Source organism: Capsicum annuum, chromosome 2 (genome assembly GCF_002878395.1).
Source record: "Capsicum annuum cultivar UCD-10X-F1 chromosome 2, UCD10Xv1.1, whole genome shotgun sequence".
Taxonomy (NCBI): Eukaryota; Viridiplantae; Streptophyta; class Magnoliopsida; order Solanales; family Solanaceae; genus Capsicum; species Capsicum annuum.
Window position 1 is genome coordinate 112,388,659 of NC_061112.1, and position 144,179 is coordinate 112,532,837.

A 144,179-nucleotide genomic window follows, 5' to 3' on the forward strand; every position below is an offset into this window, starting at 1 on the left:
AAAGCTTATGAGAGCTATGATGAGAGTTCACGTGAGGAGTGTGAAGATTTATATTCTCCACCTAGTAGTACTTATTATCAAGGTTGATATAGGGTGAATGGTTATACTACTCTAGTGGAGGTTGTCCAACGAGAAGAAGAGGGTATGCATCTCCGAAATTGAGGGGTACTCGTGTTCTTTACAATGTTGATCCGAGAAGGAGTGTACACTCCAGAAAGGTGACCATTTGTGGGATACTGGGCTTCCTCGTTGTGTTAAATGATAGGTACTATAGTAACTACATCGTTCCATCCATGGTTGACTACTTGGGGTTGTTTCGCGAGACTTTACTTGTTTCATATTTCTTGGATGGGTTTAAGGTTACCAAAAGGGTCAAAGTTGTCTTCTCCCAATTTGAATACCATAAGAAGGTGTGGTGCGATATTCTTCCATTGACATATAGTTATGTATGCTTAGGTGCTGATTGGTTTGCACAACATAGAGTTCCAAATGTGCAAAATTAGCCTAATGTTGTAGAGATCGGTGGGGAAATCACCTCGTTACATACATGCTGCCCGAGCCGCAAACAGAAGTAAATACTTACTACAATCCAAATGCTTATGAGATACAAAAGATTGAGAGGAGTAAGGGTGTGCAAGGTGGTAATCCGTGAGTGGAAAAAGAAGAGGTTGTGTGGAGTGAAGTGAGAGGATTGCCACCAAACTGCGCTAACATTGTTTTTCCTTCTATTTCTACGAACATTTGTGTAGGTACCGACATGGCAAGTGAAAGAGCGTAATGCCGAAGTAAAGTTGCTGCCCAAGCTTGTAGAGGACCTTCACAACATAGCAAAGGAGAATCGACTCAAGAACTTCAAGGTAAAATAGCTAATTCTTACACTTTTGTGCATGTGAATGATAATTGTGTGGCTAGTAGCCCAGTGAGTGTAAGTAGTAGCTTACTTAATTGTGAGTCTAATGATTCTTTGACTTTTGTTGATGATGTACATGTTGTGAGTGTGGATACACTAATTGATCCTATTGATGACCAAATTGACTCTTCTTGTAAGATCAATTTATGCCCACCTAGTGTTGAAGCCTATATGTTGAACGAAAGTACATTGTCTTGTGTCATAGGTGTTGATCAACCTATTTGTAAAAATTGTCCACCATTTGAGTATGTGTGTGATGTGATTAATCAAACTCAAGTGAGTGAAGTATTTGAAAAAGTTGGTCAACAAAAGGGGAGTGAACTCGAAAGATATTCTTGGGATAATCTTGTGCTTGAAACCGTTTTGAAACTTGATATTGATCTCTTAGAGAGTGAGGAACTTGCTTGTTCCAAATCTGCCCATCGGTTAGATCATGCACTCATTAGGCATAATGTCTTCTTTGAAAATGATATAAACACTCCTAATGAGCCTAATGGTGAAAAAGATAGTATAGCTTACCTTGGAGGCTATAGCCTATATGTTAACCCACATGGTGTAACAACATTTCTCCTAAATATGGAAATGTCTTCTTGGAAGATGAGAGTAGTCTTAAGGGTAAGGAATGTGTAGTCCTAGAAGTTACTCCTTCTACTTTGTGTGACTTTATTGTTGATACTACTCATGGTGATAATTGGGAAACTCGTAGTGAGTATACACATGAGGTCACCTTAGTAGAAGTCGACTTGAGAGATACTTTTCTCTACTCTCTATTTTCTTTTGATGATATGTATGCTATTGTAGAGAGTATGTCATTTAGTTTGGGTAGAGACCACGGGAAAGGGGAGTGTTGTCTAGACCCGTGTCTATGGCCACTCTTCCCGGTTGACCCCGGTGCCAAATATAAAATGGTGATGTTGGTGCACCCAACTTGTTGCTTGGTCTACATGACAAACAAAGTGTCACTTTTGGTGAATCCCATAACCAAATCCTTCGTACATATTTCATTGAGTTTTTAATATTTCATTCAAAGGATCTTTGGTTATATTGCAAATATATCCAACCTTGGCATGTTGAGATGATTTATTGTGCTAACCATAACCCTCATGCCATGAGGAGTTTGTATTTGTTTGTTCTCTCTTCGATTTTGCAAGGTTTGGATTTAAGGTCAAATCCTTTTCAAGAAGGGGAGGATGATACGGGACAAATGGTCATCTTATCTTTTGATGACATCTTTGGAGGCCAACACATAGAGGCTCAAGACTTGGACACCTTGAGGATACGAGAACATGCATGGAGGACCCGTTTTGAGCATGCCATTAAACAAATTCGTGTGTGGAAGATTGCGTAGGGGCTTACATTTGATGTCAATTCGAGATTACAAGTTAGAAGTGTGACCCCATGGTTTTGGATCATTGAAGAAGCACCCTTCATTAAGGGTATTTTGGGGTTTGCACATGTTAAAGAAACAACCCATGACCTCCCCTTTCATTAAGGGTATTTTGGTTCATTATATTATGTAATAAGCTAGGCTATATAGTCTCTTATTAGGTCTTTTCTCTTTAGTTTATGAAAGATGAAAGATTGAAACACTTGAAATCCTCTCTCTTGAGAGTAGACCACCTTAGTATAGTCTTAGTTAGGACTTGGAAAAGTTATCCTTAGTATAGGGCTTGGAAAAGCCAATATTGTTCTTTGCTTGGAAATGGTGAATCTTGAGGTGAGTCGATTACCTTAGCGGTCACCGTAAGAGTGTGGTTTTGATTATTACATTCATTAGGGGTTAAAGTTGAAATAAACTTGGTTCTTAATCTTGTAATAATCTTGGTCTCACTATCTATCCTTTCATTATTTTGTAAATCCGTGTGTTTTTGTGTTTGTTATCTTGTATCCCTTTGTGTTGCTTGTTCTTCTCACGTTTTGTGGACGTTTTTGGCTTCTTGGTGGACTGATTTGTATCATTAAGATAATTTATTATTTTCTTTCAGTACTATCCTTGTTATGAAATGACTATACAAAATATGAGTAATAGTCAAATTTAGATTTTTGAAGGAGAGCCTTGGAGTAACTGGTAAAATTATTGCCAAGTGACCAGGAGATCACGGGTTCAAGTCTTGGAAACAGCCTCTGGTAGAAATGCAAGGTAAGGTTGCATACAATACACCCTTGAGGTGGGATCCTTCCCCAGACACCGTGCATAGCGGTAGCTTTAGTGCACTGTATTGCCCTTTTTAGTCAAATTTAGATGTTCAAAGTATAATCATTAAGATTAGTTTAGCAAAGTGAACTTTTAATAAATATTTTTTTAATACAAGTGTTAAGCCAACATGCGTGAAGTAAAATGTAGCGAATGGAGTAACTATTTACTAATGAGAGTTCAACATGCTTCAAAATTCTTTTAGCAACATCAATCAATGTAGAGGTGCACAAAAAATGATTTAATATATAAACCAACCCGAAAAATGTTATTAGTTTGTTAGTATTGTTTATTGGGTTAACAGTTCTACAGAAAAAAATTATTGGGTTATTAGTTCAGTTGACAATTTTAAGGTTTTACTTAATGATTAAATCGATAACCCAATAATATTACTTTCTCTGTCAATCTTTACTTGTCTACTATATTGAAAATAAATGTGAAGGAATAGAGCTGTCCAGTTTGAAAAATAAATGGATAATTTATTCATTTCTACCCATTTTATCCCTACCATTAAATACTATTCATCACTAAATGTATTTCTCAAGACTATATTCAAAAAGTGATATAGTAAAATAAAAACAGTAGTAGCTAACAACACATGTCTTGCAGTGACAAATTTCATAAAGTAAACAGCTAACACGACAAATGTTTTGCAGTGTCAAATACTACAAAATAAGAAGTCCACCATCCTGTTCACAAACTATGCAACAAGTAGATTTAATAATAAATGTCAAAATCGCCTTAAACGTCCTCTTTATATTATAAAATGAAACATCACATATGCCTTGCAGTGCCAAATGGCATAATGAAGTGAATATGTTTTTAGAATATTGAATAGGTTTGTGGAAATTAAAGAGAAATTGAGCAAAGGTGAGTAATATATACATATAAGTAGGGGTAAAATAGTAATTTAGTACATTTTTATTGGATGATCGGTTTATCCAATAACCCAATATACAAAAATCAAAACCGAATATAACCCAATTTTTTTAATAAAATTATTAAAAAATTATTGACTAAATAACCCAATAATAATACATTTTATTGATCGATTTGATTTTTCCACATTCCTACTTGTATTGCATTACAAGAATTGAATTTGCATCTGAACATTATGAAAATAACAAAAGTACATGTAACTTATATTTGGAATCATGAATTTTTTTTTCGAAAATTATTTACCACTCACCAACCAAACATAAGAAAATAAGTAAGAAACCAACTTATTTTCTATGAAAAAATTGTCCTTCATACCAAACACACCCTAAATCTATTTTAAAAAATAAGTATTATTGATCTCCATCAAACTTCGGTTTGTTATAAAATTGGATGCCATGTGTCCAAAACGAAGGACATGCAAAACGAAGGACATGTGGCATATCTTTAAATAGGTTAAAAACCAAATCATACTCCACCTCTTTGTATTTGGATAAGTTTTTATTTTTATTTTTTGGCTATAAATATCCACGATCAATAATAAGAGACTACTATTTTACACTCTCTATTTGATACACTTTTATCTTTATATAATTTTATATCACGTTATCATCAGGAGTCTCTGCAAACAAATTTTAATGGTAGTAAATGTAAAAAATTATTTTTCTTAAAATAATGTCAAATATATCTAGACGTGAATTTATTGCCAAGATATATCAGGCAAAACCTACATATCCTAGGCACTAGATGCTGAAATTTATTTGGATGCAATGGGTCTGACAGACATCATCAAAAATGACAATCAGGCATCGAATCAAGATCGTGCTAAGGCTATGATATTTCTCTATCATCATCTTAACGAAGGCTTGAAAATGAAATACCTTATTATTAAGGATCCTCTTATATTGTGGAATAATCTAAACGAGAGATACGACCACCTGAAGATGGTTGTCCTTCCACAGGCACATTACGAATGGATCCATTTGAGATTACAAGATTTTTAAAATATAACTGCGTATAATTATATAATGTTTAAAAATAAATCACAATTAAATATATGCGGAGAAAACATCACCAATCATGACATACTAGAGAAAATATCCCTACGTTTTCTACCTCAAGTATGCTCCTGCAGCAGTAGTATCGAGAGATGTCATTCAAAAAGTATTCTGAATTGATTTCACATCTTCTTGTTGCAGAACAATACAATGTTCTTTCAATGAAAAATCATGAAAGTCGACCTACTAATATTGCTCCATTTTCTGAAGTAAATATTGTAAATTTGCACCAAACCAGGCGTGAAAGAGGCCTTGGCTCTAGTCGTAATCGTGATTGTAATCGTGGCTGTAGTTTAGGAAATTTTTTATTTAGGGTGATCGTCTTGCGCTGAATAATGACCCTTAGCACCAGCAGTGTAAAAAGAAGGGCGAAAATACTAAAGCAGTTCAAAGGAAAACTTTAGAAAATAAATGCTATCGATGTGGAGGAAAGGGGCAATGGTCACATACTTGTAGTATGCCAAAGCATCCGGTTAACCTTTATCAGGCGTCCCTCAAGAAAATGAATAACAATGTGGACGCAAACTTTATCTCTAAAGATAATGTTCAGCCTATAAATTTAGATGTCGCAGATTTCTTTGCAATCCCTGGAGAACATGTTAGTCACCCTGTCAGTGACGAATCTATAATAGTCTGAGTATTTTACTTTTCTATTAAAAGTTATATTAGTTTACTTTTCTGTTAAAAGTTGTATTAGTTTACATTTCTGTTAGTAGTATCTCACTAATTTCATAAATAAATAAAGTTTGTATAATATGTTGTGTGCTAGTAATGCTATAATAATTTATTTATATTTTCAACTTGAAGAATATATGGATACTCCTCAAATTTTATTTGGGTCAATAATTGATTGTGATGATATTTGTGTAATTGATAGTGGAACAACGCACGCCATTTAATGATGAGAAATTTTTTTCTCCACTTACTTAGAAGAAAAACAAATATTACAACAATCTCTAGTAATTCAAAATTAAATGAAGGCTCTGGAAGAGCTATTATATTTTTGTCTAAGGGGACAAAGCTAGCTATAAAAGATGCATTGTTTTCTTCTAAATCCTCCCAAAATTTATTTAGTTTTAAAGATATACGCCAAAATGAATATCATGTTTAGACAATAAATGAACTGAATATTGAATATCTTGGCATTACCAAGAATGTCTCAGGCCAGAAACACGTGTTGGAGAAATTATCAACTTTATTTTTCTGGTTATATTATGCAGAAATTAGTACAGTTGAAGCATACTCTATTGTAAATCAGAAGTTTACCGATCTAAATATATTTGTGCTTTGGCATGATAAAATAGGTCATCCTAGCTCAATAATGATGAGATGAATCAATGAAAATTCAAAAAGGCAGCCATTAAAGAACCTGAAGATTCTTATAAGTGATGAATTTTCATGTGCTACTTGTTATCAAGGCAAACTAATAACAAAATCACCACCACTGAAAGTTGATATCAATTTTTCTCTTTTTCTAGAACGTATATATGGGGATATATGTGGACCTACTCACCCGCCTAGTGGGCAATTTAGATATTTTATGGTCCTAATAGACACAACTTCAAGATGGTATTATGTGTGTCTCTTATCATCTCGCAACCTAGCATTTGCGAAATGATTGACACAAATAATACAATTAAGGGTACAATTCTCAGATTATCCCATTAAGACTATTCGCCTCGATAATGCTGGAGAATTTATATCCCACGCTTTTGATGATTACCATATATCAGATGGGATAAGAGTTGAACATCCTGTCGCTCGTGTCCATACTCAAAATGGCCTTGCTGAGTCATTTATTAAGATTCTACAATTAATAACAAGACCGGTACTTATGAAAACTGTTAGAGTTGTGATCCAAATTTTTTTGATTTAGCCTAAAAAGTTTTGCGGTACGACCCATGTTTATGATTTTCAATGGGATCTGTGGTGGTAGCGTAATCGGGTCGATAGGCCTGTGGACCTTTATGTTTTTAGGGCCTAGGACTTATTTGTATGCACATATTAATAAGTGCATTTAGTGGGTTATTTTGTGAATCTAGAAAATACCCATTCTCCATATTGTATTCCTCTCCTTTCATTATAGTGAAACATCCTCTGCTTCTGCCCGTGGTTTTTTTCGCAAGGGTTTCCACGTAAATCTGTGTGTTCTTATTTTTTTCTACTTGTGGTTTGATTTATTTCTATATAATTCCTAACGAACTGGTATCAGAGCCTGATCGATTATTTTTTTGGGAATGGCAACCATGAAGTATGATATTCCGTTGTTGGATCGCAACACCAGATTTTTGTTATGGCAGGTTAAGATGCGGGTTGTGCTCGAGCAGATGGATTTGGACGATGCTTTATTAGGGTTTGAGAAGATGCCCTCATCGAGGAAGGACGAGGACAAATGTTGTAAAGATCGGAAGGCTCTATCTCAGATCCACCTTCATTTATCCAATCAGATTCTACAAGATGTTTTAAAGGAGACCACAACAGCTGCGTTGTGGTTAAAACTGGAATCACTCTGTATAATGAAAAGCCTAACAAGTAAGTTGCATCTCAAGCAACTAATTTATTCCCATAGCATGTCTGAGGGTACATCCTTGGAGGATCACCTATCTGTATTTAAGGAAATCGTCTCTGATTTAGAGACTCTGAAGGTTAAGTACGATGAGGAAGATCTAGGGTTGATTTTGTTGTGTTTATTGTCTGCATCATACACGACCTTTAGGGTTACGATTTTATATAGTCGTGATACCTTGATGATTGATGAAGTCTATGATATGTTGTTCTCTAAGGAGAAGATGAATCATCTTGTGAATAGGTCAGAAACTCAAAAAGATGGTCTCATTGTTCGAAGAGGAAAGACTCATGAGAAAAATTCTAGGGTTGATAACAGGAATAGGTCAAAGTCCAAAAATAGAAACAAAACCTGTAATTACTACAAGAAAAAGGGTCATATTAAATTCAAATGTTGGAAGCTACAGAATAAAGAGAAAAGAGAAGCTCCAAAACCGAAGGAAAACCAACCAAAAAAGTCCGGTGAAGCCAGTTTTATGGAAGATGGCGGTAGTGATGGAGAACTCTTGGTAGTTTTTTATGGTAACTCCAAACCCTGTGAGGATTGGATTCTTGATTCCGCTTGCACGTTTCATATGTGTCATGATCGGAATTGGTTTACAATATATGAAATAGTCTCTAAATGTGTTATGTTGATGGAAATAACACACCTTGTAAGATAGCTGTATTGGAACAATCAGGATCAAGATGTTTGATGGGGTTGTGAGGACACTTGGTGATGTACGGTATGTCCCAGACCTAAAGAAAAATATTATTTCCTTGAGTACCCTTGATTCGAACGGTTATAGGTACACTGGTGAAGGTGAAGTCCTGAATGTTACTAAAGGTGCTCTTTTTGTGATGAAGGGATAGAGAAAGTTTGCAAGATAATATTTTTGTATATAATGTCACACTAAATATTATGCAAGACAATAAGGACCTTGAACCTCTATATGTCGAAGAATGTCGACGACGAAATGATAGGCCAAAATGGCAAGAGGCAATTCAATCAAAATTGAACTCACCTGCTAAATGAAAGGTTTTGGGACCTGTAGTCCAAACCTCGGATGGTGTAAAACCATACGGCTGTAAATTAATCTTCGTACGTAAAAGAAATGAGAGAAATAAAATTGTAAGATCAAGGCACACCTTGTTGCACAAGAATTCTCTCAAAGACCCGGTATCAACTATGAAGAAACATATTCATCTGTTATGGATGCAATAATGTTTCGATATCTCATCGCTAACTGTACATGAAAATCTTAAAGTACATTTAGTGGATGTGATTACAACTTGTCTTTATGGTTCACTTGATAATGAAATTAACATGAGGATCCCAGAAGAATTAAAAATGCCTCAACTCATATAATTCAAAGTCTCAAAATTATATTCAATCAAATTACAAAGATTGTTATACGTCTAAAATAATCAGGGTGTATGTGGTATAATCGCCTTATGAGTACTTGATAAATAAAGGTTACATAAATGATGTCATTTTTCCTTGATTTTTCATAAAGAAAATGACATCAACGTTTGTTATACTCGATGTTTACGTTGATGACGTAAATCTTATTGGAACTCTAAAAGAGGTTCAAAAGTCAATTAAATGTCTAATTAAAGAATTTGAGATGAAAGATCTTGAAAAGACAAAACTTTGTCTTGGTCTGCATATTGAACATTTAGCAGATAGGGTCTTCATCTACCAAACTACCTATACCAAAAAGGTTTTTGAAATAATTTTATATGGACACAACATATTCATTAAGCACTCCAATGATTGTTCGATCACTTGAGGTGAGTAAAGATTTGTTTCGACCTCTAGAAGAGGGTGAAGAGATTCCTGGTCCTGAAGTACCATATCTCAGTGCTATTGGTGCACTTACGTATCTTTCTAATGCTATAAGGCCGGATGTTACATTTTCTATTAATTTGCTAGCAAGATATAGTTTTTATCCAATGTGAAGACGCTGGAACGGAGTTAGGCATATATTGAGCTAATTAAAAGGGAATATTGATATAGATCTATTTTATACTAACAAAGATAGTACAGATCTTGTTAGTCATGTAGATGCAGATTAATTTGACCCACATAAAACACGATCTCAAATAGGCTATGTGTTTACATATGGAGGAACTACTATATCATGGCGATCTATGAAGCAGTCTATTATTATTTCTTCTTCAAGTCATGCTGAGATAATAGCTATTCATGAAGCAAGTAGAAAATACATATGGTTGAGATCAGTGATACATTCCATCAAGGATAGATGTGTCCTGAAGTTTGATATCAAGATACCCACGGTCCTATTTGAATACAATGCAGTATACATAGCTCAATTAAAAGGAGGCTTTATAAAGGAAGATAGAACGAAGCACATTTTGCTAAAGTTATTCTTCACACATGATCTCCAGAAAAATGGTGATATTGATGTACAACAGATCCATTCAAGTGGCAATCCAACAGATTTTGTCACACCCTTTATTTTAACCAAAAAGAATAATATTTTAAGTTCAAAAAGGGTTTTATTATTAAGTGAGAAAATGAAAATTTATTTCGAAAAGGACTTTTTACATTTAAACTCGGAGTCGCCACTTGACATAATTCGGTGTGCCAAGTCACCATTGAAAAATCCTTGTCAAAATGATTTGACTCTTTAAACTGGTTTGTGAATAGAGATTCTGGCTAAGAAATTATGTTGACTGAGGGAAAAGTGTTAGGCATCCCTCAGTCCCATGGTTCAATCACGGTCTCTTGGTGAAGCATATCAGCTAATTTGACACTATGAATGTATAAACCACACAAAAACAAAAACAAAACAATCAAACAAACAACAAACAAAACGAATCCCAAAAATATAATATTCAGTCTAATTATACAGTCTCAAAATAAAAAATACAGAAATGTAAACCTACGCTAACCTATACTAATCCTAAACTACGCTCCAATGCTTTACCTTATGCCTCGGACCTTCGTCACGGACATCCTCCGAGTACAAAATATTTCGGGACATTCCCCAGTGAATAAGTACAATATAACCTCGAGGCATTCCCCGGAGAATGAATACATCTTCAAATCTTGTGCAATAAAGTAGAAAGAATTATTCACACACACATTCAATATTCAACAAACACTGTTCCTAAATTTTGTCTACCCGAATTAGCATTTGCCTACCCATTTAACAACCTAAAATAATGATACTACTAATTTCACTAACTTGATATTTGTTCCGAATTAAACAAAACAACAATAAATAAAAATTACATCAAACTCACTTTCATCAAGTTTTCAATTCTCACCCCAATTTTGTTAAACAATTACCGATTTCGATTATCCACAAGATATCATTTTCATCCAAATTGTACCATTCGAGATCAATCATTCAACACAAACACATATCATGCAACCAATCTCCCAAAAGAACAATGATATCAAATCACAACCACAATCACATGAATTAAGAAAAATAGAGTTAGAAATTGGACCTTTCGGGATCAATGTATTATTTGATTAAATAAGATAAAGCAACGGGCCAAGAACCAGGCAAACCTCAAACGATGAACCCGCAACTCGAGCAATCCCAACCTCAAACAACGCCCTTTAACTGATTTGGTAATTTTTTGGTCGGATTCAGTCGGAATACACTGGGATGGTTTTAGATTATGTCACCTCCGATCACTGGCTTACCATTTTTGGTGAGACGCGATATTAAAATGAAGCGGGATCGCTTTTTGGAGCTAGTTTGGGTCGGAGTGTTGCCAATCAACCCATTTTTCGATGAGTCTTGACGGAATAGTGGCCAAACATGTAGTTTTTGAGGTTTTTGGCGATTATTCTGGTGAATCTCAGGCAAAACTCGCTGGAGAAATAACCTTCTCCTTAATTCTTTCCTCTCTCTCTCTCTCTCTAATTCTCCTCTTTTCTCTCTTGATTTCTCCCTTTTCTCTATCTTCCTGTGTGTGCCTCTATTTTCTACCCTTTTTCTGTGATCTCTCTCCCTTATCTCTCATCATCTCTCATTTATTTCACTATCCACTCTCTTATTTCTGATCTCTCTCTCGATCTACTTCATTTTTGTGTGTGCCGTGTGAGTGTATGTATACTCTGTATGTGTGCATTTTTATTGTGTGGGTATATTTTTGTGTCCTTTTTATGATTGTAAGTGTGTCAATGACGGGGAAGGGTCTGTGTGTGTATATTTGTAGTTGTTGCATGTGTTAGGAGATGAAGAAAAGGAAAGAATAAAAAACCCCTCCTCAAAAATAGTGTGGGGTCTATATATGTGTATTGTTGTTGTGTTCTTTTTGTTATATATTCAATTGTATTGTGTGCAATGTAAAAAAACATAAAAAGATGGGAGGTAAGGGGACACATGAGATAGGGTGAGGTGGGATAGAGGTGGGGTGGTGACGTGTCAAAGTTTCATAGGGAGGGGTTGTTAATTTGTTCAAATTGGGATTATGTAGGAATTTAGGAATAAAATTTGTTTAGAGTTGGTTAGTGTTTTATCATTTTTTGGAAAATATATGGAATGGGGTTGGGGTGCGTGGTAAGATAGAGTAAATGGTAAAAATAAATTTTGGAGGGACAAAATAACGTGTCTAAATCATACCCCCTTTGGATGTAAACACAAGGTGTTTTCAGACAAAAAAGTAGACAACGAGACAGAATTTTATCCCGACCATTATTTAAGGGAGGAAACAGAAGGAAGGAATGCGATCGATTCTTGATTTTGGACATCTTACTTACCCAGATAATGAAGGAATCAAGTCACAAGTATCTCAAAGGATTGGAAAAGAAGGGACTATACCGAGTTGGAGAGTCAAGTGAGGCCCTATCAAGGTTTCGGTCTGCGGCTCTGTTATTACATCAAAAATAAAAATTATAAGTTAAATATAACAGAAATTAGTAAAGTCATATATATGCAACTTCTCTGGACTCTTGACATAAGTTTCTGATGCTTTCAAAATTGACAAAAGATCTGGTCTTCTTTGGGGTTGAACTTGAGAATAGATTCTTTCTCCATACAAAATTTGATGTTGGAGATGAACTCACAAATCAACCATGTTCTGGTGGTGGTACTTCTGAACCTTGATCCTGAATTTGAAAATCTTCACCTTATTCTTCAGGTAGGCTCCGGAGTTACAATTTCTTCACCTTATTGCTTGACTTTGAATTTCATCACCCTATTCTCCAGGCGAGCTACTGACTTGCTATTTTTGATCTTTTGATTTTCAACTTGACCTTTCTGTTTTTTGGGAGGGCTCCCAACTTAAAATTTCCTCATTTTGTTGCATTTAAGTTGTTTCACCTTGTTGTTTGACTTTCAATCTCTTAACCTTGTTACTTGACTTTTGATTTCTTCACCTTTTTCTTCAGGCGGGATTCTGACTTATCATTTTTATCACCCTTTTCTTCATGCGGGCTCCTGACTTTCACTTTTATCATCCTGTTCTTCAAGTGGGCTCCTGACTTTTTGTTTGATCACCCTTTTCTTCAGGCGGGCTCCTGACTTGCCATTTCATCACCCTATTCTTCAGGCGGGTTCCTGACTTTCTATTTCATCACCCTGTTCTTCAGGCGGACTCCTGACTTACAATTTCATCACCCTATTATTTACGCAAGATCCTAACTTGCCATTTCATCACCCTGTTCTTCGGGTAGTTTTCTAACTTTAAATTTTATCACCCTGTTCTTCAGGCGGGTTCCTGACTTTCAATTTCCCTCCCTGTTCTTCAGGCGGGCTTTTGACTTGCTATTTCATCACCCTGTTCTTCAGGCGGGTTCCTGACTTTCAATTTCATTATCTTGTTCTTCAGGCGGGTTCCTGACTTTCAATTTCATCACCCTATTTTCAGGCGGGCTCCTGACTTGCCATTTCATCATCATGTTCTTCAGATGGGTTCCTAACTTCTAATTTCATCGCCCTATTCTTTAGGTGGGCTCCTGACTTGCCATTTCAGCACCCTATTCTTTAGGCGGGCTCCTGACTAGCCATTTCATCACCCTGTTCTTTAGGCGGGTTCCTGAGTTTCAATTTTATTACCCTATTCTTCAGGCGGGTTCCTGAATTTTAATTTCATCACCTTGTTTTCAGGCGGGCTCCTGACTTGCCAGTTTATCACCCTGTTCTTCAAGCGGGCTCCTGACTTTTAATTTCATCACCCTATTCTTTAGGCGGGCTCCTGACTTGCCATTTTATCACCCTGTTCTTCAGGAGAGCTCCTGACTTTTAATTTAATCACCCTGTTCTTCTGACGGGCTCCTGACTTGCAATTTCATCACCCTATTCTTCAGGCGGGCTCCTGATTTACAATTTCATCACCCTGTTCTTCAGGCGGACTCCTGATTTACAATTTCATCATCCTATTCTTCAGGCGGTCTCCTGACTTGCCATTTCATCACCATGTTCTTCAAGTGGACTTTTGACTTTTAATTTCATCACGCTGGTCTTCAGGCGGGTTCCTGACTTTTAATTTCATCACCCTGTTCTTCAAGTGGGCTCCTGACTTTTAATTTCATCACCCTATTCTTCAGGCGGGCTCCTGACTTGCCATTTTCTCACCATGTTCTTCAGGCGGGCTCCTGACTTTCAATTTCCTCACCCTGTTCTCCAGGTAGGCTCCTGACTTTCAATTTCCACACCCTGTTCTCCAGGTAGACTTCTGAATTAAAATCAAAACTAGAAGAAAAATTATCTCAAACAAAGATTATGATAAAGAAAGATTCTATATTTCAAACAAATAAAGTCCCACTTTCTAGGAGGGTCTTAAGTGAAGTTTCATACAATATAATTAGTTTTAATTTTTGCCCCAGTTTTCATCAAAAGCTTTTGCGAGTGTCAAACCCAATCACAACTACTTGCCATAGTGCATAATGCAAAGATGAATCAAGATCCTGATCAACAAATGCCCCTTTTGAGGGTAAAATTAAATGACTTAGACTAACAAGTCCCTCACTTAAGAATAAAAGTAAAAGGTTCTTGCTAAAAATGCATCTTTTTAGAATTAACAGTTCAAATTAGGAAGAGCACTTCCTAGCCGTGAGACATGAAAGACCCAAATTAGAGAGTATGTCCCTTAGGTGTACAAGATGATGATTTTTATCATAATTGTGATTGCCAAACCTGTACAGCAACACTGTCTCTTGCATTTGCATAAACGAGGAATTGCGCCTCTGGATATTTGCGCTTTGAAGCCTTTGATTTGAAGGTAGCAAGTGTTCCTATTTCATACAAAGAAAACTTGTGAGTTTAAAACAGGGTGGTTGGCTTACAACTTTAGCATTTGAGGCGATTTCCCTTCGCACTTGTCCCATTTAGATCTTGCTTCCAATCATTAAGATTTGTCATTTCCTTGTTGCACCATTGGTCCAAACTCAGAATATTAAGAGTGACTCTGAAACAAACACAGTATCTCTGCTTTGCCAGGCTTCTCAGATAAACCCTTTGACCTTGGTATTTTCATGAGTTCCAGACTTGTCTGTTGACAAAATTTTCTGCATGCCTAATTTCGGCTCACAATCATGTCTTTTTCATGTGTTTTTTTTTGCGTTGCTTTGTGCAATTGAAGAAGCTGGTAGCCAGTTTTAAAATCTTTTCTCACTTGTTTTGACATGGACTTGACTCAAAGACAAGAGAAAAATGACAATGATTTTTTATTTGGATAACTGACTCAATAAAATAAAAATAAAGAGAAGAAAATGAATGTCCCCATTTGAAAAAGAGAAAAGAAAAACTTATCTAAAAATAACAGTTAACTCTAATGATTATGACATGCATTTTGGATTAAGCTGCCTAATCTTTCCATCCAAGCTTTCTACCAATTGTTCTTGAGTTAATGGCCCTAAAACTGAGTTACTTCCTTGGGTTAGTTGCATTCAAAGACCTCACTCAGATAATGGCGCCTTGAAGGGTTTTTTCCAACAAGTCTCTCTCATTTTTTTTCTCAACTCACTATTGCCTTATGGTATCCATGAGGGTTTTTCACCAATGAGACTTTTATTTTTATTTCTCTCAACTCGAACTCGTCTTACAGTGCCTGTGAGGGTTTTCACCGATAAGACTCTTTCATTTTTATCTCTCTCAACTTATTAGTGCCTTACGGTGCCCATGAGGATTTTCACTAATAAGACTCTCATTTTTGTTTCTCTCCCGATTTCTTATGCTGAGGAAGACGAGTAGTTCCCAAATATGTCATCATATCCATCCCATTCTCAGCCTTAACATTCTTAAAGATTGATCTGAAGGCTTTTCTTTGGTTGCTTGGTTTTTGGATAAGGTTAGAAAGAAAGGATGACATGAGGCCCAAACGACACCTAAAATGGGATAGGACTTACAACTTTTGGAATCGACTCAAACAATGAGGATTAACTCATGCCCCAGTTTCTTTTGGTTGGGTGACTCTAAATTGTTTATTTGATTAGACCAAGCCCCGAGTAGGGAAGCCTACGTATCTCACTCCTGAGAGAGGAGAATCAGGTCTTACATAGTTTCGACAATTTGTTCTTTTGCTTGAGTCTGGATTTTTTTCTTCTCATTCTCTTTTATCGACTCTTTTCTCTTTGAGATTTTTTTTGACTATTTTTCTTGACACTCTTCTCTTTTCTTTATTTTTTTGACATATTTTTTCTCTCTTCCTTTTTTGAATTTTTTTTTACTCTATTTTTTACTCGATAATTTATTTTTTAGCTTTGCTGACTCAATCTTGATTCTAAAAGAGGGGTACGAAAGAAAATAGAACTAAAGCTTAAATGGGGTAAACAAAGGGTGACACAATATTTGGTTATCAGAATGAAATGCCTTCATCATATCAATCCTCTAAAATACAAGTACACAACATGCAATTTGAAAATGGGAGATGAAGATCATGTGCGATTTTTTTTACAGAACTAACTTTAACTGAGTCTGTGCGTCGCTACTTCTTCTACAGTTGTCTAGCATACAACTCCACCTATGTTGTACATCCTTCACATCGAATGACTCATGCTTTTGTGGAGCTGATTATCTTCTTGTTTCTCTTGATATGGGGATTGTGCATCCACTGTTTGACCTAATTGAGACACGTCTTTCAATTAATGACCAAGTTGTTCTTCTGATTCTGAAAGACAGTGGCCTTAATTCTCAAAGAAGGCTTCCACATGGTCACCAAATGTTTTAACATTCAACCTATTCCTGAGATGTCTTTTTTTCTAACTTTAGCCCTCTGATTCAAAGTTTCATGATTAAACTGGATTTTAAGATGTGGTTGAAAGTTCCGCAAGCATGTCATATCACTAAAATCAACATAAATTGTATTGTGTAAAGAAAACAAACAACTTAATATAAGACAGAAGTCAAAAAGGACACTACATTTTGCTGAAAGAAAATATAGAAAGGTTTAAACATAAACGACGAAGACATAAAACAAGATAGATTCTGAATTACAACCCTGAAATAATTCAAAAAATAGAAAGAAAAATAAAACAAACTACCAAAACCCTTCTAAGTAAGGAGAGGAGTGTCTTTCTAATTGCGGAGCTTGACATCTTATCCACTGGTTTGTATATCAGCATGACTAGAGTTTCCACCACTGTCCAACACATTTTCTTTGATAGATAATTTCTGGATCCCCATGCTTAACTCATTGCCTTCCACGTATTGTGCATTATCATGTGTTAGTGAAGGATTCTGTGTGACACTCGAGGTGTCAACGTTTTGCACTACAATCACTTTTTCTTGAATCATCTTTTCTATTTCTTTTTTCAAAGCACGAAAATCTTCAATACTGTGCCCCAAATATCAGAATGATAATGTAAAGCGTCGCATTTCGGGTTAGAATAAAAACCATGACTCTGATGCGTTGATAATCCCAGAGCCTTAAATCCTATGCCAATACGGCATGTTAATTATTTGCGTAGTATGTGAATCCATTCAAGCTTGAATTTAGACCATAAAGGTCCTTTGACTCAAGGACGAGTTGAAAACTACTTCGATCGATTAAGTTTAAGTGAATATTATAATTTGTGTCAAATTCTATCAACCATGACTCTTTGTATATATAGAATTAGAGAGCCTACTATATGTAAAATAATAGGTTTTCAAGTTAGCTTTCCAACGATACCAATTTTACTAAAATCCAGCACCCGAGCAAGAAGTTATGGCCTTTCAAAGTAGAATGCATCGCCTAACCAATCGCACAGAATGCATCGCCTAACCAATCGCACATGGCCACTGTAAAGCATATACGATAGCATAGGCGGCGCCTATGTAAATATAGACGATAGCATAGACAGTGCCTGTCTAAATATAGGCGATATCATATGCGGCGCCTATGTAATGGTTTCAAGTGACTTAAACACTCCGTTTTTAGGGCAAAATGGTCCTTTTCCTACCCTTATTCAGCCATAAACACGAAATTCAGTCCTCAATTCTCCAAGATACATCCACATTCATCTAAAAATTCTCAAAAACACTCCCAAGGGTTTCAAACTAAAAACGCAAATAAATCAAGACTCAACCGTGGGTTTTCAAAATTGATTAGAGATTCGGAATCCCTAATCCACAGGCTTCAAGAAGCACCCATTATTTTCCAAAATAGAGGTATGCGGGGTTTTCCTAAATTTTCATGGGCATAGAAAAATCATATTTTAGAATGGAATTTTTGAATCTATGTATATATTCATGTATTAAAAGTTTTAACATCATTGTTTTGCTCGACCTTCCCCAAAGTGATTTGAGAATATGAATGTGTGAAACCATGTATTTAAGAATGAATTCTTGTTGAGAGATGATTTTCGGTGAATTTCCTCTTATTATGAATTTTTTAGATTTCTCATAGCATATGAATTGTTTTGCAATGCATCCTTGAAAAGCACTATATGAAATGATTGAACTCTTGTTATATTTAAAGGTGGTTTTAAATCACCAAAGAGGAAATCTAGCATGAATGTTTAATCTTCATAATGCATGTAATTAAAGAGTGCATGAATTTGCTAAAGGCACTAGACCACCATATGTTGATGAAGCTTTTGCATGATTTTGACTTGAGTTTCGAAACACGAAATCTTTTATATCAGTTGCATATTTTTTGTGGTCTAAATTATGTTTTAAATGAAAGATTTAGCTTAATGTATTATGGCTCAGAAATCATGACTTGCAAGTCTTGGTATGACGATACCAATTCAGACCTATGTCATATCAGACTCAGACTAATAGACATTTCAGACTATCATAATTTTAGACATTCAGAATGTTGCATGTACAAAAAAGGTTTAAAATGGGCATACAGAGATGTTAGGTGGTTCCCTGAAGAGGGCTTGAGTTCAAGCAACTCATTGCCTAAAATCGTGGTTTGCCGACCTGGGTATATTATTATACGTTGACTTAAGTATCGTGTGGTGTATCAGATTCAGGAACTCCAACCCTTGCGGCATACTCGGGTTGGAGACTTCCCCGCCGAGTCAATGGCGAATTTCATATCGCCTGTGGAATATCAGACTTGTAGGGGATACCACCTAACTCAGAAGTAATACACAATCAGAATTTGAAATGTACAGACAGGTTGCATGTTTTCAGAAGGTGTCCATGTGTTTTTCAGAAACTGTTTTATGCATAATGTTTGATGAACATTTGCTCTCACGTATTATATATATATATATGTGTGTGTGTGTGTGTGTGTTCAATTACTCTATTTTAGATTGTTTCGCGTGCCAGTATATTTGTGCTGACCCCCCCTCCTTCCAGGTTTTAAGACACAGTCTAGGGATCCAGATAAATAGTAGATATTTCAGATCGCAGAACAGATTGTGCAAAGGTGAGCCTTCTATATTCCAGAAGGCCTGTTTACTTTCAGATATTTATCTTTAGACATGTTTTGGTCTACTGGGGGCCTTGTCCCAGCTTTCAGACAACTTTAATTAGTTCATGGTAGAGATTTCGCTGACTGAGTCAGACATTATTATTCAGATATATTTTGGATTTCAGTTTTCAGTATTATGATCACATTCAGATTGACCATGTTTCCGTATTAGATTTCTCTTTCCGCACTATCTTTTATCATATGAATTATGTGCATGATTACCAGATAGACAGAGGGCGTTTTGGGCCTTCGGGTTCGGGAATGCTCGTCACGGCCAGGACCCGGTTTGGGTCGTGACAGATATGCACATTGTACATTAGGGTCAAAACTTCTTGAATATGGGTCGGGTGTAGAGGTGCACAAATCGAACCGTTAAGTCAAACCGAATCGATTAATCAAACCAAATCGAGAAAAAAAACAGACTTATGGTTTGGTTTGATTGGTTTGGTGTTGGCAAAAAATTACAATCATTCTTGGTTTGGTGTGGTATTAGAAAAAATAAAATCAAACCGAACCCAAACCAAACCGATGTAATACATATATAATTTTAATTTTTTATACGTAAAAAAATATTACTTATAATCTACTTTCTAATTACTTTTATTATTTTTTTATTATATTCAGAAAATAGATATATATTCTTGGGCTTTTAATTATAGTATTTTTTTCATTAATAATAAATTAATACAAAGCCCAATATTTATATCTATAATATATTAAAAATGTGAAGGGCCTTAGAAATGTTGTTTGAACTTTTTACCCTTCATTAAAAGTTTTTGCTTTAGACAAAATCGTCTTTTCACTATTTTTTTTTAATTTTTAAAAGTTAATAATCAATTAATATATATTTATGGTAAAATCTTTTCTTATTAGAAGTCGTCAGAATTAATGACAACTAATACTTTTTCCATGAGTTTAAGAATTATAAAACAACTAAATTTGATTTTAATAAGATTTGAAAAATCTAGAAACACATATAAAAGCCTTAGAATAAGAAAAATTTAATAAGTATTAAATTTTAAAAAATTTTAAATACGTAAAAAGAAATGACTTTTTATTATTTTATCAAATTATTATTTAACTATTTTTACTAAAAAAACACGTCCCACCTCAAAAAGAAAAAAAAAAGTAGTGCCAGATTGTAGTTAGCATACGACCTAATTTCTTTCTTTTAAGTATAGTTTTTGATTTAATTAGGAGTCCTTGATTTTCTTTTCTTTGAAGTTTCGTTTGTCTTGATTTTCTATAATAATTAGTTTTTTATGAAAAAAGTTTCTCAAATTAGATTAGATTTCTTCCCTGTTTCATCAATTTTTTCTTAAAAGGAAAAAAATTGTACATCTATATATTGAGCATTCCTTTTTTCCAATAAATAATAGAATAACATTCACAATTTAATTGTTAAAGAGTATGTTCAAGAGAAGATTAGTTTTATATTCTTTGATATTAGTTTTTAATTTGTAGGTCAACAATATTAAATATTATACATCTTTTATTAACGTTTTTTAATCGTATGATTTATTGTAATTTCAAATGTTGGCATTCGCATGATGTGCAGGTAAAGAAAAATTATGTGAGTGTGTGGTTGAGACTTCGTGCCGATTACGAGAGGATTTAAAGGTATGTTTTTTTTTAAAAAGAATTATTTCTCATTCATATTAGTACGATTTATGTTGTTGAGGCGTTGATTAGAAGTGCACGTTCTACTCTTTGATTCGATTTTATCAAATTTCAATTCAATTCTTTAATTTACAATTTTAAAAAGTAGACATCGAACACTGAATCAAACTATTTCAGTTTGGTTCATTTTCTTTCAACTTCATTTTTATTTGGTTCGATGTTCAGAAATATTTGAACTTTTTATCCTTCGTTAAAAGTGTCTTCTTTAGACAAAATTATTTCTTCAATATTTAAGAATTGAAAATTTATTAAATATTTTAATAAAATATATGTTATGTTTGCGCTATTTTATTAAAGTGTGAAGGATCTTTGAAAAGTGATTTAAATTTTTTGCTCTTCATTAAATTTTTTTGTAATAGACAAAATCATCTAATTTTAAATAATCAAATGTTACACCTGCGAGACACGTGGGGTTTAACTAGTTAATATAAAAACCTAAAACTCTTTAATTGCTTCACTTTTTACATTTTACTTTTCAAGTTTTTAGAGAGTTCTCATTATTTTCTCATCTTACTTTCATCTTACTTTTCTCATTCGTCAAGTTGTGATTTAGGTTTGTTTCTCTTCTTTCTTTCTTTTTTATGGAATTATGTTATAATTAATTACTTTATGGAGTTAAGTTTTTAATAAGTTGTCTCCAACTCTTCATTCTTTTGTGTGCTCACATTTTATGTGAAGGAAACTTTTTGATTAGTGACTTAGAAATTGAACTACTTGGGTATCCACATAATATTACTTTGAGAGATAGTAGTTTAGACGTCTTAGTAATTTGCCAACTTAATTTTTGTTGGAACTACTCTATGACCATTTTTTTTAAAATATTTTTAGTGAAAACATTTAATTTTTTTCTTGAATCACATTATAATTGTAAAAAAAAACGAGAAAACTGAAAAACCAAAAAAAATGAAAAAACCTGACTAAAACCAAAATAAAAAAATTGATTGTATATTGGTTTGATTTGGTTTATAGATTAGAAAATCGACATTATTGGTTTGGTTATATTTTAATAAAAAATCGAACCAACCCGACCTATGTACACCCCTATCTGCAACTCTTAGAAGCTTTAGGCGTACACGCGTGAAGCTTCAGTTTAGATCGGGTTGATTGGGATTGAATGGGTCGGGTAATGAATTTTTAATTAGGATGGATTAATTATTTGGGAATAAAATAAATAAAAAATGGATAAATTGCTAGGATCGCTACACGTGGCACGCCGTTAATGAGAAGGTATATATGTACCACATTAACGGTGGGGTATATTTGTACCTAAAGTATAACGGAGGGTATATATGTATCATTTATCAAAGTTCGAGGGTATATTTATACCTTTTCTATTTTTTATATATTCAAGTGTATTATGTGTATTGTAAAAAAACGTGAAAAGATGGGGGTAGGGGGGACACGTGGGGTAGGGGTGGGGTGGTGACGTGTCAAAGTTTGATAGGGAGGGGTTGCTAAGTTATTCAAATTGAGATTATGTACGAATTTAGGGATAAAATTTATTTAGAGTTGGTCAGTATTTTGTCCCTTTTTGGAAAAATTATGGAATAGGGTTAGGGTGCATGGCAAGACGAAGTAAATGGTAAAAACAAATTTTAAAGGGACAAAATTACGTGTCTACAGATTTATTCACTAAATCTTTACAAACTTCAACTCTTGAGAAGATGGTACACAAGATTGAAATGTGAAGATTGAACCAGTTGAATTGGAGTCTTCATCATGGAGAGTAAGAATACGAGTTGTATTCTTTTTTTCTTAACCAAGGTTTTTATTCTACTGAATTTTTCTAGTAAGGTTTTTAATGATACAACACTCAAATGCGTATTCAGTAAATTTTTATTTACATGAACATCCAAGGGGAAGTGTTATGAAATTAGATGCCATGTGTCAAAAATGAAAGACATGTGACATATCTTTAGATAGGTTAAAAACCAAATCATACTCCACCTCTTTGTATTTGGATAATCTTCCATCTTTGTCTTTTGACTATAAGTAGCCATGATCAATAATAAGAGACTATTAATTTAGACTTAACTAATTGATAGACCTTTAAATACCATTGTACCTATTGAGCACTTTAACTATTCAAAAGTCATTCTTATTAGGCATAAAATGTTGATATGGCAAAAAAAGTGTGTTATACATTCTTGAGATGCGTGAGCCAAATTTAAAATATTTTTTCTTTCTTCTTTTTTTTAAAAATTTTTTATACCAAAAATTATTTTTTTAAATGATTTTTTTTTTTTTACAAAAAGGGCGACCACCCCTCCTTTTTTTTCGACGAACTTTTTTTTTGGGGCAAAGTCTCATTTTTTTCAATATTTACACCTAAATTTTTTGATAAATTTATTGAATTTATATTTTAATCCGAGTGACGATGTTTGCTTGAAAGTGACTGAAAATGGAGATGAAAAAATGACGGCCAACCTTTTTAACATCAATGCCCGAAAATCTACTTTCTTCTTTCTTCTTGCACATTTAATAGTAATTCACATTTTGCTGTCACAAATATAAAATCAATGAAATAGAAGCAAAGAATTAAAATTAAATAAAACAAAAACAAACTTTTGAAAATGAAATTCAATAGGTGTACATCGCTCTAGTTTTTGTTTGGTGGTATATATATAGGAGAATAGTATAGCGGTCTATATGTTTACTCATGTGAATGTTACATCAGTTGTTAGCAGGAGCCATTGTTCAGAATCATTGGACTTTTTCAATACTGTGGGTTGCCCAAACTATGAAATTTACCAGGATTTAGCTAGTTGTGGGTGTTGCCTTGCTTTCTCCCAAATGAGAAGGTTTAGTGTTGCTATAACAGCTCAAATATTTACTGCACTAACCGTTGAAAAGTTGCCTTGATTTAAAAAATAACTTTTGAAATAAATGGGCGTGAAAATGGAGTGAAGAGAGTGAAGAAGACGATGAATTCGTAGGGTTGGGGGGCTGGGGTTGGGGTTGGGGGGTTAGCTTACATTTTTTTTAATTTAAAAATAATACTTTTTTTTTTTAATATATTCTAAAATAACTTTTGGGTTCACACGATGTTTGTTACTATTTAATTCTTCGATTGCCATGTCATCACGAGTGTAATGCACGCAGTTTAGATTTGTAGTTGAATGTCGAAAAAGAGTTCAGATAGTTTAAATTCTAAGGGTAGAAGTGTTCAATAGGTACAAATGTAAGTTGAGGGGTGTTAGTGAAATTTCAAAATAAATTTAAGAACCTATCGATGACTTAAATCATTAATTTACACACTGCTTAATACACTTTTATCTTTATATAATTTTATATCAAGGTTATTGAATCTATATTTATATCTATATCTATAATCTATATCTATAATATATTAAAAGTGTGAAGCCTCTTAGAAAAGTGATTCGAACTTTTTACCCTTCATTAAAAGATTCCACTATAGACAAAATCGTCTTTTCACTATCTTACTCCAATTATTAAATCATTAAATTTATAATATTTAAAATAAAAGAGTCTTAAAATATATGGTAAGAAAAAATATATGGAGAATTATTATTGGTAATTTTTTTTCCTTGTGTACTTGAAAAAAAAGTCCAATGCAAAATTATTTTTCACTATTTTTAAAAAATATTATTTAATTATATTTATAATATTTACTCTTAAAATATATGGAAAGAACGTAATAAATAAGGACTTTTAATTAAATTGGGAAAAAGAACGTAATATAGTGCACTTCATCCTGGAAGCTGAAGGCTAACCTAATTAATAGAAAATCTTATAAACAATTAGGGTAAATATTTGTTTTTTCCTGCAATAAATAATTAAGGAAGGAAAGTAAAAAAAGTTAAAATTGAGTTCCAATGAAATATAACCTCTAAATAAAAATAACATCTATAAAAAGAATTAAAATGAACGTAGAATTGACTCTTGCCTCAACACCTTTGAATCTTCGAAGCAAGCGAACTCATAACGCTATGAGTAATATTTGTCTATCATGTGATTTGTTATTAAACTCTATGACTAATGTTTGTCTATCATGTGATTTGTTATACTTTTATTTGCTCATCTCACCTAATCGTGCATAAGCATGAATACTAGATTATACGATCTGCAAAGTTCTTATTAGAAGGATCAAGGTTTGCATTTTTGACTTACTAGCAACTTTGATGTTTAGTATTTATTTTGTTCTTCATGGCGAGTACTAATATTTTTGTGTTTATGTTTTGTCAACAATGCAGTAATTTGTAGCATTGAAAGTAAAAAAGAGCGCTCAACACTACATGGAGGCAGCATTGGCAAACACAGGTATTTTGTGCACTTCATGAAACCCTGCAACCAATTGAAATATACCAAAAGGTTAGTTGTATATTTCTTAACCTCCACAGATTATATCTACGAACAATACAGCAACAATATACCCACTAAAATCGCACAAGTGAAGTATGAAAAGGGTAGAACATACACTAATCTTGTCACTACCCCAAAAAGGTAGAGAGAATATTTCAATATCTGTGTTCATAAATACAATTCCATAACCTATGTTTTAAATTTGCAATTATGCACGCACACTTTAGTTAGTCATAAGCTTGTGAGGTTGTCAGTTTGGTTTGTGGATCTCATTTATTGAATAGAGTTTCGGGTATTATTGATTTTCTAAAGTTTCATCTGAAAAAGTTGAAAATTTCAAAGAAAAATGACACTATTCTGAAATCTGAGCTTTTGGTCTAAAGCTCACTCATCGTGCAATAACGTTGAATACATTTCTTCTAAGATAATTAAATCCACTCTCGAATATTTACTAAATTTATTTTTAATGAATCCATTTTAATTTCTTTTACAAGGCATGTATGTTATCTTTCAGCTATATCTATTCTAGAATACAATTAAATTTGTTTAGATATTGACATAATATAATTTTAAATGTTGTTTCAAATCTTAAAGATTCAAAAGTATATGCACTGACTAACTTCTTAATAAGCAATAATTGATGGGAAACTGAAGCTCATAAAGAATTTATCTTGATTGTTGCACAATCATCTGCCAAACATTACGTATTTACACTATGTATAGCAATTAAAAGTAAATGGTAAAGATAAAAATTTAAAAGAAGGGAGTAGTTGGCTTCAAATAGATCTTAGAATTTAAAAAAAAATAGTTAAATTTAAGCATCTAATGAAATTTTAATTAATTTGCAATATTGTGTTGGTTCTTTTTTTATTCTGAATCTTCTTTAAAAAAATAAATTGATTTGTTTCTATTATATTGTCTTTCCATGTTTTCTATTTGAATTGAATAATTATTGTGTAATAGTATCAATACTTCTTCTTATTCTAATAATATATTCTTATAAATTTTTTCTTTGATATATTCTCTTAATTTTTATGTTGAAACTTGAGAATATCATTTTTGTGAATTGTCTTTACTATTAGGCAATTAAAGCTAAAAGAAAAAAAAAAAAATCCAACTTTATGTTTTTCAAAAAAAAAAAATTGTGTATGGAAGTATAAAAAAGGAAAAGAATAATAATAGAAAAAGGTTAAAGGGAGAAAAGGAGGTTACATCAAGGCAAACTTACAGAAGATATTCATACAATTCGATACTTATATACATATGTTTTATATACAAAGAAATAACTTATATTTCAAATTTTGTTATAACTATGTACAAAATTAAATTGATTGAGCAATAAATTTTGGCCATCACATAATTTTAACAAAATAAAATATGATTTTGTTATGATATATATCAATTATAGTGAATGTCTATCAAGATCTATCAAGAACTATTTGATGTCTATCAGGATTTGATGTATTTGTCTTTTAGTGTGAAACTAGGGGCAAATTCCCCCTGTAAATAAAAGGGTTTTCTTCATTGTAATTTATCCTCAAGAGAAGAAATAAGAACTACTCTCTCTATTCTCTCTACTCTTCTTCTTTATTCTTTCTTATTTTATAACACGTTATCAGCAAAAGACTCTACCATGTCAAATTTGAAGGCTAAGGCTAAGATATTATTATTTTTCTTCCCTTTTTTCATATGGCTAACAACCTTACGAAGTGTGAGTTCGTTGCCCTTCAAAGTTCGGGCAAGAACTATATTTCATGGGTGTTGAATGTTGAAATTCACCTAGATGCTATGGATCTTGGAGACTCCATAAAGAATGAAAATACAGCATCTAGTCAAAATCATGCTAAGGCTATGATTTTCTTGCGTCATCATTTTGACGAAGTTCTGAAAATTGAGTACCTTACTACTAAGGATCCGCTCGTATTGTGGAATAGCCTAAAAGAAAGGTTTGACCACTTAAAGATGGTCATCCTCCCGAAAGCACAATATGAGTGGATGCATCTAAGATTTCAAGACTATAAGTCTGTTCATGAATACAATTCTGCCATGTTCAGAATTTCTTCTCAATTGAAACTTTATGGAGAGACGGTCAATGATAATGGTATGATGAAAAAGACGTTCTCCACTTTTCATGCCTCGAATGTGCTCTTACGGCAACAATATCAAGAAAAAGGTTTCAAGAAGTATGCTGAACTGAGTTCTCATTTTCTCGCGGCTGAACAAAATAATGATTTGTTGATGAAAAATCACGAGAACCGACCAACTGGATCTGCATCATTCCCTGAAGTGAATGATGTGCACGCTCACCATGCTAGGCGTGGAAAAGGTCGCGGCCCTGGTGGTGGACGTGGTCGTGGTCGTGGTCACAATGACCAAGAAAGAAACCCTGTCTCGGGTGTTGATCATTCATCAAACAAAAAGAGAAAAGATGAGAAACGCGAAGCAGTTACTTGTTTCCGATGTGGCGGAAAAGGACATTATTCAGGTGATTATCGTGCTCTCAAGCACTTGGTTGATCTTTATCAAGCATCATTAAAGAAGAAAGAGAGAAATTCCGAGGCTAACTTTCTCTCTGAAAATAATGTTGACATCACATGCTTGGATGTAGCAAACTTTTACGAGCACCCTGAAGGAAAGATTGATCACTTGATTGGTGATGGTTCTGTAAACATGGAAGAATGAATTATTTTTAATTTTGTTTTATTTTTATTAAGAGTTCGTGAATAAAGAATCATGTAAAAGTAGTTGTTTGCATGAGTATTAGTTTTTGATTAGTATTAATTAGTTTAATTATATTATTGTTGTTTATTATTGAATTGAATTGAAATTTAATTTTGTCATTATTTATTGAAAAAAAAGAAAGAAATAACAATACTACTAATATTATTATTCGTTTTTGAAAGAAAAAAAAAGGGGTGAACTTAACCAAATAAATAAGATAACGTTGAGATGAACATGTGTGGAAATTTCTTAGGTAAACAATAAGAAGCATCCACTGTACTTGAAGCCACACACTTTTAATAGTTTTGCCTAGAGAAATAAGCTGTCTAAGCAAATTCATAGATCAAAAACAGATGGCTACATACCTTTTTTTATTATATTATTTTAATGTTTTATACTACTTAATTATTAATTTTTTTTTTATCAAATATAATATAACAATATTATATTATTATTGCATGTTCTAACTAAAAGAATATTGTTTGCACGTATTTTGTTTTTTCTTAATTATTGAATGCTAAGCTAAGCTAATCACGTACTAATTATATATTTTTTTAATTTACTTAGTAAAGTGTGATTAACAATTTCTTATAAGCTTTCACCTTGTACAAAAATTTAATATATATTTTATTTAGTGTATGTCATTTTATTTGAAGATATGGATAATTTTCAAGAAGATATTTGTTTGATTGATTCTGACACTACACATACGATATTCAAAGACAAGAAATATTTCTTTCATCTAAACATGAACAAGATTAATGTTACTATAATTTCTAGTAATGCCAATTTGATTGAAGGCTTCGGAAAAGCCATTATAATCTTGTCCAAGGGAACTAAACTCATCATAAATAATGCCATATTTTCTCCGAAGTCTCGGAGAAACTTGATGAGTTTTAAAGATATCCGTGAAAATGATTATCATATCAAGACATTTGATGAGATGAATCTTGAATATCTTGGTATCACCAAGAATGTCTTTGGGCAGACATGTGTTGTTGAAAAGTTTTCTGCTTTATCTTCTGGCCTGTATTGGACAAAGATTTGTGCAATTGAGGCACATTCTATAGTAAACCAGAAGTTTACTAATTCCAATACTTTCGTACTTTGGAATGATCGTCTGGGACATCCAGGATCAATAATGATGAGACGAATAATAGAAAATTCAAATGGGCATCCATTAAAGAACTTGAAGGTTCTTTTGAGTGGTGAATTTTCATGTAATGTTTGTTATCAAGGCAAGCTGATTGTGAGACCATCGCCAATAAAAGTTGGGATTGAGTCCCCCACGTTCTTGGAATGCATACATGGGGACATTTGTGGACCAATTCACCCACCAAGTGGGTCGTTTAGATACTTCATGGTCCTAATAGATGCTTCTTCTAGATGGTCTCATGTGTGCCTTTTGTCATCTCGCAACTTGGCATTTGCAAAATTATTGGCACAAATAATACGATTACGGGCTCAACTTTTTGATAATCAAATTAAGTTTATTCGCCTTGATAATGCTGCAGAATTTTCATCCCAAGCATTTAATGACTATTGCTTATCAATTGGGATAAGAGTGGAACATCCTGTACCCCATGTTCACACTCAAAATGGCCTTGCTGAGTCATTAATTAAACATCTGCAGTTGATAGCAAGACCATTACTGATGAAAACTAAGTTGCCTACTTCTGTTTAGGGTTATGCAATTTTGCATGCTGCAACACTTGTTCGTCTTAAATCGACAAATTATCATAAATTTTCTCCGTTGTAATTGGTTTTGGGTCAAGAGCCTAATATATCTCACTTGAGAACTTTTGGGTGCAGTGTATATGTGCCTATAGCACCACCAAACCACACCAAGATGGGCCCCCAAATAAGGTTAGGAATTTATGTTGGGTTTGAATCACCCTCTATTATTCGCTATCTTGAACCATTAACGGGAGATATGTTCACTGCTCGATTTGCAGATTGTCGGTTTGATGAGATACTTTTCCCAAAATTAGGGGGAGAAGATAGTGATATAAAAAGAGAAATTTTGCATCATTATCTCATCTTGATCCACGTCCTTCTATTTGTGAGCAAGAAGTACAAAAGATTATTCATCTGCAGAGAATTGCAAATCAAATACCGGACGTATTTACAGATTTGAGAAGGATCACTAAATCACATATTCCTGCAGAGAATATCTCGATTCGAATTGATGTCCCTAAAGGACTATCCACTAGTGTCATAGCTAATGAATCTAAAGCACGCTTAAAGCGTAGTAGACCATTAGGTTCTAAGGATCGAAATTCTAGGAAAAAGAAAAACAAATGGTCAAGATGACACTACAAAAGATCCACATATGGAAGTTCAAGATTTGAGCAATGTTGATATCTCTAAAGGAATCAATAAGCCTAAGACTCAAGAAAATGAGGAACTATCCATAAATTCAAGTGATGGTGAAACTAATTTGAATCGATCTGAAATAATAGTGAATTATGCCTTTGCATATAATGTTGCAACGAAAATCATGCAAGACAGTGAGGATCTTGAACCTCGATCTGTCACAGAATGTCGACAAAGAAATGACTGGCCAAAATGGCAAGAAGCAATTCAATCTGAATTGAATTCACTTGCCAAACGTGAAGTTTTTGGACCTATAACTCAAACACCTGATGGCGTTAAGCCCGTTGGCTATAAATGAGTCTTTGTGCGAAAAAAAAATGAGAAAAATGAAATACAAAGGTATAAAGCACGCCTTGTTGCACAAGGATTTTCACAACGACCTGGTGTCAATTATGACGAGACATATTCACCAGTTATGGACGCAATAACATTGCGTTATCTTATTAGTTTCACTGTCCATGAGAGACTTGAAATGCATTTGATGGATGTGGTAACAGCCTATCTATATGGATCACTTGATAATGAGATATACATGAAAATTCTCGAAGGATTTAAAATACCGAAAGCATATAGTTCAAAGCCTTGGGAAATGTATTCCATTAGATTGCAAAGATCATTGTATGGTTTGAAGCAATCTAGACGCATGTGGTATAACCGTCTTAGTGAATATTTATCTAAAGAAGGTTATACGAATGATGAAATTTGCCCATGTGTTTTCATAAAGAAAACAACGTCGGAGTTTATTATACTTGCTGTCTATGTCGATGACATAAACCTTATTGGCATGCCAATAGAGCCTTAAAAAACAATTGATTACCTAAAGAAAGAATTTGAGATGAAAGATCTCGGAAAGAAAGTTATGCCTTGGTTTGCAAATTAAGCATTTGACAAACGACATCTTTGTTCATCAATCTGCCTACACAGAAAAAGTGTTGAAACGAGTCTATATGGATGTAGCACATCCATTAAGTACTCCAATGGTTGTTCGATCACTTGATGTGAATAAGGATCCATTCCGACCTCAAGAAAAGAATGAGGAACTCCTTGGTCCTGAAATACCATATCTTAGTGCAATTGGTGCACTAATGTATCTTGCAAATACTACAAGGCCTGATATTGCCTTTTCAGTATATTTGCTAGCAAGGTATAGTTCTGCTCCTACAAAGAGACATTGGAATGGGATCAAACACATATTACGGTATCTAAAGGAAACTACCGATATGGGCTTATTTTATTCTAAAGGTTGTAGTTCCGATCTTGTTGGTTATGCTGATGCTGGGTACTTATCCGACCCGTATAAAGCTCGGTCTCAAACAGGCTATGTATTCATATGCGGGGGTACTGTCATATCTTGGAGATCAACAAAGCAGTTTATCATAGTCACTTCATCGAATCACGCTGAGATTATAACTATTCATGAAGCAAGCCAAGAGTGTGTGTGGTTGAGGTCCATAATACATTTCATTCGAGAAAAATGTGGCTTGAAATGTGACAAAGTACCCATGATTTTATATGAAGATAATGCAGCATGCATAGCACAACTTAAAGGAGGATTCATAAAAGGAGATAGAACAAAACACATTTCGCCAAAGCTCTTCTATACAAATGAGCTCCAAAAGAATGGTGATATTGACGTACAGTAGATTCGTTCAAGTGACAGTGTGGCTGACTTATTCACCAAGTCTCTTCCAACTGCAAATTTCAAGGAGATGGTGCACAAGATCGGAATGCAAAAGTTCAAAGAAGATCTTATTAGGGGGAGCTAATACACGTTGTACTCTTTTTCCCTTACGAGATTTTGTCCCACTGGGTTTTCCTTGTAAGGTTTTTAATGAGGCAGCCTATATGTGTATTGTTAGACATTCAAGGGGGAGTGTTATAATATATATCAATTATAGTGAATGTCTATCAAGATCTATTTGATGTATTTGTCTTTTAGTGTGAAACTAGGGGCAAATTCCCCCTATAAATAGAAGAGTTTCCTTCATTGTAATTTATCCCTCAAGAAAAGAAATAAGAATTACTCTCTCTATTCCCTCTACTCTTCTTCTCTATTCTTTCTTGTTTTATAACAGATTTCACTTACATATATTACACAAGTATTTTATTGTAGAAAGTTAAAAAACACTTAAGCAATGAAAAATCATTACAAAAATATAAACTAACTTCACTAATTAATCGGTTAGAACTTCAAATCTTTGACTTGGAGAACTAATAAAGAATATTTATACTCTTTTTTCATAAAGATATGATAACAAAGTTAGGAAAAAGTGATATTGTACTTTTTTTTTTTTCCTTTTTTGGGCTTTCCTTTATTTTTTCTCATTTTTTCTAACATTTAAGAGTTAAAAATTAATTAAATATATTTATAATTTAATTTTTTTATTAGAAGTCATTAGAATTAATGACAAATAATATTTTTTTCATTAGTATCAAAATTTTAAATCAATTAAGATTTTTAAAATCTAGAAATAAATATAAAAGCATTAGAATACGAAAATTTTTAGAATTATCAAATTTTTGAAAAGTTTAAGTACTTAATAAGAATGTAATCAATGATTTTATAAATATTTGACTTCAAAAACAAGAACGATTTTAAATATAAAAAAAAATAACCGTACCACAAATATTGTTCAAATTGATGCGCATAACAAAAGCAAAAGTGATGATCCATAAGCTCTTGAAACTTCTGGTGGTAAAATATATATATACTTACACTAATATATATGTTTATATTTACATTGTTATATTAAAGTGTGAAGAATCTTTGAAAAATGATTTAAACTTTTACGCTTCATTAAAAATCTCTGCAATAGATAAAATCATTTAATTTTAAATAATGAAATGTTACACGTATTAAAAGTGTGAAATGCCTTAGAAATATCATTTGAACTTTTTGCCCTTCATTAAAAGTCTTTGTTTTAAACAAAATCGTCTTTTTACTATTTTTTTCTAATATTTAAAGTAGTTAAACATTAATTAAATATATTTATGGTAAAATCATTCCTTATTAGAAGTCATCATATGACAACTAATATTTTTTAATTAGTTTAAGAATTTTAAATCAACTAAATTTGATTTTAAGAAGATTTAAAAAGTCTATAAATCTACATCTACAATATATTAAATTCATTAACCACTTGAAATTTCTGATGGTAATATATATATATATATATATATATATATGTGTGTGTGCGCGCTTATAATAAAATATATATTTCATTAAAAATCTTTATAATAGATAAAATTATCTAATTTTAAATAATTAAAAATAACACGTGTATAGCTAAACTAGTTTAATGAAAGCTGTAAACAGAAATTGTACCAGGGATTGACCTTCGTTTTTTAAAAAATAAAAATAAAATTAATTTGGCTTTTCAGCTAGTACTAGTATTTTAAATTGACCCTTAAATTTACGTTTATAGCCCTTATAGCTTTTAGTAATTCGAGATTACCCTAAACTACAAAAGCCAACCGTAAACCTATATTGGACCTCCACTTTTCCTTCACCTCTCGGCTTTTAACCTTGAAAGTCTTGCCACCGCCCCCGCTGCTAACTTGCTCTCTTTCCATCTGTTCCTGCAGCTAACTCGGTCCCCAGTTTTTTTTTTTTTTTTTTTTGTTTATCTGACAGAATCAAAGGTATGTTTCTTCTATCTTCTCTCTCTTTCCTCAAAGTAATGTATAATACTATCATTAGACAGCAACCCTTTTTTCCAATGACATAGTATACATTTGTGTACGTGCAGAGACAAGAAAGAAAATGGGGAAAGTTTCTTACATGAAGCTGAAGGGAAGCCAGAACTTGAGACTACGTCTTTTACTGGCTACCCTTTCATCCAAATCGATTATTATTGAAGATATACGTGCTGATGCTACTTGGCCTGGCCTTCGTCCACATGAGGTTTCTTTTCTCCGCCTCCTTGAAAAAGTCTGTGATGATTGTGTTGTTGAAATCAATGAAACCGGTAAACTTCAGCTCCACCATCCCATTATTGCTTTGCATCATGTGCTAACATTGGTTCCTTTTGGGTTATATATAGTGATGCTGGTTATGGACATAAATCTATTGTGCTATATTTGGCAGGTACAAAACTAAAGTACAAACCAGGAATTATTATGGGAGGAAGGCATTTGGTTCATGATTGTGGTGTCAGTCGCTCCATTGGCTACTTCTTGGAACCCTTGATTGTGCTTGGTTTGTTTGGAAAGAAATCACTATCCATTAGGCTGAAAGGCATGCTTTACTCTCTTTTTGATCCGCTTTAACTCCTTTGATCTTTTTGGTGGTTTGATGCTTAATTTTCCCTTCAGCTCTCTATACTTTCAACTTATTCCATTAGGGAATAACTTTATAAAAATGCTTGTTGAATCATGAATGCATTGTTTTTTTTATGTTGGAATGTGGAAATGGCAAGGAAGAAGAGGACCGATGTATAAATATATTCAGATTTTATGTGCCTCTCTTGAGGTCCGTCTTCTTTTATATCACGAAAATCATCATGCAACAACAAAAACATACCCGTGTAATCCTACAAATTTGAGTGAATCATGAAAATCATCGTGTTTCGGGGTAATTTCAGAATTGTGGCAAGGAGAGTGTCTAATTAGCAAGATCAGTTAATTGGCCACGGGTTATTCATTTTTATCAATGGTTGTACAGTTTGATGTGTATTGGATTAATCAATCTGGAATGTCAACTATGACATCTTATCTCTGTCATTTTCATACTTTAATTGCTGCAATATATATCACATGTTTTCACAGTTTCCTTTGCCACTCCAATCCCCTTGTCACTACTGTATTCCTAAAATATCCTTAAACCATTTTCCTCATCGTAGCTCTTGTTCATCTTTGTCTGGTTCTATCAATTCGCTCAGTGTGCTGCTGAAAGCATTGTTCGGTTATCTCTGTTATCGAACCGCCTAGTTTGGCTTTGTTTATTGGTTTATTGTAGGGCGTATGTCATTGCAAGATTCATTGACTGGAATCTGATTTTATTTCCGTTATACTTATTTCCATTTTATTTAGTTAGTAGAAGCTTCTAACTATATATTAGTCTTATACAGTTTCTCTTGTTTTTTCCGCTAAGCTAAAGTCGGGGAATTCTAAATTAATTACTTATCTTAGTTCTTCTTTAATTAGAAATTCTTTAAAGATTTCTATTTTTTTCTATAAATAGAAGAATCAGGAGGTCTATATTTTCATTTTTTTTCTTAGTGACTTAGTGATCATTTTCTCTTTTGTCTCAGGACATCTTTCATCTCTTCCGTGTCTTTGAACCTACTTTGGACCAGATTACTTTTGGTGATCGGCCACATGCCTTATGGTCATTCCAGCTTCACCTAAAATCGAAGCATGATCAAAGAAATCAATTCCTTCTCGGAACCACATTAGCTTCTGGTTCCACTTCCTCACATGCTGCAATCTTCAATTGTCTTCAACTGATATATTTCATCAAGGATTAGATGACCGCATACACAACCACAATTTGATCGCTTAAGTCTTTGCATACAAACTTTTGAGTGGAAACGGAAAAGTGCAATAACAATGAAAAATTCAGAAATTCTCTGAATTATGATGAGAAAGCTTAATAGATTTTTAGGATACTATAAGTAAGAGATTGCCAGCCTGATAGTTGCACGTTAAGTTCCCGAGGAAATAGCAAATCTGTAATCCTTTTGATAGGTGTTATTAGTCTTATCTCTGCCCTTTGTAAGGAAATTGGCATGTTTTTGACTCCTTTAGTTGGTGGTTCAATGCAAATTGTTTAATACTTAGGCTGGAGATAGGTTTGTTATCAAGTAAAATTGCTTGGTTTTAGTAGCTCAAGAAGCTCACTGGAGCTCTAAATCACCCCCCACCCCCCTAAAAAGTTGTGAAGTGCAAAGGTAAATTCCAAAGAGTACTGGAACTGACCCTTTTTTGAATTTACAGCTTTTTTGGTCATTAAAACCAGTGATATCCTTTAACCAAATGTGAGTCGGAAAATGCTGCAATTATTTTAGGAATTTGGTCATATTATCATAAAGTTTGAAACAACTTTTTCTCAGGGATCACAAATGATTCAAAGGACCCATCCATTGATACTTTTCGATCAACGACTTTACCTATACTGAAGCAGTTCGGAGTCCCTGCAGAAGGATTGGAACTAAAAATTGAGAGCCGGGGAGTCGCTCCTAAAGGTGGTGGAGAAGTAGTTCTTTCAGTCCCTATGGTCCCGAATAGTTTAAAGGTGAGTTTTTTTCTCATTGGCTTCATTGTTTTGTAACCTGAGGGGACCTCAGAAAACTAGAAATGAACTTTTGACCAATCGTTTTGGTGACTGCTGTTATACAGGCTACTAAATGGGTTGACGAAGGTCTGGTGAAGAGAATCAGAGGTGTTTCCTTTTCAACTAGGGTCTCTGTTCAGTTTGAGAATACCATGATACATGCAGCTCGTGGAATTTTGAATCCTTTGCTTTCAGATGTTCACATCTTTACAGATCACAAAGCTGGAGCACAAGCCGGAATGTATGATCTTGTGGATATCTCACACGCTTGCTGTCTTTCTATGTTGTTAAATCCAGGTCATACTTCTACTTAGACCTACTGATTATATCTGAAGATCAACTTTGATTTCAGGTCACCTGGCTATGGAATTTCTCTAGTTGCAGAGACAACATCTGGTTGTGTTATATCTGTCGATACTGCAGTTTCTTATGCAAGAGGAGAAGATGATAATGACTTAGATGATGACCGGAAAGATCTGATTCCTGCTGAGGAAGTTGGCGAGCAAATTGCTTCTGCCCTACTTGGGGAAATTAAACAGGGGGGAGTAGTTGATTCAACACATCAGGTTTGTATAATTCCTGACAACTTTAATCCTTTTTATGAATTCTAGCTAATCATATCAGGCTGCTTCAGCTTTCTACATGACCATCTGGCTGTCTTTTACTTTTGCATCTCCACATGAACCTTAACTGAGTCCTATTATGCATTCATCAGCATTGTAGACTTGCCTTATCCTATTTTACATGTTTGTGAGAGTGCTTCAACATAGTGACATTTTGATGTCCTTGTGAGTACTCCCGCAGTTGAATCCTGGAACAAGATTCTCCCAGTTCCAATTCATAAATGTTGCCTAGCACCATTTAGGGCTCAAACGAACAAGAATATTTACTTTAAGATGGTCTGATGCTCTCTCCCGTTCCATGAATTCATGTTTTTAATGCTCACCAATATCTTGTGTCTATTAACAGGGACTGCTGTTTCTTCTATGTGCCTTGTGTCCAAAAGATGTTTCAGACGTTCGCGTTGGGAAGTTGTCACCCTACGGAATAGCAGCATTAAGGCACATCAGAGATTTTTTGGGTGTTAAGTTTGTCATGAAACCTGATGCCTCCACAGGAACTGTCAATCTCATGTGTCTTGGCTCTGGTTTTCAGAATTTATCCAGAAAAGTATCATGATAAATTAATGGTGTCTGTGTTTGGTGGCTTAGAGTGACGGCTAGATCAACATCTTTGGGATGCCTTGTGGAGTGAAATCAAGCATACTTTATCATAGGCGAAATTTTTTGTTGTGGTTTGCTGCTTGTAATGAGAGAGTGATATAGGAAGCAAATGTGGAGATCACATTTGCTCATCTCCTTGTTGCGTTGAAACTTTTGGTGTCAAGAGTTCTAATTCACATGTATTTGAAGATTCCTCATATGCTGCTTTTGTTTCTAATTATTTTTTCTAGTAAGAAAACATTTGTTCCTGAGTTTCCAACTAGAAAAAAATATCAAGTAAAATAGAATTCAATCATTTCCCTTACCAACGCTTGGTACTGCCAACCGCAACAAAGAATTAATGCAAAACAACAGTCTATTAATATCAACCTAGACTAAACTCCTTAGTTTTACTTTGAAATGCGAATGATACATGACACATTAGATTGTACTTGCTTTTTACCACAGATACAACGATACATTTGTATATCTTTTCCCTTATAGCAAACTCTAATATATCATAGTCAAGCTAACGAAACTTATGCAAGGGAAATATGAAATTAGTATGCAAGTAAACTCAAAGAACTAATCATTGAACTGAAAGATCAATATATCAAAAAAAAAAAAAAAACAATAAAACCGTTTAACCGATAGATTAACCATTTCTGGTTCAGTTTATGGGTTAAACCACAATTTGCACACCCTGGTTAAACAATGAACACGTTTGCCTGACCAATTTTATTATATAAACCTCTCTATTCCACTAAACCATCCTCACAACTTCAAGTTATCATCCCCTTTCTCTTTTCTCCTCTTGTTCTTGTCACCCGCTAAATCTATCAAAACACAAGTAGTCCTAGTTGCACATATATTTCATGATGAATCAGAATTGCTTTAATTCTTGTTCACCTCTAACTGTTGATGCACTTGAACCAAAAAAATCCTCTTGTGCTGCTAAATGCATACAAGTAAATGGTCCTCTTATTGTTGGAGCTGGCCCTTCAGGCCTGGCTACTGCTGCCGTCCTTAAGCAATACAGTGTTCCGTATGTAATCATTGAACGCGCGGACTGCATTGCTTCTCTGTGGCAACACAAGACCTACGATCGGCTTAGGCTTAACGTGCCACGACAATACTGCGAATTGCCTGGCTTGCCATTTCCACCAGACTTTCCAGAGTATCCAACCAAAAACCAATTCATCAGCTACCTCGTATCTTATGCAAAGCATTTCGAGATCAAACCACAACTCAACGAGTCAGTAAACTTAGCTGGATATGATGAGACATGTGGTTTATGGAAGGTGAAAACAGTTTCTGAAATCAATGGTTCAACCTCTGAATACATGTGTAAGTGGCTTATTGTGGCCACAGGAGAGAATGCTGAGATGATAGTGCCCGAATTCGAAGGATTGCAAGATTTTGGTGGCCAGGTTATTCATGCTTGTGAGTACAAGACTGGGGAATACTATACTGGAGAAAATGTGCTGGCGGTTGGCTGTGGCAATTCCGGGATCGATATCTCACTTGATCTTTCCCAACATAATGCAAATCCATTCATGGTAGTTCGAAGCTCGGTAAGTTTTATATTCAATAAGTATTATTTTTCAAGTAACACTAGAAAGTGATCTTGTATCTTTCATTTGCTCGCATGAATATATTATATTCACACATGAATGATATCATCTAGTTTTGTTAATCTTTCAGGTACAGGGTCGTAATTTCCCTGAGGAAATAAACATAGTTCCAGCAATCAAGAAATTTACTCAAGGAAAAGTAGAATTTGTTAATGGACAAATTCTAGAGATCGACTCTGTTATCTTGGCAACTGGTTATACCAGCAATGTAACTTCTTGGTTAATGGTAAGGAAATACACAAGTTTTATTTCTATGCCTAATTAAATTGGTGTTTAATCATAAATTATATATAGTACTAAGTATGATAAAAGCTCCTTCAACTATAAAGGATGATTTAGTCAAATGAACTCTTAATGAATGTAGTAATTATTTATGGATTCTTGTTACATTCATGTAAGTTGGTATCTCATTATCCTGTGGATTCTTTCCTTTGAGTTATTAATTAGTTAGAATTCACTATAACCGTCTTTTTTCTTTTACCCTTTCCTCATACCTTTTTGTTCTTTTGATAACTCGAACTCACAATCTTAAGATTGGGAATAAGGGGCTCTTTACCATCTGAGCAACTTTCTCTCGTTCTATAATAGCCCTCTTCGAAATTTGGTCTAATGAGAATTTTACTGATACAGGAGAGTGAATTTTTTTCAAGGGAGGGATGTCCAAAAAGCCCATTCCCAAATGGTTGGAAGGGGGAGGATGGTCTCTATGCAGTTGGATTTACAGGAATAGGACTGTTTGGTGCTTCTATAGATGCCACTAATGTTGCACAAGATATTGCCAAAATTTGGAAAGAACAAATGTAGCACAAGAATCATAATCAATCTGTTGGATGCATGCCATGGAGAAGAAGCAAGTTACTTTTCTCATGTCAAGAAAATAAGATTTTTTTTTTTCTTCCTGTAATATTACTGGGATTGGATATTCTCCCAGTTGCCTTTTGTTTGATTTGTGTCATGTGTGAAAATAATAATTTAATGGTTTGTAAGTTATTCTTCTATTTGATGTTTTAAGTCACTTGTTTTATATTTTTCCTGTGATGGATTTATATTATGAATTTTTATATAAATTATTTTTTTTTCCTTTTTCAAGGTTGCATTTCAATACCAGTCATATTAACCATTTTCGAACTCTACTTCTTTTTATGACATAGATTTTGAAGCATTTTTCTGTGACCCCACTCACAATTAGGATTCATTTGGTACAAACAACTAGCCCGTGGCGAGTCAACTATGAGGGCATATATATATATATTTTTTTTTCCATTTAGACTTGAACTATCCTACTTTATGGTATTAATCGAGCCATGTTTCAACTTAGAATTTTCATTCATATTATTAGAGGCTTTCTAGATTGAATTTGTTAAATTTTATGGGTCTAATTCCACACTTTATTATGACTAGGCTTATGAGGATATGCTAGGGGTCTTCTTGACCTTCATTGGTCTGAGATGTCCGTTACGGTCAGGACCTGCACTCAGATCATGACACTTTTGGTATGATTTGATATTGTATTTTGTGTGTTTACTTTTGTATTGAATTATTGCAATAAAATCTTCTTTGTGATATTATGTATTTTGCATTCATTTCACTACATTACATCATATGACACCTTCTCTTGATTGATTTAGAGGTTGAGATATTATGAGACGCCGGGTATGATTATGACTTGATTTGTGAGATTGATGTGTCACACCTGTAGGTAGCATGAGATACACATATTTATATACTCTCAGCATCTTATTCCAGATTATTGGTTGAACATGATATATGAGTATGATATACTGTGTTAGTGAGTCTCTTGTTAATCATAAATTGACTAGTGTTGCACACTTGACTAAATTGCCTATCCTATTTATTGGTATTCATGTGTTTGTTGTATTGCCATACCCAGACGTATAGGTATTGGTTCGAATAGCAGATTGTAGATTGCGTTCCTTTAGTGGTGACGTTGCAAAGATTGAGGTAGTGCCAGATGGATTTCAGCGCTATCAAATTTCTGTTTTTATATCTTGTGCTTCTTTTTGCATTTAAGATATATTTTAGATTAATTGATGTTATTTTGTATTAGAGTCTTGTACTAATAACAACTAGACTTGAGATGTCTTGAATTATCATTTCATCTTTTATGTTATGGGGTTTATTATATTCTTCTTCTTTCATTTTCAATTTACTTATTATTCAGTTTGGGGATAAGCTTGCCTGTTCCAGAGGGTGTGACAAGTTCCATCACATACTCTATTTTGAATCGTGATACATACATTATAATCATAATAAATGTGTGAAAATATTGTCACTTTTGATGATTATTATCAAATTGTCTTTCCATGTTTATATTTATATATTCAATCTTGTCTTTTTCAGACGTATTATGCACTGCTATGATATTCACTTTAGAGAATGAAACATATTAGGGGGACATGCTTAATGACTTTTTAAAAATATTTATTTTGCTGTAGTCATCATTATATCATCAATATGGTGCATTGAAATTCAAACTCAATGTCTTATTCAAATAAAGAGGTCTCTGAGACAAAAACTAATGAAATTTAAACTCAACTACTATAGGTACACGTGCGATGCGCGAAATATTTTTTAAAAAATTAATCATTAAAAATATTAATTTATTCTTTGAAATAATAAAATTGATCAATTTTTATTGTATCACATTAACATATTTCAAATTATTATTACTTACTAAATATAATTTTTAATAAGTAATTCAAAAAATAATAAAAATTAGTTAATTTATTGCCCCCTCCCCCGTGAAAAACCTCTTCGTCCACACAATTCTGTAAATCAAATCTATACCAATAACCTAACACTCATGATTGTTCCATAAATATTGCATATTAACTTCATCCATAAATCGATTTAAAGATAACAAAGCATATAATTATTTTTAAACAATTGTGTTTCATTTTTTTTGTTCTATTGTTTACTATCTTAAAATATTAGATTATTAAAATAGCCTTTTATCAAATTATCGACTTGCTTAATATACTTATCAAGTGTTCTTCTTATTAACATATTTATTTCATTTAATCATATGTATATTCAATTTTGAACTTTAATATTATAGTTCACATCACTTTAATTTAAAATTCATGGTTAGCAATTTATTTATTATCTAATTACTTCATTGTATACCCCCTTCCTCCCTCCCCCCCCCCCCTCTCCCCCACCTTTTGTATATCTAAAAATACGATGCGGAGATAATATTAAAGTATTATTTCGAATCATTTCAAATTGAGTTATCCTGATCAAATATATTAAATAATATATCTTTAACAAAAATAAAATCAACTATAACATTATTTCTCAATGAAAAGTGTCCCACCCCCACCTCCTCCGCTAATCAAATCTATATGAATATAAACGATTATATAATTTAAAAAAAAAATTATATTTCATACTTTTCGTTATTGTATTATTCACATTTTAAAGATATGAGATAGTTTGGTTAATATCCCTCTCCACCTCTAATCAAATCTATATGACTAAAAATAATTATGTAATTGTAAAGAAATTTTTATGTGTCACATTTTTCTTTATTATGTTATTTACAATGTAAAGATATCACATATTTAATATTGATTGTTTTTTATTTTTTTTATTCTATTATTACCCTATCCGTTTTTAAAATTTATAAAGCAACATCGAAAGAAGAACAATGATATCAAACACATATTTAGAAAATCTTAACCTTATGAACTATATGAACAAAACTTCTACTTCTGAAATTATTTTTTCTTTTCTTCTCTTCCCTTCTCTTCATTGTTAGCTGTCTCCATTCTTATTTATCTCTTTTCCAAGTCAACAATAACAATAAAATTGTCAATATAAGATGAGAACAACTCTCAAGAAAAAAACTTTAAAAAATAAATCATAAAAAGGTACTAATTTGAGACAGACTTACCTATAAATCTTTTACTATGAAAGTCATCGTTTCAATCATTATTGACCTTAAAAAGTGTTATCATTTATAGTGCGAGACGAAAAGGTACAATAGGAGATCGGCATAACGTCAATGGTTGTAGGTTGTTGTTCCTCGCTGTTAACGTTAACAAAGGACGATGAACGTAAAAATGCCATATGCTTCCATATAGGTGTGACATTTAAAAATACAATATTCTTAAATGAAAAAAATAAAAAATGCACTAAATAAATTCATCAAGCTAATGATAGAGGTGTATATATAAGAGAGACTGAGAAGCTAGAACAACATTCAACTTTAAATATCATATTAATTTATTAAAAAATAATTAATTTGTTATTTGTTTAATTATCAGCTTACTTACGAAAAAATTCGTCAAACTACTCGTAAAATTGATCATACAAAACTCATTACAATTTCCTCATCATTGCTCATTCTCCAATCTGTGATACAAAAACAACTACAATAACATATAATCATAAATAGAGATATTTTTTGTTTTGTCTTGCAGCATCTAGATCTCAAACTTTGCTTCGATCGACAACCATGTCTTTATTGAGATATGTCGTTAAGCCTCAATAAGGTTTTAGAGGAAATATAAGCTTGAATGTTCTTGCTCAAGGATGAGTAGTGGGCAAATAAACACAAAAGATTCAATTGAATCCCTTTTGTAGTAATAATAATTATTATAATTATATATATAATCTAATTATTTTCTATAAATTTTCATATATTTATCTATTCTTAACTTCATTATTTTTTTTTTCAAAATACAAATTTATAAGGCTATTCCTGCCATGTGAAATAGGACTTCTAAAAGATTTTAATGGATCCTAATATTGAGATGTACGTTAAACTAGAGAACAATTTGTTTTGCCTATTGGGAGAATATGATTGATGCTCATCTAACTTGATTCGATTGCATGTTTAGATTGGTGGATGCTTGATTTTCTAACTCTCAACTTCTTCACTGTTTTTGTCAGCATAACAGAATTCAACATGTGTGTGTATATATATATCTTCTTTGTTTTCATTCAAAATCATTATTTAGGGTCAAAGTTTTTGCTCAGACTAGAATTAGTTGGACCAAAATCAAAGCTTTGTGATCACTATTATATTTTTTTATAGTTTACAGATCATAGATGAATGTCGGTTGACTTTGAAGAATTTCTTGTGTGAAGGTTAGGTTTAATTCTATTATTTTGATATCTTTATTATGTTATTATTTTATTTTAATTTACAGATGCTAGATGAATGTGTGTCGGCTTTGAGAATTTTTTTCAGGTAAATGTTAAGTTTAATTGTATTAACGTAATATCTCTATTGGTTTGTTAATTTGTGGTAGTTTACAGTTCGTAGATAAATCTCGATCGTCTTTGAGAAATTTTTGTGTGTAAAATTTAAATTTTATCGTATTATTTTGTTGCAGTTTACAGGTGATAGATAAATGTTGGTCGGCTTTGAAGAATTTTTTTTATGTAAATGTTAAGCTCAACTATATTATTTTGATATCTTTATCAGATGACTTTGAGAAAATTTTTGTGTGTAAAAATTAGATTTAATTGTATTATTTTGATGTCTCCATCATTGTATCATTTTGTTGCAATTTACAGATGGTAGATGAATATCGATCGACTTTAATAAATAAATTCTCCATCTTTATATATTCAAAAGATATTAAATTTAATTATTATATTCATCTTTATTATTTAAACAAATATCCAATTTAATGTAATAGTTGAACTCATTAAAATGATATCTTTTCTGAATCCAATATCTTTTCACCATGGTGCATCAAGACTTAATCCGATGTCTTATCCTCTTTAATGAGACGAGATTTAAATCCATAATCATACCTCACCAATAACACACTAGGCCAAAATATAACAAACTCGAACTTGAGCTTATCACAACATTTCGATTTTGTCATTCAATATTCTTTTCACACTCTGACAGATTAAAAACAAATTTATTATTTCTGCTCATATTTAAAAAAGAAGTCATAAAACTTGAGAAATTCAAACTTAAACTTTAAATACCTGAATTCGGATGAAAAAGAAATCGTAATTAGGAAGTTACATTTCACTTCTTGGGTGACTCTTTATAGCTAACAAAACAAAAAAAATCTTTTAAATTCAACTAATATTGGCAAAATAATTCAGTGGACTCCTGTACTAGGTCGGTTTTGTAAGTTGGACACTTCTACTTATATATTTGCCATTTGAACCCACTAAAAAATAATATTCAAACCCTTTCACAACTTTGCCTATGTGGCATTAAAATACTGACTAGGACAAGGAGAGTGATTACACTCGCTTGGAGTGCGAATGGGGGTTAATTTTTGACCAATTTTATATTAAAATAATTTAAGAAAATAAAAAAAAAAAAGCCTTTTTTTCCCTCCATCATTTTTAATTAAAAAATATTTTTCAAAATTTAAAAATAATAAATTTTTAAAATAAAAATAAAAAACCTCCTTCCCCAAACCTCCCCTCCGTCCAGCCCCCCCCCCCCCCCCCCCCCCCCCCCTCCCCGTCCATCCACCCCCACCCTACCCCCTCCCCCCCGTCCCCCCCCCCATCCTCGTCCAGCCGCCCCCACCCCACCCTTCACCTCTATCCCCCGTCCCCCGTCCAGCTATGGCTGTCATGTCATCACCATCAATGTCCCCCACCCCTATAGCTCTCTTCGTCTCTCTTCGTCCCCCCACCCCCACAACCATGGCTGCCATAGCCATCCCTGAAGAGGGTCTTTGATTTAATTTTTTTTTTGCCTTTTTTTGGTCAAGTCTTTTGCTGTGTTGATATTGTTGTTGTTGTTCATCACCATCACCATTGATATTGTTGTTGGTTGTTCATTGTTGTGGCAGATATTGTTGTTGTTGTTCTCAATTTAAATTTTTTATTTTGTTTAGGATTAATTTTGTAACTTTTACAAATTGTTAAAGATAATTAAATAAAAATTAAAAATTCATTATGTTTTTGTATGTGAATTTATAGTTAAAACTTTAAATTAATTGGAGAGAAATTTTAATTATTTGGATAAATTTGATGTTTTATTAAATTTATTGTATTTGTATATTAGAATTTATAGTTAAAATTTAAATTAAAAATTTATTGTGTTTGTGTATTAGAATTTCTACAATTAATAAAAATAATTTATTTAATTATTTTTGTTAAAGATATTCAAATTTAAAAATCGAAAATTCATTTATGTTTGTATATATGAATTTATAGTTAAAAATTTAAATTAGTTGGAGAAGAATTTTAATTATTTGGAATGAATTTGATATTTAATTTGTGAGTAAAAATAAAAACATGATTATTTAAATTTTTCTACAATTTATAATTTTTTTATTTAATGAAATTAATTTTAATATTTAATTTATCATGTAACATTTTAAAAATGACTTGAAATTTCATGAACTACTTGAAAATGACGTGGCAGGTGACGTGGCACATGTGACAGCTGACGCGGGAGAGTGTGTTACACTCTTCAAAAATGTGTTTAAAATATTACTTTTTAGTGGGTTCAGGGATCCAGATGACAAACATGTAAGTAGAAGTGTCCAACTTACAAAACCGATATAGTACAAGGGTCATCTAACCATTTTGCCAATAATATTCATGGTTAGAAGCGGTCGTTATAATCAACGATCTTACCATTTTAAATAATCATAGACATAAACAAAATTAATATTAATCAAAACAAATTTAAAATTTAAATCTTAATCCAACTGGCAAGTCAGACTCAAAGGCACTAAAGGTATCGCTTGAAATGCTGATGCTGTGAAGTTAAGAAAAAAGAAATTATTATCCAGAATGAAGACTATTGGTACTTGTTGGATTAAGTCTTATTTAGTAAAATAAATCACACCTCAGGAGTGTTAAGCAACGGACTGAAAATATTAACACGTTACCTCAATTATTAGTTGTTATAAGATAGAGATCAAAAATTAAACTAGATTAGTTGTTAGTGTACAACTTGCTGTAAAATATACATAAAAAATTAAACTAAATTAACAAAAAAATGCCAAAGAAAGAGAATAAGAGCAATAATACTTCTCTTTCACTCTTTTTATTCATCTATTTTCATATTACAAAGAGGCTATTTATAAGCATAAATTTCTTAGGCACTTTTCTTGCCATCAAAATTCAAATTGATAGTTTAGGGACTAGTAAGTAAATTGGGCATTCATTTCATAAGAGTCACAATATTTTCAAAACTTAGGACGATTGTTTTGACTATTTGTGTATATTGATTTTCTAGATCATTAATCAACCCTTTGATTAAAATTGCTCTCCTAAAGACTCTTTCTATTTGCAACAAAAATAAATAAAAAGAAAAGGGTGGCATTTGCTGTCAATATTTGTATCCATTTTCTTTTTCCTCCTTTCTAAATCTTTTCAATTAGCATCTCAAGACGACACAATAATACCTATAATATGAAAAATAACATGCTTATATTACAGTGTGCATAGTGAGGAAGTACTTACTTTTTTTATTAGCTTTTCTTTTCTTTCTATTTTTGGATTCTTACATCATCATTCATTCTGAATCACTTTATTTAGCGTCCTCACTAAAACTTGATAATTTAAAATAGTTATTATTTGAGATAATCAAAATACAATTGAGTACTCCATCCAATCATTTTATTTTTTACCTTTATATTGAAAATTATTATTTCAGTTTGCTAGTCTAATTGATGAATTTAAGAGAATTTTTTTTTTTTTTGATATTCCTATCATGAAATACTACATAATGTACTAATAATTATATTTAGATTTCTTACGCACAATTAATAAGATTAATTTTAAAAAATTAACATATACTAAATATTTTTTTAAGGAAAGTATCAAGTCAATATGATTAAGTAAATAAAAGAGTGGAGTATATTCTTTCTATCATATCGTTAACTCTAAGTGAAAAAACACATACACACTCTAATGTAATACTAATTTCTTAAATTAACTCTCATTTTATTTATTGAAGACAGGTTAAAGATAATATATTTATTATAGCGATAACAACACTTAGTATAATCTCACTAAATGAAGTCTAAATGAATAATTTATTAAAAAGAAATTGGTTTTTTAAATGTCCAAAGATAATAAATAAGAACCTAATACTCTGTCTCTTTCATTTTACTTGATCCTTATTAATTTGACACCCTCTAAGAAAATATTTATTTTATTAAAGTAACTTTATTAATTATATTTAAAAATATAAATCAAACAAGTAAAGTGAAATAATTACTTTTAATAAGAGGGTCAAGTAAATAAAAGAAAACATAATTTCTCAAATAATGTGTAGATTAAAAATGTGACAACTAAAATGAGTAATAAAAGTAACAATGCACCTTAAGTATTCATAGTGATCAATAAAATAGATTAAAAATTTAGTGTCGTAGATTTTAAATAAAATGACACTAAGTAATTCTTCTCATATGCAATGGATATCTCCTAATTTAATTGAAATGGGAGAAAGTTGATCCACACACCAAAAATCTATAAAAAAGAATATTATCGAGAAGAAATAAAGGTAGAATTGCATCACTCAAAAAAAGAAAATACAACAGCAACCAAGAAGGAGTCCACACGTAGCAGCTAACACCCATAAGGGAATAAGACAAGTAAAATAAAAAGAGTGCACTTTTAATTGATTGTATATTTCATCATTTCCCACCACACCCCCCACCTTTCTGCATTTTCATATTTGCGCTTCATTTTCATTCATTGCTTCTGTTGGAGATTCCATTACAGTTCCAACAACAACCGAAAAAAAAAAAAAAAGAAAAGAAAAACACTAACATCAAGAAAATCTATAATTATTTTCCTTCACATTGATTGTATATCACGTTTTGGCCCCCCTGTTTCACGGGTTCTTCGCCTTTTCTTCAATACCCATATTTTGTTTTCTCGTTTTTTTGGCATTGTTATTGGTTTTTGTTTCTGGGTTTTTGTGTATTGCATCCATGGAAGGTGCATTCTGTTGATTTATGAAATCTGTATATAAATTTTACGGGGTAAGAAGCAATGGATGTTTTTGTTTTGATCTGCAACTTTACCTATGCATTGTTTATATATACATATATATATTGTTGGACCTGATCTCTTGCATTGTTCTAGATTTGAGTTGTTTGACCTTTGATTTGGCAGCATCTAGTGCTCATAAAAACAAAATCTTGAAATGGGTCGGTGTTGTTTTTGACGGTGGGGTTTGGGGGTGTGTGGGGGTGAGGGGTTGTGTGGAAGGTGAAATTACTTTGCTGATTCACTGCGAATATGTTATAAAGCTGTGATTTTTAGTTTTCCAGGTACATTGTTCTTTGTTTAGCTAAAGGTTTGTTGAGCTGGGACTTCTAGTGATTTTAGTGGTATGATAGGTTGGAGTTTGTTTTTGAGTTCATTTTAACAAGTGGTTAAGGAGTCTTAGCAGGCAAGTAGATTTAAGTTATACATGATCGATCTTACTGCGAGTTCTTTTACTTCATTCTATGATCTACAAGATCCATATGTATAGATATCGTCAACTACATCTAGAAAGCCGTATGCATTGGGAGAAGCTTGTGCATTTTGGGGAGGGGTTTTGATTGATCAAAAGAAGAATCTACTTCAACCGATATGCCCTTATGCAGTATTTGAAAAAATCTTCACTGATTACCCATAGTCAGGAAAAGAATAATTGAGGGTACGGGTTAATTGAATGTATATCCTTGGAAGGTAGCAATCAAGAAGATTTAGGCCAAGCGGGTGTCAAGTTGGATCATGATTGTGTCATTGTGATTTTGGAGGATTGATCCTTTCAATGACCTAGGAGGAAGACAGAGGAGGGAATATAAGGCGTTAAAGTGTATTAAACGATGTTTGTGGCTTATTATTTTGAGCTATTCGTAGTTAAATTGAAAAATATTTGGGATGCAGTTGATTTTCTTGTCATAGCTGCCTGTATGTGATTTTATCTTTAGGATACTTGCAGGTACTCATTTTCATCTTGAAAGTTTTCAAAGTTATCCCTCCAAGTTTTTCCACGACATGTATCAAATACATTTATTATGCCCATTGCCTCATACTATATTAAAATTCTGCTGTATGCTAATAGATATATTTCTAAATTTCTCATGTCAGGAAGCTCTGGGATATATTGCAGTGTACATTATAGGTGATCTTCATTGTGTAAACATAGATAGTTGTTAATAACAGAGGTAAAGACATGGCAACTGCAATAGGTAGAAAGGTAGCTCCTGCACGGAAAATGGTGGCATTTGGTTCTTATCAGATTCGAGCTGAGACTCTGGTTAAAACTTATTTGTTAGCTGATCCTTCGATACCTTACACTTCTGTCTTTGTTGGCATATTTGCTTGCAAAATGGTAAGTCTTATTGATCATAGATCCTTTCATCTTTTTCATTCTTGTGACTATTGAAGAAAGGACTTCTCTTTTTTGATTAAAAGCTGAACCATATTTGATGAAAAAACTTTACGTGTTCTTGATCTTCTTTCTTCATGGTAGTGAAAAAAAAAGAAAGAAAATATGAGGAATTCCGGAAAATTATAAATATCTAATTGGTTTCTGAGAAAATAATAGATCATGTGCAACATACTTTCATGTGCTGCCCAATCCCCCCCTCCCCCCTCTGTCTAGCCAAGAGCACCTTCATTAACCATTAACTGTTTTGGCTCTTCACAGGTTTATGATGTATGTCAACTGATCAGCAGTTTTTACTTTAGGACTTACACTACCCTAACAAAAATTCAAAGGATTGAGTGGAACAACCGGTAAATATTCAGCTCTATCCTTATCTTTCCCAAGGAGTTATTAATTTACTTCTCATGTTTGTGCGACTTATTTTTCTGCAGTGGCATGTCAACAGTTCATGCCATTTTCATATCTGTCGTGTCCATGTATTTTGCGTTCTGGTCCAATCTTTTCTCTGATCGCAATCACGATGGCCTTTTAATCACCAGAAGTTCACCACTATCAACTTTTACATTAGGGGTAAGTAATCTTCTCCTCTATATGCTGAGTTTTGTCTTGTTATATCCCTTCCGTTTTGGGTTTCTTTGAAAGGTTTTGGTACTTGGGAATTCGAGATCCACTGACACCTCTCTCAGGCTGCAGAATAAAGATGGCTCTGTTATTGATACTTGTAGTACTAATGTAGATGGAACTTCAATTATAAATTATACATTAAGTATGTTCTCTGGATTCATCATTATTGCTGCTTCTTTACTAGAAAACTTTGGCTCAACTTTTCTCTTTCAAAAGGTTCTTGATTTTTGTTTCCTGTATGCGCCTGTTGCTCTTTTTGGGTAAAGGCAGTTGCTTTTTAGGAGTGAAAGGGATTCATCTTCACACTATGCATGGGGTAGAATCCCATTGGTGCCAGCTAGCTAAGCTAAGGGTTATTTTCTTATGTGTCTCTTACGTTCTCCTTTTCTTTCTTTTTTCCGTTGCTTTTCTTTTTCTTTTTTATGTGCAAAACCAGGTGGTGAGGGTGTGAGAAAGGTAGAGACTTGATGCTCGTAATTTGAAATATAGTGACATTCCTTTTAAAACCGTTCTCTGATTTCAACTCAAATAACTTTCCTTGAACCAAGTATTTGATACTAAAATCTTAACCAAAGAAAAGAAAAACTTTTATGCATGCTAAAATCACCTTTGAGTTGAACATTGAAAAGATAGCAATTTTCTGAATCTGAAGAACCCACATTGTTTTATAGTTATTTGCTGAGTCTCATATTCGTTACTCATCCCCCTGGCCTGGCCTTCCAGAACAAACATGCCCATGCGCACACACATACACATTTATATATGGACACTTATATTTGGAACTTTGGGAAGATGTTTGAGACTAACTACTTACTTTGCACAATAAACTTAATATAGTCTATTATTAACCCATTCCGAATTGTCTATTGCTTTTCTTCTCTGGGTCAACCAGCGACTTGTTAGAATGAAATAATACATGAATAAATTGGTTACATGATAATAGTTAAAGGTTTATAAACTACATGAAAAGATGGTCTGATACAAGGGATATATTAGACCTCACAAGATTGATTAAAAGAAATAATGAAGATTATAAACCGTTTTTTGGAGTTTAAACACTTTGGGCATGGATTCGGAAGGATATGCAGTTACAGATTGGAATAAAATGGACCAGATAATGCAAAATGGATATAGATGATTCGTCTGATGAGCTCCAAATGACTAAAACGAGACATAGTTGATTTATTCACGGTTTAATTGCGTCATCTGATGCAATTGAGGAGGGATTCCACAGGGGATTTAGGGTTGTGGATGATAAGGAGAATATGATCTCTGACTATTTCAGATGGAACAGTTGAAGAATCATATGGTATATTACTCTTTAGGAGGTTTATCAAGATTGAGAAAAGGAGCAAATAGAGGAAATTTTGTGGAAGCTCTAACTAGTCGAAAAGGCAGATCCAAGATTTAAGCTTTATTGGTTCAACCTTCAAGGTTTTTAGCACTGAACTCATTATATTCTTAAATTTATGGGTCAATATATACTATTTGTTACAAGTTTCTTAGTTTTTTACACATAAATATATGCTCTGCGTCGAAACTACTGAGTTCAGAGGAACTTGGTACTGATTCTCTGAATCCATCACTGACTAGCCTAGAGGGAATAACGAGGAGGATGTGATGTTGTTGAGGCCTGAGGGGGAAAGGAAGATGTCAGTGAAATCATATAACTGGGTGTTATCTCGATAGTGGGATAGGAGGGAGGTGAGGAAGAACATGTACGACACTGAAGCACGTAGGAAGGTTGTTATTTTAACCTGATGGACATTGCATTATTGATGGTGCACAACTCAAGGAAGAGGAGGAGAAGAATTGTAGTGACTTAATGCTCCTTGTGTCAGGAAACTGGTGAACACCAACCAATTCCTGTTACGTTTTATATTCACTATACAGTTGTGGAATTTCCCTAGTTCTCTGTCAATGTTGCTTGGTAAGCACCAATGACAGCCAAAGAAACCATCATGAGCTGGAGGTATCAAAATGTCAACAGCGAGAAAGAGACAGTTCTTTCTCTGTTTTGTTCCTTCCTCAGCAAGCTTGGGAGTTTCCTGATGTAAGCTCCCTGGGTACGGCTTCGGAGTTTATGTAAATGGCCTATCTCGAAGGAAGCTGCTGACTATATCTCCTAATGTTTTTAAAGCTAATTTGAGATGAAAGTGGCAGGATATTGTTCTACAGTAGTAAAGGAACAGAAGTAGTATAAGATGATCTCTTTTACCTTACGTACTTTAGCATTGCTGAGGAACACAATAAGGAGAAAAAGATCTTTTTTGTTTCATGTACTTTTTTGGTGGGAGTAGGAGATATCAGTATTATAAATGATTGGGATAGCACAAAGAGCTTTGGTTGAGTCACTCTCACTTTTGTGCCCATCGTTCAAACCAGCTTGGCTGTCAGTGAATGCTCTTTCCTACATACAACCAAAGAAAAAAAAGAACCATAAAATATTAAAATTGTCAAGAACTTATCGTCTTTCCTTTGCGTTGGTGTTTTCTACAAATACAAACTACAAAAATGTATTGTTTCTTTTGTTTCCGGCTATCACACTGCAACTGTTTCCTGAAAAATATGTAGCCTCAGAAAAAATTGGTTCAAAAAGTTGGTTTTTATTTCATTAAGCTGGTATTATGTGTCTAGAGTTTCATTATGTGGCTCATTAGCTTTATTCCTTGGGATTTGCACTATATCATTTGGTTAGTGGATTGGGTCATATGGTTGTGTTGCATTGTCTTGCTTGAACGTAATAGGATAAATGTAGCAGGTATGCGGGTCAGGGCTTACTAACCTAGTTAGCTTTGAGCTTGATTTACCTCTCTTATTTTCATAAGCCACTCGGTAAAACAGATGTCAAATTCTCTCGCTATATGGCCATTTTAATCCTCTCACCTTGTGACTATGTCAGGTATCAGCTGGGTACTTTCTTTCAGACCTTGGAATGATTTGCTGGTTTTATCCTTCTTTGGGTGGAGTAGAGTATGTAAGTATATATTTTCAGGTGGAAGAAACTTTATTTAACATAGATTTATATGTAGTATGTCAAATTTTAACTGTTGAATTTCAGGTTGTCCATCATTCTCTTTCAGCAATTGCTGTAGCATACTCCATGTACACTGGTGAAGGACAACTTTATACATTCATGGTACTCATATCCGAGGTGACAACTCCAGAGATCAACATGAGATGGTAGGTGCTAAGAGGACCTGTTGGTGAAAGTGCAGCAGCATTCATTTTGTAGCAGTCTATGAACTTATATCTCTTTATTGCTTCTTTCAGGTTTCTTGATACAGCTGGATTGAAAAGATCTAGTGCATATCTGATTAATGGTGTGGTGATATTTTTTGCATGGTTGGTAAGTGATGTCTTCAACATTAACGAACTTGTTGCATGGTTTATCACATGGATGTAGGAATGGGAATTATCCAGGGTACGCTTGATTTTAGTAAATTTCTTTATATGCTGAAGAATCCGCATGATGTACCCTTAAATCTTAATCATGTCATACCCGTTTAACATGAATATTCTAAGCAAACGAGAGTCCATTCAACATAAGTTGCATGGCATATAAAATGGACTGTTACACTTTGTAGTGCATTGGTTAGTCCTCTCATCTAAATTTTCTAATTCTAGATAGAGTGGGTAGTCAGGTGAAGAATAGAGGTGATTTGTGCTGAATTGAAATGATTGCTCTTTACTAATTGATAAATGCATGATTCATTGTCTTTGAGACATTTAACCATTTGACTGATTCCTATTACTGTTACTAAATGCAGGTTGCAAGAATATTGCTGTTCATTTACATGTTTTACCATGTCTATTTGCACTATGATCAGGTGAGTCTTCTTTTATTGCCAACTCTCTCTCTCTCTCTACTCAGCAAGCTCTTAACTTTTTCTTCTGAGGGATTTGGCTATTCTGGCATACCTTTTACTAACGCTCTGACAATGCCCAAATAACCCGATAATTTTTTACCCTAGTCAAAATCCAACTATTTTTTATACAAAGGTAACATTAAAATCCAACTATTTTATTTGTTACCTTCATTTGATGAAAAAACACATTAAAGTCTTGATCTTAAGAATTTTATGGTCTGAATTATAAGACCAACAATATTACACGAGAGTGAATTTAGGACTCAACACATTCATAAAATGATTTCGCAGAAATCAAATCTTAAGAATCATGTGTGATAATACAACATTTGACATATTTGACAAAAGATGCAAGAAACAGACTATAAACTGAGAGGTGGCAGGACTGGGTGGGTTAAGTTGTTCCTTCTTTCCACTGTACCGAGCTAAAATAAAGAATGATGAAACCTGTGGTCAGGCATAAATAGAGGCATTCCTCAGGTGATTTCATGCTTCTTCTTCTTCTTGTGGATTCCCTACCCAAAGGGGGTACGGGACATAGAGACTCCATTCTGGCACAATATGAGGCGGGGTGGACATCGGATTCGCAGCCCACTCAAGTGCTTCGTCTGCAGATGTCGAACCATAATGAGAAAAGTGTTATAAGTGGACGGGGTAGACTAAAATTGCATGGAAGGAAGTTGTATGTTATCTTATGCGACCTACAATCTCTTGGAATCCATGCAAACTTCGGGAAACGTAGAACATAATGGAAGCAAAAGATTCATACAGGTTATGTCCATTAGTTGGAAGGAAGACTTAGATATGTTGGTATGCTTACACTGTGTCTTCTTTTTGGTAGGTTTCTTTTAATCCCTTTACATATTTGTATGTCTGTAGTGATGTACAGAACTTGTTAGGTTAGGAAACCTCAAATCATTGAATATATGACGAAACGGGTCCAAACTGATTGAAATGGATAGTTGGGATCCATATGGCTGATGTCAATTAGATCGAAATTGCGGTGGAATTATTGTTAGTTTGAATTTGAATGGTCTGTTATTTTCAGTAAAAGATTTTGAAGAAATGCTTAAAAACAAATTATGTTCTTAAAAGAATTCTCTAGTGCAAGATTGTGCAGTGATTTCCCATGTGACTCCCAACTCATTGATATGGATTCTATTATAAGTAAAGCCTCTTCCATCTTATAACATCATAGCTTTCGCCAGAAAGTCTATTATTTTGATCAACTAGGTATTTTGAAGTTGGACTTAATTAATGAAAAAAAGAAACTTATTGATGCAAATTACAATGGAAAAGAATGAATTCATTTCTCCTTGCAAAGAAAAAAGTTAGGAAATGCAGTTAATCTTAGTACTACTTTATCTAATAGATTCCCGAAGAGACACCCTGATCTTGAAATAGCCTGGGATTGTACTCCAGCCATATGCAGCACAAATAAAAAGTCTCTCACCTTTGTTGGAAATTTTATCTTTTACTGCTAGAGCCTTCTTTATTCCTCCAAAAGCTACAGATTTCGTGATAACAAAGTTATTGAACTTCAAGGAGTAGTACATACCTCTACAAAAACTCCATTCTGCTAAACATAAAAACACATAGCTCGAGATTCATTACTTCTTGTGCACAGTACCCAAACTGTGAAGAATTTCATGTAGACTGTCAATATGCAAAAGGCCGTGAAATTTAAGTAAGAGAAGATTCCTCCCAGTGAGATACAACAAGTCAAAACCCAGCGCAGAATTGTTGTTATGCCTTACTGATTGTCCCAAGGATCAATTTCTACTGTTAAGACATGTATGCATCTTGTGGTCATAAAGTGAACTTATTGGGATCATAAGATAAAGGGAAGATAAATTAGCCTCCCTATTTTATTTATGACAGAACAACTGTGAAGCCTTTGTGGGTTATCGAAAAGACTGTGAAGCCTTCGTGATGTCTTCCCTGCCTGAGTTACAGAACGATGAAATAGGAGCATCATAAGCGTTGAACTCTTAACTGTGATTTAAATGTTGGAGTGCTTAGCCTTTTTTAATGTTAACTTATCTTACCAGTTCTAGTAAAACCAACAAAGTTTGCTCTTACAAGCTTACAAATTTTAAGGTCGAAATATGAATAGTTTAAAACTTATGCTCTTATCTAAAGATAGAACTAGGAATGCATATTGTTGAATTTAGAAGGCTTCCGATCTTTCAATGCCTATTTGTTATATTACTTCTCTTTCAGAATACATGATTTCCTTATTTTATTTGTTGTTTAGTTTTGAACAGAGTAAACACGGGGCTGCAGTTGCACCAGCTATAAATAGTAAATACATTCTAATGCAAGTTTGTATAGCATACAACAACATACCTAGTCTATTCCCGCAAAGTAGGTTCTGGAGCAAGTTTATATAGCACCTAAGTTTTTAGAAATTGTTATTATTCAACACTAATAGAAAATAATATATGCATATTTACAAAATGGAGATCAAATAAAAGTAGCAATAGGCAATCTAATCTTTATTGACTTAGAAAATTTGAAGTAAAGATACACCTTTTAAACAGTTGATATACTAGTAAAGAGACCTATATGGATCTATAGAAACTTCGCATGAACGAATCAACATTAAACTTAACTTTGTAAGTTTAAGATTGTCCGTCTCCCCTGTTGAACTGTTGGGCACTGTTCAAACCATTTTCTTCACATATCTTGTGTAGATTATTCAGCATTTGAGACAAACCTTTTGCTAGTAAAACTCCCTTCTTGCAGCAAAAAAGTTAATTATTGGCTGGTGAGTGATGCTGTTCTTAAAAGTGATCCATCGTTTTTATTTCTCTATTATATACAAGGCATGGATCAACATGAATATCTCTGCAACCGTATACGAGATATGAAAATAGAAGAAGGGGATGTGGAAAAAGTATAAGAGGGTTTTTTTTTTTTTTTTTTTTAAATATTCGTTTATTTTCCCCGCCTCTTTCCTTCCCTTTTGCGTACTTCAAGGAGTTTTAGTTTCTGGAGTTCCAGAATTTCACTTCATTTCCTTTCTCTCCATTAAGTGCAATCGATTTTATCTTCTCATTCAAGATGTGCTAGTATCAAATGATTTCTATCAATTCCTTATTTTTGTATTTGACACTTCAAGTGATTGCAGGTCATCCACATGCACATTTTCGGTATTCTTTTGGTTTTTGGAGTCCCGGCAGCTCTTGGTGTGATGAACCTAATGTGGTTTGGCAAAATTATCAAGGGGTTGAAAAAGAATCTTCTAAAAAGGCTGTGACGAGATGTCAGTTCTCAGTTTGATGCATTTGTCCCATGAACTCCTCCGTACTGTACAAATGGATTGTAAGGTAGCTAGGGAAAAGGGAATGAGAGAAGGGTTAAAAGACATCGGAAGAATAGACAGTAAAGTCAACCGAAACCAATACATGTAACTGGATACTGGCAAAGCATGTTCAAGAAGCTCACATGCGCTATATCTACTGTGAGAAGGAAAGTAGAACGATTCAGTGAGAAACCCAATGGGAAGTAAGTTGCACGTACCCTGTATATGTAATCTGTTCAAATGTCACAGTTGTTTCCATGCGCTAAACATCTCAGAGCCAGTATATTCCACTTCCATGTTAGCGTGTTCATATAATTTTGTTGTTTCCTTCAACTAATCGTGTACAAGCCATCTTATTTTGCTTTTATTCTCTGTTTGGTGTCACGTCTTGAAGACTTGTATAGTTTTTGATGTACTACCAGGTGTTTCATTTCCTTGTAAAGATGTAAGTGTTCAAATGTGGAGAAATATGAACTTTGTATTCTCTTGCCCGTATTTAATGTTGCAGCAAAGATAAAATACAGATGACAAATGTGGTTTGATAAATGAAAATACATTCTGATGGAGATAGATTGCAGTTAAATGTGTTTTAGCTAGATAATCTTTTAAGAAGAATGTGCAAAGTATTGAATGTCTCCAATTACTTTGAAACATTCACTGAAAAGGGGAAAAATGCTGTAAATTTTCCTTAAGTTTTGGTTCTATAAATTTCAAGTTTCAGTTTTGAATGAAGTTAGACGATACAGTTCAAATTAGTTTAATAGCTTATCCAAGAGTTAATGAATCAGTTGATCGGAATTGTGGGATGGTAGATGTTACAGACGGTGAATCAATTTCTTTTATATTTCTGGCAGTTTTATCTTTGTTAGTGCTGTCTGTCTGCTAATAATGATAGATGAATCAAAAACTCTTCATTCAACTATTTCTTTCAATTTCAATTGAGAGAAGTGCATCTTTAATTGAGCACACAATCTTTCTTTCCAAAACAAAAGTCCATGTCTCTTTTTTTTTTTGGAGGGTGGGGGGGTTTGAAAAGGAACTTTATTCATTACTACTTTAAAAGTTCAGAGAACTTAGTACATAAAGGAGCCAGAAAGCTCTAGACTGGGAGGGATTATCCCTAACATTACAAACACAAGCTTGACCACTGGTACCAGCATCTAACGAAGTAGACTGACATAGAGCTTCCGAATGAACAACGGGTGAACTACCCATTCTTCCCAAAAAACAATCTTGAACTAACTTATTGCCCTCCTTTGCTAGCCTAGCCGCAGCTACATTTGCACTCCTAGCTTCATGGAGAACCTGCACGTTCCCCAGTTTCTGTAGCAGAGCCCTGCAAAGACATACCAAATTATTTTCATTAGTGTCATTGTTTGTGATTTCTTGAAAGAGTTGCATTGAGTGAGTTGAAACTGTTAGCTGTGTATAGTTGTTTTTTGCAGCCATCTTTAGGCCCATAAGTAGAGCTGTAGCTTCAGCTTCAAAAGCCGAGTTTACATTAATGAAAGCTTTGAAGCCGATCACCCAGTCCCCCACAGCGTTGCGGATCAAGCCACCAGCACCCTCACCATCTACATTCATCTTTAAGCCAGTGGCCGGAGGTAACCATTGCTTCTTTTTTCCGACAACGGTTTCCGGCCTATCATATGGCACGTTAACTTGGATTCATCCATGTCTCTATGGAAACAAAAGATGGAAGTGTTAATATTCAAATCTTAACTTTATTAGTTATGCAAATGCAAAATTAATTGTTCCATCCGAACGAGCCCTAATGAATTTGCAAGACTAGAGGTATGAGAATTTGCTCATAATTTAGTTGTTCAAAATGTTTTGAAAAATATTCTCTATCAAAAATAAGTATAACTAAATGATTTTCCTAGAGAGACACTCCAAGTTCATTATCTCCTCTCAGGTCCAAACCCCGCACCCCACGCCACCCCACGTGTTCACTCCGTTCGGATAATTATTACATACTAATTTAACTGCACGTTCTTCGCATGTGTAATGTTTGATCATTTAAAATTAAATTATTTTATCTATTACGAAGATTTTTAATGAAGTGTAAAAATTTAAATCACTCAAAGATTCTACACACTTTAATTAATAGCATAAACATAAGCATATATTTTAGTGTAAGCACATATATATTTTACCATAAGAAGTTCTAAGTGGTTGATAGATCATCACTTTTGTGTTTAACATGCAATACCTCTTTCCTTGTTGCCAAAGGCTAAGAGAGACACGTCAATTTGAATCATATTTGTTGTACGGTTAATTTTTTCAACTAATTTAGGTATACACACCTCGCGCGTATGCCTTGCTTTAATGAGTTCAAACGTTTCACTAAATAGGATGTTTATTTAAATAATAAAAGAGAATACAATAATTAAATTCAACATCTTTTGAACATGTAAAAATGGAGAATTTATTTAATTAAACCTAATGTTTTAAAAAAAAATCTCAAAGCCTATCAAAATTTATCTACCACCTGTAAACTACAACAAAATAATAAAATGATAGAAATATCAAAATTATAAAATTAAATCTAAGTTTTGCAAAAAGAAAATCTCAAAGTCGATTGTCATTCGCCTACCACCTGTCAACTATAATAAAATAATATGATAATAGAGATACCGAAACAATACAATTAAATCTAATCTTTACATACACACACACAAAAAAGAAATTCTCAAAGTAGAGATATCAAAACAATACAATTAAACCTAACCTTTACCTAATTTTTCTTTTCAAAGCCGGCCGACATTTATCTACCGACCAACTGTAAACTACAACAAAATAATACGATAATAAAGATGTTAAAATAATACAATTAAACCTAACTTTTACACAAAAAATTCATAAACTTATTATTTGAGTAGAAACTACAAAGTTACCCAATAATAAAAGCTTGTTATTCATGATCAATAAATTCAATGTAATTAAAAAAAAATTAAAACCTAGAAACAACAAAGTCTTGTTGTAGATTCAGTAATGAAAGTTAGATATATACAAACATGAAAAGATATTTTATTATTCTTGATCAATAAAACCAACGTAATAGAAAACAAAATTAAAAACCTGAAAAGTAAACCAACACGTTATATTAGAGGTTCAATAACAAAACTATTTAATTACAAACATAAAAGGATGATTTATTATTTATGATCAATAAAATCAAAACGTAATATAAATAAAAATTTGAAATCAAATAACACAAAGTTACCCAATAACAAAACTATCGTTACAAAGTTTTATTACCCAAATAAGATATGCGTATAAATCTAAAAAATGACTTTTAAAATTGAAAAAATAAATATAAAGACTCCTAAACCAAAATACTATAATAAAAAAAAATAATAGTCCTAACCTTAAAAAAATAATACTACCTTTTTTTTCTTGGGAAAGTCCACTATACTTTTTTAATTGAAAAAAAAGTCACGCGTTACATTTAGTTTTTGAAAGATTTTTTTTCTTCTTCTCCTTCTTGTAGGAATCTAAATCTATTTTATGTAAAATAGTTTTACCAATTTTCTAAAATATTTAAAATTTTATTTTATATAGAACTTTTTTGTATAATAATTTCTTTGAAATTGGATTTTCTTTAACAAAATATTGCCATAAATTTAGAAATTCAATTAAAAATAGAAAATCTTCTCAATTTAATTTTTTATATATATTTATTATATTCTAGTTTATACGTACGTGCATTGCGCAAATGTCTATGATTACGTTTAAATTTAAGATAACAATCATATGTAGCATAATAAATGTTTACAATTATGTGTAGGACATACCACAATAAATAATGTAAACACAAAGTAAGAAAACATGAATGAATGCAAGAAGATGGTTTGAATCAAAACTAAAATAAGAAGAAAAATAGAAGTAGAAGAAATTGAATCACAATTGATAACTTGATACGCCATAATTATAAGTAAAGTTTAGCCGTATCTTTAACATCTCAATAAACACGACCGATAAGATATAAGAACAATATAAATCCTAATAATAGTTAATTTTTTTGTTTAGACGAATATGAATCCTTGTGGGTTATTGCATATAGATTCTAAATATAATTATAATAGATGTAGTTCTAACCTAAATTGATTCTTATTTATCTATATACGTAATTTTAATAAGTTGACTAAAGAATCCTAATTAATTTAAGTTATTGATATTACATTTTTTCATATTTGGAAAGTATAATAAGTCCTAATATTCACTTTGGAATTAACTAAAATTTAACTTACTAATTCTTTCCTTGTAATTATTTGAGTTATGTTAAAATTCAAAAATTTTAAAAATAATGTAATTTTACATTTAGATTAATTATTGTAGGGTGTAGGATGGTAGAATCCTATTCAATTCTTCCTTTAATATTTTAAATTAAAAAACTAAAGTACTTAAATTTTATCTTATATAGAAATCTGAGTATGTAATAATTCCTTCATGTTAGGTTTCTTTATCTTGATCAAATTCTAATTAACATGAAATTTGTCATGCGTTTTTATTAATCAAAAGTTAAAATTTACGTGTGTGATTTCCATTTATTAAAGGACAATTTTCTTAATTTTTTCTTACCATATATTTTAAGACTCCTTTTTTCATGTACACAAGGAAAAAAACAAAACCTACTAATAACAATTTACCTTATATTTTTAAATTATTTAATTTCTTAATAGTTAATTAATAATTGAAGAAAATAATCGAAAAGACAATTTTATCTATTGCGGAGTCTTTTAATGAAGTGCAAAAAGTTCAAATCTCTTTTCTAAGGGTCTTCACACTTTTAATATATTATAGATATAGATAAATTATAGATTATAGATTATAGATATTTAAAATATTTCTTATTTTTAAAGTCAATGTGCAATTATTTTTTTATATTTAAAATCTTTTCATATTTTAAAAGTTAAATCATTACAAAATCATCCATTACATTCTTATTACCTAGCTACTTAAAGCTTTTAAAAATTTAGTAATTCTTAATTTTTTCTTATTCTAACGCTTTATATTTATTTTTAAATTTTTTATATCTTCTTAAAATTAAATTTAGTAGATTTAGAATTCTTAAACTAATAAAAAAATATTAATTGTCATTAATTCTGATGACTCTAATAAGAAAAAAGTTTTATCATAAATATATTTAATGAAGTTTCAACTCTTAAATATTAGGAAAAAATAGTGAAAAGATGATTTTATCTAAAATAAAGATTTTTAATGAAGGGGCAAAAAAGTTCAAACGACATTTCTAAGGCCCTTCACACTTTTAATATATTATAGATATAGATTATTTCATAATGTCTTGAATGATATTGCATTTTATTGTATTTGTTATAATGAACAAAATGTACGGATAGATTGTAGTGTTTTAGGTTGTTACATAATGTCAATTAATAATAGTTTGAATTTCGAAGAACAAACCTACAAGAAAAGTAGAATACGACGAAAAGCTACAATAAAAAGACACAGTAAAAAAAAAATAGAATTATTAAATAATACATAAAAATAATTAAAAAAAAAAAATAGAGACACGATGGACTTTTTATCGTTACGTAACAATAGATATAATATAATAGAATAAATTATAATTAATAATTAAAACAAACATTATATTTCAACTAGCATTGCATAGCTCTTGAAATAATATTTTTTCCTTTACTTAGCAAATACAAAACCACTTATTTTCCATAATGTTTTTCATATTACTTCGTACAAAACACACCCATAAATGCAATTGAGGTAGCTAAATCCGCCGAATCTTTTCATGATCTAACAATATTATAATTTTCTGATTAACACAAAAAAGGTTGTTATAGATGGTATATAAAATATCATCAGTAGTACTAAAGAGACAAAAAATGTAATTGTATTTTATATATGTTTTTAGACAAAAACAAGTGCAGGTAGGCAGTTTCATACCTTATACTACCTTTGATTCTCCAACTTCCAATAGTTTCATGTCATTTTCCAATATCCCAAAGTTTACGATGAAAAGCGCAGCCACCTTTTTTATTTAACAAATATTAACAAGTACAATTCATGGGTTGTATAAACCATATTCTTGAGAGTGACTAACTCATTATTTAAACCCAAATTAGTATAAAGCAGTCAAATCACTGCCATTTTCCTACAAATAGAAAAAGCTATGTTTGCATTGTTAATAATAATAATAATAATATTTCCCTCATATTCCTTTTCCAAAAAGAAATTTATTTGGAAAATGCTATCTAACCCCTAACCTTTTCAACTTTTTCGGGTTTGCCCCTAGCATTTAACACATATTATTCTTGATCATACAATATGCACTTAAATACCGTAAGCTCTTCGATGGGTTATTCTTATTTCGTTCTATGATTATTAGATGCATATTGAATGCTAAGCAATAAAAGCTTTAAGGATTTTCAGAGAGGAAATAGAGCTATATGTCTGATAGATTCACTACTACAACAGATATTGATGGTTAAATATCTATTTTTATATATCGTTCCACATAAAAAAAAGATAGATTCCTTCAATTAACAACGAGAATGGAGCCTTCAAACTAAACATGATGTTTCAGACTAAAATGCCCCCATTTCTTTTATGAGTAGAGAGATGAAAAGTATGTTTCACCTATTATTAAATTTCAAATAATTTTATCTAATACACAAGCTAGCTAGTAGACGAAAGAACTATTCTTTTAGTACAATAAAAGTTACAATATTATTATTAAGGAAATTAGAACTCAAAATCTCTAGAAACTTGAGATCCAGACATTCAATTCAAACAAGGCCTCAAAGGAAAAACTAAAATTGTACTCTTACTCCAAATAAAGATGAGAAATTAAAAGAGAAAAATTATAATATTTAGCTAGGGTGTTAGGAAGCCATTGACAAAATTTTTGAAAGTATAGGTGGTTAAATGCTTTATTCTGACCGTATGTGTTTGAAATATTGTAAAGCAGAATATCAAAGGAGTAAACATGAAAAAAAATTAAACAAAAAAAGAGAAAAAGAAGAGATGATGACAAGGTGGCGTAGTTAAAGGAATTTAGCGTCATGTCCACATCAGATCAAACTTGCTGCATTATGATCTGTCTCGACACTCTATGCTGCCATCCTACTTTGATTATGCCGTCTTTGTCGTGAGATGGATGAGATTTTTTTCGTTAGTTTAAAATTTTCAAATTCAAAATCGTGAGAGTACTCTATTACATGCAACATAACAGGTGAAGAAACATTTTTTTCTATGAATGAATCGTATGTAATTTGTAGAAATTTAAATTAATCGGATCAATAAATTTTTAATAGAATGATATAGATATTTTTAAAGAAGGCAAAATGATCTTTTGGATCCCTGTATTATGTTAGTTTTGTAAGTTGGACGCTTCTACTTACATGTTTGTCATCTGAACCCTTGAACCCATTAAAAAATAACTTTTTAAACCCTTTGTCGGTCTACTCAACTGTGCGTGTTGCATAATCGCTGTCACGTCATTAATTTTGTGTAAAATAATTTCCACGTATGAAATGACGTGTGTAGAGTCTAAATTGTAAAATTTGACCTAAAATTTAGGTCATGTTACGCCTTCTTCTTCGCCTCTCCTCTCTCTCTCATCCGAAACTGAAAGATTAGCACGATTTTAGGGTAATTTAGGCCGATAGTTGTTGAAGCTTGTTGTGATCCTTGTAAGTATTTAACATTTTGGTGTAGTTGTAGTATGTGGTTGTTTATTCTGAAGCTTGTAGTCGATTAAATGATGGTCCGTTCTACTGATTTTAGGATTTTTCAGATTACGAATGTTTTTCTGCAATTTTTTGTGTGATTTTATTCTTTTCGCATGTAGTGTTGTTGTAGTTAGTATTTGTAGTAATGATATGGCTTTAATGACATATATCTGGTTTTGATTAGAATTTTGGGTTTTCGAGTTTTTCGTAAACTAAAAATTGAGACCGAAAATTTGGGGCTTTTGGTTTGTTTGTAGTCTAATACTCGTATAAAAGTTATATATTGCAGTTTTTTATGCCTTCGATGACATTTTTTGTTATTTCGATAAAATTTTAGAATTTTTTTGGTCAATTCAGAATTGGGTCTGAAAATTTTGGGGCTTTGATTTTTTTGTTGTTTAATGCTCCTATTAAACGTGTGTATAACCGTTTTGTGTCTTCAATGGCATGTTTTGTTATTTCAATTACACTTTAGGGTTTGTAAAGTAAAATCAGAATTGATGTTTTTATTCCTTAATTTTTTGTTTAAAAATTAGGGCTTTGTGGATAATTGCCTAATATATATGATATGTTGTCATTGTGCAGGTTTTGTAAATAAATGAATATAATTGTAACAATTCAATTCACGTTTGGGGTGTCTTTTTGTCAGACCCTGATTTAAGATATGCAAATGGAATTCGTATTCCTGATAAAATTAAAGTAGATGTTGATGAGCTTCATGTTATGTTGTTTCATAACTTAACAATAGATTTAGATGTGGAAAAAATTGAAACCTTTTGGTGTAGAGTAAACAAAAAGGCTATTATTACAAGTTAGAAAATGATGTTGATGTTTTAAGCCTTATCAGTAATTTAAATTATGGAGATTTGATTGATGTATATGTGGTTCACCAAATTAGTGAACCTATACTTGTTAATGATGATGTGGCAGCCACTCCACCATTATTACAACTTAGTAATGGTGATGTGGCAGCCCTTGTTGAACCTAATAAGGCTGATGTGTCTTCATCTCATCCATTGGATATAAATAAAGATGAATATATAAATGAAAATCAGCCTCCTAGGACAGAAAAAGGAAAAGCTAAAGGTTTCTTGTGAAGACTTAGGTGAACATCTGATTCTGAATTAGATTTTGATTGGACTGATTCTGATGGTGATTCACTTTATGATTTGATGAAAACATTGAAGAGTTGAGTGATTTTGATGAAGAGTTGCTTCAAGTTAGAAAGGCTAACATTGAAAAACAAGCAAAAGAAAAGGCTGATAGGGTGAATGTAGATGAGATACCATCTGGACCAGTAGATATAGATGTTGGTTTTGAGGATATTTGTAGGAACAAGGGGGTTATCTATGAAGGTAAACTGAGTGGGAATGACCCTTATTTTGATAGTTCAGATTCGGGTAGTGACATTAGTGATAACGAGGAAGGAGATCCTGTTGATAATGATGAAGTGTTAGATCCACAACCTAGAACTTCTTCTAGCAAGATATACTTTGATAAAACTGCAAAGAAGGTATGTTTTCAGTTGTATATGATTTTTTTAAATGCTATTGAGTTTAGAGAGGCACTGCAGAGTTACTCTATTAAAAAATATGTGAACCTTAAGTTGAAACCTAATGAGAAGGAAAGGGTAAGGGCTAAGCGTAAGCATAAGGGTTGTCCTTGGGTTATTCTTGGAAGTATTGATAACACAAATTTTTTACTGTGAAAACTTACTTTTCTGTATACAAGTGTTCTAAAAGGACAAGAAATAAAATGTGCAACCCTTTGTGGATTAGTAAGCGTTACAAAGATAGAATTATGAGTGATTCATCAATAAAATTGCATAAGATTCAAGCACTTTTAAGAAAGGACTATAGGTTGTATGTTAGTAAAACAACCTGTAGAAAGGCAAAAATCAGAATTATGAATGAACATTTTGGTGATTTTGTTGAAGAGTTTTCTAGGTTGTATAACTATGCTGAACAGTTGAGGACCACCAATCCTGATACCACTGTATCTATTAGGACATTCAAGAATGCAGTTTCAGAAAAAGAGGTGTTTATGGGCATTTACATTTGTCTTGGGGCCTTAAAAAGTAGATGGAAAGAGGGCTGCAGAAGAATAATTGATTTAGATGGTGCTTTTCTCAAGGGTGTGTGTAAAGATATCTTGTTGTCTTATATTTCCAAAGATGAAAATAATCAAATGTACCCTGTAGCATGGGCTGTGGTTGATAAAGAAACCAAGGACACATGGTCATGGTTTCTTAGGTGCATCAACCATGATTTGGAACTTGAAGAAAATGGGGGTGAAGACTTGACAGTCATGTCTGATATGCAGAAGGTATGACTCTTCATCTGTTCATATTTTTCAGTTATTTATTACTGACTAGTTTGCTGCAATGATGTCTTTAATGTTTAACTATTGTTTTACATATTTTGATAGGGTCTTCATTTGGTACTTACTAATCTACTGCCAAATGCTGAGCATAGATGGTGTGCTAGATATATATGGGTCAACTGGAAGCAAGTTTGGAGTGGTGAGGAAAGGAGAAAAAAATTCTGGCAGGTTGCAAGGGCCCTATTTGAAGTGTACTTGCAAAAGAAACTTAATGAAATGATTGAGTTGGGTATTGGAATTGTGGAAGATTTGCTCAAGTACAACAAAGAGGCATGGTGTAGGGTCTTTTTTAAGGAACATAGCAGGTGTGATGTGGTTGAAAACAACATGTGTGAGACTTTCAATAGTTGAATTTTAGCTGCTAGGTTCAAGACAATTATCACTATGTTGGAGGAAATAAGATGCAAAGTCATGGAAAGAATAAATCAAATGAGGGATTTTTGTGAAAAATGGATCACTGATGTATCACCAATGGCTATAGAAGTTCATGCAGAGAATGCTGAATATGCAGCCAAGTGTGAGGTGAGATTTAATGGTGATATGGGCTTTGAGATTGGTGATCCACCTTATACACATGTTTTTAATGTGATGAGGAAGCAATGTAGTTATAGGTCTTGGCAACTAAAGGAAATTCCTTGTGCATATGCAATTGCTGCAATGCATTACAAGGAATGAAATGTGGAGTCATATGTTAATCACTGGTATCAAAGGGAAACATACCTGAATGCATATGAAAAGTATATTCAACCAATGACAAATATTAACATGTGGCCAAGAAGCACAAGACCACCAATTGAGTCACTTGAGATTACTCCCATGCCAAAAAGGCCAGGTAAAAATAGAAAGAAAGCTAAGAATGAAACTATTAAGAAGAATTTTGAAAAGGCTACAAGAAAGGGAAGAAAAATAACATGTTCTGTGTGCAAGTGTATTGGACAAAACAAGAAAGGATGTCCAACTTTGGTAAGCCAAAGTTTTTTTTATTGATGAATTTTACTCTTTTTGAATGTGTTTTTGACCTTTCCATATTTTTTTATAGAAAAAAGATTTCAGCAGTAGCTGTGGCAGTCAACCAAGTGTGCAAGCCAGCACTAGTACTGCAGCTGCTGCTGCTGAGAGAGATGCAAATGCTTCAACAGCTGAAGAGATGCCTGTAAATGCTAAATCAAGCAATAGAAGGATTGCAGGAAGGCCTTCAAATGCTCAAAGTGCACCAACATGTTCAGGAAGGCCTGCAAATGATTACAGTGCACCAACAGCTATAGGAAGACATGCAAATGCTACATCAGTTGGTGGTGTGATACCTGCACGTGCCTTAACAGCTGATATAAGGCCTGCAGTTGCTGTGATGCCCACTACCACTTCATCAGTAAGTGCTACTGCTACACAATCTACAACTCAGCTGTCTACTAGTGGTGTTGGTACCCAAAAGAGGAAGACTAGTACAACTTTGAGAGGTGGTGCAAATCTGACATATAAAAAACCAAGGCAAAAGAAGGCAAAAGAAGTAGGTTTTGGTGTGCTGTTTGGACCAAGTGACAGTGTGGTAGAGAGGGTAAGTTTCATATAATGTACTTTACATTTAACTGGTTTTAATTAGTGCATGAATAACTAATTTTTTTTATTTTTACAGTCTGGAAATACTGATAGAGTATTACATAGTCCAACACTTATTAGTTCAGTTCCAACCAATATTGACTTGGATTTCAAACCAAATGGACTAAGGTGGAAAGGTGGAGCTGTAATAACTTAAAGACAGCTACAACAACAAAGTAGCAAAAGATCAAAGGCAAAGTCATCTCCAACCACTCAAGCCACATCAAGCACTCAAGCCAGCAAGAATCAATCCACAACAAGCACTCAAGCAACACATTAGTGTAATTCTCTTTCTATATTGATCCCAAGTGTTGTTAAGATAATTTTTTAAGACTTCTGGTTCATTTTTGTTAAGACAAGCATTTTGATGTTGTTAAAAAAAGTATTTTGATGCCAATTATATATTGTAGATTTTTATGTTGGCAATGTTGTTTCTCATTAAATTTTAATTTCTTTTCATTGGACATACCAACTACATAGATCAAGCCATCTTAAATAATACAACAGATAGAAACCACATGATAACGATAATGATAATAGTGATATCAATACTAATGCTTGGTCTTTCATATCTTTCGTGCCTTCCGTATCTTCCCAGTCCTTGTTGCCTTCGTTGCCATCGATGTCTACCTTTATATTGTTCATTTTCATCGGCCCATCGAAAGAATCCACAACCAGTACCAACCTGATATTTTTGACAGCCCCAAAACATTCTTCCCGGATTGGTTGGTGTTCTTGACATCTTAAGTTTCGCGTAAAGTCCGCAATAACAAATTCGAACTGTCATGGTGTTGCAAAAAATTACATAAAAAATTAACTTTCCAATATTACAAGCATTGCAAGAAAAAAAATTAATGAACAAGAACTTGGAGAGAGAAAAATGAATGAAAAAAATGCTCAAATTACTCTAACAATGATGTTGGAACCAAATGAGAAAGAAGGAGCATTTATAATGGGTGTTGGAACCCTTTTTGACCGTTGGGGCCCTTTAATTTTTTGGCTGACGCGCGCCTAGACACTAAAACACACGCTCCTATGTGGTCCCAGCCACATAGGATGCCACATCAGAAATTGTGTTTAAAAAGTTGTTTTTTAATGAGTTCAGAGGTTTAGATGATAAATATGTAAGTAGAAGCGTCCAACTTAAAAAACTGACATAGTACAAGGATCCATAAGGTGATTTTGCCTCTAAACAAAAAGAAAAGATCTAACCGGCACTTCTTACTTAGTGACATGGTGGCCACTATCCTCAATTCATGATCATTTCTGAATTATGGGGCTTCTACTTTTTCTTCATAGTACATTTGTTTTTGTTTTTTAAAGTTTGATTTAGTAGTACGTAGTAGGTTTGTCTTGTGATATATCTGCCGTACGTATACCAAAATCATAACTCTTATGTTGAGTACAATAGGGAATTTTGTTATCTAAGTATGCACTTATGGTATGATTAGAAAAAGGAAAAAGATATTGTGTAGCTTTTTTAAAAAAAATAGCTCAAGTTTGGACATATAATGTATAGTCGGGTAAAAAAATGTCATTTTATGACCATTTCTTATTCTTTTTCAATTTGGGTCATTTTGGCCTACGTAGTCCATATACAATATTGATACAGTCTATATACAATACTGAAACAGTATATTTAACTTGGACAATTCGGCTCTTTTAAAAATATTTTAATTTTTTTTTGCTATAAATTTTTTAATTGATCAAATATTCTGCTTTTTTTTTTATTGTTTACAGATAATAATTAAATTATATAAAAATGATATAGTTGTTAAATAGAATATGTATCTATATAAGATATACTAGTCTAACAGCACATGCCTCGCACGTGTAATATTTGATTATTTAAAATTAAATAATTATATTTATTGTGAAATTTTTTAATAAAGTGTAAAAGTTCAAAGCACTTTTCAAAAAAATTTCACACTTTAATATAATAATGTAAACATAAACATATATACATATATATTTTGCCGCCAGAAGTCCAAGTGATTGATGGAACATTATTTTGCGTTTGCAATCTAGTGCATTTTTCCGTTGTTGCCATATGCTAAGAGAGACACATCAATTTGAATCATATTTGCATTATGATTATTTTTCTTTTTGTTTATAATAAAAATCTTTCCTTATTTTTAAAGTTAGATCTTTACAAAATATTAATTACATTCTTACTCCGTACTTAAATTTTTTAAAATCTGGTACTTCTTAAACTTTTCTTATTCTAATGGTTTTATATTTATTTATAGATTTTTCAAATTTTATTAAAATCAAATTTAGTTGATTTGGAAATTTTAATCTAATGGAAAAAGTATTAGTTGTTTAATTTTGATTACTTTTAATAAGAAAATATTTTACCATAAATATATTTAATTCATTTTCAACTCTTAAATTAGGAAGAAAATAGTGAAATTCTGATGACTTCTAATAAAATAGATTTTTGCTATAAATATATTTAATTAATTTTCAACTCTTAAATATTAGGAAAATATAGTGAAAAGACGATTTTGTCTAAAACAAAGACTTTTAATGAAGGACAATAAGTTCAAACAATATTTCTAAGGTCCTTCACACTTACTCTTTAATATAATAATGTAAATATAAATATATATTTTACATCATCACTTTTGCGTTTGTCATGCTACCTCTTTCCCAGAGATGCATTAACTTGAATCATACTTGTGCTACGGTTATTTTTTTATATGTTTAAAATTTTTTCTTGTTTTCAAAGTCAAATTTTTACAAAATCATTAATTACATTCTTATTACTTACTTAAAACTTTTAAATATTTGGTGCTTCTTAAATTTTTCTTATTCTAACGCTTTTATATTTATTTCTAGATTTTTCAAATCTTCTTGAACTCAAATTTAATTGATTTAAAATTTTTAAACTAATAAAAAATTATTAGTTGTCATTAATGTTGATAACTTCTAATAAACCATAAATATATTTAATTGATTTTCAATTCTTAAATATTAGAAAAAATAGTGAAAGACGATTTTGTCTAAAACAAAGACTTTTAATGAAGAATAAAAAGTTCAAACAACATTTCTATAGCCCTTTACACTTATATATATATATATATATATATCTATGTATATATATATAGAGAGAGATAAATAGATAGATAGATTATAGATTATAGATTTATAGATTATAGATAATTAAAAAAATAACACACAATGTAACGCTCTATCCCGCAATCTCATTTAAATAATCAAAGTAATTAAAATATATATTGCACATTTTCCAGCACCCTAAAGACCGTTTTTAGCTAAAAACATGGCTTTGGAGAATCCTTTTTTTCTTTTTATTTTTATCTTGCATTAACATGCTACACATGAAATAGGCTGGGTTTTCTGGATATATTTTCCACAAATTAAACTTCATCACATACAATCGAGTATATTTCTTTTTTGAAAAGAAAATAAAAGATTAACCAATTCATTCCTGATCATCAAAAAGAAAGAACATCCCTTGTGATATAGAGGAGGAATGTAATAGGTAAGTATACATCTTAAGAATTAGAAGGAACAAAACCTGTATCAAATCATGATTTAGTTATATTAACGTAGTTGTAAGACACTTAATACCTCAATATAAAAAATATAAAATATGATTCTTGCAATTACAATTTAGAACACATAAACTAATCACTTACCTTATCTAAAAGATTTTTAGCACTAACCTTATCTTCCACAATTAATTCAAGATCTTCTCCAATTGAGAAGTTGATGTCTTTCTTTCCCAGAATATCTATCGCAAATAGAGAAGATAAATAGTAAAGCACATAAAATTAATTTTTCAAAATGATAAAATAAAAACTACTCATAAAACACTTCAGAAAGATATCAAGAAAATAAAAACAAAACTAAAGTCTCATATGTAGCATCAATCCTAAAAGCGGTAACATAAAATTACATGAATCAATATTATTAACTAAAGCGAAGCAAAAGTGAGTTGATGAAATGAAATTGGCATACAAGAAAACCTTTAGGACAAGCCTATTTTAGTTGGAAAATGATTCTATTGACCTATTTTTGGGGTCTTTTTCTATTTTTTTTTTTTTTGGGGAACAAATCTATTAGTTAGAAAAGGATTTTGCCTATTTTTTTGGGACTTAATGCTGCTGCACGTACAAAAAACAAAAGTAAAAACAAAGGCACGGAATTTAATCATCATACCATAAACTTAGTAATTTGATAGAAAAAAATATTAATTTAATGACCTAAAGGAAAGGTTTTATCATAAATATATTTAATTATTTTACAATTCTTAAATATTAAAAAAAATAGTGAAACAACGATTTTATCTAAAACAAAGACTTTTAATGAAGGGTAAAATGTTCAAACGCTATTTGTAAGACCCTTCACACTTTTAATATATTATAGATTATAGATATAGATTATAGATGTATAGAAATTGTATAGTTCTATCAAATATGTATATGCATAAAATATATAAAAAAATATAACGAAAGTGTATGAAAATTATATAATTGTTGTATAAAGCATGTAAAAAATATGTACAGTTGTTATATAAATTGTGTATCAAAACTGTATAATTTTTTGTATAGAATATTTATATGTATAAGATTTGTATAGAAACTGTATAGAAAGGTGTGTAGAAACGGTATAGAACAAGCCAATAAATTGAAATGGCTAGAAAATGACATTTAAATTTCATGGAAATAGTTATTTTGAAGTGCCGTTTCTGTTCTTTTCCCTTAAAAAAATTGCTCAGTTGCATTTGGATCGTGACGTAATTTAGATCAATATATATATATATATATATATAAAGTCTAGAAATAATAATACATGTCATTATTTGCTTTCACTTTGATGATTTGTTAATGCTTTGCTCTAATATACATATCATTAAAGAGATCAAGTATATATGTTTAGCAGCCATTTCATAGGAATGAATACCAGCAAAACATATATAGGACAGTAATACAACTCCATCGATGGTGAGCAAGTTACGTTAAAATCCTTTTGATTCGAGCATTAACTTATTTTCTATTTTATACGATATATAACGATAATGTAATAACTAATAAGTTAAAAAAAAAAAATTATGTCACGATCCAAAAGTGGAGAGCCCTAATCAGCCACTCGATTGACAAGCCTAACCCTTCATGTGAGCCAACAAACCTCCAAAAATATATAAAAGAGTGGTCCAAATCTGTGTCAGATGCTCAGCTTCTCGTGTCATCATCTAATATGAATTATCAAAACGACTTAATTTGTTGATAATATATACTGTACTTTAGAATTTATTCTGCGCATTTCCACGTGCGAACCACTTCTCATTTACTTGCACAAGGCAGCCTCTAAACTCAAACATGACACCCTCTTTAATCAATTATCGTAATTAGCAGTTAAACACTACTTAATTATAATGATAATAACTAATAGTAGTATATACTTATAACTGATAGAAATAATTAATTAAAATAACAGCACGCCTAGAAGTTTTTAAATTGACTGATATGTACGGAATTTGTCTATTCAGGTAATACAGCCTACTGTACATTTCTAGAATGAGTATAAGTAAAGCCATGCAAACTAATTTTCACTGCCGCAAACATCTCAGAAAAGTAAATAAAGCTGTCATTATACTCCACTTTAAATAATTGTGCAACAAGATTCCTCTTTGTACACTTTAATTTCTTATTTCTTTATATATAATGCTGCTGTCGGCGTTAGTTTATGCATATCTCAACTAATTATGAAATATCTATATCCCCTTATCAATAAGTCTACCAAGGTTAGGATAGATGGAAGAAATGATTAATGTTTTTTGTCTCTAGGATTTAAACATGAGATCTCATGATTCTCAACCCACTTTATTGACCACTAAACAACTTCCTTGGTACACTTACTTTTTCCTATGCAGATTTATTTATTTGTTGAAGTACCTATTAACCCAAAAACAACAAAGAAAAGGAAAACTAATTAATTAATTAGTTAATCATTCTTCACCATGCAACATCTGTAAGCACAGAAAAGCCTGAGCTAAAAGTTCAAGAAACCCTAATTCCTACCATTAACACTAGAAGTTAATTACTATAAATACAAGCTTTCCCTTGTCTTATTTCATGTACAAAAATCAATGTCAAGGAAAATGACATCATTTTTCAGCTTCTCAACTTGCCTTTTCATCTCCTTCTTTCTTTCTAGTGCATTGCTTCATTTCAACCAATGCTATGCAAAGGAAAGACATCCTTCTTCTTCTTCCTTGGTGTTAAGTTTAACTCGTAGGAAAACCAGTCTTTCGATACCTAAACCTTCGTATAATTTAGTGAGAAAAGACTCAGAAACATTGGACATAAGGGAGCCACTGAGAGAAGTGAGAGATGGTTATTTGATATCTTTGAATATAGGGACCCCCCCACAAATTATCCAAGTGTATATGGACACAGGGAGTGACCTTACTTGGGTACCTTGTGGGAGCCTCTCGTTTGATTGTATAGATTGTGATGACTACAAGGATCACAAGCTAATGTCAAGCTTTTCTCCTTCATTTTCATCTTCTTCCTATAGGGACTTTTGTGCTAGCCCCTCTTGTATCGATATCCATAGCTCTGATAATCCTTTCGATCAATGCACCATTGCTGGATGCTCATTGAGTACCCTACTTAAGGGCACTTGCTCAAGGCCATGTCCTTCTTTTGCCTACACTTATGGTGAAGGTATCGTATCGGGAACCCTAACTAGGGATACCCTCAGAGTCCATGGGACCAGTTCAAACCCTAATTCTATTAGGGAAGTCCCAAAGTTTGTCTTTGGATGTGTTGGAACAACTTATAGAGAGCCTATAGGGATTGTAGGGTTTGGGAAAGGTCCACTTTCATTGACTTCTCAATTAGGGTTTCTTCAAAAAGGTTTTTCACATTGCTTCTTGCCTTTCAAGTTTGCAAATAACCCTAATATATCTAGCCCTCTAGTTGTAGGGGACCTAGCCATTTCCTCCAAAGAAAATTTCCAATTTACTCCTATGTTGAAAAGCCCTATGTACCCTAATTTCTATTACATTGGCCTAGAGGCTATAACTGTGGGAAATGGTGCCACTACACAAGTGCCCTTAACCTTAAGAGAATTTGATTCTTTAGGCAATGGAGGAATGTTGATCGATTCTGGAACCACTTATACTCACCTACCCAACCCGTTCTACTCGGATCTTCTCACCGCCCTTCGATCATCCATAAATTACCCACGTGCTGAAGATATCGAGGCACGGACAGGGTTTGACCTATGTTATCGGCTTCCGTGCCCTAATAACAACATCAATAGTCTAGTTACCGATGATTTCCCTTCAGTTACATTCCATTTCTTGAACAATGTGAGCCTTGTTTTGCCCAATGAGAATAATTTCTATGCCATGGGTGCACCACGAAACTCAACTGTAGTAAAGTGCTTGTTGTTCCAAAGCATGGAAGATTCTGACGAGGGGCCAGCTGGGATTTTCGGAAACTTCCAACAACAAAATGTGGAAGTTGTGTATGACTTGGAGAAAGAAAGGATTGGGTTTCAAACTACTGATTGTGCCTCAATTGCAAATTCTCAAGTGCTTCACAAGACATAGCTACATACACAAATAAACAAATAAATATTAATGGAAGTAATTGGATTCTGCTTTTGTGTCCAACAAAGACTAAATGGACCTCAGCTTGGAGTTGTGATGATTTTGAATTTAGTGCTTCTTGCTTTGTGATGCTTTTGTGTATTTATGAAGAAAGTTTCTTTTTTTTTTTCAAAAAAAAAAAAAAAAAAAAACCTATGATGAATCTCGTTCAATCCAAAGGACGACTGAGCTGGATGTATTCTAGTTTCTGGGAAATAAAGAAATCATTTTGAAATGTATCTACAATGCATTCAACAATATGAAGTATCTATTCTCTCTTTCATTTTACCCTTCTCTTCTTACAGAGAAATTAGCACCGACATGCATGTGCATGCACATGTTACGGATATTGATACAATAGTATGTGCAATGTAATCCCACAAATGAGGTCCGAAGAAATTAAAAAAGATTATTTATAATTGATTAACTTTTTAGCGGTGGGGGAACAGATTGTTAAGATTTTACGTAGGAATAGAAGTATATTCTTGTATTGCTAGAAAGAATAAGGGTGAGAATCCTACAATCTTATTACGGTAATGCATGTGCTATAATGAAATAAGTTCTCGATAGTATATAAAGCTCATGTAATTTTCCTGTATCATGTGATCATTGGAACTTCCTTTGGGTCGATTTTGAGGTCTTACTCTGATATCTTTTTTAAAGTTTCAAGTGCTTCTATTCTCTTTGACGAGAGCATTAGGATAACGGTAAAATTGTCTCCGTATAGATCAAAAGCTCAAGCTTTAGAAGCAGCTTCTAGTACTTGCGTAAGGATAGACTATCAACATCAGACCCTTTATACAACCTTCCCCTGATGTGGAATGCCCTTGTGCACCGAATTGCCTTTTAAATGCTTCTATTCTCATACTATATACTGCTTGTTCTTAAATCTTTAGATCAGTTTCTTCGTCACAGTTTAGCAGTCTTACAATTGCCAAAGAGATTTAAGATATCTCAGTGAAAGCGATTGATGCATAATAATTAATCATATAATACTAAAGATCGCATTATTTATATTATTAGAAAGCGGCGTAAATCTAAAACAAGTAGTGCTTGTCTACACAAGAATTAAGAATTGATCAACTCAACCAAAATCGCACCTCTCCTTTGTCTAATCTAGAATTACTACAGGTGCAAGGGCCGTGCCAGCACGACCCAACGTTAAGTTATTTTTAGTAAATTAAATTGATATTAATTTGAATTATGAATTATAAAACATGAATACACAAAACATATTAACTACGTGGTAGTATTTTTTAAGGAGCCAAGTCTTACAAGATAATTATGTATAACTTGCTCATATAAACAAAAAAATTCGATGCATTTAAAAATTTATATTTTTAATCATATGATCGAGATTTGCTATATTAAGTAGAAAATTTGAGATTAAAATTGATACATAAGACTTGACATTTGTTGTATAAAATAGAGAATAATTGTTGAAAAATATAAAGAGTTGTCACATGTGGATTGCAATTAATAACCCAGATTGTATTTTCTTACTAAGCCGCCATAGACATCATTTGCTTTCATTTTCTCTTTCTCTTTTATCTGTCAACTTGTTCTTTGAAGTTAAACTAAATTAATATTTTAAATTCAAATTTTAAGTGTTTCAGAAATTATATAAAATAAAAAATTATAAGTTACCATCTTTCATATTAATTTAAATTATCTGACTTTGAGAACACGATAAAACATACTTATGTAGATATTTTATTGAACTTTATTTTTGTGTATGTTCCTTCCATTAAAACGTGGAGTCTTTTGTTAGAGTGTACAAAAATAATGTTGATAGAATGTATTAATAATGTTGGCACTAATAATAATATTTGTATTATTTATGCTAATATTATTTCTTATACACTATTTGATGTACTGTATTGGAACTTGCATTTTTCAATTTTGATATATTTAAACAAAAGTTGAAAAAAAAAATGGATTGCATATACATCCTAAGATTCATCCGGAATCTAGCATGAGTTCAATATATGTTTTTTTGTTTCAATTTTTTTTGATACAAATTGAATTTAGATAATCAATCATCCTTTTAATATGTTTTTAGATATTTTAAGTTGTTAATATTGTAACCTATAATATTTTTGTGTAATTTTTAAATAATAGATGTTACTCTCTCTATTCAAATTTTTGTGGCATTGATAGTCAATTGTATTTTTAAAATAATTTAAATTATTAATTATTGTGATTTATAATATTTTTCTTCTATTTCAATTTAAGTGACATTGATATAATTTCAAGAGTCAACCAAATGTTTATATCATTTAAATTTTTAAAGTTGTAAATTATTGTGATTTATAGTATTTTTTTTTATGTATTTTATAAAAATATATAATAGATTAAATTGTTTATAGATATTTCAAGTTTTTAATTATTGTAATTTATAATATTTTTTTATGTAATTTTTTTAAAAAATATGTTACACTCCTTGTCCAAAGTCTTGTGTCACTGATAGTCAATTATATTTTTTAAATAATTTAAATTTTTAATTATTGTGTAAAACTTTTTCTACTATAATTTAAGTGACATGATACTTAGATGACCATAATAATTAATAAGAGGTGATATAGTAAAATCACGATTGAAGCAGCGAAATAAACATGTCTTAAATAACTCACAACAGCTAATTAGAAGTGATATAATAAAATTACTATAAAAGATACTTGTGAAAAAAAAGTAAGTGAAATCTTATATAGGACGTCAAGTTATTTTAAAACATCAAGAGTTAACTTATCATTTTATATCTATTTTATCTTTTTAGTTAAATATTGATTATGTATTTAATACTTAGATGTCTTATAATAATTAATTAGAGGTGATATTTAGAAAAATTATAATTAAAGCAACTAAAGCAAACGTGTCATAAATGTCTATTTTATTATTAGATATTATTAATTTTTTAATATGTAAATAGTTTATAATAATTACTTAGGAATGATAAAGTAAAATCATGGAGCAAACAGCTGAAGCCGACAGGTCGACGAAGAGCTACTTTAAATACTTAGATGACTTCTAATAATTAATTAGGGGTGATATTTAGTAAAATTACGATTAAAGTAGTTGAAACAAACATGCCATAAATGTCTATTTTACTTTTTTTTTAATTAAATATTATTATTTTTTAATATATAAATAATTTATAATAATTAATGAAAAATGATATAATAGAAAGTAAAATTACGATTGAAGCAACTGAAATAGACATGTCATAAATGTCTATTTTTTTTAAAATTAAATATATATTTTTTAATATATAAATGACTTATAATAATTAATTAGGGGCAATGTAATAAAATCACGATTGAAGCAATTGAAGCAGATAACATAAGCAGACATATCAGAATTTTCTCTTCAATATTAGAAAAAAAATTTAAATTAAGTGAAATTATAGTAACAAATAAGAAAAAAGGTAAATTATACACTTGATATGAAATTAAATAAAGAATAAAATTTATTTAATTATATCACTAATTAATTTTTACAAGAAATTATCATCTTACTAATCAATTTACTTAAATATAATATATTTGAAACAATTTTATACAATAAAAAGATAAATAAAAATGAAAAATAAATGGAAGATATAGGGTCCATGTGTGTGGAAATATATGCAAGGCATGTGATGACATTATGATAAATTTTATACTTGATATTATTGGTAATTAAAAAGAAAAGAATGGGTTTTTATTAAAAATTTTCATGAAGTTCAAGAAACAAAGCACAAAAAATTATCAATTTGAGCTCAGAACTTGAAATGAACGACCAAATTATCCTTAGATAAATTTGTTATGTCATTTCCATCCCATGATCAAACCACCTTTCTATAGAAATAGAAAAGATTGACTAAACTACAGTCACTCCTCTCTTATAACAATTATTAAAACAATATTTCACTATAATGGCTAGATTTCTTTTGGAACCGACCGTGTGCTCTATAACAATATTTCACTATATAGTAAAAAAATATCCAAAAAAATAACGCGATTACGGAGGACAGGAGAAGTTTGACTCTATATGAATAGCTGATTGCTGACTGATAAGGTGGCTCCGATATTACTACACCTACACATCAATCTCAGACTACTGAAAGCCCAACGAATACTAAATGGTTAATATGAAAGATGTAATATATAGTTTAATAGCATACTAAAGTATGTCACAGAACCTCATTACATTAGGAGAACCCATAGAAGAGAGTATCACATTGAACAATTTCTCATGAAATATCTGTACACAGTGTACAGTGATGGACAAATGGCACAATAAACTCATAAAAATCAGCACAAAGACATTAAACAAAGCCAACATTGTGATGAGAAGCACCAGCAGAGATTTAAGAGCAACAAGAAGCAGTAGCCGGTGTCTGCGCTGGCCTATCCATAAGAACCATCCCAGATGGATTTTGTGCCGGCTGAAGCCGAGGTAGTCTCTTTGCTGTTAAGTGAATAAACAGATTTAAAAAATATTCAGGTTGATAAAAATGCTAGCTTGGCAGTTACATGCAGTAATTAGTCTAACAAAATCCAACTTGGAAACTCTATGGCAGAGATATTTAATAGGAAAGATGAACCACCACAACATTTGTCAGTTTCAGAGGAACCAGCTATTCACTATAAGACGAGATCATTAGTCTCGAGAATGATAGAATTTAAGAGTGATATTGTACACGTGTTTATGCGTATATACAAACCAGTAATTTCAAAGACCTTCTTTGTCATTTCTATGATCTAATAGATGGTATCGTTAATATTATGTATCATTATCCACATTGAAATCCGTAGCAGCATAGATAATACATGGTTTATTAGTAAGAGGATTGAAAATGCCAGCCAAAAATTATATTATATATGTCAAGTACTGGTATTATTTCCAGTTAACACATCTAACCAATCTAAAGATCCAAAAAAGCAGAAAATAAATAAGCAGCACATTTTAAAACCATCATCTGGTGACTTATCAAACGATCCTCCATAACGAGTTTAATAATTTCTAGTTCCTCTATTAATATGTATCAAACTAACTTTTTGTTTCCAGTCCTGACATGTCATACAAAATGCATGTAAGTATTGGCTTAAAACTGATAATACAACGATAGTGATATGCATAGCCAATAAGAGTGTAAACATGACTTCATATGCAAAGACCTACCACAAAAGCAAGCTGGCAGGCCATAACACAACAAATAAATGCAAATATTACCTATTTCAGAGAAAACGTCATTAACATTAGCTGCAGTTTTTGCAGATGTTTCCATGAAGAAAAGACCATTCTCCTGTGCATATGTTTGTGCTTCCTGAAAAAGCAGTAATGCCAATCAGTAATGATGTATCTCAGTGAAAGAGCTGTTATCCAGAATACCAGTTCTGACATCATGCAATTGACCAAGAACTTTGACATCTTCTGGATGCACATATAAGTAATTGAATAGATAACCCCAAATCTCGTAGACACAAATCTATATTTGTAAAATGGGTCACAAACATCAAAAATTGACTCACTAACCAACTGAATTTTAGACCATGATGTTATTTTTAACTATCCAACCCCACTTTATGAGAAAAAATCCAATGATTGTTCAATGTTTTTTCTCCAACAGATACATTCAAAATGCCAGTTTAACGAACTCACTGGTTTTCTGTCCTGTACAAGGTCTTTTGACATATATAGTTTAGAGGAACTGCATATGAGGTTAGGCCAAGGGCATGGCCCAATAGTCTAAGTGTTGGAGTACAATCTAGGGTACCAATCCCAGTAGAAAGAACACTGTGAGTTCTGTCATATACCTAAATTTTAGTTGGTACAATTACTCAGTACCCATAATGGTGGGAATGTAGATACCCAATTAATTAGTCGAGGTGCACAATTCTCCACAGACCACCATTATCAATAACATCCACCTCAATCCCAATCTAGTTGGGGTTGACTATCTGGATCCTCATTATAGATTGTTCCACTTGAACAATTTCTTTCTAATAACCATTAGTGTAGGTTCTCTAACAGTAGAAATTCTCTAAATTTTTCTACTGACATACAAGGCTCACCGTTGTTGAGAATTCAATTAGTGTATCCAAAACCATCATTTTTCATGATACAAATTAAAGATATCACAAATACAGATCGTCAGCTTTAAATATGGAAGCCTACGGTTACAGCAAAATCAAGCTAGAACAGTGAGAAGGCAAAAATATTTCAGTTAAGAATCTGGAACAATGCCAAACCACAGTAAAAGAAATGAAACAAGAAGAAATTTTTTAATGGAACTACAACATTAAACATGCAAGCAAAAGTGGATGGGAGCAGAGTTGCTTAACTCTAACAAACCCCAAAACTTTTCAAGAATATCCCATAGGAAAATATCAATGCATGTTTTTATTATGATTGGAGTACTTGAGCAAGTGAAGTGCATTAAGGGGGAGGATAGCAGAGTTTTGGTGGAGGACGTTCTAATTAAGAAAAGATGGCAGTCGTATTTTCATAAGCTCTTGAATGATGAGGGGGACAGAGGTATCGTGTTAGGGGTATTGGAGTACACCGAGAAATCTCGTGATTTCGGCTACTGTCGGCGTTTTAAGGTGGAGGAAATCTGTGAGGCTATTCGCAAGATGTGAAGGGGTAGGGCGACGGGGCCCAATGAGATTCCGGTGGATTTTTGAAAGTTTGCTAGCGGAGCAGGGTTGAGGTGGCTAACCCATTTGTTTAACAACATTTTCAAGACCGCTAAGATGCTCGAAGCGTGGAGATGGAGCACGATGATCCCTTTATATAAGAACAAAGGGGACATTCAGAGTTGCAACAACTACCGTGGTATTAAATTGTTGAGTCACACGATGAAGATTTGGGAAAGGATGGTGGAGCGGAGGTTGAGGAAGATAGTGCCTATTTCGGAGAATCAATTTGGGTTTATGCCTGGTCACTCGACGACTGAGACAATTCACCTAGTGCGGAGGCAGGTAGAACAGTATAGAGAGAGGAAGAGGGATCTGCACATGGTGTTTATCGACTTGGAAAGGGCGTATGACAAGATCCCTAGGGAGGTTCTTTGGAGATGCTAGGAGGCGAGAGGGGTCCCAGTGGCGTACATTTGTTCGATTAAGGACATGTATGACGGGGTGAATACTCGGGTACGGACGGTGGGAGGGGACTCCGGGCATTTCCCAGTTTTGACAGGGTTGCACCAGGGATCGACTCTTAGTCCGTTTTTATTTGCCTTGGTGATGGATGTGTTGACGCAGAATATACAAGGGGAGGTACCTTGGTGTATGCTTTTTGCGGATGATGTAGTTTTGATTGATGAGTCGCGCCGAGGTGTCAATGATAAGTTGGAGGTTTGGAGACAAACCCTGGAATCTAAAGGATTCAGATTGAGTAGGACCAAGATGGAGTACTTGGAGTGCAAGTTTAGTGACTCGAGGCAAGAGGACGACGTGGTAGTGAAGTTGGAGTCGCAGACGGTTTGTAAGAGGGATAGTTTTAAGTATCTGGGGTCTATGATCCAGGGGAATGGAGAGATTGATGAGGATGTCTCTCACCGTATTGGGGCAGAGATTGGATGAAATGGAGGCTAGCCTCGGGAATTTTATGCGATAAGAAAATGCCTCTCAAGCTTAAGGATAAATTCTATAGAGCTGCGGTCCGGCCGACCATGTTATATGGGGCGGAGTGTTGGCCTGTTAAGAATTCTCACGTCCAAAAGTTGAAGGTGGCAGAAATGAAAATGTTGCGTTGGATGTGCGGATTTACGAGGGCTGACAGGGTTAGGAATGAGATTATTCGGGAGAAGGTGAGAGTGGCTTCGGTGGAGGATAAGTTGCGGGAAGTGAGGTTGAGATGGTTTGGCCACGTGATGAGAAGAGGCACGGATGCCCCAGTTCGTAGGTGTGAGAGACTGGCCTTGGAAGGTTTCAAGCGGGGTAGGGGTAGACCGAAGATGTACTGGAGAGGAGTGATTAGACGTGACATAGAGCAGTTATAGTTTACTAAGGACATGACCCTCGATAAAAAGGTTTGGAGGAAGAGTACTAAGTTAGAGAGCTAAGGTGTGTGGTCGAGTCGTAGTCTGTAAGTAGGAGGGTTAGGCGTAGCTTGGTTGGTAGTTCTAGATTTAGGAGGGTTAGGCGTAGCTTGGTTGGTAGTTCTAGATTTAGAGGAGGGGGGTCTTTGGTTGGGTAATTGCACTTCTTTTTTGTGGATGAAGCTTCTCTGTTATTTTATCATTTTTCTCGCCTTTTGGTCTACGGTCCTTCGTCTTGAGCCGGGGGTCTATCGGAAACAGTCTCTCCACTCCCTCGGGGGTAGTGGTATGGACTGCGTACATTTTACTCTCCCCAGACCCCACTATTTGGGAATAAACTGGGTTTGTTGTTGTTGTTGTTGTTGGAGTACTTAGAGCCCATTTGGATTGGCTTATTAAGTGCTTTTAAGCTAAAATTGACTTTTAAGCACTTTTGAAGTGTTTGGGTATATAAAAAGTTCTTATAAGCACTTAATTTTTAAGTTAAAATGCTAAAAATAAGCCAAAAGTCATAAGTTAGAAATCTTAACTTATGGCTTTTGGCTTAAAATGCTAAAAATAAGCCCAAAGCTATAAGTTAAGAGTTTCTAGCTTATGGCGTATGGTTCATAAGTCAAAAGCCAAAAGCCAATCCAAACAGGCACTTAATTTACCCACTTTCATCATATTTGTTTTTCCTTTTTTTTGATAGCTAAGAAATCTCTGACAGCTAGCAGTCACCTGAATCGAAACTCGGTGCATAACGGGCCCGCCCCTCTATTTTCCACTTAAATACCACGCATTTGCTTGCAGTTGAGATCGAGTCCGCGACATGCACCTAATCTATTCATCATATGTTGTGCTTGTTATTGCACAAACCACATTGCAAATTATACTTAATAGCTCCTTGAGCTTAATAAATGTCCTCAATGTGTCTGAATTGCTCATACTTTTTCCTTGTGATTATTGGCAACCTCCAGCCAAAAAGACCCTTGTGCTTTTCTTCTGAGTTGGAGAGAAGTTGGCAAAAGTATCACATAGATGAATAACCTATTCCTCAACTACAATCCCCTCTGCCGCTTTTTTTTAAATAATTGGTAACATTGTATTCTTCAGCTAGAGCCTAGAGGATATGCTGGAAACCTTTAGAAATACTTGCAAGGATCCTAAGAATTCTAAGAACAGATCTGAATCCTCTAATCCTATCTCTTTACACCAAAAGATAGAGATACAATGCAATTCCATTTAACCTTGTGAATGGAATTGGACATATCTTAAAAATTCATACTATTCCTCTCCTTCAACACAGTCCACCAAATGCAATGTGGGATTAGATTCTACCAGATCTTCTGTCTCTTGCTACCTCCTCTCCTGATCCAACAACTAAGTAAGTCAGTTGTATGTTCTGAATAGTCCATTTTACTTCTGACAAGTTGAGAAGCATGGACCATATTTGTGCTGTGAAAGGATAATGTAAGAAGAAGCGACTATTAGTTTCCCCTGTTTTCCCACATAAAGAACACCAGGGAAGTATGATCTTTCCTTTCCTCCTCAAAACTTCACATGTCAAGCATGCCTTTCCGATAGCCAGCCAAGTAAAGCATTTAACTTTTGTTGGTGCTGAGTTCCTCCAAATCTTTTTCCATAGACTTTGGTAGCTGCTGCTTTGTAAATTGCATTCCTTCTTGTATGCCCTGGCAACTGTGAAGATCCCGTCCTTGCTGTGAGACCATCTTACTGCATCTAAGGCAGTGTTGGTGCCTGCAAAATCACCCACTTCCTCCAGCAATTTGGCTACTCTCTCTATTTCCCAATCATTTAGTAACCTTCTGAGGTATAGGTTCCAACCTTGATTTGTCCAGCATTCACTAATCATTGCCTCAGAGTTGGCACACAATACAAATAGGTCAGGAAACAGTTCTTTAGGGGGGGTCCTCTGCCACTATTATACACACTATCTCCCAACAAGACGTTGCCCAATATTCCCTTCCCTTCTCCTTCGCTGTCCACATAACACTACAATTGCAGAACTCTTTTAATTTATGGATTATGGATCTTCCCCCTTTTTATTCCCTCCCTCTTTAGCCATCCAACACCACTTTCTCCTTGCCCCCAATACTTTCCCACTTTTTCCTCTTCGCTTCTCACTGGTCCTTAAAGATTTCACCTGTCCCCCTATTGCAAAGAGTGCCCCTAATTCACTTTACCTATGCATACATGCATCCTTCATTTGCTTTAACATATCTATGTCAAAGAGGTATGATATGAGTACAGTAATTACAGAGGATTCTTTAAAAGACACTAAAAACCCACCACCACCAACACTCCACCCTTTCATCTCCCAAAAAGAAAGAGAAGAAAAGAAAAGATAACATGTAACCTTACTGAATACTTGCATAGTTACATATCGGATTAACAGTAGTTGAGTCCGTGTAACGTCAGTCTAACTTCCTTCCCTGAGTTCTTTGTTTTTCTTTATTAAATTTTATCTTTGCTTTGCTTGGTTGTTTATTTCTCATCGTTTCTTTTCTTTTATACTTCAATTTCAGATTGTGTTTCCAAAAACATTTTCCTACTCATTCATATGAAATATAGTTCTTTTCTTGGTGAGATTTCTGACATTGGGTGGTTGAATCTATGAAAGACGCGCAGTTCAATACAAGACGGAAATAAAATTAGAACAAGAAAATTGCAAGTATAATCTGTGTTTACTTCAAAATTAGAAATTTAGAATCAACAAATCCAGAAATACTGATATTTTAATTTGAGACGAACAAGAAAATTATCTTCATTCCAGACTAGAATCTAAGAGTAGAAATTAAATTGCTCCCTTTGAATCCATATCAAAGGAATTCTCATTAAGGTATATATGCATAATCAGTATTCTTTTTCAAGCACTCAGGCACAATTAGCACACTAAAATTTCACTGTATATGGTATCCAAGCCGATTGGACAGATGAGAACCATGTACCACTAGATTTTCATGCTCAGTAAATGAGCTTCATATCATTGCTATACATGAAATCTCTGCCACTACAGTCTACACTGATAACCCACAAAGAACCTGAGCTATTATAGCCTTAAAAAATCAAGTACGAAATGCAATTTAGTTGCTATCCACGCTATGCGTGTCAAATGAAGACACCAATGTTTTATCCTTGAAAATGAAGTTACTCTATACCGCTTTAAAACCAAAAATCAATCAATCCTCAAATGAAAAGGCACTATTCTTGTGATATAGTACACTTCTACCTTAAGAAGTAATCGAATCATGTAAACTAACATTTAATCCTCATTCTCTATTCCTTGGTGAAATTAAAGATTGCACGTCAATTTTTTCATCAACTCTAACTGACAGAGAGAGTGAGCTGGGGGCAGAGGACCCTCCTCCCCCCCCCCCCCCCCCCCCCCCCCCCCCTTTTTTTTTTCAAAAGCAACCCCAGGAAGATAAAGAAAAGTGGGGAAAGGAAAAAAAAAGAAACACAAAAGAGCAAACCAACAATGAAGATTTAAGCACATGCATCATGTTAATTCAAATGACCAGTTTACATTTCAAGTATGGGCATTAACATGAGAAGGAGAAAATAGCACGGCTGGATGCCTCAACCCCTTAGGATACACCTTCTAAACCCTGAATAGCATAATATTCAGCTGGTCATCTTGGACTTGTAGTTGAAACTATCACTCACCCGACTCTTAGATACCTGGGCAGGTTATGAAATCATATGCCTAAACTAGGCTATCTGTGGTGCTTCCGCACATCACTATCTATAGCATGGAAACTATGATTAGTTAGAAGAATGTATACTAACCTCCGCAGCAACTTTTCTTGCATCTAACAAATCTGCCTTATTTCCAGTAAGTGCCATCACCATATTTGAATTACCTGGGGCTAGCGTGAGATAGAAAGAAGTTAAGACATATGAACAAGCAATATGTTACATTGAAAGAACACTGATGTATGCACCACATTGGAAAAGGAACCAGTGCTTAGTTCCTCTGATCTGGCCAAGCATCATTGTATGACAATGTTCAAGTTCAGACTCACCCAAGGGCGAATCACTATATCCAGCCCATCCCTTCATATTACCCACCAATTGAGAGTCAAAAGTAAAGAGAGTTTTTCAGCATTTGTTGGCCATCAAACTTTATCGTAATTCTAAGAAGCTGAAACCCACCCTAATTATACATTGCCTATTTCTTACGTTAATCGAAGTTGGAACGTTTGCATACAGCATTACAAGAATGAATCCTGAGATAAAGTTACCTTGTGCTTGAAGCTCCTGAACCCACTTTTTTGCTCTCTCAAATGATGCCTATAAATAACGAATTTGAGAAAGCCAGTTAGCAAGCTAACATGCTAGCAGCTATTTGGAAGCAATATAGAGTGAATTATAAAGATTCAACAAAATCTGGTAAACTAACTTACTTGATTTGTTATATCATAAACAATAATAGCAGCTGCAGCTCCTCTGTAATACATCGGAGCTAGACTGTGGTATCTCTCTTGACCTGCTGTATCCCATATTTCGAATTTTACAGTTGCATCATTTACAGCTACTGTTTGGGAGAAAAATGCAGCACCTATGGTTGATTCCTACATATAAAATAAGCGAGCTAAGTCAAATCTCAAGGTCCCAATGGAAAAATATCAGTGCAGAAACCATTCAGTTTCACATATCAAATGGTAAACTTAGGCACCTACCTGAAATTCAATAAATTGACCTTTAACAAAACGCAGAACTAGACTAGATTTTCCAGCTCCAACATCTCCAAGGAGCACCTAAAAACCAAAGACACTTCCTTAGCTTATCAATGTCAGGGTCAACACATCAAGTTCATAAACTTACAGCTAAGAAAAAAAACTACAACATTAGAATAATTCTTTTTTAATCAGGAACTACATGATTAGAATAATTGAAACAATGATCTCATAGTGTAAAGTATATTTATTGAAACAGAATACCAAACATTAAAGGGGAAAGGAGCACGGAAAAATTGAAATTCAAGATTGGAAGTACTCATCATTGTACGAATAATATGGACTAACATGAACAATAAGTATGCACTTCAACAACAACATACCCAGTGTAATCCCACAAAGTGTGGTTTAGGGAGGGTGGAGTATACACACCTTACTGACAAAACAACAACAACAAACCCAGTGTATTCCTACAAAGTGGGGTCTGGGGAGGGTAACATGTACGCAGTCCATACCGCTACCTTACTACCTTACTGACAAAAGCAAGACTAATATACTCCAACAAGCAACACTTCCATACAACCACAAAAAGCAGCAACAACAACAACACACCCAATATAAACCCACAAAGTGAAAGTCTACGCAGACCTTACCCCTACTCGATAGAGAGTCTGTTTCCAATATACCCTCAAGCTCAAAAGAGAGTATAGAAAAGAAAGCATACATACAACCACAAAAGGCATCAAAATAAAATATACATCACATAGCAACCAAAAAAGAAAAGAACAAAAACCAAGTTTACGTTGATAATTTAGCCTCAGCAAATAATAACCAAGTGAAAAGATGCATTTTTTATCATATTAGAGTCAAGGCAGAAAAAAAGAAGAAGAAAGAATCCATATCTAAATTTTACATAGAAAAAGCCAAAGAGCAATAAATGATTGAAATTGAGCAACTTTTCTGACCAAAATTAAAACCAAAGAATTGAAGAGGAGCAAGATGAGAAGAACGTTGATGGAATTTAAGGTAAACCCATAAGGTAGAATTGATAAATAAAAGATACTTTACCAATTTGGCGTTCATATTCTTGTTTCCACTTGTTGCCATAGCTGCGAAATTGTGAATTGTGACTGATCGAAATTGTCAAGTGATCATTTGGTTGGAATTTAGACACGGGAGAAGAGGAGGGGTTGACGTCAACAATAAAAACGACACCCCACCAAACCGATCTTCCTCTCTCTTTTTCATCTTTCAGCATATACTTGTACCCTAAACTTTAATTTCATACTACTCTCTCAGTTCCTTGTTTAACAACTGAATTATTGGAGTATTTTTTGTATTTCAAAATTAGTGATTGATTCATAATATATTGGAAATTTTTTCTAAATTTATTCTTTATTAAATGTGTATTGAAAGTAATATATATGTGTATTTGCTTTTTGTAGAGGATAAAAATAAGAAAACATAATAAATTTTTGTCTTTATTTTTTTTTTAATATGTGTGTTAGTATCCAATAATTATATTATTGTGAAACGGAGGGAGTATTATTCTTCAACATTTCACATTAAACTGATCAATTTTATTTTCAAATGGTAAATCAACAAATAATTATTATTTTATAAATTTTTTAAATTAAAAAAATGAGAAAAAATAATTTAATATAACTATTAATTAAGTAATCATAAAAAGAAATCAACCAAAATTCTTATATTATGCCTTCATATAATTAGGGTGACAAGTTTTCTGCTTTTTCTAAATAAATAAAATTGTTTATTTATAGGTTTGCACCGTATTTGTAATCTATGATCTATGGTCTATGATCTATAATAATAATAATAATAATAATAATAATAATAATAATAATAATAATCTATAGTCAATATAATCTATAATCTATATGTATAATCTATAATCTATAATCTATATCTATAATCTATATCTATAATCTATAATATATTAAAAGTGTAAAGGACCTTAGAAATATCGTTTGAACTTTTTGTCCTTCATTAAAAGTAAATCGTCATTTTCCTATTTTTTTCTAATATTTAAGAGTTGAAAATTAATTAAATATATTTATGGTGAAACCTTTCCTTATTAGAAGACATCGGAATAAATGAAAACTAATACTTTTAAGAATTTTAGATCAATTAAATTTGATTTTAAGAAGATTTAATACTGTCTTTTTCTATATTCCTCAAATAAAATTCTAATTATACATAAACACTAATATATATTCCAAAACTTATCAACAATTAACATGTATTGTGTTCTTTTGACAATTTCTTGTGTTTCTCTTTTAGTTGCAAATTTTTGATAGAAAAATTGAACGAAACAAGTATGTTATCACTGAATAAAATAGCCAAAAAAATTAAAGGTTTATCTCGTAAAAAAAAAATCAAGGTTCATATTATATGTGTGGTAATTCTCTTTTGATTGCTGCAAGTTTTACTTCTTTCAAAGGTATTTGATAGTTTTTGAGCAAATTTTAAAGGCAACACTATATAGCACTACCATCATAGTTATTGCTCTTTTTCTCCCTGAAAGGTTATTTGATTATAACTTTTTATGTGTCTTTATTGTGTATAAAGGATTTTTAAGTTTATTTCTATTTTTAGTGACTAATTTTTGTTTCTAATGACAGCTAAATGGAGTTTTAAGTTAGAAAAAATCGTATTATAAGGGTATATCAAAAGTTTGGACTTACTAGATGATGCAGTTCATGTGAATATCATTATGCTTCTTTTTGAGTCTCAAAAAACATGAACGAGAGTGTACTAAAAAGAAGAGGAGGTGAACAAAAGATAAAATTGTGTAGCTCTTACCAAATTCACTATTCACTATTAATTTATTGTCTAATCTGTAGATTTATGTTATGTAATATGTATCAGAAATCAAAATTTTCTTTTATCTATGGATTATTCGTCTTTTTAGTTGCGTGAAATTTTATAGATCAGTTTGTACGTAATAAGAATGTAACCAATGATTTTATAAAGATTTGACTCTAAAAATAAGAAAAATTTTAATATAGAAACAAAAAAAAGTAAAATAACCAACAACAAGGGAATGATGTATTGCATGACAAAAACAAAAGTGATGATGTAAAATATATAGGTGCTTACACTAAAAAATATATTTATATTTATATTATTATATTAAAGTGTGAAGAATCTTTTAAAAATGATTTAAACTTTTACATTTCATTAAAAATTTTCACAATAAATAAAATTATTCAATTTTAAATAATCAAATGCTACACGTGCGAGACACGTACGGCTAAACTAGTATATTAAAAGTGTGAAGCGCCTTGAAAATATTGTTTTAACTTTTGTCATTCATTAAAGGTTTTTGTTTTAGATAAAATTATTTTTTCACTATTTTTCTTAATATTTAAGAGTTAACAATTAATTAAATATATTTATGGTAAAAATCTTTCCTATTAGAACTTATTAGTGTCACACCCCTATTTTTACTGCATCTGACCCTGCTAGGGAGTTGGTTTTAGAGAAAATAAGTTTTTTTCAATTAAAGTGACGTTTTGAGTAGGGATTATTTTATTTACAGAGTCGTCACTTGGAATTGAGTTTGGGTGTTCCAAGTCACCTTATTGAATCCCTATTCAAAAGGAAATGACTCTTTTTGGTCTGTGAACTAAAAATCCAGATAAGGAATTCTATTGATCGAGGGGAAGGTGTTAGACACCCCTCGAGTCCCGTGGTTCTAGCATGGTTGCTTTAATGACTTACATCTGGCTTAAATTAATCTATTGGATACATAATATTTGTTAGCCTAAAAGTTACTTACATCCTACTTTATTTATTTAAAATTATTTAATTATATTAATGTGTAGCTTGTCGGTAGCAGTACTTTTCGATCATGCCACGGGTTTGGATATATTTCTCACGCCTTTGAGTCCTTTATGGATCGTCCCCATTTTCTTAGTCTAAATAAGCACCTAATAGGTTTAGAATCTACCCAACCCGATTCAAACGGCTTCAAATGGTATATTAAATTTTATTATAATGAATGGTCAGGAGCAGGGCTTTCCAACTTCATCGTTAACTTTCACTTGTACATTAAACTTTTAAATTTTTTTATTCGATCACAAACCTAAGCTTATTTTTTTTTAAACCCTTATGTTCTAGTATAGCTTATGAAAGGGAAAGTCACCGTGTCGTGTGTTTGTGTGGAGGAAGTGGGGAGAGGTTCAGTGAGAGTATGGGGAAAGTGGGGGTAATGGGAAGTAGGGTAGTTTTTAGGTTTTTTTATTTTTTTAATTATTATATTTTTTTCAATATTTTAAATAAAATTAAAAATGATAAAATATATTTAAAATTAATAAAAATATAAATAAGCTAAATGGCTAGTCTTAGAAATATGATTAAGAAATATTAATATCACTAGATTCTTTATTAAAAGTTAAAAGAAGAAGACAAATATAATTTTTATTATTTTTTAAAAATAAATAAGTAATGATAAAATAAAAGCTTATTAAAATATAATTTTATTTTTGTAGTTTTCAAAACCTTAACCAACCTTGTAAAATAAGATAAACTTAAAATATCTAATTTAGACCTAAAAAAAAAAGGAAAAATTACAGAAACTAGCATCCTTAAGACTATAATTACAATAAATAACAACGCTTCTTCAAAATTGCAACTTATAGCAAAAGTATCAATATTTTACCCACTTCATAGTAATAGAAGAATATGTATTTTTCTGTTGTGCATATGTATTTATGAGCAATACATATATATTTGTATATGTATTTATATAGCAACATTTTACTTAAATACAAAATACAATTTGCTATTTTTCGTAATTATGAAACTGTTGCTATAAAAGTTATAATTAAGGCTACAGAATTGCTATTTCTGAAATTTTCCCAAGGTAAAAAATTATGTGTTTACAGAATGCCCCTCTTTGCTTGGAAATATGGAGAATTTTCAAACAAAGAAGTAAACATGACTAATTTTTGGTCCAACCATTTATTCAACAGTAATACGTAAATAAGTAGGAAAGAGGTGTGACCAAGTCTTGACTTTGGACATCCTACATATTTTGGGTTATAAGAGAATCAGGTCACGTGTAGTTCAGATGGGTGTAGGAATGAAATGAATGAGTTAGAGAATCGAGTTGAGGTCTTATCGAAGTTCCGGTCCATGGCTCCTTTTATTACATCAGAAAAAGAAAATGAAACTAGAAATGAAATACAAGATCATATCTATTCTATTTGTCTTGATTCTTTTGCTTCGGATCTTCCTCTTGGATCTTCAGTTATTGCCTCACCTTCTTCTGGTAGGTACCTTGATCTCAAGATTTGATTTTGAAGTTAGGATTTGAGACTTGAACTTGCAACTTGGATTGAGTCATTCACACTCTTCCAAAGGACAATTCACAGAATAACTTTGGATGCTTGTTCTCCTGATCAGAAGCTAAAAGATGTCTCTTGAGATGTTGAACGCTACAGATGCAAAGCTGACTCTAACTATCTTCAAACTAATCATTCTTCTATATTTTGATTGGAGGCGGAATTTTATTCTTGGATATCAAATTCGTTCTTTGCGAAAAAACCTGCAAGACATCACAGAAAAACAAAATAAACAAAAATTTTCTGCCCCAGTTTGCACTAGAAAAATTTTGTGAGTTACTAGAAAAACTAAAAAATAATTTAAAAATAAATAAAAATGATAGAAATCAATGCTAGGTATGCAATAAAATAAGATTCTTGTTCTCAATAATGCAATTAAATGATGTTATGCCTTGTGAATGCATGAAAAAGAATTAGGATTTTTGCTTCTTAAAATGCGACTAGGGATTGTCATACCCTATGAAGACATAAAGAAGAAATATAGAAAGGTTTATTTCTTAAAATGTCAACTAGGGGATGACGCCCTATAAAGACGAAATAAAATGTCAACTAGGGGATGGCGCCCTATGAAGACGAATAAAAAAAAAAATTAGGAAATGGTGTTTCCTAAGATGTCAACTAGGGGAAGACGCCCTATAAAGACGAATAAGATGTCAACTAGGGGATGACGCCCTATGAAGACGAAATAAGATGTCAATTAGGGGATGACGCCCTATGAATACGAATAAGATGTCAACTAGGGGATGACCCCCTATGAAGACGAAATAAGAAGTCCACTAGGGAATGACGCCCTATGAAGATGAATAAGATGTCAACTAGGGGATGATGCCCTATGAAGACAAATAAGATGTCAACTAGGGGATGATACCCTATAAGGACGAAGAAGATATCAACTAGGGGATGGTACCCTATGAGGACAAAAGGATGTCAGCTAGGGGATGATACCCTATGAGGACAAAGAGAATTAGGGAGTTTTATTCCCTAAAGAGTACTCAGGAGATGTTTTACCTGTTGAGGTAAGTGAGATTTTTTTTCTTCTTTTTTTTTGCCTCATTTTTGGATGCGAGGGACTTTGAATTTTTTTTTAATAGAAAAAAATGCCCCAGTATTATACCTTTTAGGGATGTATAAAAAATTTTTATTCAGCAAGACTGAATGCTATTGTAGAATTGCCTACGTATCTTGCATAGCAAGAATCAGGTCTAACGTAGTTCACGAGAACATAATGTTTTTTATTTCATTTTTTTTGAAAGTATGTGCTTTGTAAATATGTGGAGAATGAAAGAATGAAATTAATTCATTTCTTGACTTCAATTGGTACCAACAATTAGCATTATGGTCGAATTATCTCTAATTACTTTCAAGCAAAAATCAAGATCAACTTAGAAGTGATCCCTATAGTTTCAAATGGTACCTCGAATTTACTTAATTTTCGACAAGATCTTTTTATCTTGCCTCAATCAAGTGTTTAAAATCCTTTTTATCCTCAAGTTTCAAGTGCCCTTACCATAACTAAAGTCCTAATTTACTCGTAATAAAAGAGTTCAGATTTGAGTACATTCAAGAATCACTCACACTCAGAAAGATATTCAATGCATCAATGAGATACCATAAGCTTGACCATCATGTAAGTATCCACTAATGTGAGAACACTCAAAATGAAATCATGTAGGACTTGTCATTGGTTGATATTGTAGGCTTAGGGACAGGTAGGATGATATTTGGGAGTTAAGTGACTAATTTCTCAATGAGCAATGCACTATTTTCGTGCTTTTGCTATTTGTTGCGGTTCGACGCTCGATCTTCTTTGATGTGCTTATTTGTCCCTTGTTTTGTATTTGTTTCGACTTTGTTTGAGCCTTGTGCTGGAGCTTTTCCCCTTTTATTTTTGATAAATGTATTTTCTTAGTCTTTTTTTTTTATGATGATAAGGCTCAGATGTGGTTATCCAAAGAAAATGTTTTAGGCTCAAAGGGAGAAGTGCTAGGGATTAATGTCATTTGGTGGGTTGTGGAATGCATAATCAAATCAAAGAAGGCCTACGATCCTTTCCCAAACCAAGTGTATCTCTAAATTTTGCCTCAACAGACATTCAAGCCAAGTTCTAGATCAACAGAGCGATGCCTTTAAATTTTTAATCTAAAGCTCACCACTCAGGGCACATGAAACAGTGAGGTAAGATTTATTTTAAACTTGACTTAGAACAAGAAAACTTTGCAAGTGAACTTTAGTATAATTAGAGACATCAAAAGAATCTGCAGTTCACAATCAAGTTGGTCCACTCTATTGTATCTCATAATACACTTAATTTTTTTTTCAATTTATATTTTTAAGTATGTTGGTACCAATTATTAGGTCAAGATTTATTTTTTTAGATGAGACCGAACTCAAAAGAAGAGTTGCCTACGTATCTTGTTGAAACAAGAATCAGGTCAAACGTAGTTCAGGAAGCTTAAAAGAAGAAGCCAAAACTTTTTTTTTTTGAATTTTGAATTAGGAAAAACTTTTTTTTTCTTTTCTATTTTTGTTTTTGAAATCTTAATAAACACCCTTTTTTTTTAACTTTATATAAGTATTTCTGTTAGAAGAAGACTAACTTCCTTTATTTTATTTTTTTCAAATTTAATGAGGATCACCGAACCTAAGAAAGGTTGCCTACGTATCTCACTGAGATGAGAATCAAGTGTGCGTAGTTCGTGAAGTAGGAGACATGAAGAAATCCTCTTTTTATTTGAAAAGAAAATGATTTTATTGAATTTATTAATAATTTTTTTTTAATTTTTGAAAACAAATTGATTGATTTTTTTTATAAGGATCAAAATTTTTATTTTTCTTTTCTTAAGAAAATACAATCTTTGTTTTTTAGGATCACCGAACCCGTGGAGGGCTGCCTACGTATATCGAGGGGATGAGAATCAGGTGTGCGTAGTTCATCCAGATTACGGCAAACTTGATAATTTATAAAATTACTTTTTTGTCTTTTATTCTGAAAGCAAATCTCGCACCTCATTTGAGTTTCGGAAAAGGATAGGTTTTGGAGAGCAATTTTCAGCCTCTCTTATGCTAATGGATTCCAAAGCCGAACTACATTCAAAACAGCCTAACAGTTAATGCAACTACTGACACAAAAATGAATAGTCTTAAAATAGGGTACTTTTAGACATTCAAAACTTTGTCGAGCCTCCACTAAGTTAAAAATGCACGTTATGCAAATAAAGTGGAGCCTAATAGGGATAATCATGTCTAAGTTTCAGTTCTACTAGGTTTAACCTGGCGGAGTTAGGTATCTAGACTGACTGTAAAACGAGTGGACAACTAGAGTCGTCAAGGGACAACTTTACCGGTAGTAAGGCTTTCCGGCCTCACTGTTGGTCCCTTCCTGTCCTAAATCATGGGTGACTATAGAATCCTTCCCAGAAGCGTTGCCGCATCTCTGGTATCTCAAGCTCGGGAGCGTATACCGCTTCTCCAAATATAAAGTATCTTAGAAGACTCAGATGGGTGCGCGAGAGAAGACAGGTTATATTGCAATTCAAATAATATCAAAGCAGTTAAACATGTAGGCAAGAACACATTTAGGCCAACAATATATACTATAAAAATTAAATAAATCCAAACAAGTCAATATAAAAGCTCGAATTCTAGTATTTTAGGTACAACATTCCCCAACAGAGTCGCCATCTGTCACAACCCTATTTTTACCGCATCCGACCCCGCTAGGGAGTTGGTTTTAGAGAAAATGAGTTTTTCCAATTAAAGTGATGTTTTGAGTAGGGATTATTTTATTTACAGAGTCGCCACTTGGAATTGAGTTTGGGTGTTTCAAGTCACCTTATTGAATCCCTATTCAAAAGGAAATGACTCTTTATTTTTGGTCTGCGAACTAAAAATCCGAATAAGAAATTCTGTTAACCGAGGGAAAGGTGTTAGGCACCCCTCGAGTCCCGTGGTTCTAGAACGGTCGCTTTAATGACTTACGTCTGGCTTAAATTAATCTCTTGGATACATAATATTTATTAGCCTAAAAGTTACTTACATCATACTTTATTTATTTAAAATTATTTAATTATATTAATGTGTGGCTTGTCGGTAACAGTAATTTCCGAGCATGCCACGGGTTTTGATATATTTCTCACGCCTTTGAGTCCTTTATGGATTGTCCCCATTTTTCTAGTCCAAATAAGCACTTAATAGGTTTAGAATCTACTCAACCCAATTCAAACGACTTCAAATGGTATATTAAATTTTATTATAACAAATGGTCAGGAGTAGGGCTTTCCAACTTCATCGTTAACTTTCACTTGTATATTAATCTTTTAAATTTTTTCTTTCGATCACAAACCTAAGCTTATTTTTTTATTAAACTCTTATGTTCTAGTATAGCTTATGAAAGGAAAAGTCACTCTGTCGTGTGTTTGTGTGGAGGAAGTGGGGAGAGGTTCAGTGGGAGTATGGGGAAAGTGGGGGTAATGGAAAGTAGGGTAGCTTTTAGGTTTTTTTATTTTTTTTAATTATTATATTTTTTTAATATTTTAAATAAAAATAAAAATGATAAAATCTATTTAAAATTAATAAAAATATAAATAAGTTAAATGACTGGTCTTAGAAATATGATTAAGAAATATTAATATCACTAGATTCTTTATTAAAAGTTAAAAGAAGAAGACAAATATAATTTTTATTATTTTTTAAAAATAAATAAGTAATAATAAAATAAAAGCTTATTAAAATGTAATTTTATTTTTGTTGTTTACAAAACTTTAATAAACCTTGTAAAATAACATAAACTTAAAATATCTAATTTAGACCTAAAAAATAAAATTGAACACTAAAATGATATAAAAATGTTAGGTTTGGTCAAAAATTAGGTGTTTACAATCAGAATTAATGACAATTAATACTTTTCATTAGTTTAAGTGTTCTAAATCAACTAAATTTGATTTTAAAAAAAATTAAAAAATCTAAAAATAAATATAAAAGCGTTAGAATAAGAAAATTTAAGAAGTACCAAATTTTTAAAAGTTTAAAGTACGTAATTAGAATGTAATCAATGATTTTGTAAAGATTTGATTTTAAAAATAAGAAAATGATTTTGAATACAAAAAAAGAGAAAAATAAATTTACCATAAATATTGTTTAAATTCATGCATCTCTCTTACCCTAGCAAGAGAAGAGGTACTACATGACAAACGAAAAAGTGATTATGTTTACAATTCTTTTGAAATTAATTTTGGTTACATCACAGAAGAGATATTTATCATATCATTAGTTTATAATATATAATTCTTGGAGAATTAATTCATGATTGACTACTTACTTCTACCGTATCGAAGAGGATTTGTTTCTCCATCTTTTAGTCCCCTCCTATCCCATTTCTCCTTGTAAAAAAATGTATAATACTTGTGTATTTAATTTTTATATATAGTTATTTTTTTCTACAATTTTATTATTATAATTTAAAAGATTAAATAAATAAAGAAGTGGTAAAAGAAAGAAGATAAATAGTCATGGAAAGCTCTCAATATAGCCAACTCTCTTATGGAACAAACTAAATGAAAAAATCCTTTTAACTTTGTCCTCAATTTCGGCCAAACCTCTTTCCTTTGCTTTCGTTTTTTTCTTTTTCTTTGGTTACTACATGGCATATTGGTTACTTGGGGGTTTGGGCCACAAGTGCCAAAAGAGTTTCAAAATGAGGTGTAGGTGACAGAAGTCTTAATTATTAGTTGGCGGTGACAATTACTTTATTATGTATTAAGAAAGTTGGGGAAGTTTTAAAATAACCCACAAGTTCTTAAATTTATACTTTGATCCCAATGTATACCTAAAATAACGGGAAGCGGAGGAAAAAAAGCGTCTCTCTCTCTCTTCTCATCCATTGTTGTTGTCTCTCTCTTAGCGATCTTTGTTGTTAATTGTTTCTGTTTCTGCTGCTTTATTCAACATCTTCTGCTTCATCTTCTTTTTTCGATCATTTGTTGTTGTTGTTATTGTTGGTACAACGCTACTACTGCGATCTGATCAATTTCTTAGGTCAAATTTTGTTTACTACATCACTTTTCACTTTGGCATTACTTCATAGGTTACTTTGGTAAGTAAAATTATGATTTTTATTCATATTTGTCATTTGGGTACACTTCTGTTTTTCCAACAAAGGATAGAACCCCGATTATGAATCCAGCACAAGTGCCCACAATTTAAACAGATCAATCATCTAGTGCATCAGATGAGTAATCTGTTGCATCAGACTATTTATCTGTTACATCATCGTATTATCTGTTGCATCAGACGTATTATCTGTTGTATCAGGATGTTTATCTGTTGCACCAGACTAATTATCTGTTGCATCAGAATATTTATCTGTTGCACCAGACTAATTATCTGTTGCAACGAATGATTAATCTGTTTGAAACAACACAAATCAACCCCTGCCACAAACCCAACAGATAAATCTTGCTATTGCTACTGGATTCTAAATTATTTCTTTTTACGTTGAATCATCGAAATATTTGTTGAGAAGATAATAGACAAAATAAAAATTAAATATAGATTAAAACGTCAAAGATCAAACATAATTTATTTATTAAACAAATAAAAATACATATAATAGACTAAAAGAAAAATAATAGTCTAATTATTATTATTATCAGCATCATCATTGCCAGCCGTCCAATCTTCAACCGGAAGTAGCAAGGCCCTCCTCAGCCTGCGTATCTCGCGGAGCATTCTTAATCTAACTCCTCTCAATTCCGATTGCAGATCACGAAGTTGATTCCAAAGTTCATTCTCGGCGTCTTGTAGAAAAGTAATGTCCCACACTGAGTCAGTCATAATCTTATCTTTTAGAGTGTAATATGAAATACGAGATGCAATAAATAAATAGGGTGTGTATTTGAATGGACGATTGAGTAAGGACGGACCTATTTATAGAGGATTGAATTTGAATGAGAGGCAAAAAGGTGCGACTATTCACCTCCATACATTAATTAAATTTTTGATTAAATTAAGAAAATAAATATTGTGATATAAGTCATGACTTTTTAGATAATTATTATTAATTAGTCTGTCGAAGAACCATTTTTATTGAGTTGTGGCAACAGATTCTATATCTGTTGCATCAGATAACATATCTGTTGCAACATATAATCTAACTGTTCACCTCCATTTATTAATTACATTTTTTATTAATGTGAAAGTAATGAATTAATTAAATTAAGAAATATTGTGATAAATCATGACTTTTCAGATTATTATTATTAATTCGTTCTTTCCAAGAACTGCTTTTATCGAATTGTGACTCAATATAGGTTGCATCAGATAAATCATCTGTGACAACAGATATATCATATGTTGCAACCATAGTGAACCTGTTGCATCAGATAATTTAATTGTTGCAGCATATAATCTACTTTTAAAAAAAATTAACTATATCATCATATCATTAATCCAAATTTGTTTACTTTTTTATTTTATAAATAAATAAAAAAATACCTTTTCAAATTCCTTAATAAAATAATAATCATTTTATTATATAATAAATAATTTTAAAAACAAATTCATAAACAAAAATGGTGAAAAGTCACGATCAGTTATTTAAATTGTGGTTATAAATTGTGTTTATTATTTATTTTCTTATTATTTATTTACAAAACATTTTTCATATTGAATAATCGGAACTCCGAGTCATGTCTTTCTCTTTTCACCCTCTCAATAAGAATAATAACTCTTTTTTTATTAATAACCGCCAGGTTCAACATATGATCGATCTGTCGTAGCAGATTAACCTCTAACTGTTGACACAAATTGCTGCTCAATCCCTACCACCAACCGTCGACATGTTGAGAATAAGGAATAAACAGAATGATTATTATTAAATACTAAATAAGAATTAAAAATTCAAAGTCGACAACAAAATGAAATGAATGTTCATAAATTTTTGAATCCCTTGGGTAGATTTGATATACAAAAGGAGGAAAATAATCTCTAAAATAAAAAATATTACCTAATTATTATTACTACTATTATTATTATTGTCAATCAGACATCTTTTATTCATCCGACAGCCTTGCTCCGAAGTCAGCCAAATATCTCTCTGGAGTTCATCAATCAAACTACCTTTGAAGTTCACGCAAGGACTCGATGTGAATATTCTTATACGAATCTGGATCATCCATATTTGTAAGGAGGGACCTATTTATAAATTATTGCATCTTGGAAAGAAAAGAAAATTGCTTTAAAATAAATCTAACAGATGGGTAATCTGTTATAAAATATATTCTTTCTGTTAGATAACTTACAACATACTGGCAATATTTTTGCAACAGATGTATATATCTGTTTGATTTCTGCAATAGGTTTATCACTGTCGTAACAGATGTCTCCAATTATTGACAATATAAACAGTTGTGTCATCTGTTGCAATAAACTAGTCATCTGTTTATTCAATTTAAGCCATAGATGGGCTAGGAAGAATAAGGTGCGTGCAGTTGAATCCACTATCATATGTGTGGGAGTTAAGTATGTATTACTGATAAGGTTACCGGGACAACACACACAAAGTACAATATTTTTGTGAATGCAGTTTTTAACCGATTAGGCATTGATCATTCAAATAAGATCCTGCATTGTACCGTTAAGTTTGATGGGTTTGAATTGATAAGGCTGAGGACCTCATGAAGATGGAGTAGATATTCTGTTACGAATTACTGACGGTTGGTGCTCGTGTTTATGCGTGTCAAGTTTTGAGAAGGGATCAATATTTGTCGTCACTGTAGAGAACCAATAGTGATTGGACTTAACTTAAGTGTGCCTTGGACCCTTAAAGGGCCCTCAAAGCCTCGCACTACATCAAACAAGAATGGAAAACCAATATAGTTATTGCCCTGGCCAAAATTTATATGGTTGGGTTGCTTGCTCGGGTTGATGATTATATGCCAGAAGGTGCGGTAGGAGAATGCTTTCGAGGGAAAATGGGTTGTTGATGGAAGACTATATCATCTGAGAGCTCATTCGATTTGTGCACTAACTCGGTCATATTTTTTTGATAGAGTAATTAGGTTAGAGTTACGTAGTGTTTGATAGGATTGGTAGAGCCGGTTTAGATCACATGCTACGTAACTCTATGCTTACTAATTTATAAAATTAGTTGAGCAAGATGCATGGAGCAACGCTATATAAAAGTGTATTGTTCAAATTTTGGGACCACATCTTCAACGTGCTTCAACACATTTTGACCTAAAACAAACACAGAGACCCTCCATGTATCCTTTAAGGCTTCTGAAGAAAGTGTTCTGAAAGGCTTCTAGAATGCCACAACTTTGAAGGTAGTGTTCCTGATCGAGCTCACAAGAGACGAGGAACTCTTTACCAACTTCGAAGAGGGCAACAACCAACTTGAATACAGAATCAACAAACTGGAGGCAAACTTGAAAATTATCGGGATTCATATACTACAACAAACATATGATCTTCTCCAAGAAATGTTGAAAGCATGTCAAGGCAAGAAAACACAATCAATTATAACCCATATTGCTAAGGAAGCAATGATACTCTATTTTCCTTTCAATCTCATTTGTGGTTCCGATCAGACCAACGACAGTGGACCTGATCAGAAATACAAACAAGAAGGCATGGGATGAAATTTAAAATTCAGAAATTTACCACCTTTGCTTAGATTCCTTATTTTAACTGCAGTAGCTGTTGGCATAAGTTTTCTAGACTTGCTGTACATCATTTCTACCCTCGATACCCGTAAGGCTTCTTTGTTGGTCTTCTCCTATTTTCTATCTAAGTGATAATCCCAACCACGCAGCTCCCTAGCAAAGTGTCCATCTGCATTATTTTTCTTTCAGAGACACAATAAATGAAATTCCATTATCGGATACACTTTCATATTTGCACTTGATTCAGATCTCGTATCTATTAAGATAATTCCACCGGCTAGATTCGTTAGAAGTTACTTTCTACCCTATGTCTCTTCTTCAATTAGCTCTCAGATGATATAGTCTTCCATCAACCACCTATATTCTTTCGAAAGCATTCTCCTACCGTACATTCTAGAATAAAATCATCACCCTGAGAGAGTAACCCAGCCATATAAATTTTGGCCAGGGCAGTAAATATATTGGCTTTCCGTTCTTATTAGATGCAGTGCTAAGCTTCGAAGGCCCTCTAAGGGTCCAATGCACCCTAAAAGTAAATCCAATTACTATTGAATCTCTTTATAATGACACAAATTAGATCCCTTCACAATACTTGACAAATAAACATGAGCAACAACTGACATTAAATCTTAACAGGCTATCAGAACCATATTTATGGTTCCTTAGCCTTATCTGTTCAGACCTACCAAACTTTACTGTAAAATTGCAGACATCTTGTTTGAACGATCTATGACTAATCATTAGAAACATCATTCACAAAATCAATGCACTCTATGTGTGTTTCCACGATAACATTATCAGTAATACATACATCCCATATATGAAGTGGTTCCATCTACAAGCAGCTTATTCCTCCGATCCGATCTTTACTGCAGCCTCTTGAGATAGTCTGTCAAAAGTTGATCAACTGTCAATTCCTTATATCCACATAGAAGAGGAAAAAATTAATCTTACAAAAAGAACATTGTCCATCTGTTACATCAGATGTGGAGTCTGTTGCAACAGATGTGGAGTCTGTTGCAACAGATGTAGAGTCTGATGGAATACATCAAACCAGCCTTTCTGGTGGTTTTATTTGTTCCAACAGTTTCTCCATCTGTTGCAACATCAACAACAACATAAATATCAACAAATAATAAACAACATTTGTTCCAACAACATCATCAACAACAAAGATGCAACATCCTTTGTGCCAGAACCATCAACACCACCATAAGTTCCAACAACGCCAACCCCACCACCAACATCAATAACTACATCAACAATAATGAAACAAACAAAATACATACAAAAAAAAATGATACTGCCAACAAGGCTTTTAAACTTCTCCCAATAGATGACTTTTTTCTCATATTGTAATAAAAATTCTCGGATTATTTATTCAACACTTACAAGTTCCTTAATTTTTTTTTAATAAATATGATATTTGTAAATAGTAATTAAATAAAAAAATAGATGTAAATAACATGCAAATAAGAAGACGAGAATGAAAGAGCAATAATGAACCATACCTTAATATCAAAAAGGGGATTAAAACAAAAATTTAAGTCAAGGAAAGATATGGATGGGTTTAGATCCAAAAAGATCTTTATGAGAAGAGAAGAGAAAAGAGAGAAAAAAGGCTGTGACCCTAAAGAGGAGAGAGAAAAAGATGAGAGTTGAATAAAATAAACTGCAGCTGAAGAAAGAGATGAGATAATTTCTATAGATGTATTGTGTACATAGACGTGGTGGTTTTCAATATTCATTAATTAATATTCTTTAATTTAATTAATAATTTGAGGGGCACGAGGAAGACTAAGACTACTGACATTGAAAAAACAAGATAAGACTGCTCAATGAACTCACTTTTGAGATATTCAAGAAATAGTTTTTACTGTCTTTAGTAGTAAGTACTACTACTTGATATTATCTATTTGGACCAGAAGCTTCTTGCTTTAAAATTAAAAGAGACAAAAAAATTTTCAAACAGATATGTCATCTGTTGCAACATATATAAATATCTGTTTAGAAATCTAAACAGCTCAGTCATCTATTACAACAGATATAAATATATGTTTAAAAATCCCAAAAGCTCAGTCATCTGTGACAAAGATAAAAATGTTCATTTGATAATTAATAAAATCAGATATGTCAACTGTTATAATAGATATAAATATTTTTTTGAAAATTTCCAACAGCTCAGTCATCTGTCACAACAGATGCAAATATCTATTTGATAATTAAATCAGATATGTTATCTGTTGCAACATATATGTACCTGTTTGAAAATTTTCAATAGCTTAGTCGTTTGTTGCAATAGATTTTATAGCAATTGATTTAGGTGGAACTAGGGATGAATGAGTGAGCTCGCAGGGTCAACTACAAATCCAATCGAGTCTTTGCAATTGCATGGCATTGGTATTGCGTTCATCCCGACCCGAGTTGTCAATCGATCACTTTGAGTTGAAATAAGTTCTTATCAACTCAATGTTAGGATAGTGATAGTACCTAAGTTGATTTAGGTGGAACTAGGGATGAATGAGTGAGCTCACAGGGTCAACTACAAATTCAATCGAGTCTTTACAATTGCATGGCGTTGGTATTACGTTCATCCTGATCTGATTCATCTATCGATTACTCTGAGTTTAAATAAGTTCTCATCAACTCAATGTTAGGATAGTGATAGTACCTAAGTTGATTTAGGTGAAACTAAGGATGAATGAATGAGCTTGCAGGGTCAACTAAAAATCCAATCAAGTCTTTGCAATTGCATGGCGTTGGTATTACGTTCATCCCGACCTGAGTCATCGATCGATCACTCTGAGTTGAAATGAGTTCTCATCAACTCAATGTTAGGATAGTGATAGTACTTAAGTTTATTTAGGTGGAACTAGGGATGAATGAGTGAGCTCGCAGGGTCAACTACAAATTCGATTGAGTCTTTACAATTGCATGGCGTTGGTATTGTGTTCATCCCGACCCGAGTCATCGATCGATCACTCTGAGTTGAAATGAGTTCTCATTAACTCAATGTTAGGACAATGATAGTACCTAAGTTGATTTAGGTGGAAATAGGGATGAATGAATGAGCTCACAGGATCAACTACAAATCCAATCGCGTCTTTGCAATTGCATGGCGCTGGTATTGCATTCATCTCGACTCGAGTCATCGATCGATCACTCTGAGTAGAAATAATTTCTCATCAACTCAATTTAAACCAAATTAGCAATTTCAAAACTTGTTATTCTTTTCCCAATTTACAAATCAACCCATATAAATCATCCATTTGCGAGAAAAACTTTTCATTTTAAATCTTAAGTTCTCGATCTTCTCTCTCTCTCTCTCTCTCGGGGTGTCCTCTTCCTCTCAACAATACAAATAATACAAACAATAACTACTCAACATATTGCTCAACCCTTCAAAACAGGTCAATTTTCTTTCCATCTACGACTACATATAGTTGTTTTTTTCGACTTCATTCCTGTTTGTATCCATTGTTTTCTCTATCTTCGCATGTAATAGAGTTCGAGAAGAGTTCTACATTTGTTATTTATTCTAAAAAGTAGGGCTTTTTAGTTAATGCTAAAAAATAAGACTTTTAGTTGTATTATTTTCGAGAATGGATTAACAATTTTGAGTTTTGGTTCTAAAAAAGTAGGAAGAACCCGAGAAAACCCTAGTTTTTCTCTCAGTGTTTTGTTGACTGTCATGGTATTATTGGATGGTATTTGTGGTGTTGTTGGTGACTGTTGTTGGTGGTGTTGGTATTTGTGTTTTTTGGCGGTGGTGTCGGTGTTCTTGGTGGTGTTCTTGGTGGCATTGGTCGTGGCATTGGTTGTGATGGTGGTGGTCCATCTGTTGCAATGGGTGGAAGATCTGTTGGGAGATATTAAATAGGTCTTCAAACAGATTCACCATTTGTTCCAACTGATGGGTTATCCGTTGGAGTATTTTCTTGTAATGTGGCAGAGAATAATTTATTAAAATTTCTCCACCTATTGCAACAGGTGGAATATCTGTGGGGAGATATTAAATAGGTCTTCAAACAGATTCGGGTTCTCCATCTGTTCCAACTAATGGGTTGTCCATTGGAGTATTTTTTTTTTGGTTATGTGGTAAGAATAATTTATTGAAATTTGTCTCACCTTTTTTTAAAAAATTATACAGACATCAAATGCAATGTATTTTTTATTTTTCTTTTGTTTGTAGTTAAAAGATGTCTCCCAAAAGAAAAGAAACAGAAAGTGGAGAAAGTGGATCAACTTTCGATCACCAAACAAAAAAGTCTAGAGTAAAGATAGATTTGGAGGAGCTTCCAAAACAATCTCAGTCAGGGCAAAATAAAGCCGAGGAAAGTTATAACTCCTTCTCACTAATAGGGCGTGAAATAATATTGAAATTCCAGCATGATTCTGTCAAAACCATTAGTATTGACAAGTTTCGAGTTGTGATGCCGATGAATAACCCTAATGCAGTATTTGGTGATCTTGTACTTAAATGTCACTTGGGAAAACCTTTTGATGAACTTAGGAGTATTATGAAGAGGGAAAACATAGATGGACTTTCTAAGAAGAGTTGCTTTGCACACTTTCTTGAGCTGTCTGGGCCTCGCCCTCTTCGTTTCCTAATGATCATGGTATATCGCCTTCTCAAGTGCAGGATCATATATGCGGGGGATGATGGAGGTCCAAAGGAGGGCGGAAATAAGATGGATAAAGTCTGGATCAAGTACTGTGGCATGCTGGTTTGCTTTGGATTGAAAGAGTTTGCCATTGTGATGGGCTTGAGATGCGATCGTCCAGAAGAACCTGCCAACAAGAAAAACCCCCACAAAGGGTCCAACAAACACAAGATAAAAAAAGATGGGTTGTTGGGCATTGTTGGACCTATCTACAAAGTGAAGGATTTGATAGCCGATCTCAAGAATAAAGACATACCAAAGCATTACAGGGAGAAATTGTGCTTAGTTTGGTTTGTCCATTCCGTTTTATTGGTTAGAGACGTCAAGAAAGTCATAAAACATGACTTGTTGGAGCTTGTTGATGATTTTGGGAGATTCAACGATTCTCCTTGGGGCTACGACAGCTACTACTTGACTGTCAAATATTTGCTGAAAGAGCTAAAGCCAAAGACGACCATATTATACAGCTTTCCTTGGGTTTTCATGGTAAAATTGATCATTATTTTTATCATTCATTAATTTATATTGAATATACTTGTGATTTTTTTTTGCTTGCTTCCTATTTATAATTTTTAGGATTGGGCATGTAAAGTCATTCCTCCCCTCCGTAAGCATTTCACGGATTACCCGGATAAGGTTTCTCATCCAAGGATCCTTAGGTAGTTGGCTGCAGTAGAGAATAACAAAAAAAATATTAATGAGGCTGATCTCTTTAATCCTCTGGATGATGCAGTACGTCTTCTTTTAACTAAAATAATTTTCCTCAAAGAAAGATATTGAAATAGATGTTCCATCTGTTGCAAGAGATTACCCGTCAACTGCAACTGGTGTAATGGGTAATCTGTTGCAACAGACGATCCATATTTTGCAATAGATTAACCATATGTTGCTCTGTTCTCTGAACCCTACTCAATAATTACCCATCTACTGTAAATTATGCAACAGATGGGTATTCTGATGCAACATATTATTAATCTATTTAGATATACAGATCAGTTATTGCGGTAGCTAGATCGTCTGTTGCATAAGTTGGCTGTGTTAACATAACCCAATCCCCATGTAACCCAACTGACTGCAAATTATTATTATATGATTTAAATTCCTCCTGTCATTTTTTCTAAGTTGTGTATCCTTGGATCGTGCTTACCATTGATGACCTGGGGATGACTTTTTTTCTTACTCTGGGTCTTATTGATACAAAAGAAGACCCAACGGTGGAGTTGATAAAGAAGGAATGGGATGGAGCAACATCCATAAGAAGAGCAGTTAGGCAATGTCAGTCTAATGTTGAAGCTCTTCACGACCTAACTCAAATTGCAACAGATCCGGGTACTTCTTCTGGGGGTATTACTGGTGGAGTTGTTTGTGATGGTGCCAGCCATTCTGCTTCTGCTTCTACTGCTAGTCGTGATTATGAGCATGTTGGTGCGCAGCAAAAAATAAATATGTTTGAAAACACCCCTTGCACAGGTCCTCTCTCTCACCCCTACACTGGTCCCTCCCACCCTTTCAGTGGCCCCTCTCACCCTTCCTTCCTTACCCTTATTTTCTTATTGCAAATACAAAGTATGCAAGGACAAAAAAGGATAAACTCCTCAATAAGCTAGAGGCTATTGCTGAAGCTGTCGAAGAGTTGAAATCCAAGAGGGGTGTCATACCATCCAACGAGGTAAGGGAGCCATGCACTCCTACAGTGGAGGTTAGGAGGAAGAGAATAAAAATTAGACAAATTCTCTCTGTTTTGAAATGAGTAAAAAATGCAACTCCCCCTGCTCCAATAGTTATTGAAGTTCAGGGGCCACCGAAGAAGGTGGACATATTTGCGGTGCTTGACAAGGAGAAGATGAAGAGACTGGAAGAATTCATCAAGATGAAGGTTCAAAAAGAAAACACCATGCATTCATTTGCTGCCAAAGACTTCTCAAATATGAAAAATATGTGCGTGTGGTATGAGAACAAGGTAAGTTTACTTTTGCTAACCTACCCTTCCAATCTACTCCATGAAAAAGAATCTACGTAGCAGATGTGTAATCTGTTGCAATAGCTTGATATTCTGTTGCAACATAATACACATCTGTTGCATAAGTTGCGTTGGCTGGGTAATCTGTGAACTGATCCAGAGAACCCTCTGCATCGGATTCTTTCCGCGGTGTTTTTATTCTTTACAATTACTAACCTATTTAAAAATTATCTTCTTATACCAAAGTATGTTGATGAAATTCTCTGCCTTATGAGGGGCAGACAATTAGCATACCCAGATGCTTATGATGCTGCTGATAGGATAATGGACCTCAACTTCTACAATAATTTCAAAGATAGGTACGCTGATCTTCTTAATCTAGCTGATTTTGATGGCCTGGGATTTGATCAGTTAGTTTCTACATTCCAATGGGATGAAGAAATAATTAAATATGTTTGAGGGAAGAGGCCATATCCACATGGCAAGAGCTGGACCAAGGCAAAGAAAATCCTCACAGTCATGAACGTGGATGTCACCCATTTTCTCACTGTTGAGATACTACTATACGAGGGAAAGATTAAGGTTTATGACTGCAACTTACCTGTATTCAGCGAGAAGACGTTTTTAACCCACATGCAGCCACTTTTGAAGTTGTTGCCCAAGTTGTTGACGCAGAGTAAGCTGATGGATCATTTGCCGGCTGAAGTGTTGGCGAAGGAATCATGGGTTTTTGAAGGTCGAAATAAGAACATCCATCTCCCAAAAAATACAACCTGTGCAATGTACAGGCCGTACTCGCTTGCATACATGGAGTGTTTGCTAACCGGCACACAAATAATCGGTATGTGCGACACCATTGTGGGAAAGATGCGATGGGTTTGGTCATATGAGGTACTAACTAAATGGTTGGAGCCGGTGTATAAAAAAGAACATGTACAAAGACAGTGACGAACATGATAATAAATTTTTATTTCAAGCCAATTCACTATACATATAGGGGCAATAATTTTTATGTCTGGCGAAGTTGAATTTTTATAATGCAACAGATTTTACATCTGTCATAATAGATATAGTAATTGTTGTGATGGATTGATTATCTGTTGGAATAGGTTGGTCATCTGTTGTGTTATGCAGATGTTTTTCGTCTGTCTGTCGCAACAGATTTACGATCTGTTGCAACATATAACTTATCTGTTGAAACTGATCGGTAATCTGTTGGAGTAAATAAAAAAAGTAGGAAGACCTGTTATATAATTTTCAGCAGATGACCTATATGTTGCATCTCATGTTGCAACATATATCTAAATCTGTCTGATAAGATATGTCGTCTGTTGCAACAGATGTGTTATCTGTTGCGATATTTGAATCTAGTACTCCGTTTCAATTAACATGTTCAAAACTCAGAATTAATTATATTATAGACAGAATAAAATACATCAAAGCCTTCGAAAATTACATGAAATAAAATAAATCAACAAATAAATGAAATGTAAAAAAATTTATTATGAGTACAAATGATCTACTCTACAAATAAATCAACAAGTTAAATCAAGGAGGATAGATTATTACATTGACGAACTCGAGCTATAAAGATCTAATCAATATGGACAAGTTGTTCTTCATCCAGTGCTATGGAATTCGGCTTTGGTCGTCGTGGATCTTTAACGTCGGTTACGTACGGCTTCTGAGCTTTCGTTTCTCCATATTTTCATAAAAGAGCAACATATCTTTTGCGGAGTAATCTAGCATCAAGTCCATCATTTGGTACTTGTAATCCATCGCTCAAATACTCGGCATATGCAGCAACAAAAGGACCGCAATCTCTGCATTATAAAAAAATAGATAATCCATATCTTGCAGTTCATGCAAGTGTTGTAAAATTTGTGAAATAAAACTAAATCATGACACTTAAACTTATAGGCTACCAATGGTTTGTTAAGAAATTCCATCAACATATTGTACATCAAATGGATTAGCCATTTTATCCCGGTATGCTTCAATCATCGACCAATCAGTACGAACCTTTTGATCCAAAAAGCCACTCATATCAAAGTAAGTAGGAAATATTTTAGCCAGCTTTTGTATCTCAGACGACGGCCCAAAATGTCTCCTTCACGACATCGAGTCATAAACTCGGATGCTCCTCTCTTTTAGAACGACGAAAGCCAACACCCAATGAAATTCATTACCACAATTGATTTTGATGTACACTTCATCAACCAAATGCTAAGGTAAGCCAGCCGGAATACGAGAACCTTTGATGATGTTGATTAAGCATTCCTCATTTCGGGAAACTTCCGACTGCTGTTGACAATACCTATCGTAGGCATTATTGATGTAAACTTTGTACAAGCAATTGCCCGTTGTGTATCTGTATTGTTCTTGTGTTTGCAACTTGGCCTTCTTTTGGAGGTAGTAAAAAATGACATCGATATTATGCACATATTATCAAACATTTTGGATTACGTGATGAAAAAATCAATACGCAGATGTAATTAAATAAAGTATTAATTAATAGTAATATGTATGGCCTTTAAACCTCATCATTCTAGCAAGTTTGGGGCTGAGACATCAAATAGAACCAATTCTTCGTTCCGGGATGTGCAACAACAAAGTTGAGCATATCAAAACCAAGACTCAATTCGTTCACTTTGTAGTGCTCGTCATTTTGTTTTCTACCTGATGATTTATATGTGTTAATGTTAGGTTCTTACAACAAGAATTTTATAAAATAATATCCATAAATTGATTTATGTACCTGCCGGCATGATGCTTTAACAGACCATCGATAATTCATTCTGAATAGTCGTTAATCAACTGTATTAGTTTTTTTGGAGCCTCGTCCGAGATGTTGAACCCTTAAAACGGGTAATTCTTCCATTCTCCCAAACTAACAAGCTCTACTTTTTCATCTTTGGAAACAGTTGATGGATTATCAACTGTCATATTATACTCTTCGGTAGTAGCTGTGACATCCACCTGGAAAGCTAGAATTGTCAATGCAAAGTAAAGATATACAACAGATTTTCTATCTGTTGCAACAAATGATTCTTATGTTGCATCAGATGGATTATCTATTGGGAAAAATTCAAATAGGTAAATCAGAGCAATACGATAATTTTGAACAGATGACCCATCTGTTGCAATATAAGACTCATCTGTTAAAACAGATAACGGATCTGATATAACAGGTTAGACAACAGTTGCAATAGATGTATACATCTGTTTGATAATTTTCAGCAAATGTATCATCTATTAAAACAGATTTGTGCGTGTTTGTTTTTTGGAACAGATGATGTACATTCACCTTCTTTAGCTCATGCTGCTCTTCTGTGGCTCTTTCTCAGTGAACATCGGTACAAGACAAATATAGAGGCATTGTAATCTTGCTTTTTTTTATGATTGATGATGCCTTGGAAGTGTCTTTCCTTCTCCTCTTAGCCGTCTTGATCTCTAGTGTAGTGTCTGGATATAAAATCCTCTTTAATGGAATAACACTCCTCTTAGATGTCATTTCCTTTACAGAAGCAGTCAGTGTATTAATAACATTAATTACTCTATCGTGTTTTGCCTTGCAGTCTTGACATTTGCATGAAGAACATTCACTAGATGCGGTAAAATCTGGAGAAAAATCTTTACAACCATTATGATCATAATCATAATGGCTTGTTGTTTCAAAAACTGTAAGAGGAGCATCATTAGCTCCACCCTTCAAAATTATTTTTCTTTTGATGGCTGTTGCTCCAAACAATTCCATTTTTATTCCATCAACGACCTTAGGGTCCGATAAAGTTTGCACAGACCGTAAAGTAAGAAAAATAACATCTTCAACTCTCGATTGGTCGGAATAAGTCACAGATGGACAATCTAAAATAAATAGGTACATATATTAAGAATGATGATGAAATCATTTAATCATTAATTAAAACAAAAACTTGATTAGAATTGGACTTACTGCTTCCTTAGGGGGATTGAAAAGATCAAAAAATTTTGCATTTTTATCGGTTTTAGCCGACAACCATCTCAGAATTCTTAGACAGGAAACTTCTTCCTGATTGTTCACTTGTTGTCTCAAATAAGGAATGACTTCAAATGCCCAAGCCTATAACATAACGTCAATAAATCAAAAGCATTATTGAATAAAAAAATGATGAATCATATCATGACAAAAGAAATATTTATCATGAAGGCCCATGGAAAACCATATAAGTTGACTGCTTTTGGCATTAACGGAGTCAACAAATATTCGACAGTCATTTTGAAGCTTTCATAACCCCAAGGATAGCTGTTAAATGCCTCAAGATCCTCGGAGAGATTTATTAAACCGAAGCTTATGTTGTTGTTAACGTCTCTCGCCCAAAGAACATTATGTACAAACCAAACCAAGCACAATGATTGCTTGTGCTTCTTTGAAAGTCCTTTATCTTTCAACGCTTCAATCAGATTTTTGTTTTTGAAGCTTGGACCAACAATGGACACCAGGTCATCACGATCACTTGACTTGTTTTTTCTTTTTTTTTTTGGTGTGCGGGATGCTTTTTTTTGGGTCAGAGTAGGTATAACTTGAGAAGGAGAAGGAGGATAATATTTTAGTCCGGTAACTATGGCAAACTCCACCCAACCAAAACAAACAGGCATGCCACAGTAATTTATTCACACCTCATCCATCTTATCTTTGTTTTCATACATAAACCTGCGCTTGAGAAGATCATATACTATTTTCATCTGGAAACGAGCATTGTTATCCTCCGACAAATCAAGATATTTCCCAAAGCAGCTTTCCCTGAAATAAGAATCTAATTTTTGTTATCGAAGTATTTTTCTAAAGGCGTCGAAAGATTTTTCCATGACTGACTTAACCACGAGATCACCCGTTAAATCTGTGGTACCATCGCACTGCGTTTTCACGGGGTAACGATCAATGCTGAAGGTTTTGACCAACTCTTCAACGGAAGGTCTATTAGCATTTGGAGTATCTTTTTTGAAAGATTCCTCCTCCCCGTGTTCATTATCTTCTGCTCCTGATTGAGATAACGCTTGTAAAGCAAGCTCATAGAGCGGTGGATGTAGCTGAACTGCTGCACTTGTTTCTTTACTTGGACTTGATTCGATTTCTTTTATTTTGGAAGCCATGTTATCTTAAATTAACAGGAACATAACATAGATTATAATTGATTAATGCATAACAGTAATATAATAGTTCTAACAGACAACTAATCTGTTGCACCAAGTATGTTATTTGTTACAACATATAACCGACCTGTTGCAACGGATGAGTAATACGTGGGAACCATAAAAACAGCACTATCTGTTGCACCTGGTATTTTATTTGATGCAACACATAACTGACCCGTTGCAACGGATGAGTAATCCATTGAAAATAATAAAAACAGATCATTAATCTGTTGCACCAAGTATTTTATCTGTTGCAATATATAACCGACCTGTTGTAACGGATGAATAAACCGTTGGAAAGAATAAAAATGGATCACTAATCTGTTGCACCAGGTATGCTATCTGTTGCAACAGATAACCGACCTGTATGAGTAAACCATTGGAAAGAATAGAAATAGATCACTAATCAGTTATCTGTTGGACCAATATTGTTTAGATTTTTCCAAATAGAAGAGTCGTCTATCGCAACAGATGAATGATCTGTTAGATTGTTCATCTGTTATATCAGATTTTCATAGTTGTATCAGATTTTTAATCTGTTGCATCAGATTTTAAAATGAAGAGTAAACCATTGGAAAGAATAAAAATAGATCACTAATCAGTTATCTGTTGGATCAATATTGTTTAAATTTCTTCCAAATAGAAGAGTCGTCTATCGCAACAGATGAATAATCTGTTAGATTGTTTGCCTATTGCATCAGATTTTCATAGTTGCATCAGATTTTCATCTGTTGCATAATATGTTTCATCTATTACATCAGATGTTTCAACTGTTGCAATACCATTTCTACCAAGACAAATAACAAATCAACCCAGTAATACCAACATATCACACATACATACACACTAAGAACATCAACTGTGACAAAAAATCACCAATAAATTTGAATCAACAGTATGACAATGAGAAGAAGAAATGTAAAAATTCTAAAAATTAGGTTTTATTCAGTCCAAATTTCATTACCAGAAGAGTAGTTGGCTCAAGTTCCTCTATTTCTTCATAATTTTTTACCTGTGAGAAAGGAAATGAGAGGACGAAGAACTCGAAGTTGTTGTCGCCGAAGAAGTATTCACGTCGATTGACGGTTGAAAGTTGAAAAGGAACTCGCCTGACTATTTATCATCGGAGGTTGAAGGAAGAAATTTTGTAAAACTGTTGGTTGGGAGAAGCTGGAGAGAGAGACTGGTTGATTAGGATTGAAGAGGGGTGTGGGTTGGGTTGATTTGTATTTTTGAAAAGATTAAAAAGTTTTGAAAATCTTAATCAAGTCCACAATTAACTTAATCAAGTTTCCTAATGATGTTTGACCCTATTTATTGGTCAATGTCACCAATCCTTCATTCAAGACTTAAAATACACATTTCCTTCAATTTTCTCTGGTTACTTCATAGACTATGAGTATATATTTTTTAATTAATTGCCAAAAAAATATTTTTCTTTTAATTAGTCTCCTCCTAAATTAATGTAAAAACCGTCCAAATAAAAAAATTTCTTTTTTAAAAAGAAAACTTTAATAGTGTTCGCCTAATAAATTGAAAGTGCTTTTAATGAAAAATGAAATAGATGAAAGGAGTTTAAAAGATTGCAATATAACCATCATATTTAATTCTATGTTAAATGAGAAACTTATGTGAGTGATTTTTTTACACAAAAAATAAATGAGAAAAAAGAAAATTTTGAAAAGAATAATGAAAAAAAAAATTAAACAATGAGAAGCATGCCACATCATCATGTTTATGACTCTACTTTATATTTATACTAGTTTTATAAGGTGTGCTAAGCCGGGACCCAAACTTAAGTAAGTTAATATTTTATATAATAATATGATTTAATATAAATATTTTATATAATAATATGATTTAATATATAAAATAATTACAACCCACAAAGATCATAAATTAAAAATATTAATATTTTTATGAGTTTATGAACATATATTCTATAGCTATAAATCAAAATATATTTCTTCAAATATTTATTAAGTCTTAATTTTATTCATAATTTCACATGCCAAGAGTTTAAGTTAGTTAATATGGTAATTTAAGCTCAATTTTACTTTAAATTAAGGGGTAAAAAAAATTAAATTCATCGAAATGAACCTCGAGAATCTATTAGTTCTTTATATTTAGTTTATGCCTAAAAATATTAATTCTCAATTAATCAAAAAGTTTATTCTAAAAAATAATCTGATCTTAATTGATACCACTACCTTTGTTTTTACCTTTATCAATAATTTCAACTTTCAATATTTAAAAGATTTTATTGATAATTTCAAAAGAAAAATACAATTGTTCATACAAAAATTCCATTCAATTCATAAAAAGTAATTAGCAAATATTGGGAATCATACTCTTTTCATCATAAATAAATATAACATCATACAATTAGTTAAGAGATTTACCAATTAGTTAACAACATGGGACTCTAAATAATTCAGTTGATTGTCAGCCTGAACTCTCACCATATTGGTGAAGGTTTGATTTCTCATATTGTAATTTCCTCCCTATTTTCTGTTTCTTTTAAATTAGTTAAACAATTAAAAAATCAAGAAAAAAATTTAATGGTGATTTTTCAAATTATGACACACCCCATAGAAAGTCCCATTTGGCAAGTAAAGAGATAAAGTAGTTTTATCTATATCTCTATATCAACTACATGCCATAATTTTATTGGATTAACAAATTAATTGAAATTACTAAAGTAGATTTGTGAGGACTACCAAAGTTTATTATTGTCTCTTATATATAATAAAAAATAGTAAATATATAAATATATATAAAAGAAAGAAGAAAATAAAGGGAAAAAGAAAAGCATGCCATGAGGTCCTCCCAAAGTTTAACAATCCCAACCACAAGGGTTGGTGTGGTGGTTCAGCACCTCACCCCTTGGGAAACCAAAAAAAAAAAAAACCCAAAAAAGTTTAAAACTTTAATCACAAAAATTAAAATAAATCTTACAAAAATTTAAATAACAATTATATTGGTAAAATAAATTCTTGGCTTACCTCTTCACTTCAAATAACTTCATCTTCATCATTCTTTCTATAAGATGATGATAGTATACATTAAAATCAAGGATATAAAATAAAATTTAAATAAAAAAGAAAAAAAAAATATAAAGGAAAAGAGAAAAAGTATACCATGAGACCCTCCAAAAAATGAGTAGATTATATATAGTATGAAAATAGAATATGAATAGGCAAAAACGAATTGCCCACTTAATTATCCATGATTAAACATCACGGAAAACTCGTTTCAGGATTAATTTTCTACTATTAATGAGTGAAACTCCTTTGGACAATCAAGGGTGTTTTTGATATTATGCATTTATTAAGGAATAGTTTGGTAATTCTATCTTCATTATTTCTCCTATTAATAAGTGAAATTCTAGGTGTCCAATTTGAAGCACTACATGTGGTTTAGATCCCCCCCTCATCTTTTGAAGTAACAAGTTTCTCTCTCTTTTCTTGCATGCCGCTTTTACTAGTGAGTTTCTTCTTTCTCGCACTTAATTTTTGTTTTTTTTGCACAATCTTGCATTAATTTTAGTAGTTTGGTTTCTCTTTGATTTTATCATTTGCCTTAGTGTTACTAGAAAATAGACATCTTCTGTTACTGATAGTTATTAATTTTTCCTTTCTATTTGTTCATGAGTTGCGTGTTGTTTATTTACTTGCATCACTGAAATGTTTGATGATTTGTATGGAGAAATCTATAGTTTCACACAATTTCAAATTGATGCATCTATCTTAGCCTAGCAAGGGAAGAGGCACTACATGACAAACATAAAAATGATGATGTAAAATATATATGTCCTTATACTAGAATATATGTTTATATTTATATTATCTCTCTATATAAAAACGAAACATAAGTAAGGCAAGATGTCACGTGTTAAGCTATTAAAATAGCCATGTAGAAATTTTGAAGACAATATTAAAAAATATTTTAAGACAACATTAAAAATACTGTAATAAAATTTTGAATTGAAAAATTAAGTATTTGAATTTAAATAAATTATCCTTTTATAAAAAAGATTTTCATTATCTTAAAAATAGAAACTAATAATTAAAGAGTTCTAATAGATATATACTATTTCAAACTTATCTCTTATAAAATTTAAATGTTATAAAATATATTTAAATATAATTTATTTAAATATTAGAAAAATATAAAAAAATTTAACTAGTATTAAAATAATAATAATAATAATAATAATAATAATAATTATTATTATTATTATAATTAATGGTTAGGATAGAAGCAATAATCTAAACTCTAATTTATGATTGCAGTAGTACGTATGTGTATAATAATAATAATAATAATAATAATAATAATAATAATAATAATAATAATAGTCAAAATTAAATTTGAAAATACCTTTATAGTATGCAAATTTTATTTAGTTATTTAGTAACTTTGACAAAACTTAATAGTATTGTAATAAAAAATTTTAAATTAAAAATTATTAAATATTTAAATTTTAAAATGCATTATCCTTTTAAAAATAAAATAAAATCATTAACTTAAAAATAGAAACTTATAGTTAAAGATTTCTAAATAAACTCTTACTACTTCGTAAATTCTTTCTTTTATATACAATAAAATATATTTGAATATATTTCATATAATAATAATAATAATAATAAATAGTAGTCTGTAGTGATAATGCTTACCAGAAAACGTGTATAGAAATAATAAAAATTTTGAATTATAAAGTTAAGTATTTGAATTTTAATAAATTATCCTTTTACAAAAAAGGTTTTCATTATCTTAAAAATAGAAACTAACAATTAAAGAGTTCTAATAGATATATACTATTTCAAACTTATCTCTTATAAAATTTAATTGTTATAAAATATATTTAAATATAATTTATTTACATATTAGGGAAAGATAAAAAATTATTAAATAATAATAATAATAATAATAATAATAATAATTACACTAATAATAATAATAATAATAATAATAATAATAATAAGTTTTTAAAAAATAGTAACCGTAGTTGTTGTAGTAATACTTCATTTCTAAATAAATAATTTTAGCCTTTTTATTTTGTCTCTCTGTATATATGGTGTTTTAAATTTATATGAAGATAAATGATAGAAATTATGTTGGAGATACTATTTTGAATTATAACTCAAATAATGAATTGATAAATAAAGGTTTTGAATTTAAAATGAAATATTCAGATTTTTGAATTGAAGAAGAGATAAAAGATCATATTCAAAATTAAATTTGAAAATACCTTTTCAGTATGCAAATTTTATTTAGTTATTTAGTAACTTTTTGAACTTTACAATTTAAATTAAAAAGACATAAAAGATACTATTGAAAAAAATAAGCTTTGAAATATAAAGAGATAACTTTATTAATTTATTCGAACTAGTTAATAACTCTATAACAAAAAAACTGAAATATATGGTATAGTTTATTTAGAACTCTTTTACAGTTTCTTAAGTCTATCCTATCAGATATTGTAACCTCAGACAGTCTCTTATTTTAAAAATTTAAAATTACAACAGTTTTTTTATTCAAATGAATATGTCGATTAGCAATATAAATGGGAATATATTTCATTCTGTCTCTCTCTCTCAACAATTAATAATAGCTTCTTCTCCTTTATTTTATTTTATTTTAATTTTATAGTTCAGTATATTTATTTTTTTAATGCCCACAATTTCGTTTATGTAAATTTTAAGGTTTAAAAATATCTTATTGATTAGTTTAATGAAATCTAATATTTGTATTCTTAATTGTTATTATGTTGTTCAGGGAGACAACATGTTCAATTGGTCAAATTGCTGAATTTGGAGATCTTAAATGAAGGTACAACATTAATTCAAAAATATTCATGAAGGCAATATGTTTAATGTAATGTTGCAATTGAAATTACCTAATATGATTTGTTGTGTGGAATTTGGTGAAATTTAGTGAATTCGAAAAAGTGAGAAACACGCCATATATTTGAAACATATCTTGAAAATTTGTGTTAAAAGTTCAATATTTTGGTTGTTTCTATTATGTTATTGTTGTTTACAATTAGCATTATATTTATCTTTTTGTTATAAATGTAATTAAAAATTTTGAAGTTTCTATATATGCTACATACAAATATCTCATAGATATTAAATAAATAGTTGAACATTTTTTTTTAAGGCAAAATGATTTAACATGTTTGAGGTATTATTAAGAAACAACACAAATGAGTAATGATAGAGATGAGTATTGTGATGGGGAGGTAAGGATAGACAATTGCAGTGATAGGGACGGAGCGGGTTGGGTTAGGTGGCGTTTGGGGGTGGGGATAGAATCCTTTTTTTTCTAACGAGTAAAAATATTAAATTTTTTGGAGATTAGGTAGGAGGTGGGGGTAAGAAAAAAATAATTAAAAATTCTGAAAAGCGGGGGTAGGGAGGTGTTGGGTAAAGAATCGGGTGGATGGTGGAGATTATGGATGGGTAGTGTAAAGAAAAAAAGTTCTTATAGAATAAAATAAAAGCTATTTATTTATTTGGGGGGGGGGGGGGTGGGGATTAGGGTAAGTGGGGTTAGAAGAAAATTCAAAAAAAAATTTAAAAGTTAAAAATCAAATAAAATTTTGGACTGGGATGGTTAGGTAGAGATGAGGGATGGATGTGAGTTTTGGTGGGATGGGTGATTTTGAGAGTAGCATAAAAGCTTTTAATTGGATTAATATAGAAGATATAATAATATATACAAATAAAATGCTTAAAGATATTAATGATGAAATCAAACAATGAAAAAATTATAACAATAGAATAAGTTTGAAATTTAAATGAAAATAATAAATCATTTGTGCTTAATTTATTTTTGAATTGAAGTTGTAAATCTAAAATTTAGAATTAGAAGTTTTATAATTATAAAGTTAAGTACTTCTAGTTTGAAATGAAATTAAAAGACAATATTTTTTTAAAAAAGTACAGTTAGCAGCTCAAGTTGAATTAATAGATTAAAAAATAAAATAAAAGGTAAGAGATTTAATTACAACTTTTAATTGATTAAACATATAAAGATAAAAGTCCAGAAAAAAATTAATAATTATTTTATATTTTATATTTATTTATTTTAAAAATAGTCAATGGAATATTAAAATAAATTACTGATACTGTTCTTCTTATATCAAAACATGTAAATTAATGATAATTGTGATGTATTATTAAGTATCAATTGTAGTTTTACTATTAATGATTATTTTTAATATTTCATTGATTTTTTGAAATATGTTAATTTTTTACAATAAAAATTAATTAATTTTATGTGAATAAGTTGTATTTTTTAATGAATAATCATAAAAAAAATTGTTCTGCGCATCGCGCGGGTGTCTATACTAGTTATATTTAAGTGTGAAGAATCTTTTATAAGTGTTTTAAAATTTTATACTTCATTAAAAATTTCTGCAATAGATAGAATTATTTAATTTTAAATAATCAAACGTTACATATGCAAAACACATGCGATTAAACTAGTATATTTATAAAAGTGTGAAGACCTTTAAAAAATAATTTAAACTTTTTATCCTTCATTAAAATATTTCATAATAGACACAATAGTCTTTTTACTATTAAATATTATTTTTTAAAAAATAATAATAAGTGTTCTAATTAATTTATGCAAACCAAAATGGCATGCGTCCTAACAAAATTGCACCTATTTATTGGCAAAATAAAAATTCTGCCTTATTTTTTAGAAAAAGTAAAAAGTGTTGGTAATATTTTTGGAAAACTACACTCCGTAGGAATCGCAAAACTAGAGAAAATTGAAGGGAGGGTGTCTTTTAAGTCCTGAATGTGGTATTGGTAATATTGACGATTTAAACGGTCAAACATATATTATTCATAAAGTTTGTACAAATGGGTTAGAGAGAGAAAGACCACCCTCCCTCTAAACGCCACCAGACCCTTATACTCTATCACCACCAAATGATTCCCCAGGAACCACCACTATGCGACTCCCAGCCCCCCTTTCAGACCCCAATGGAACTGAGTGATCTCCCAATAGAGGATATGAGTGAAGTGCAACAATCATGTAAGGAGGTAACCATAAATAAATTACAACTCGATAGACCAGCCCAAACCTCAACCTTTGAAATCCCAGATGTTCCAAACATAGTAGATTTGGAACAAGGGACAATCCACTCTCTCAATTGAAAAGCAGGAGAGACTTTATGCACCATGACAACACTCTATAATCATCAAAATTATGGGAAGAAAGCTAACCCATCAATACTTGAAATTAAAACTCAAGGATCTATGGAAATCGAACTCCAATGTCCCACTGATAGATTTGGGGCTTGATTTCTACACTGTAAAATTTGACAACCCGTCGGACCATGCGATGTCAATCCAAGGAGGGCCCTGGTTCATAGCGGAGAAGTTCTTATCTATGAAAAATTAGGAACCAAATATTATTTTGAAGGAATGCAAAATCACCACCACAACAATTTGGCTTCGATCACCTTATCTGCCATCGGAATTTTATAACCAGCAAATCCTTACAAAGATAGGTTGTAAAATTGGCAAACTAGTAAAGGTTGATGCATGCACCTCGGCGAACCTTCGATGAAGATATGTACTATTGTATGTTGAAGTAGCCATGGACCAACCACTGCAAACCTCAGGCACCATTGGAAGGCACAAGCAGGAGATAGTCCATGAGGTGAAAAAGATTCTTTGCAAAGGGTGTGGTCGGCTGGGACACAATTAGCTATACTACCCATACACGCTATCTGATACAACCACTTCAACAGAAAAGGAGCAACAGGCAAATCCTTGGAAAATAGTACCTTTCAATCAGAGAAATAGGAGAAGAAATCCAACTAGTAATTCCTCTTCAGACGCAGGTAACAGACACTCTGCCACCGAGGTAAATTTATTTGATGTAAAATCAGGTAATTTCCTCATCTCTCAAGCTATCGACGGTGGCAGAGGCTCCAATCTAGGGCTTTTGTCTAATTTTGAGCCAAATGACTCAAACAGGGAAATGGGGCCTTTGGCTAAATACTCAACTGGGCTAATACATACAGAGGCTCACCTTGGCCAAATATCAGACGCATTGGCCTAATTATCACAACAGGCCCTACGCAAGACATGCTAATTCTAAGCCCAATTCCAATACACCCCACTCGCCTGACCCGATAGGAAAAGAATCTTTCCTTAGGTCCCAAAATAAAAAAGGCAAAGAGATGTTAGTACAACCTCGATCTGTGAGTTTCCAAAACTATAGAACTCAAATATCTCCCCTTTTTCCAAGAAGAATGACGGCTACTCCCATCATGAGTACCATTGATGGGATAGAAATCGTCAGCTCAACATTAAATAAAGCCTCCTCTTCTAAGACTATAATCCCTAGCTTTCGCCATAAGGCAGGAAGTCTTACAAACTCCACCTTTCATTCCCAAAATACAACTGTTACCAGAAATAAGGGTACCAGCATCATCACCCACATCAATGTCCCCAACATTCCTCTCCGAGCCATTATTAGTGACACACTAACAACCTTTTTGGTTGGAAATATGTCTCACGGGTATCACAATGCCATTGACACTGGAAACGGAAGGAAAGAAAATAAAAATTCTTGTTTAGAACCCAGCATAGCTGGCACAACTGACAACAGAGACCTTGAACAGGGATCTCCTGAACTATGGCCAGCATGTATGGCTAGCAGCTATATCCCAAATTCTGAATAACACAAACCAGGATAACAATTCCCTGGAGAATTTAACAAAGACCCAAACATCAGTGAGCATGACTCTCATTTTCTTTCCACCACTGAATCAAGACCTCTTGTCTCAGGTTCCATCTTGTGTCTTAAGCTCTGGGCCCCCTTTCCCCCAAGCATTGCCTCCACCACCCCTATCCCTGGAAATGCAGGAAAGGGAACTCATGATGGAGATGTTGAAGGCATCAAACAAGGATATAAAGGACCTACTAGCAAGTTTACGGGTCCCAAGAACAGAGCCAAAAACTATAGAAAGGCTCCTCACTCTAGAGTTCACAAAGATCATTCCGAAATGGCCAAAAACTATCATGAAATGGTGATAGTACTGCTCCCTCGAGACTTAGGAAAACTAGAATTGGTAATACTCCCTCCAAGCCCTATGACAGAGTCACTTCATCGTGAAAATAAAACCACTCTCAAGGAAGAGAAAAGAGCCGGAGCCAGCAGAAACATCCTATTCCCAAGGAAAAGGGAAGGAGATCATAATCCACAACCCAAAAACCCTCAAGTCTGTATTAATGAACTGCATTATTGACACACAATAATATTTTTTGTCAAGGAGATCATATTTTTTGTATGTAATTTTGTCATTTTAAGTAGCGATTATATATTATCGTATTTAGTTATATGAGATTATATAATTTGATTACTTAAATATTTATTTTATGAAATATTGGATTTTAATTAAGGATTATTTTGAAAATAATTATAATGATTAAAATCTTAATTTTAATATAATTTATCATCAAAATAATTTATTAGGATAAATATGCATTTGATTTTATTAAATCAAGAAGCTCGAAATTAAAAGAAGTATTAATTCGTATCAAATTTCAATTTAATTTAGCCAATCTATTAGATTTGGCCATAATTAAAATTAAATTGGTCATAATTGCAATGCAATCCGTCAATTGATTTTTAATTTGGTCAAAATTAAATAAATATGACTAAATTTTAAATCCCAATTGGGATTATATTTTAAATAACCCCAAAAAATTCCCAAAAACTCTCATAACTTCTGCCTAATTTCCAGCAAAAAATAATTTTAAATTATACTACATTGTACTATTTTTCCCCAACTTTGTCCTTTCCCAATTTTAAAATTCAAAAGTTGTACAACATTGTACAATTTCCCCCCACGTTATCTTCCACCTCACCTTATGTTCAATTTTAAAATTCTAAAAACACCCTTAATTGCTTTTTCTCCCACATTGGTGAATAATAAAAAATAAATCCCCATCCTTTCCTATAAATACTTTTCTCCCACATTCGCGGAAGAGAAAAACTAAAACTCCATTCCCTCCTATAAATACTACCACTACTTTGGTAGAAAAGAGGTGGAAAAGTAAAAAAAAAAAGGATCAAAAGGTGAAAAAACCTTTGAGCAAAAATCACAGTCTATTTTTTTTAGTAAAAAATTTTGTTTCGTAAAAATTTGTCAGCTAATCAAAGTTTCGGAGCTGACGACAATGCTTTCCAATAGTGGTTGATTCCGACGAAGCTCGAGTCTTATTTTGCTGTCCTGAAGGAGGTAACATCTTTTTTATTTTCAGCTGTTATTATCATTTTCTTTGTTTCTGCTTCATCTCCTTTTTTATAATATTAGTGTTGTTTGTTTGCTGGGAGTAGCTGTAGATGGCTATGAAGGCCATAAGATTAGTTTGTTATAATGTGTTGTTCTGTTTTTGTGAAAACAACGGTTGCGTTGTAATCTTTAATTCGATTATTGAAAGAGTTGTATTAGTGTTGTTGGTTAGTTGTGAATTTTCGTATATCGTTGAATTTCTGCCTATATCTTGACTTAACAATTCCCGTTGTGAGCCTTTAGACCATTATCCAACCTCAACTTGGTCTGATGAAAGTCGAATGTGTGGTTTCTGGGAAAGTCTCATTTTTAATTTTATTTATTTATTTATTATTGTCTTTATTTGTTTATTTATTTTATTTATTTATTCATTTGGGCCTCAAAGACAAAGTTATAAATTTAATATAGGTGGAGCAAGACTCTAGCCAAAGGCTCAAAAACTAGATTAGGACAGGTGAAATGGGTCGAAAGCCCAATTAGACTAGTACAGGTCTCGTTGATTTGTGCCCAATGGCCTAAATCTTTTACTTTCTCCTCCCTTTCCCCTTTTATGTGTTTATTTGCTTATTAGTTTTGTTTAGACTTAGTTAAATCCCTACTAAGTTTCCTAAATCTATTTTACACAAGTCTTTGCTAAAAAATCGATCACTTTTCAACAAATCAATATTTTTGAAGTTAGTCAAAAGATGTTTTCAAACAGTTCGGATAATCGCAAGTTAGCGGACGTTTTAGGTGCCTAAAACCTTCCTAAAACGTTAATAGGAACCGCTTACTTAGAATCTCTAACTTAAACGATTTTTATATTTTGGATCGTTTAAAGTATCTAATAAAGTTTTCTTAATTCCTTTTCAAAATTAAGTGGCAACTCTCAATAAGTCAAAATTTCTGCAAAATAGAAATGACGACTTTGCTGGGGATATTTAACTAGGTTCTAACCAAATGTTTGATTTCTTCTTTTGAATAATTGTTTATGTGTTTATATGTTTTGATTTTGTGGTATTTAATTATTGAATCTCATAACATAATTCTGCATTGATTTATTAAATTGTTTTGGGGTTTCGTGGATGTCCTGGCCCCTGTTGTTCAATTCCAAATAAAGTGTGTTGGAAATACGATAGTTTATTAGCACGTGAGTCGTTTGAAGGCTATTTGTATTTTCAAACCCAAGTCGTTCACTTGGGAACCTGGTTCACACCCACTCTAGACACCTAGGATAGAGCAAAACCAAAACTCTATTTTAGGCATGATCCTAGGACGACTCAATACCCGAGGGGGTATTGGGCCCATTAGAAAACTTGCCTTGCATATATTAACTCTAAGTCAATTACAGACGAACCATATTTACGTATTGAAGAAATATATGTTTGTTTAATCCAATCCAATATCCTCTGGGGGTCGGGTGAGGGCTTGCTTTACTTAGTTTCGTGTAAGGATGCCTTAATCGTACACCAATTGAGAACGGAATTTAAGCATGCCAAGAAAGAAATTGATCGATTTGCGGTAGCATCTAGAGCAAAGTTATACGACAATTGCTTGATTATCAATGGATGTCGCCAATAACAAGAAGTGGACATAGCTAAGAGGGCAAAGGCCGATAGAAGAAGCATTCGAGAATTAGTATTTTCTATCCCCTGTGCTGGACATCATTCTTTTTCTCATGTTATTTCCCTTTTCCTAAAGCTTGTATCCCTTTTGTGCAACTTTTGTAGGCATTTATGTATATTTATGAAATTGGGGGATAATGGATTGGCTTTAAAAAGGCATATATTTTCTTCAAAATTCATCAGGCCTAAACCCTTGGCTTAAGAGGGTCACCCTAGTTAGGATACACATTATTATTATATTTTTATGCGATATAACTGCCTTATGTGTTTATGTACGTTTGTTTGAATCAAAGGTAAATTTATCTACTATGCTTATGTGGATCAATTTGGCTATGACACAAACAACGCTAAGTGGTTATTTCTTGTCAAGTATCTTGCATTACTTATCACGTATGGAAACTAACACATCTGTCTTTGAGTTATTTTACTTTACAGATAACAGAAAATTACTCCGTGTTGAAACAAGATGGCAGAACATCCTTACTTCACCCGGTCAAAAGCGCATAAGATTCCATCCCATAACCATCATTCAATATGATTGAAAGTGACGAGGAAAATGCATTGACCATCAGGGAAAATATAATAGCGGAACAAAGCGAGATAATTGTTGAACTCGCAAGAAAATTAGAAATGCTTTAGAAGGAGATAAATCACACTCGAGACTTGGCTAACCTGGCCATCACTATCAATGCTCCCGCTTCAGGAGGGCATGTGACTCCACTCTAGATCCACCCCTCAGTACGCCTGTTCTCGGGGACCATCCAAATAACATATCATCCATTTTCGCTCCTCAACTTGTCCAAAACACCAATCGAGAAAATAACCCAGATGCTTACCATCCACAAAATTCATCCCTAACCCTTCAAAATCCGTTTCCAAATCCACAAGATTCATTCTCGAATCCCCAAAACCCATTTTCGAACCCACAAAACCAGCTCCCAAATTTGCAAAATCCATACTCGAATCCAGAAAATCCACCTCCGAATCCATAAAATTCATTTTCAAATCCGCAAAATTCCTCCTATATTCCACCAAATTACTCTCGAAATCCATAAAATTCTCTCAATTTCCTCCCCACCACCACCCAACTTTCTCTCATCTTCAAAACCAAGTTCCACTTCCAAATATCCAATCCCAGTACCAAGCTCTATTTCCAAATATCTGATCCCAATACCAAGCTCCACTTTTAAATATTTTATCCAGTACCAAGTTTTGCAGCTAAATTATCAGTCTCATGTTTAAGCTACTCTTCCAAATAGCCAAATAAAAGTTCAACCGCCTCCAAACTATCATCACATACCTCATCCCACTAATCAAAACCAATATAACCCTTCATGTCTAAACTTCGAAAAAGAACCTCCTAGAAAATTTACTTCATTGGCTGAAAGTCGTACCCAACTCTTTTAAAGATTGATGAAAGTTGGTTATTTACAGCCTATTACACCAAAGCCTACCAATCTTAATTTCCGATTCTTGCAGGTTGATCAAGTTTGTGCACATCATTCAGGAGCACCCGAGAATAATACTGAAGACTGCATCAATCTGAAACACAATATCTAAGACTTGATTGATCAGAAGATCATCACTCTTCAGGCATCGATATCAAATGCCACCAGTAATTCATTGCCTAATCATGGGGGAGCCATAGTTAGTATGATCAAAATAGTAGGCAAATGGGTATATAGCAAGACTATTACTAAGGTGGATTCGCAAAATTCCAAAAAGATAAAAGGAGTGGGAAAGATAGAGAAAGCTGTGGCTGCCTTAAGTATCTTGGGTGAGAATTTGGAAGGAATTATTGAGCCCATTATGGTCCCATAAAGAGCATCTAAGTATGGGTTAGGATACCAGCGAAGAAAGAAAGATGAGATTAATGATAAGTCAAAGGTGAGTCTGTCCAAATCGTCGCCACTCCTGTACCAGTCATGTCTTGCATGCGAGATGTCAAAAGATGATGGTCTTGGGGATGGGATAAATACCAAAAGATTCTCCAAAGTCTGATGGGGTGAGAAAGGTTGCACCAAGAGAGGCTTTGAAAACTAAACCTCCACTTCGCTTATAATCTGTCGCCCGTTGTAGAAGATGAAAGGGCAATTACTAGTAGTTTTAAAAATCGGTGATGATCCATATGAGGCCCCGTGATCAACCCTTTTATGTCTCAAATTTTTGTTTCATGTTTTATAGCTTCAAAAAGGAATGGGCCCGCATTTTTGTGGGTCATGAGCCATAGTTTTTATTTATTTGCCAAAAAGGTCTCCCTTTATTTAAGAACTTATTTTGAAATATGATTATATTATTATCTTTTATCTAGCATGGTTTATTTTGGGTGGCAATAATTTAAAAATCTGTTAATGCCATGTCATGTCAAGGGTTAGACGAACAAAGCAAAGAGAATGATGATGAACAAAAAGAAGGTGATGGGGAGAAATTAGTGAAAGATATAGAGGAATTTGAAAACCAAAAGAAGCCCAACCTGGAGGAGCCTTAATCCTACCTGAGATGGATGGTCAAGAATGGATCAAACCAATCAATTCTGATGCGGTAAAGAGATACTGTGTCTGAAAGATGTTTTAGTTTCCTTGGCTTATTTGTAATCGCCTTTATGATAGTATCTACTATATGATGTGCAATTTCCTAGAATCCCATTCCTTTTATGTACGAACTATGTTTGACCTAAATTCCTAAGAAAGGGATACGTAGGTTGCCTATGTCAGCTTCGGTCAACCCCTTAGGACAATTTATCCTTTCTTTTCATGTATGAACTATGTGATGCCCTAAATTCCCAAAAAGGGATATGTAGGTGGCCTATATCGGCTTCGGTCAACCCATTATTTTTTTCTATATATCCTTAGCATAGTCTCGAACTACGTTTGACCTGATTCCTGCTTCAACGGGATATGTAGGCATCCCAATGGCTCGGTTATGTAAACCCAAGAAATGGAAACTGGGACAAAATTTTTGAGAAGAAGTCTCAAAAATTCATAGGAGGAATATCATTATCCAACAAAGAGAACAAGGACTAACAAAGGCTTCAGATCCTCTCGAGTTGAGATTGTCTCAAACAACTTTAAACTGGGGCAGAAGATTTTGAGGAAGGCCTCAAAATTTCCACCAAACACTGGAATATATTTCAAATCCCCCAGCACCAGGGGTCAAAGTTAAGCTTTAGAAGTCACGATCTGCTATAAAGTCTAGGCAGACTAATTCTTTGGCTGTGACAGAACTTTTTGAAGAACCTTCCAGCAATGATGATGAGTCTTGGATATCCTCCGTCAAACGTCATACATAGTTAGAACCAAGATAAAGGCGTTTGTCAGGCTTGTACATGACATGACCAGCACAGATTTTCAAGATCTTTTACAGAAGTTTCGAAACTAGTTTTTAAAATTAAGACTACTTTTGAAAATCTATGCACATCTTTTTACTTAGTGATTGCCTAGGCATCTATTAGGATGGAGAGTCCGGGCGGAAGTCCCAATATGACGGAGTATTTGAAAGATGGTGAGGAGCAAACCAAGGATCGAAGAAGGTCAACACGGAGTAGTTTCACTTAAAACTAATCAATTTTTCTGTGAATGCAGGGATCAACACACAAAAATAAGAGTCTTTTTCAAAAATTCTCGAGCAAGTTGAGATCCACACCAGAGCATATAATGCTCAAGAACGGTATTTTCGGATAGCCCCAAAAATGGGTTTAATACCTATTTATCGAGGGCTTTTTGAATTGTCTATCTCATTTCTTGATATCATGAAGGACAAACAAAGACGTCTTATTTTCTTCATGAATATTGTATTTAGAATTTTTCTAAAAATAGTCGCTAGAAAAAGCGACTTTCTGTCTATTGAATATTTACTTTGAGTGCAGGTGCATTCAAGAAAGTCGGCACAATAAATACAACAATTAAAGGATTACTCAATAGAAGAAAGAGCCAAAATTCATCCTCAAAATTCACCTTGAAGCGAAGCAAACGGTATTTGAGTAATCTCCAAACAAGGTTTTGCCCCATTTAATTGCATTTGATTGATCTGCTATTTAATTATTTCTTCAAAAAGAGAAGATTAATAGCAAAATAAGTCATTCAAATTATGATGCACAGTATTTGTCATTAAACTATCATAAGCTTGACTAGGTCAATAGTGAGAGCGACATTGTGTCTACTAACTGTCTACCTTGAGTACAGGTATATTTCAAAGGCAAAACACAGACAAATGGACTCAGGTGAAACTATTTTTAAACCATCGGAAGAACCATTTCATCTCATTACTGAGAGGCCATCTCATGCCAATGCCGATGGGGTCATTTAATGCCTTTGCCAAGAGGGCCATTTCATATCATCTCATTGCCAAGAGGGTCATTGTATCTAATATCTGTTGACACGTGAGATATCATACGCTGGCGTTGAGGATATCATCATCATCAATATCTATTGACATGCGATATATCATACGCTGGCGTCGAGAATATCATCATCATCAATATCTGTTGACATGCAAGATATCATACGCTGGCTGTAATACTCCGAATCTGGTACCCGAAATGCTACACGATGCTCATGACTCCGAAGGACCACAAGCTAACCCATGATTGATATCTGTAACTGAGCACTGAATAATATACTGGAAATATGTAAAATGTAAGATGTAAGGCCATAAGGTTCAACACTGAACTATATTGAATATAAAACAATGTCTGTAGTGGGGTATCATAATACCAAAAACTGAAATAAATTATCTAAAATATACTATAGTCTGAAAGCCTCTAAAGTGTCTAAAAACTATGGAGTTTATGGGACATATCCCCAAATAACTCCAAACTACTAAAATAATAAAGTAATAAAATAATCATATTATCCTCGAATGATGAGGACTCACTGTTAGTCTAGCTACTGAACGTCTGATCTACTAAGGATGCTCAGGAGCTAGTGTTTCTAAACCTATGGTATAAAACACATAGCACAAATGCGTTAGTACATTAAATATACTGGTATGCAAGTGAGGTAGGCTAAATACTGTGTTTTATATGCATGAACAATACTAACTGACTGAATAACATGAACGTGAGAATACATGCATGAATAAAAAACTGTAATTGAGATCGTGATAATACTGAATCATGAATTCTGATAACATAGGTTTACTGATATTTGAGTACTAATACTGGGATACTGAATGACTGAGTCTACTGAATACTGAGGAACTGATGTCATATTACTAATAAAGGAATAACTATTTCTGACAGTTCTGATTATGAAGAACTGGTTTGATTTGACTGTATCGGACAGTCCTGGAACTGAATACTAAGAACATAAATTTTGTATAATTAATATACTATTAACTGGGTTCGTGATAACATGATTACTGAGTCTGAATACCAATAACATGAGTGACTATATCTGATAGTCCTAATACTGATAGAACTAGCTGAGTTTCGCACTGTACTAATTTGACTGTATCTGACAGTCCTGGATTTTTGTAGAACTGAACTGAGCTTTATTACTAAAACTGGATCTGAAATTAAAAGTGTAGAAGGTAATCATCTAACCGACATGCCCTGAAACTAAATTGGTGGGGTCCAACCTGTAACCCCAGCTGGAAAGGTGTCAGTACCGTGCCATGGGTAAAGACAAGCAGTGAGTAAACCCTCTCTGAAAGGGAGCTCTTATATCAACCCCTCCTATAAGGAAAAACTCAAATGAGATGTATTAGTAGCCCTACGCGTAGGGGTACATCTCAACCTACGCTGGCTACGTAGTTCTGAAACACAAGGATTGCTTCTAAGGATCACACCCTCCACTAAATAACAGGTGAGTTCCCATCCTTAAGTTCACTCAGTACTGAATCCTACTCCCAACTGAATAGACACTGAACTGATTAACTAAACTGATACTAATGGTATTGTTTAGCGGAGCTGAACTAAGTTCACTGAGTTTCGTTGATTGGTAGAATGCTACTGAGATCTGAGGACTGACGGAGTATACTGAAGTTACTGAGATTTGTGGGAATACTGAGGTTACCAAGATTACTGAGTACTGAAATCACTGCAATTACTAGACTAATACTGAGTTTACTGAGTTTTCCTAAGTCACATGACTGACTGAATTTTATTGATCATGGCTTGACTGAGAGTATCGTGAAAACATGACAATGGCTCTAGGCGCACAACTAAATTGTCAGGTATAAGTACCCCCAGGACTCGATAGCATGAAACTGACAAGACTTGACACTTTTTGAACACATGACCAATATCAACAATGCATAATACATTAATTTGAGGATTTTATGAAGCACATGGTTATCATAGTCTTGTACATGAATGGAATTGCATATAAATATGTCATACTTTCATCAACCTAATCTCATGGACGTTCCCTTAACCATTCATAATGCAGACAATATCATGGAAGTCATTCTTGGTCATAGGGTAAAGCATGCATCTATCACTTGGGTCACAATTAAGCTATAATGCATAATTTCTATTCTCTTAGGCATTTATCAAATACCTAGGATGCATGACTTAGGTCATAGGCATGACCATCAAATTAACACAACAAAACTCCATATTTCAACTCAATTTCACATGTTTCAGACCACATACTAGCATAGGTTCATGAATAACACACAAAAATTCCAACTTGGGAATCATGCAACCATAATCACATGAACATAATCAACCCACAATAAAATATTCACAATACAAGATTTAAAACTTGATTCTTGGGCTTCATGGATGAAAGGAATCCATGAATGAACACTGGGCATACCTTAGTTCTTGATTCTACAAAGATTGACGGAGAGATTCTTGAATTTGATTCTTGGATTTGAATCCCCAATTGAAAAACCTAGCTTGTTCTTGAGAGAAACTTGAGAGAAACAATATATTTTGGGTAAAATATGGATGAATCACGTGTTATTGGGTATATATAGGAGTGAAATATTGACCTTTTTAACCCTTAGACACGTATTTTAATTCTGTGAAAATTTCCTGATTTGGACCCCTGGCACGATGCAGTGCTATCGCGTCGTGTCACTGGAATTTGACAACTCTGAATTTGAGCCTTGGCGTTACGCGCCATAATCGCGGAGGTTCACTGGATTTTGATGATTGCCATTTTGGCTGGCTCCGCGATGCGTTGATGGCTCAGGTGGCACACTGTCTTATTAAAATGGCTCTAACTCTTCGTCCGGGTGTCGAATTTGGGTGAATTTGGTATCGATGGAAAACTTATTTAATTTCTCACATGATAAAAAGTGAAAACCTTGAAAATTCCACATGTATAAAAGTAGATTCATCTTTGAAACAAGTCTTTAATATTTCTGGGATGATTCTAAGTTAGGTGGAAGTACGGGGTATTACACTGGCGTTAAGTATATCATCATCTAATATTTGTTGAAATGTGAGATATCATACACTGACATCGAGGATGTCATCATCTAATATCTGTTGACACGCGAGATATCATACACTAGCGTTGATGATATCATCAATATCTAATAGCTGTTGACACGCAAGATATCATATGCTGGCATCGAAGATATCATCCATATTAAATATCTAATGATGCATGAGATATCATACACTGGCGTTGAGGGAATCATCTGCATTAAATATCTAATGAAGCATGAGATATCATACGCTGGTGTCGAGGGTATCATTTGCATTAAATATCTGATGACGCGCGAGATATCATATGCTGGCGTCGAGGGTATCATCTGCATTAAATATCTGATAAAGAGTGAGATATCATACGCTGGCATCGAGGGTGTCATCTGCATTAAAAATCTGATGATGCATGAGATATCATACATTGGCATCGAGGGTATCATCTACATTAAATATCTGATGATAAGTGAGATATCATACGCTAGAGTTGAGGGCGTCATTTGCATTAAATATCTGATAACGTGTGAGATATCATGCACTGGCATTAAGGGTATCATCTGCATTAAATATCTGATAACGCGTGAGATATCATACGCTAGCGTCAAGGATATCATCATCATTAAATATATGATGATGCGTGAGATATCATACACTGGTGTCGGGGATATCATCAATATCTCATATCTATTGACACGCGAGCTAGCATACACTGGTATCGAGGATATCATCAGCATCTAATATCTGTTAACATGCGAGATAGCATGCGCTGACGTTGAGAATATCTCATTATCTTATAAATCAGCATTTGAATGGATCAAAAGCATATGATTCAAAGGGATGTCTTTAAGTCGCCGTCTGAAAGCGAACGACATATGAGATTTTCTTGAAATTGACAATTTGAGGATCATCTATAAGTCATATTGTTTGAAGTAGGATAGTGTGCAAGATTACCTCTTAGTTGATAGCCCACAGGTCATCCATAAGCTGCAACAACATCTTAACCAGATAGTGTGCAAGGTTACCCAAAAATTAATAGTCCCATGGTTATCCATAAGTCACAACTAAATCTTTACCAGAGAATATGCGAGATTATCAAATTGATAAATCCAAGGGTTCTCTATAAGTCGCGTCATATCTAAGATCAATTAAGTGTAGGATTACCCAAAGACTACTAATTTTAGAGATATCTATAAGCCATATTATACCTAAGGTCAGATGATGTGCAAGAATACCTGAGAACTAGCGATTGGAAGGATATATGTAAACTATCTCTTATCCAAGGTCGGATAATGTATGAGATTACCTAAGGACTAGCAATTCAAAGGATATCTATAAGTTGCCTCATATCCTACATCAAATAATGCGCGAGATTATTCTAATATTGTTGATTCAAGGGAAATCTATAAGTCGTATCGATATAAAAGATGCGCAAGACTTACCCGAGATCATATGCATAGAATTATTGGCAATAACCAGAGAGGTTATCATTTCACAAGCATTATAGGTGACCCAAAAGGGTTTCCTCATCAACACAAGACTACACGATTGTAGGGACCGTTCTACATAAAGTGTCGTCGGTATCTACAAGGGCCACCCCACTTAAAAAACATATTCACTTGAAAAATGAGATAAGTATGCAACAACCAAGAGGTTTGTTGTTTCTGTTGTTGCAAGTTATTTCCTTCCAAACAGGTACACAAAGGGATGACTTCATTTTTCAGGCGACAACCCACGTGGAGATATGGTAAAGGACTACATACCTCTATCGTGAATTATGTTTAGCACTAACACTTTTGCTTGAAAAATTGTTGAGAGAATCCAAGAGGATAAAAATCTCAAATCAAAACCACAGGTGCGGATGACTCCAGATAGGATGCAGGACAATGTGGAACTCTTTCTTAGCAGCAAAATGAGACATAGTCTAGAGAGGGACGTCAAACTCTTTGGACGCGAGCTAAAGGATGATCGCCACCACCATCAAACCATACCCCTCTTAGAAGGCATGTGGAAGTTTTGGGATATTCTTGTTTCAGCTTCACCTTCGAGATTTTCTAAACTCATATCGAGGGTAAACTTCTCATTCTTTCAAATTCTAGTGATAGTACATCTAGAGTTAGGAAATTATGTCTGGGTAAATTCTTGCCTATGGATGTGAAGGATCCCATATTCATGGTTAAGAGGTTACAATCTTTTTTTCCACAACTCGATCAACTTGTCACTCATCCTGAGCCAAAGACCGTTTGAAATAAAAGACTATTTTTTCTACCGATTGAGTCGAACTATAAGCAGTCTGATTCCCTGAGTCTTGGGGATATGTAGGCTGGAATCTATTTTGAAAACTTGACTGCATTCCAACCTCCCCCCAAATCTCCTTATTCCCAGCTTCTCGATTTCATCAAAAACTCTAAAATTGAGATAGCTTGTGAATTTTCTTAAAATTGTGCTTAAAATCAAGCGTTATGAGCTACAAGTGCCTGAATTCTTATGTAACCCGAGATATATAGGAAACCTGATACCAAGGTACGGCCGTAACTCTATGAAACTCGTGTGAAAGTCTGCCTCTTTCAGATTCAAATTTATGGTCAGACAAAATTAGGAACGTCAACCTCCCTTTGCCCAGGGTTACTTGCATCCACCCTACCCAAAGGGAGGGGCGGTTGTTGACACCTAATTTTTGCCCTTCACGACTAAATTTAATCCTGAGTTTCTTCGATTATTAATAAAATTGAAATATTTATTTCATCCGAATAAAAAAATTTTAAAATTTTTTTGTACGTAATTTTATCATTTTAAGTAACGATTATATTATATCGTGTTCAGTTATACGAGATTATATAATTTGATTACTTAAATATTTATTCTATGGAATGTTGGATTTTAATTAAGGATTATTTTAAAAATAAATATAATGATTAAAATCTTGATTTTAATATAATATATCATCAAAATAATTTATTTGGATAAATATGTATTTGATTTTATTAAATCAAGAAGCTCGTGATTAAAAGAAGTATTAATTCGTATCGAATTTCAATTTAATTTAGCTAATCTATTAGATTTGGCCATAATTGAAATCAAATTGGCCATACTTGCAATGCAATCCGTTGATTGATTTTTAATTTGATCAAAATTAAATAAATATGGCTAAATTTTAAATCCCAATTAGGGTTATATTTTAAATAACCCCAAAAATCCCAAAAACTCTCATAACTTCTACCTAATTTCCACCAAAAATTAATTTAAATTGTACTACATTGTACTATTTCCCCCTAGCTTTGTCCTTTTCCAATTTTGAAATTTAAAATTTGTACTACATTGTACAATTTCTCCCCACATTATCTTCCACCTCACCTTATCTTCAATTTTAAATTCCACAAACACCCTTAATTGCTTTTTCTTACACTTTGGTGGATGACAAGAAATAAATTTTTATCCTTTTCTATAAATACTTTTCTCCCTCATTGGTGGAAGAGAGAAAATAAAGCCTCATTCTCTCCTATAAATACTACCACTACTTTGGTAGAAAAGAGATGAAAAAGTTAAAAAAAAAAGGCTCGAAAGGTGAAAAACCTTTGAGATTATTTCTTGACAAGCAAGATATCATACCCTGGCGTCGAGGATATCATTAACATTAAATATCTGATGATGGGTAAGATATCATACGCTGGTATTGAGGGTATCATTTGCATTAAATATCTGATGACGCTGGAGATATCATACGCTGGCATCGAGGGTATCATTTGCATTAAATATCTGATGACGCGTGAGATATCATACGCTGGTGTCAAGGGTATCATCTGTATTAAATATTTGATGACGAGCAAAATATCATACATTGGCGTCGAGGGTGTTATCTGCATTAAATATCTGATGACGCACGAGATATTATACATTGGCATCGAGGGTATCATCTGCATTAAATATCTGATGACCCACGAGATATCATATGCTGGAGTCGAGGGTGTCATCTGCCTTAAATATCTTATGATGCAAAAGATATGATACGCGGGCGTTAAGGGTATCATCTACATTAAATATCTGATGACGCACGGGATATCATACTCTGACGTCGAGGATATAATCATCATTAAATATCTGATGACACACAAGATATCATACGTTGGCGTCGAGATTATCATCTGTATTAAATATCTAATGATGCGCGAGATATCATATGTTGGCATTGAGGGTATCATCTGCATTAAATATTTGATGACGTGCAAGATATCTTATGTTGGCGTCGAGGGTATCATCTACATTAAATATCTGATGATGCGCAAGATATCATATGCTGGCGTCGGGGGTATCATCTGCATTAAATATCTGATGACGCACGAGATATCATAAGATGGCATCGAGGATATCATCATCATTAAATATCTGATGACGCGTAAGATATCATACACTGGCATCGAGGATATCATCAACATCTAATATCTGTTGACACGCGAGATAGCATACACTGGCGTCGAGGATATCATCAATATCTAATATCTGTTAACACGCGAGATAACAAATACTGACATCGAGAATATCTCATCACTTTATGAATAAGCATCCGAATGCATCAAAAGCACATAATTTAAAGAGACGTCTTTAAGTCGCCGTCTAAAAGCGAACGACATATAAGATTTCCTTGAAATTGACAATTTGAGGATCATCTATAAGTCATATTATTTGAAATAGGATAGTGTGCAAGATTATCTCTTAGTTGATATACCATAGGTCATCCGTAAGCTGCAACAACATCCTAACCAGATAGTGTGCAAGGTTACCCAAAAATTGATAGTCCAAAGGTTATCCATAAGTCGCAACTAAATCCTTACCGGAGAATATGTAAGATTATCAAATTGATAAATCCAAGGGTTCTCTATAAGCCGCGTTATATCCAAGATCGATTAAGCACAGGATTACCCAAAGACAATCAATTTGAGAGATATCTATAAGCCATATTGTACCCAAGGCTGGAGATGTACAGGAATACCTGAGAACTAGCGATTAGAGGGATATCTGTAAGTCATCACTTATCCAAGGTAGGATAATGTGAGATATTACCTAAGAGCTAGCAATTCAAAGGATATTTGTAAGTCACCTCGTATCCAACATCAAATAATGCGCGAGATTATTCAAATATTGACGATTCAAGGGAAATCTATAAGTCGTATCGATACAAAAAATGCATAAGACTTTCCTGAGATCATATACAAAGATCTATTGGCAATAACCGAAGAGGTTATCATTTTACAAGCATTACAGATGACCCAAAAGGGTTGCCGCATCAACACAAGATTACACGATTGCATGAACCGTTCTACATAAAGTGTCGTTGATGTCCAAAAGAGACACCCCACTTAGAAGACATGTTCACTTGACAAATGAGACAAGTATGAAACAACCAAGAGGGTTGCTGTATCTGTTGTTGCAAGTTATTTCCTTCTAAAAAGGTACACGAAGGGATGACTTTGTTTTTTAGGTGACAACCCACGTGGAGATATGGTAAAGGACTACATACCTCTTTTGTGAATTATGTTTAGTACTAACACTTTTGCTTGAAACATTGTCGAGAGCATCTGAGAGGATAAAAATCTTAAATCAAAACCACAGATGCGGACAGCTCCAGATAGGATCTAGGATAACGTGGAACTCTTTCTTAGCAACAAAATAGGACATAGTCTAGAGAGGGACGTCAAACTCTTTGGATGGGAGCTAAAGGATGATCACCACCACCATCCAACCACACCCCTATTAGAAGGCATGTGGTAATTTTGGGACATTCTGGTTTCAGCTTCACCTTTGGGATTTTTTAAACTCATACCGAGGGTAAACTTCTCTTTCTTTCAAATTCGTGTGATAGTACACCTAGAGTTTTAAAATTATGTCTGGGTAAGTTCTTGCCTATGGATGTGAAGGATCCCACATTCATGGTTAAGAGGTTACAAGCCTTTTTTCCACAACTCGATCAACTTGTCACTCTTTCTGAGCCAAAGATCATCTGAAATAAGAGATAATCTTTTCTACCGACTGATTCAAACTACAAACAGTTTGATTCCCTGATTGTTGGGGATATATAGGCTGGAATCTATTTTAAAAACTTGACTGCATTCCAACCTCCCCACAAATCCCTTTATTCCCTAGCTTCTCGATTTCATCAAAAACTC

General features: G+C 33.0%; 5 protein-coding genes and 1 long non-coding RNA gene across 7 annotated transcripts; 5 read left to right on the forward strand and 1 right to left on the reverse strand.

The window, feature by feature from the left end:
- Positions 1-34,035: 34,035 nt before the first annotated feature.
- Positions 34,036-38,271, forward strand: LOC107858978 (probable RNA 3'-terminal phosphate cyclase-like protein). Its single transcript, XM_016703815.2, has 7 exons — positions 34,036-34,219; positions 34,327-34,545; positions 34,665-34,814; positions 36,631-36,812; positions 36,917-37,092; positions 37,204-37,417; positions 37,821-38,271. The coding sequence occupies exons 2-7, from the start codon at positions 34,341-34,343 to the stop codon at positions 38,028-38,030; spliced, it is 1,137 nt and encodes a 378-aa protein (XP_016559301.2). The 5' UTR covers positions 34,036-34,219; positions 34,327-34,340; the 3' UTR covers positions 38,031-38,271.
- A 633-nt stretch (positions 38,272-38,904) lies between these two features.
- Positions 38,905-40,714, forward strand: LOC107857984 (probable indole-3-pyruvate monooxygenase YUCCA5). The gene is given in 3 exon segments (XM_047406625.1): positions 38,905-39,632; positions 39,634-39,913; positions 40,318-40,714. Coding segments are annotated over 3 exon segments (1,365 nt in total). The 5' UTR covers positions 38,905-38,928; the 3' UTR covers positions 40,699-40,714.
- An 8,560-nt stretch (positions 40,715-49,274) lies between these two features.
- Positions 49,275-59,381, forward strand: LOC107858979 (TLC domain-containing protein 4-B). Its single transcript, XM_016703816.2, has 9 exons — positions 49,275-49,646; positions 50,749-50,992; positions 51,311-51,399; positions 51,481-51,619; positions 54,576-54,650; positions 54,735-54,856; positions 54,947-55,022; positions 55,444-55,503; positions 58,676-59,381. Exons 2-9 carry the CDS (start codon positions 50,834-50,836, stop codon positions 58,802-58,804), a joined length of 849 nt encoding a protein of 282 aa, XP_016559302.1. The 5' UTR covers positions 49,275-49,646; positions 50,749-50,833; the 3' UTR covers positions 58,805-59,381.
- Positions 59,382-76,666: 17,285 nt separating this feature from the next.
- Positions 76,667-78,127, forward strand: LOC107857985 (probable aspartyl protease At4g16563). Its single transcript, XM_016702734.2, has one exon. It carries the CDS (start codon positions 76,667-76,669, stop codon positions 78,125-78,127), a length of 1,461 nt encoding a protein of 486 aa, XP_016558220.1.
- Positions 78,128-82,287: 4,160 nt separating this feature from the next.
- LOC107858980 (ras-related protein RABF2a) lies at positions 82,288-92,147 on the reverse strand. Of its 2 annotated transcripts, none has more exons than XM_016703817.2 (7): positions 91,943-92,147; positions 90,878-90,955; positions 90,602-90,769; positions 90,440-90,488; positions 89,985-90,064; positions 83,381-83,474; positions 82,288-82,615 (listed from the first exon to the last, which is right to left on the reverse strand). In XM_016703817.2, exons 1-7 carry the CDS (start codon positions 91,979-91,981, stop codon positions 82,515-82,517), a joined length of 609 nt encoding a protein of 202 aa, XP_016559303.1. In that variant the 5' UTR covers positions 91,982-92,147; the 3' UTR covers positions 82,288-82,514. The 2 variants fall into 2 exon arrangements, with proteins under 2 accessions (XP_016559303.1, XP_016559304.1); XM_016703818.2 differs by having other exon boundaries at positions 89,985-90,058; positions 91,943-92,143.
- A 28,970-nt stretch (positions 92,148-121,117) lies between these two features.
- LOC124895956 lies at positions 121,118-129,029 on the forward strand. Its single transcript, XR_007052221.1, has 3 exons — positions 121,118-121,190; positions 123,486-123,539; positions 128,894-129,029. It is a non-coding gene; the product is annotated as an uncharacterized LOC124895956 (long non-coding RNA).
- The last annotated feature ends 15,150 nt before the right edge of the window (positions 129,030-144,179 follow it).

Coding starts and splice junctions, on each gene's coding strand:
- LOC107858978 (XM_016703815.2), top strand. CDS start 34,341: ATGGGGAAAGTTTCTTACATGAAGCTGAAGGGAAGCCAGAACTTGAGA. Junction 36,813..36,916: donor TGGTCCCGAATAGTTTAAAG/GTGAGTTTTTTT, acceptor GCTGTTATACAG/GCTACTAAATGGGTTGACGA. Junction 37,418..37,820: donor TAGTTGATTCAACACATCAG/GTTTGTATAATT, acceptor GTCTATTAACAG/GGACTGCTGTTTCTTCTATG.
- LOC107858979 (XM_016703816.2), top strand. CDS start 50,834: ATGGCAACTGCAATAGGTAGAAAGGTAGCTCCTGCACGGAAAATGGTG. Junction 50,993..51,310: donor GCATATTTGCTTGCAAAATG/GTAAGTCTTATT, acceptor GGCTCTTCACAG/GTTTATGATGTATGTCAACT. Junction 51,400..51,480: donor AGGATTGAGTGGAACAACCG/GTAAATATTCAG, acceptor ATTTTTCTGCAG/TGGCATGTCAACAGTTCATG.
- LOC107857985 (XM_016702734.2), top strand. CDS start 76,667: ATGACATCATTTTTCAGCTTCTCAACTTGCCTTTTCATCTCCTTCTTT.
- LOC107858980 (XM_016703817.2), bottom strand. CDS start 91,981: ATGGCAACAAGTGGAAACAAGAATATGAACGCCAAATTG. Junction 90,770..90,877: donor GTCAATTTATTGAATTTCAG/GTAGGTGCCTAA, acceptor TTTTATATGTAG/GAATCAACCATAGGTGCTGC. Junction 90,065..90,439: donor TCAGGAGCTTCAAGCACAAG/GTAACTTTATCT, acceptor ATCTCACGCTAG/CCCCAGGTAATTCAAATATG.